General features: G+C 38.1%; 1 protein-coding gene across 4 annotated transcripts; it reads right to left on the bottom strand.

The window, feature by feature from the left end:
• Positions 1–35467: 35467 nt before the first annotated feature.
• HERC2 (HECT and RLD domain containing E3 ubiquitin protein ligase 2) lies at positions 35468–141456 on the bottom strand. Of its 4 annotated transcripts, none has more exons than XM_031596186.2 (93): positions 141298–141456; positions 140706–140822; positions 130390–130504; positions 124751–124888; positions 115106–115325; positions 112401–112501; positions 111443–111599; positions 110545–110655; positions 110067–110238; positions 109309–109482; positions 108521–108709; positions 107775–107926; positions 106338–106495; positions 105799–105912; positions 104259–104510; positions 103264–103457; positions 102550–102750; positions 101574–101802; positions 101378–101502; positions 99884–100062; positions 98968–99152; positions 98701–98856; positions 98213–98398; positions 97367–97537; positions 97157–97260; positions 96897–97047; positions 96098–96312; positions 95051–95183; positions 94815–94942; positions 94497–94692; positions 93780–93916; positions 92968–93141; positions 92754–92890; positions 92499–92650; positions 91894–92085; positions 91105–91292; positions 90447–90639; positions 89589–89771; positions 88264–88448; positions 87736–87883; positions 87447–87643; positions 86981–87211; positions 86248–86383; positions 85566–85709; positions 83894–84036; positions 83417–83684; positions 83138–83280; positions 82131–82229; positions 81872–82040; positions 81636–81761; positions 80765–80873; positions 80487–80626; positions 78819–79009; positions 77888–77993; positions 77626–77717; positions 76865–77040; positions 76295–76406; positions 74597–74678; positions 74339–74482; positions 73734–73824; positions 72932–73109; positions 72443–72524; positions 72189–72360; positions 70347–70491; positions 69508–69733; positions 68285–68456; positions 67564–67750; positions 66719–66859; positions 66159–66350; positions 64686–64839; positions 63845–63952; positions 62544–62675; positions 61625–61783; positions 61413–61531; positions 60907–61032; positions 59746–59901; positions 59487–59602; positions 59171–59369; positions 56671–56885; positions 55765–55942; positions 54488–54649; positions 53369–53460; positions 52344–52483; positions 51162–51349; positions 50325–50522; positions 48094–48177; positions 42212–42353; positions 41234–41428; positions 41012–41124; positions 39973–40163; positions 38399–38504; positions 37540–37752; positions 35468–36472 (listed from the first exon to the last, which is right to left on the bottom strand). In XM_031596186.2, exons 2-93 carry the CDS (start codon positions 140775–140777, stop codon positions 36200–36202), a joined length of 14520 nt encoding a protein of 4839 aa, XP_031452046.2. In that variant the 5' UTR covers positions 140778–140822; positions 141298–141456; the 3' UTR covers positions 35468–36199. The 4 variants fall into 4 exon arrangements, with proteins under 4 accessions (XP_031452046.2, XP_031452047.2, XP_089982856.1 ...); XM_031596187.2 differs by having other exon boundaries at positions 111458–111599; XM_090126730.1 differs by lacking the exon at positions 141298–141456 and adding an exon at positions 141062–141140.
• Positions 141457–144179: the final 2723 nt, after the last annotated feature.

Here is a 144179-nt window from a genome sequence, read left to right as displayed (position 1 = left end):
GATTGATTTAAAGCCTATTCAAGTCAATAGGCAGACTTTTAAAGCATCTTATAAGATCATAGAGTTATAGAATAACTAAGGCTAGAAAAAAACACTAAGATCATCTAGCCCAACTCCAATCCACCCTCACCATGCCCACTTACAACATCCCTCAGTGGCACATCCATACAGTTCTTGAACTCCTTCAGGGATGCTGACTGCACCACCTCCCTGGGCAGTCTGTGCCACTGCATCACCACTCTTTCTGAAAAGAGCTATAGAGAACTAAGCTACTGTAATTTGTCAGGTTAAGTCCCCAATTTATGCCCTAGATCCTCACACAGCCCATGGAATGAGAGCGGAACAGACCACTAGGCTCACTTGAGACTGAGCACTTGAGGCAGGGGAAGTGCATTGTGCTCCAGAAATATCTGCACCTCCTGCTGACTGCCAAGGGATGTGGGAGTAAAGCAGTTTCATACTAGAAAGATATCTCAGTTTAAATGAGATGATTCTCATCAAGTATCACAAGATTTGTGTCATGGAGTGCAGTCACTGGAAAGAAGAAGCCTGTACCATGAAGCAACTTTGTACAGTTACTGAGACCAATATGGGGTCTCAGCCATTTGAATATTTAATGCTGTCACATCTCTGAAACAGCACAGTTATTAAAGCAGGTTTCTTGATGTTTATCTGAGCAAGTAAAAGGTAAAGGAAAAGAAAAACGTGTGTCAATATTAATACAAGCCACTGGACAACTTGATCCATTCAAGCACATTAGTTTTGTTGTCAGTACATAGGGGCTGTGATGCACCCTCACTGGAGCCAAAATAGCAGCAACATCACTGCCATGTAAGCTTATGTGTCTGAAAACTGAAAATACTATGTTAAAAGGAGGCTGTATCAGAAGGAAAATGATATAATATTCAGATATTTTTTTTTAAATTTAGGGCTTGGTCTTCTGGAGAGAAGAAGAGATCCTAGAAGAGAATTGCAAAATGTAACTGAAAATCATTCAGCATATGCTCTTTGCTTTGATCAAGAGATGCTGAAAAACTAAGCAGGTTTGAAAGGAAAAGCAGTATCTTTGCTATCACGATCCAAATGCAAACCCAGAGAGGGATTTCTTCCCTCTTTGAGCTCTGCAAGCCTTTTTTATGGCATCAAGGTAGTGTTTCTGTGTTCTCTCAAAAATGGCATCAATAGCAAATACGTCTTAAGAAAGCTAAATAGCCTGCTGGGATGCCGAAGGCCTTTCACAGCACCTCTGTGTAAGAAGGTGAAATGATTGACACTGATGAGGAAAACTCCAGCACTGCAGCCTTGCTAGAGGGCTTTTAAGAGTGTAGTACTTCTCTTTGGCACTTTCATAACTGATTGTTATATATTCATGGGAAAGCACTGGGGTCTCATGTTCTCAGATCACCTTGAAGAGCAGCTGTGGGCAACTACTGAGGTCAAGGTGAATAACATCTGGCACCACAGCCCCACCAGGGTTTGGGCCTCACCAACTGTTGGAAGGAATAGCAGCACAGGGAGACCAAAGGAGAGGCAGAAAGGCTGTTGGAGAAGAGTATTCTGAAATCTGAAATTACTTATAACTGGTCCTTATTAAAGATTGCTGGAGCGGCTATTTTTACTTTGGGTTTCTAACCCAAAGACATGTCTTCAGACAGGTCAGACTATGCATATAGCAGTGTTCCGTTCTCCTATTTGTTGTGTATCGAGGTCTTTAAATCTTTATGAATGATTTGTACAATTTTCTAGTAGCAAGCAACCAGTAGGAAGAGGTTGATTAATTGACGCTGTATTTTGAACTCAGTCAAACAAGCCTGGTTATTTTCAGTTGTGTTTAAGGAAAAAAAAAAAAAAAAATTGCCAAGCTGAGATGGAATACAAACATCAAAGGCCATTTTTTATTTTTATTATTTTATTAGCCCATATTCTGCTAATGAATGTTAGAAGTTCTTAAGAAATTACTTTCAAGCTGAAGACCAGGCTCCCTAAAATGAAGTGCAGAAAAATGCGTTATTGCACCCAGAATGACATGTCTAGATGATTGTTATTCCCACAGTGTCAATCTTTCTTGTGTCTAACTTGATAAACTGCAAGTGCTTGGAATTGCTGCAGCAGTTAGAATACCGATAGGAAATAAGTGTTCATGTCACATTTCTCATGTCTGCTGTTAGCCTAAATTTACTTTGTAGAAAAGATGATGATAAGGAGTCTCTTTGAACAAAGGAATTAGAGCATCCATATGACTTGGCAGCTGTGCCATGGAAAAAGATAATACCAACAGGTGCAAAAGAGCAGAGTTCATGGTACTGCTGGTTTCTCTTTTATTTTGAATATGCGGCAAAGCAGAATAAAATACAACTTTCTCCTACAGAACTGAAGTTTAAATGGAGGTAGCAGTGACAAAGACACAGCTCTAGCTTCTCTTTTCATCCTAGCATCTGTCAGTGTGGAGTTTGTTTATGCAGTGTTCTTTAGCACAGCAACTGTTTCAATGACCAGCAAAGCAGAATGCTGGGTATATTTTTCAAAATGATTGTGAATATTTATACACTGTTAATTTTTACTTCACTGCAGGTGAAAATAACCAACCCATCATTTGTTGACACTGGCCATAATAAATCCAAGATAATTAAACCAAGAAGGGACATTAAGTGAGTTTGTTAAGTATTTTGTGTGTATTCATCTCCATGTTCATTGGTCAAACATTTTTTTTGATTTTGTTGACTTTGTACAAGTAATTTGTTGGGAAAGGATATTTAAATATTTTTCCTTCATGTGCTATGTGGTTTCATGGCTCTATTCAGAACTGTTACCTCAGTGCCTCACTCTGAGACAGACAGCAAACAGCAATGCATTCTAGGAGCCAGACTGACCACTGTAAATGGGCATAGATGTTCTGATTTCAAACATCATTAGTTTCACTAGTATTTATTTTTCTTTCCAGATAGCCAAAGGGATTTGATTCAGTTTTTCTTTCATTTCAACAGAGTAGGGCCAGACGTGACTAAGCTAATAAGTTTCAGTTTGGAGTATTTCAATAACCTGTGGTACTAATTAAAAATCAACCAATCTGAGTAAGCAAGGATGAAAACAAAAACACACGTACTTACAACTTACTTTTCTGGAATTTGGGCACTCCATTAGTACCCTACTGCCATACACTTCTTTTTAACTGCCTTGTGTTGCAAATGAGCCTGCTTTTATATACATTTCTACTTCTTAGATTCAAAGGGAGTACGGCATCATCAATGAAAATTAGTGTGTCCATGCTGTTGACTGCATGGTTCATGTTACGGTCCAGACGAATTCATTAATTTCTCTCTCAGCTTAAAACATTCTTACAAAACCAAAAGGCTGAAAGCACACACAGTGAGAGGTAGATTTGTGAAGCTGGCAGCTTTCTGGAGTGCAAAAGCTTATGAAAATCCAAATCCAAGCTAAAATGTATGGAATGTGAGCCTCGGGACTTTAACCAAAATACATGGAGGCTAGTGAGAGTTCTTCCACTGTCTTCACTCGACTTCACATCCAGCCCTTCTAAGATACAAGACAGGCTGAAAATGCTGAGCTTGCAAGATATATTTGGTTACAGATAGAAGATGTCTGGCTCCAAGACTCTGAAGGAAAGACTATGGAGTGCACCCCAGGGCCACAAGATTAAAATCACACAGAGAAACTGCACATACCATGCTGGCAAGGTGTTGCCAGGGGCACACAGAGGGGAAATTCAGGAAGGGAGGGATGGTAGAGCAGCCCCTCAGGCCCACAGCACAGGGGAAGGTCTAGCAACAGGAATGCTGTTTCATTTCCGTTCTCTGGAACTGCTCTACAAATAGCACAGTGCTTTCTCCTCCTTCACCCATGGCAGACACTCTTTTCATGTTGGTGGAAATTTGGTCATGAATGATTTTATTTGTGTATCCCTAGGAAGAAGATCATTTGAACACAGCATAGAAGCAAAGCTTTCCTACCACATTAAAAAGAAAAAACAAGAGAATCTCCAAAGTGATAAAGCAACTTCATTGTTCCAGCAAATAATAATAGCAAATAAAAAGCAAATAAAAAGCAAATAAAATGCTTTAAGTATTTGGGAGTGAAGTCAAAGCCTAGGAGCCGCCACCAAACTGGAGATGAGGGTCAAGATTATTGTTTCCCACTTCACTCTCTGCCTGTCTCATGGCAAAAGTGGGCCTTGCCTTCTAAATAACACTTACCAAGTAGGATCCCCTCAGCAAAGCTGTAAATTATTTTGAGATTCTGAGGCAGACAGCACTGGGAAGTGCATTACAGTAGCAATACTTACTGCATTTTCTGAGCAAAATATTTGCATTGTACATGAGAGTACACCAAACTATGTTTTACCAAAACAGGCAATGAAAGTGGTCTCTGCATGCTGATTATATTAACCAAACCTCCTCTGATGAGTGCTTATGTTCCTAGGCATTCACATAAGACTGTATGTTCCTCTGCAGAAAGCTCATTGCACCAAAGATTCATTAGCAAGTCATTCTGTGAATCCCAATAAACACTGTGCCCTCCCAGTCTCCAGAAGCTCTGAAGCAAGCATGCATTTCTGAAGCAGCTGCTTAAAGATCTGAGGGAAACTTGGCTGGAGGAATAGCCACATGATCCTCCAGCTCTTTTAGAATTTTTGGCTTTCAAACACTAAGTCCAACGTGACCTGACAGCCTTACACAATTGAAAACTCAAAACTGACCAAGCAGGCAATGCAACATTGGGAATATTAAGCATAAAAGAGGGGCAGATGTGCATCGACCTTTTCCATTCTTTCTTTCTTTCTCACAATTTCTTACCCCTTCTTTCTTTACTTCTCTCTTTCCTACTCCTCATTAAAGGTTTTTAGGCTCTACCTACTGAAATTGAAGTGAAAACTTCCCCTGGGGAATCTGGCTGTTGTGCAGTGCAGTAAGGTGGCTGTGAAGAAGCAGGCTCCCTTTCCTGACTATGAGGAAAAATCCACACAGGGCTTGTGGTGGCACAGCATTGACACAAATCAAGGCAGATCCTACAGCAAGTAGAGCTCTAAGCTTTTGAGTTTAGATGAGCATGTGTACTTTGAGTCCCAAAAGGAGGAGCTCAGGAACCAATAAGCACAGCCTTTAGTGCTTTGTTTTTTCTCTTGCCCTTCATCATCATCATCATCATGCTCTCCCTTCAAGAATCCATACTGAAAACTAACTCTTGGAAAATATCATTTGCTATTCACAGAGCAAAACAGGTAGCTAACAACCTGTAGCATGGCAACTGGATCCACTGTGCTCTTAGTCCCTAACCTTATATTCAGGAGGCGATGACTTATTCCTACTGCAGGGTACTGGAATGAATACAGAAGGGAAAGGAGACAAAACCATTAGGTCTGACATACACAATAATTACTGTTCTCCCTACCATAAGAGCAGTGCAAGATGCGTTGTAGCTACTCCAGATCCTTTTTTCACAGATAATGCAGCGTAAATGAATGCTAGGGTTGCTCGAAATAAAGACTATTATCTTCAAAGAGATTATTTGATCTACATAAACTTTGCAGCAATTCCAATGTAATACAGGGTGTGTTTTTTCACCCTAAAACAACGTTGAAATCTCACCCTAACAGTAAGAAGAAAGTGGACGACAATGATTAGAGAAATTGGTGCATCCCAAAGTCTTTAATTTAATCATGGATCTCACTTTGGGAAATACATTATTTTAAGATATGTATGAATTTCACATCAGATTGGAGACATACATTTCTTTTACTTCGTGCAAGATAATTGCTACATTCTGGATAGTTGTTAGATAAAGTATTCTTTTGATTATCAGAATTCACAAGAGTTTCCGGGGCTTTGTAGCAGTGATTGGGTAGATGCAGAACTACCTTTTTGCCAAAAGGATTGTTTTTTCCTGTGGCTCTAAAGCCAGAAACCTCAAGGCTGATATCTAGGCTGAGCAGAGAATAAGGTGCTAAAGAAAACTAATTCACATGAAGCGGGGAAAAGCTGTCTGTAGTCTAGGAATGAGTGATAAACATATGTAAAGCATTTTAAAAGGAATGCAGAAGCTTGTTCCTTTCAAAACATAAGGACATACAGTAACATCTGCTTCACTGAAAGTATTGCATTGGCCGCAACAGTGGTGAAAGGTTTCCCTTTGAGAATAGAGACACATTTAAACTAAGATTACATGCCACAAAATTAATAAGACACACTTTGGACAGTGTTGCTATTTGATTTTTTTACGATTATAAACTGTTTTAACAGAGCTGTCTGGGCCCAATCAGACCAAGGATCTGTGCATACAGAGCTACACAAATAATAGGACAAAGAACAAAGACTGCAGACTGCTTACAGATGAATCAGTACAGTGAGGAGCAGTGGCCCTGCAAGGTGCAGGAAGAACTCAGCCTGCATTCTCCTGCACTGTGGAGCAAGGACAAATGTAGTTCCCAATCGTGGAAGGACAAATAGAGCACAGACACCGAGTTTGTTGTTTTCTTTCTATATTAGAATTTTTTTTCCCACAAAGTGCTGTGTACAGTGCTGGATCCCCCCTTTGGGAAAGGAATTTGAAAGAAGGGAAATAGGGCAGAAAATGTACAATGCAAATAATCTGAGGGCCTTAAGTGTGAGACAGAGCAAAGGCTTTTGAGCTGTCCCATTTTTCAAGAATAGATGGACTCACTTACTAGGCCACCTCCACAGAGAGGAAATCTCTGGTACTAAAACACCCTCTAATTTAATGAAAAAGGCAAGACAAAAACTGAATTTATTTGGCTTTGGCTTCCAGCCATCAAACAGGAAACATGGCACATATTTCATGACTTATGTTTAGCAGTCCCATTGATTAACTGCTGAAACAAACTACTGAGGATGGCTGCCTGGCAGCGCCTTCCCAACTACAGTTATCACTGGGACTTCTGTCCAACATTTAGGAAAACTGGCTGAAATGTGGGAATGTGTAATACAAGTGCACAAGTCGGAGTTGGGAGCTCCCTTTAACTCCGAATTCTATGAAAATATGGCTGTACAATTTTACCTTCAGTCTGTGATCTCACAATCACTTGTGGTTAATTTGTCCAGCTCAGAAAATAAATCAGCATCAACTGAAATTCAGTTTCCAGACCTTGGCTTTGCAGGTCTTTGATTTAAAAATAAAAAAATAAAAGGTGGGTGGCAGGGAACAGAAACAGTTATCACAGTAGAAAAGTTGTCTAAAAAATCCTTCCAGTAATCTGTTCCTTTTGGACCTAAAAAAACATTAAGCTTAAAAAATAAATAAATCTTCTAGTTACTAGGATTTTTAAAATATACATTTCCATGCTTAATAAGCAATTCTTCTGCTGGCAAATTCTGTTGAGCACTGTTATTAATAGAGCCACTTCAGCAATGAAATAGGAAGCTGTAATCTCACTCTACATGCTTTGGCAGCCCTTGGCATGGGCAGGATGTCTGAGAGGTACTGTATTCAGACTCTTCCTTTCTTAATAATAATGACATAGATAATAAAAATCTGTCTTCAGAGCTTCTGTATAAAAGGGGAGAACTCATTAACTGAGATGCACACAAAATGCAAAGAGCTCATTATGCTTTTGGGATGAAGATACCAAGTTCAGCCAGACATTGTATTTTAATTGGATTTTCCAGCAATAAGAGCAAAAGACTCTCAAAATGAACCCTTCAAGGAAGGAGAAGGATTGACTCTGCTCTCTCCCTGTGAGCCCCTGCAGCAACTGTGACATTTGAAGATCTTTCTTCCTCATGACTGCATTCACTCTGCAGAGGAAGAAGCTACATCGATGAGTGCTGGTGACTGCAACCTCCCTTCCCAGTCCTGAGGCACTGAACCTACATAAATGCCTTGAAGGGGCTTGGTTACATGCTTCTTGCAATAACCCAACCCTTGTGTCAGACCTGAAATTTCTTGACCCTGCTTCTCTTTGGGAAGCTGATAATATGGACCTTTGTGGCCAAGGGGACCCTGTGGGCTTACAGGTAGCAGTAGTGCTTAGGCAGCTACACTGGCAGGAAGGCAACACTGCTTGCCCAGGCACTCGCTACAGCATGGGCAAAGCCCTACAGTGGATGTTACTGATTCACACTGTGGTTTTAATTCTCTGCATATCAAAATAGAGGATTCTTGCTCAGTTTTAACAGGTAGAAAGCCCAGAGCAGGGCTGCTTTCACACATAAACACTCACCACAGAATGGTTCAGATTGAAAGTTAGCCTGCAAAAGGCAGAGCTAATTCCAAACTGACAGCAGATTGCCAAGGGTTTTGTCCAGCTAATTTTTGAATACTTCCCAGGATGGATATTTCTCAGCCTCTCTCTGCCTGTTCTGTACTTCAGCATACAGATTCCTTACATTCAAGCAGAGTTTTTCAGTACTGCAACTCGTGCCTGTTGCCTCTTGCCTGTCACTGTGCACATCGGAGAAGAGTCTCCTTCCCTCACTTCTACAAGCCCTTTTGATTGCTAAAGACAGCAATGCAATCCTCTCAAAGCCCTCTCTTTTTCAGGATCTCTCTGGAGATAGACCACAAACTCAAAAGCTTACATGACACATATTTCATATCCCTGATACTGATGAGAGGAGTGAGTAAATTGGTACATGTAGCCTGAAGGAAGCAAGGGCAGGAGGTCAAAATGATGCCTTACCAGCCAAAATTGTGAGCTCTGGTAGCTCCAAGAAAACCTTTTAAAACCTCTGTCTCAGATGTGCTATGTCTGAACATTGTATCAATAAACTTTATCTAATCATACATTTGAAATCTGTAATGATTTGATATTAAAATGGCCTTAAATTGCAGCAGTACTACAAATCCATCAGCAGCCACACTGTCAGCAGTTAGCCAGACAAGGAATAAAATATGCTGTTCTGAATCAAAAATGCCTCCCAAATAATTGTCTAATGTTTCACCAACCATTTAAGGCAGAGCTGTTAAACAGCAGCCCAGCTCCTGCCTCTTGGTTTAAGGGTTCTGTAGGATTCAGATCCACCTTTGTAGAAACCTCCAGGAAAAAGGCTTACTGATGGCAGTAGCAGACTATGTGTGGTTTTCTATGAGAAATGAAGCATTTCCAGAAATTTCTGCATAAGCCAAGAATTTTGCACAAAACCACAGCTGTCACAACTACTAGGTAAGGGCCGTCTCCCAACCTGCTGGTACCTGAAGCTAGCAAAGGAGAAATTGCAAGGTGTGTGTCGATGATCCTTGGATGTGAAAACTCAAGCAAGTTTTCTCTGCAAACCTAGGATCAAGGTCAGGGTATGCGGGCATTCTCCTCAGAGCCTTCCCTCTGACTGAGGCTTCCTTGCCAATCCTGGAGATGAATGTCCACAGTTGTCGTTCACAAAACACCAGGTATGTTCAGTGTCACACATTAGTACTTCCTCTGATAACTCTTAAGGTATTCATATCCTAAAGCTGCGTTAGAAGAATGCTTTGAACAAAAGCTTGGTGACCCTGAAATGGGAAGAAATTAATCCTTATTGAAGTCAATGGCAAATACTTTCTTTTTTGCATGTCTGGCAAAAAAGAAAAATAGGTACTTCTGAAATCAAAATGAAGCTTCATAGATTTAGCAAAGATGGAGTGACTTAGCTTCTCTGCTGTTCTTATATGAATGCAAATGAACTCATATACTACTATTTAATTTAGAGTAGTTGAAATACTGAAGCATGTATGTTGTGACAGTTTTGAGACTTAAGCCCACTGCTGAAACTTGCCAGAGCCACTCCATAAGCAATTATCGAAGAAAGATGCAAAACATGGTATCAGGAACAAAGAGAGGAAGGGTACAAAACACAGTCATGCCATGCACAGATGACATCTTCAGTTGTTACATCTACAATTCATGCTGAGAGCTGGAGTTTCATCAGGATGTGGGACATGTCATCTAGGATCATTCCCTTACAGAGATGTGTTCAAATGTACAGGGTCCAACATCCAACCTGAACCTCCCATGGCACAACTTGAGGCCATTCCGTCTCATCCTGTCACTGTTACTGGGAGAAGAGGTCAACTCCCCTCCTCACCACAACCTCCCTTCAAGTTGTTGTAGAGAGCAATAAGGTCTCCCCTGACCTCCTGTTCTCCAGACTGAACAATCCCAGTTCCCTCAGCTGCTCCCCATCAGACTTGTGCTCCAGACCCTTCACCAGCTTCACTGTCCTTCTCTGGACACACTACAGGGCCTCCATAACTTTCTTACAGTGAAGGGCCCAAAACAGTACTCCAGGTGCAGTATATAGTAATAGTCCAAATATATGTATTTGGTGTATACAATGTCAAAGCTGTCCCATGCTGCCCAAAGACAAATGATCACGTGACACACTGCATAAATTAGTACATACCTGCTGAGAAAGAAATTCCCTGGAAAAAGAAGCATATAAAAAGTGTATTCTCATGTACCAAGTCCCTGCTCAACCCCACACCAAGTTAGGTGAGATTTTAGGTGAAGTTACTCTAGATTTGTTATGGCCAGTTAGCATTAGGTTATAGAGAAAGAGATTTCCTGGTCTCAAGCTAAAGCATTCAATGCTGCTGCAAAGCAGTTTGCCTAGCAAGGAGTTTCAGAGGCTTTTTACTTTCCTATTAGAAGTTGAAGCATCAACTGCACTTGTGTGTATCGCATATAGCCAGCCTAAAAGGAAAGCAAAAAGGAGCTCCCAACATGGCTGAGAGGTACTAGAGAACTGACCTAATAAGGAGAGAAGCACATTGTGGAGAAATATTTAAGACACGGCTCAGTGAATCTGCTTGCATACATCTCAAGGCAACTCAGAGCTGCCCTCCCTCTTCCCGAATCCCATGTCCTGCCTTCAAGCCTGATCCCAAGGCCTTTTCAGCTCCAGAGCTGCTGAGGTAGCTTTGTTCTTCATGGCCCTTGTTGGATTTCTGCCGCAAGAATTTGCTCAACCGCTTTTTGAACCCAGGAAAGCATCAAATATTCACTATTTACTGTTGCAAAATGTTCTTGGAAGACGAAAGATCATTGAAAATGATGCTTTATTGAAAGGTCATTGCTGGACAACTGCAGACATTCTGGTTACAAGCAGGCTTGAAAGACAGACTCTAAATCATCAAAAGTCCGGAGGCTCATTGGAAATACAACAGAGCTCTCTGTTCAATCTAAAGCTAAATTTTTATCTGAATGTTCATTCACCCCACCGTGTGATCTGACTTTGGGAATTCAGCTGCTGATATCTACCAGTACAAGCTGTTGGAGCTGTACTAATTTCTGCAGACACATCAAACCTATCTGTTGTTAAATACCTCTTGGATCAGCACAAAGAAGATTGACAGTTTGTGGTAAGGGCATTCATTTCTTGCGTGGAAGATGCAGCTTGGGATTTCTTACTTCTCTGAAAGACTTGTAGCCCTCTGAAGTCCCACATAGAATATAAAAACAATTCCAGCTGGGAGGGATCTCTGGAGTTCACACAATCCAACCCTTCCTCGAAGGAGGTCTGGCTTCAAAGCTAGGTATAATAGACAATTCATGATTCATGATTGAGATGCGGTACTCAAAGCAGCCCAGGAACTCCCTGAGTTTGTGAAACCAGTGTGAGATGAGATATGAGTACAGAGTTTGTGCCTCACACAGTCAAGCTCATCAACACAACCACCAAGCCATCCTTACTACCAAATTAATTATTTTTTCTCAAAACCAGTGGGAAAGCTTTGGAAATGTTACTGAGGACCGGAAGACTAATTCCAATAGTGGAAGGAATCAGACAGAGATGGGTATCTCCCTAATCATAGAATCGTTTGAGTTGGAAGGGACCTTTAAAGGTCATCTGGTCCAACTCCTCTGCAATGAACAGGGACATACATCAGCTCATGAAACTGGTTTTCAAAACCAATACAAGTCCTTGTTTTATTGAGGTACTTCTTTAAAGCTTATCCTCAACCTCATCCCTGCAAGGCACCATCAGAAACTACACCACATGCAGTTGTGGTGTAGGCCCCCTAGCAGAACATTTACTGAAGCTGAGATCATGATTTTTGCAGCAAAGCACGCCAGGCGAGAGCTAGGCCCTGGCACACATGACAGCAGTGAGTGCACTTGGCTGACACTCATTCCTCAGCTGACTGTCCTGATCATTATGTAAAATTCCTCAGCTGGCAGAGCAGTGCTTCTGGTGAGATACAGCCGGCCACAGGAGCAGCTGGATACAAATTCACAGCACGAGGAGGGCGCATTCCCCCGCATGCTGACAGCAATCCCTAAGTTCCTGCTCTTTCAGGGGCCTGGGCTGGACCTAGACAGAGCTGCAGCTCAGGTGTTGGATAATTGTCCACTACTGGATACAGAAAAGCATTTTTTTCTCCTGGGTTTCTTAGTAAAACATACCAGGAAAAATGATTTCAGCACGAAATTGTATCTGCGGGGTGAAGTATCAGCTTATAAATTAAAGTAGTCAGATCCAATGCACTATACAATTTTAAAGTAAATCAAGCAAGTGTGTACAAGCACAAGACTGTGGGTTTGGGAGGAAAAAAGTAATATAAACTCAAATATGAAACAGTAGCACAAAAATTTAGGGAGTCTTGCTTTCGGTGGATTATAACAGATTGAGTATTGCTGAAAAGATCAGGTCCTTGACTGAATCGTGATACATATTTGGGGGTATTTAAGGGTCTTCCAATAAGTTTTCTTGTGCCTATTAAGTGAATGTGTTCTGCTGCTTTCTATGCAAAAGTGCTGCTGAAGTGTCTCTTCCTCTCTCCCCTAAACCAATATCCAGGAACTTTATCTCTGAGGTGCAAACATGTCCCCATCTACAACCCCAGATTTCCTTTGTGTTGGGTTGGTTTTCCTTCCTTTATGTTGGGTGAAAATTAGCCTGCTGATGATGAAAAAGGGCAAAAAAAATTAATTATCTAATCAGGAAATGAGGAAATTATTAAGAGTGGTTTATGAAGGTGTATTTTGTCTATGAAAGATAAATAAATAAATAAAAAGGTTTCCAGAGCTACAAAACAGGTAGAAACTTTCTTAGTTTAAATGCAGTCCTCTTAACCAGAAATGTTGCTGTTTCTAAGTAGAATTGGTAGGTATTCAAACTCCTGCCTTGCTGTGCTCACCCCACTGCTCCTGACAAGGCACACAGCACAGCAAAGGTGTACAGCTGTCTTGAGGGATGGCCACTTCTCTGTGCTGTATTTAACAGTTCCACACAAATCCATCACAATGAATCCTAAACAAATCATGTAACTGCATTGGCTTTCTGACTGGGAGGAAAATGTATGCTCTGAGCCCTCCTGGTCTGATGATAGAAGAAAATGAAATTTTAACAAATCAGTCCATGAATAATGGAAAAGAAAATACCACACAGGCCAATAAAATGTTGTATTTGATTTAACATGTCTCAGGGTGACCTTGTTTCAATGAAAAGGGCTTTCAATAATGAAGTGAAAGCTTCAAAGGACAATAGAAGGGCAACTGATGTCACCTATTCACACTTCTGCAAAACCTTTGATATGGTCCCACATCACATTCTTATATCTAAATTGGAAAATACAAATTCTAAGGATAGACTATTCAGTAGATAGGGAATTGATTGAGTGGTCACAGCCAGAAGATTGTGGTCAATGGCTCTACATCCAAGTGGAGGCCAGCAACGAGTGGCATCCCCCAGAGTTCTGTCTTGGCCCCAGAGCTCTTTAACACCTTCATAAATAACACAAACGGGGATTGAGTGCAGCCTCAACAAGTTTGCTGATGACACTAAGCTGAGTGTTGCAGTTAGAACCATAGAGTCATTAAGGTTGGAAAAGACCACTAAGATCATCTAGTCCAACCCATCACTACCATGCAAATTAACATGTCCCCAGGTGCCACATTTACCCTGTTCTTGAAACCTCAGGGATGGTGACTCCACAACCTCACTGGGCCACCTGTTCCAATGATTGAATACTCTTTCTGAGAATTTTTCTTAATATCCAACCTGAACCTCCTCTGGCATAACCTGAGGCTATTGCCTCTCATCCTATTGCTAGTTACAGGGGAGAAGAGACCAATAACCCCTCACTACAACTTCCTGTTGGGTTCCTCCCTATTACTTTATGATAATATAAAAGCAGCTATATTGTAATATGAAAGTTTCACATGCACACCCGCCCTCCTGTCTTACATTTAGGAGCAAGAATTTAGAGGGCAAAGAGAGTCTCAGTACTTTCTCCCACCTCTGGAAGAACTAAGCATCAGGATAGCTGGGGACAAAGATGTCACTAGATCATGGTAATTTCTGGTACCTGTAGTCTGCCCCAACCTGAAGTTACATACAGATCTAGAACATCAAAGCAAACATGTGAGAACAAAATGAGATTCTAGTAAGGGCTCCAAACTTCACATCTCCTACAAAGACAGAACTGCCAAACCTGGTAACCTTCAATATCCAAACCTCTCAGCATTTCCTCAGATATATAAACTGCACGGATCATTTGTTAAGTATTACTTAGCGTATCTTGTGTATTAACAGAAGACAGTTCTGCTGGGCCTGAGAAGAATTCAACAGTTGGGAACTAGCGCAAAAAAAACCAACTACTACAGCAGCAACAACAACAAAACTGCTGTTTCTTTGTGTGAGACAATAGAGATTGCAACCCTGTCAACCAAAAAGGAATAATCAAAGCTGTTGTCAATTTTGAAATTACTAGATTATAAGGCTTATCATGCCAAGAATCTTTATTTGATTAAAATAGTAATATAGCAGCTGAGCTTTCAGTGTTAAATTAAACTAGTAGCTGTAATGATATGTGTAAAAGAGGTGAAGTTCTCTGCTAGCAATAGATTGCATCTATGAATGGAAATGATCACAAGAGATCTCAAATGCAGCACCCATAGGGTGTGCTGGCTGTTTCATAGATCAAGCAAACACAACAGTAATTAGCCCTCCCAAGAGATCATGTGTTTATTCAAACTAATAAAAGGAATGGAGCATCAAATGTCTATCTTATCGAGCCAGCCAACACTGAAAACCTCTGATTTGTGACATATGACCATGGAAGATAGGGGTAATTGCTATTAATGGGAAGGGAGGTTGGAAATGCAGAGTAAAAAATCTGCATGTGACAGATGTCTCCATGACACAGTCACATGCCAGGTAGCTAAAGAGTGTTTCATGACATTTCAGTAGTCTCTGGACTAGGTATTTCTTGTTCCATTTTAAAAGACAGCTTGTCTGAGATACATTCAGGGCTCCAGAATTCAAAGAATCATTAAGGTCGGAAAACGCCGCTAAGATCATCTAGTCCAACCAACTCATCCCCATGCCCACTAAACATCCCCCCTCAGAACCACATCCACATGCTTCTTGGACACCTCCAGCTACCTCCCTGGGCAGCCTGTGCCACTGCCTCACCACTTTTTCTGAGAAGAAATCTCCCTAATATACAACCTGAACCTCTCCCAAATTAAGGCCATTTGCTCTCATCCTATTGCTGTTATGTGGGAGAAGAGGCCAACTCCCTGCCTTACCACAACCACCTTTCAGGAGAACCTTATTGTTCACCTGAGGAGAACAATAAGGTCTTCCCTGATCCTCCTCTTCTCCACACTGAACAATCCCAGTTCCCTCAGCCACTCCCCATAAGGCTTGTGCTCCAGAACATTCACTGCTTTGTTCCCCATTTCTGGACACAGTCCAGGGTCTTGATGTATTTCTTGTAGTGAGAAACCCAAAACTGAATATGGTACTTGAGGTGCAGCCTCACCAGTACAGAGTGCAGGGGTGCAATCAATTCCCTACTCCTGCTGGTAACACTATTTCTGATACAAACCAGGATGCCATTGATCTTCTTGGCCACCTGGGCACACTGTTGGCTCATATTCAGCCAGCTGTCTGCTAACATCTGCAGATATTTTTCTTCCATGCAGCTTTCCAGCCACTCTGCCCCAACCCTGTAGAAATGCATTGGATTTTTATGATCAAATTGCAAAGCCCAGTACTTGGCCTTGTTGAACTTCATCCCACTGGCCTCAACCAGCCTGTCCAGATCCCTCTGTAGGGCTTTCCTACCCCCAGGCAGATCAGCACTTCCTCCCAGCTTGGTGTCATCTGCAAACTTACTGAGTGTGTACTTAAGCCTCTCATCCTGGTCATCAGAAAAGACATTAAACAGGACAGGATCCAGTACTAACCCCTGGGGAACACCACTTGATCAGTTGCCAGCTGGATTTAACTCCATTCACCACCTCCTTGTGGGCCTGGCCATGCAGCCGGTTCTTTACCCAACACAGAGTGTACCTGTCCAAGCCATGGGCTGCAAGCTTCCCAAGAAGAATTTTCCTGCTGTGCCCAGTGCTGCCAACTATCTAAGTCCTCTTGACAGTACTTTTTTTACTCTTTCTCATAGGATCCTGAAATACCAAAGATATGGGGCCGAACCCATTGAAAACTGCAGGATTTCTGCTGGTTTAAGTGTTTTCTCAATAGGTGCCATGAAGATTGTTTCCAAAGAAAAAAAAAAAAAAGTAATGCATGCCAAAAATCCATTAAACAACCAGAAGATGCTGCATCCTGCATATAAGAAGGTTCACTCATTTGTTTATTTAATTATTATTTCTTATTATATTATTCGTTTGCTTCATTTATTTAATTCTAGGCTACCAGTTTTTTTCCTCTAAGATGACATCCCTTTTTCTGCCTTTTTTGATAAGAATGTGCTGGGTGCAGTTATATTACCACAGAGATCAAGAATTTCAATGTTTTCAATGAGATCACAGATCTGAAGCATGGAAATGAGAGGAACATGAAAGCCCAAATGTTGATTTATGAGTGAATAAGTTTATGTTCCACACATCTTTGAGAAAATGAATGGTTTTGGCAGCACTGTACAGCTCTTCTGGTGAACACAGAATGTTTTCTTTCTTCTCTCAGGCAAATTAAAATATCAGTGGGTTCAATTCTCTTTCTTGTTTGATCTGTGCCTAGATAGACAGAGAGATTTTAAAGTGTTTGATGGTCCTGCAGTGACCACATTCAAAATGCAAACATCTGCCAACTGTTACCACAGAATGGTTTCTGAAATAATGCTCCATTTGTCCCCACTCAGAGTAGAGATACACACAGTACGCAATCCCTAACCGTAACAGCTGGTGCCTGTCAGAAAACAGTAGGGTTTTTGGAGTGTTCTGCCCTGTTTGCCCCAAAATCATAGCAAAGATCATCCAACCTTTGGCACACAGACTTCAGTAGTTTTCTTTAGTAAGTATAGTAGGCTGATGTGGTTTTGTAAAGCTCCTGAAAAAGAATCCGAATCATCACTATATCAATAAGCAAACTTTATGGCACTATTAATGATATTTTGCAAATGTAATTTGCTGAAGTCCCAGCAGCTTAATCTACTCTGTGAGAGAAACAATGGCCAAGTCTCAACAGTAAGAACCTAAAGGCTTTCTGCTGTAACAGGATTTAGCAATAACTTTTAATTGGCAGTTCAAAGTTAATCCTCAAGAGAAAATGCGGTCTGGCGAATGCATCCAGTCACAAAGAAAAAGAAAAATCATTAGACTGTGGAGTTTTTTCTCAGCATTTCTTCAGCTATTGTTATTGGGAATTCTATGGGCATAATTGTTGCATTGTCTCAGGCTAACAAGGATCTTCTTAGCTAACACATTTTATCCCTTTTGTATTTTATTTCTCTAGCAATGAAAAGAAAGACGGCAGTAAGTTCAAATTTTTCAGTGCTCCTAGTAGGATTTAGCCTTATTTAATGCACTTTCTGAAGGGAAAATCAAAGGCAAATCCCCTCAACTAATGCTCTGCTCTTTCTCTTTTGTCCCTCAGCATCAGTTTCAGATGTCCACACTCTCATATTTTCCTTCCATCTCCACTCAAATAGCATCCCCAAAGGCTTGCAGTGAGGAACCATTTCTCCTCCTTGATTAAGTTGAAGGAAAAGCCCATCAGCCAGGCAATCTTATTAACTCACTGGTATCTGTTTGACTCTAAACTTCAGCAGCTCTGTCATCCATGATTTCCCTTCTTTATTCCAGCAGTATTTAAGATTAACTCATGGTGAGTTGCTTAACTCAGAATAAAGCATATGGATGCCTCCACTGAGAACTGATGAAGTCCAAATCAGCCTCCTACCAACAGATCAAAGCCTGCAGGGAAAGCCGAGTTGTCAATAAAAGCTTCAGAGCTGCCCTCAAAAAAAAACCAGAAATTCTGATGATAGCATATGCTTTGGCAGGAGCTCAGGTTGCAAATGGCTGTGTTTTCCATGAGTGTTACTGAGAAACATGAAGAAATTCCAGCAACATCCAGCACTGATCTGCCCCGTCTTGAAAGATGCAGCTCTTCAATGCCCATATTGCATATGTACTAGATTTAGTTCTCGCAAAAATACATTACACAAAAATTCACCGTAACAGTTACGTAGCCAACTTTAAGTGACTGATCCCCTGACCTCTTGCCTTAACCTTCATTGAAGCCCAAATGCTCACATCCAGTTTGTAAAATCTCAAACTCTGAGGAAGGCATGCGGCTTTGCCCTCATCCTCGTGCACCAAATGCTGTGCTGAACAGAACACAACAGCCCATTGTTGGTCATACAGACTGCTCTCTTTCCGGCAGACTGCTCAAGCAAGACGATGAGAAAATCACAACAGCTTGTTAGAAGTACAGCCAACATGAGTAAAATCCATGAAAATGAATGCTTTGGAAAACTAATGGGAGTACATACATACTTTGTTCATTTTCTATTAAATTTTTTTCACTTAAGAGATGCATTCACTCTACAACACCCATGTGTTGACTAACTATGTGTAACTAAGCACATTTTCAAAGCATAAGTGTTCATATTTTGCAGTGCTCAAACTGTAAGCTCAAACAAATTCTTTTATGTATAAATGGAATAGGAAGGGCAAAATACATACATCAAAAAACACAGCAAGTCTGAGCCTCCAAAGAATCTACAATCTTATGTAAGTAAATTAGAAAAATATTTTAAATATTTAATATTCTGAGAAAGGCTGATGTTTGAGACAATGCAAAGCTAAAACAAAGTGTAACTAAAAAAAAAAAAGTACAGAATTTTATAACATATACTTGATGTGTCTCACTAGTCTTTTAAAATGCTGAATGCTCAGGTACAGATGTTAACCAGACATTTGCAAAATTCAAGTAACTTTTAATATGTATTTTATATGTATTATTTGAATGCCCAGATCAATACTCTTCCTCTCAAAACAGTAGAACTAAACTATTCTAGAAAAGATTTTTATTATTTTTTATTTATTATTATTATTATTATTATTATTATTTTAAAGTATTATAGAAAGATTGCATTTTACCTGCTTTTTAGAAGAATTCTTGAAGCTTGAAAATTCTTTTACTTGAAAATAAAAATTCCAAAAAGGGGAAAAAAAAAAAAAAGAAAAAAAAAAAGAAAAACAAAAAAAAAAAGTGTACAGGTGCTAAAAATAAAAGATCTGCTGAGGGAGTTGTAAGATGCCTGTCATTTGGTGACTATAACATTTATTTGGGTGGATGGCGTTATTGAGGTGGAATCCAGCTCAGCTGTTTGTAGTAAGCATCTCTGGATAAGGAAAGAGTGACATTACGTCCTGTGCACTCTCATAAATGAAGCAGGAATTCCCAGATTTGCCGTCACATGCTTTCAGTTGAAGAACTAGCACTCAGTTTACTCCCAGCCCCACTACTCCCTGCCTAAACAGCGCTCATCTGAAGCCTGAGATAGCTAGAACAAGTGGCAAAGACTGAAAGGAAAAACAGATTGGTGTGAGCTTCAGTGAGTAAATGCTTAACATACTGCCCTGAGTTCAGGCAAGGCGCAGGAATAAATGTGCTGGGGAGAACAGAGCAGACATACCCTTTTTAAACTACCACGGGAGTTATAAAGAAGCAGATTTAACAGTGCTCACTAAGAAAAACTGAAAGGGAAGAAAAATTGAATTTTGTTTTTCCACCATAAGAAAGTACTAAAAAGATTATCCTGACAAATACTCGTTCTCATTCTTTATACTGGAATTTCAAAGATCTACACATTCCACTACAGAACTCGATGCGAGGTTAGTTAAGCACCACACCAGCCAAGCTCTTTTTGCCCTGTCAGAAATAAATTGGTTAAAAAAAAAAAAAAAAATCATACTCCTGCCTGGCTACAGTCCCTACAAAGCATATGCCAACTGAAAGAATGAATGCTACATTAATGATAGCTATATGAGCAGAATAGAAAAAAAAGGAAGATAACATAAAATCCATTCTTCACAAAGAGAATGACACTATTGACATTTTGCCATACAGAACTGCACATTATTAAGCATTAACAATAATTTCTGTTGGCTGAGCCTTCTGAAAGAAGCAATTGTTCTTCAAAGGTGAACAACTACTTTTGACCTTCCATGACTGAAGGCAGAGATGAACACTTCCAACTTCACTCATGATTATCCATAAGGTCATCAATAGTTACATTCAGCATTCTCTTTTGATGTAAATCCAAAGCCTATTCCTTCTCTCTTGTTGCTGTGGAGGTGCTCCTTACATGAGTCAGGTGAGGGAATGTGGTAAGGTGGAGCATCACCCAATTTCTGTTACACTGTACCATTTGTGCTGTTGCTGGAGGCCCCTAATAATTTAAAAGTACATTTTTTAGTGGTCAGGTTTTTTTGGTTGGTTGGTTGGTTTATTTTAGGTTGTAGAGCACATGTAGTGGCTGCTCTTTTGCTGTAAAATAGGTTCCAGTTAAAAACAACATGACAGTTGTTTAAAGCTCTAGGAAGTTATCAACAGATCTGTAACTCAAGAAGTGTCCAATCATGTTTTGTGAATGTAAATCTAGTTATATCTTTTCTGTAAAGGCTTTTTGCATAAATGTCAACATCAACGCCATGAAAATAGCAATTTAAAGGTATCTTGTAAGCACAGGTGATATTCCATCCAGTTTCAAGGAGGTGAGTTATACTGGTTTGGGGTGCAGTAGATATATATATATATATATTTTTTTTTTAGTAACTTGTAAAGTGTTGTTTGGGATTTGTGACAAAGCAATGTTGACAACACGCTGATGTTTTCACTGCTGTTGAAAGCAGCCTCAAGATATTCTTCATTTTTCACACCATCTCACCAGCAAAGAGACTTGGAATGCAGAAGAAACTGGGAGGGGGCCCAGCCAGGATCACTGACACCACCTGACAAAACAGATATCCCATACCACAGCACATCAAACTGAACAGTAACACTGGAAAGAAGGAAGAGGAAGAGAGAAAGAGGAATCTAGTTCAGAGCTGCAGTGTTTAGCATCAGTGCATATGCTGGAACCCTGCAGTCCTGGAAATGGCTTGCTGACAGGAAGCAGTGAATAAATTCTTTATTTTGCTTTGCTTGTGCAGGCCATTTTAGCTTTACTTATTAGACTTTGTCTCCATCCATGAAATTTTCTCACTTTTGCCCTTCTGATTCTCTTCCCAATTCTGCTGGGAGGGGTTAAGTGAGAGGCTGTCTGGATGAAGCTTAGAACTAAATCATGTGGGAAACCAGTACACCTTTTGAAGATGAATCTGATACCAAGAAAAAAAGGATCCTTTTATTAAGATTCACTTCCGTCAATGTCATCATTTATCTGTGTTTCCATTGCTTAGATGCTACAGTTGTGGCTAAGGACCCCAAAGCAGGAGATGCTGCACAAGCACAGAAAAAGATTGAATTTCCATCTCTGCAGGTGATGCGCAAGACACAAATCAGCAAGCACAGTCCGAAGTGGCAAAGACATCACCAATCAGCATAGTAACATCATATCAGAAAGGCACACACCTAAGGGGTGAAGACTACCCTATTTACCTTAAGAGTTCACCAAATGCCCATCACTTCATTCAACCTACACTATCATTACACTTTGTACTTGAAAATTGCTACATCAGTATGATGACCCAGAGCAGAGGAGCTGAAGGGAGGCCTGATGGCGGCTGCAGCTCCTCACAGGGAGCGGAGGGGCAGCGCTGAGCTCTGCTCTGTGTGACAGCGACAGGGCCCGAGGGAACGGCATGGAGCTGTCAGGGGAGGGCAGCTGGGGGTCAGGGAAAGGGGCTGCACCACAGGGCGGTGGGCATGGAACGCGATGCCCAGGGCTGTGGGCACGGCCCCGAGTGCTGGAGTTCAAGGTGTGTTTGGACAATGCTCTCAGACATAGGGTCTGGATTTGGGGTGGTGCTGTGTGGAGGCAGCGGTGGGCCCCTTCCACCTCCAGATATTCTGTGATTGTATGGTTAACAGTGGATGGCCAGACAGAAATCCCAGGAATTCAGAATAAGTATTTCCTGTGAAGTTTATACCTTTGTGGTGGTTTGATCTTGTCTGGTTGCCATAGGCCTACTCAGCCACACTCACTCTCCATCAGCAGCAGAACAGAAGGAGAAAACAAGATGAAAAATCTTGTAGATCAAGATAAGGACAGGACCACCACTTCACCAATTGTTGTGATGCAGACTGCATATCAAGCAGACTTGACCTGGGGAAAAACAATTTAATTTACTGCCAGTTAATAACAGAGCTCTGAGAAAAGCAGACAAACTAACACAGCTTCCTTCCCACCTCTTCTTCTCAGCTTCAAATTCACTCCTTCATTTCTGATTCTTCTCCAACCTAGTTCTCTTGTTAAGTTTAAGGGAAAAAAACAAAAACAAACAAACAAACAAACAAACAAAACAGCATAGTAATATCATACAATTGCACCATAGAAAGTGATACTTTCATGTCTCAGGTATCTAAAAATAATTCATTTAGTACATAGCTGAGGTAATATAAGGAACGTCACACTTCACACATGGAACAAAATATAAACAAAAAATACTAGTAAATTATGAAATCATGTTCTGCAAAAGATTTCAAAAAGAAAACTGGTGTGCTCAGTTTGATTTAGGATTTCATGCCCATAAGCCAGAACACTGAAACAGAAGCTAACTGAGATCTGGACTCAAACTGCTTTTTCTAATACTGAGCTTTGGCAGTGCTCAGTGTTTCCGTGGAATAAAACTGAACACAGCTGGGAAGTAAACCAGGCTTGGTTTTAGCTTTATGCTCTGCCTTCAGAGCAAAAACAGGACTTCCACCATTTTCCGTAAATGCTTTTATGGAGAACAGTACCATGCAGTTCTGTTTCTCTTATTAAGACACATAACTAGATAAGGTCAGTGGTCTCAGCAAGTCCCAGCTGTAGCCCTGGAGCAAACGTTTTTTTTTCAGTAGGGAAGAAGAAGCCTACAGTCAGGCTGGCCATTGTGTGAAAGTCATGTAACTCAAACTAATGGAGAGGGGTTTTTGCATTCCTGAGAGACTTTCCAGCAGGTGAAAACTGCTCATTCAACACACAAGGGAAGCCAGTTAGACTCAGCTGTGCCCACAGGGCCACCTCAACAGTGAGCAGCCTGCACAAGGCACGGGTTGCATGGAGCAGGGCATGCACCAAATGAGGCAAGCAGGACCTGCCCTAGGAAACTTACTTTTTTAGGAATCCTGTACCTTCTTTTGGGATTTATGAAAAACACACAAGCGATGGACTCACAGACAAACTTCAGCCCAATGATGCACAGAGTTGATACGGCTTGTGGTTTTGATCAGCACAGGTCTATGCTCAAGAAAGCACTTGAAGCCACAACTTCCATTAAATCTGTTTAAAAGCTTACCATCAAATCTAATAAATCAATCTCCTACACTTAATGCAGATACAGACAACTAATGGACAAATTGTTCCATCATAAGGTAGGAAGAGATTCCTGCTGGCAAATTTTAGAAGTCAGTGTGAAATCTTAAGGTCTCAACTCCCACTTGTGGTCCCTGAAGATGCAGATTTAATGCATTTCATGGAAGAGATGCCTTAACCACAGCCAAGTATCTACCTCAGTGTTAGATTAAAAACTCTCAAATCTGTATTGACTGGAAGTGCTTTGCTCCACTGAAGGCTGATGTCCTGCAGCAGCACCCCTGTTTGCCCATGTTTTCTGGAGCTACATTGAGCAAACACACTGAGAAAAGTCTCAGGCAGGCACAAGACGATCTGTGTCTGGGCTTTTAACTAGTCTCAGCTTCTTTTAATCTTTTCTCCTTTATGTATTTTTTCTACTTATGTGTTTCTCTCATTTCCTGCCAGGCAACCCTGTGATCTTTTTCTTTTACAGTGAAGTTATCTGGCTGTCTGTAGTATACTATCAGCCCGCAATGATATTAGACAAACCTACTCCAGATGGCTACTGGTTGAGGTCTCCAGGGCTTCATACCAAGGTTTCCATTATACCAATCAGCCTAGCACTGTGTGCCTGGCTAGCAGCGAGAGGAAGAGCAGAGCACTCGTGAGCATTCCATCCTCGCTTACAACACATTGCTGGCAAGGAGATGGGTACACATCCCAGCTTTCTCATCTCCGCCTGCATGCACTGTGAGAGGCTCCGTGCACCAGGTCATAAGATGCGGTCAGGAAAGACACAGATCACAATGGCAGCCTTTCAGCTCTGGACCCTGAAAAGTGGCATTGATTGCCTGCCCGGTGCTGATTGGTTCCACCACAGCCCCTAGCCACCACAGCCATCCTGCACGCCAAGCAGTGCCTGTCCTTGCAGGTCAGGAAGGTTGCTGGACAGCCACTGTTTGCTTCAGGGCCACAAGGAGAGAAGAGCAGCATCCTGAAGATAGAGAAAGGGCTTGGGATGATTCAGTGACTTTCTATATAAGATGTAATTACAAGAGCATACAGCCCCTTCTGCATGAGCACATACGTCAAAACAAGTATGAGATAGTAGTCCGTGCATCAGGAAAGCTTCATTTTCTAAGTCATCCCATGTCCTCAAGGTTAATCAGAATTCAGCTGAGGAAATTACAAAGATAAACTCTCATTTAGGCTGATATCCCATTTCCACAGAGAAACAATCAGTGAGTAGCTCCAGTGCCCCATCTCTCAGTGCCTGTCTCCACATCTGTTCCAGAATAATGGCATGTGCCCCTCTGCCATTCCCCATCCAGCAGTAATATGTAGTGGAACAAGAGGAATAATTACCCCAAGAGATTAATTTAACCTCAGTGTTAAATTGGGTTATGCTGCCATTATTTCTGTGTGCCGGGCAGAGCAGATGTTATGTCTCTAGAAGATTTGAAACCAGTTTGCTTAAACTGGGAAGTTTTCTCAAATTTTGTAAAAGAAATTTAAGAGTAGTTCATTGTGTTGAGGGATATGGTTTAGTGACAACTATTAGGATAGGTGGATGGTTGGACTGGATGATCGTGTAGGTCTTTTCCAACCTTGGTGTTTCTGTGATTCTGTGATAAGACTTCTTTCTTCCCATCAAAGTTACTTATTCTTCTTCCTTTTATTTCTCTCAATAAATATGTATGATTTATACATACATACTTTATATACAATTCTTCTAAGAAATTTAGAATCACAGAACCATTAAGGTTGGAAAAGATCTCTAAGATCATCTAGCCCAACCCCAGTACATTCCCACCATGCCCATTGACCACATCCCTCAGTGCCACATCCACACAGTTCTGGAACACCTCCAGGGACAGTTACTGCACCACCTCCCTGGGCAGCCTGTGCCACTGCCTCACCGCTCCTTCTGAGAAGAAATGTTTCCTAATACCCAACCTGAGAGTTGTAACATTATTACACATAATAACATATCCCAGTCCCATTTTCCAGAATGGTTGAGCAGAAAATTCTCCAGGTTCTGCAGGGTCTAACTCAATGTTTGACAATGCTGGTGAAACGAATTTTCTCTCCAGTAACCTTAATGCATAGCTGGCTCCTATAAGCTACCCTACATGAACATCTTACCGTAAACCCTTATCTACACATCTACTTGAACAGAGGTGTATTTGACAAGACACAGTTTCAACTCACCTCACAGTTTTGGTTTCTGACTTCTTACTCTACTGGGAAGAGGAGCATTCTCATCTTTGGGAATGACAGAAAGATCTCACATTAACATTAATAGGACTGTTAAAAGCTCCAGACTCAGCAGTACCCACTGGCTTTTGTTGGGCTTCTCCTGCTTTTCTACCTGCCATTTTGGGTTGTTTGGGTTTTCTTTGTGCCAGCCACAAACTGTCAGGTCTCTTCAAGAGCTAACTCATCATGGTTAACATGGGGCTTTCACTTCTTTAAAGGTCCAGTATTCTGTGGCAGAAAAATGCAGAGTTATAATGAATGTTTAACAGTTTAGTAAAAACTCTATTGCCAGTGCAAACCCATCAGATCAAAAGCAATGGCAGCTTTGCATCATCACAAGGTGCATTCTCCAGGGACCAGAGCCTACCTCATGTATCTGAACTTCATGAAAATGCTCATCTCTGATGAATGGATTTTCTCATGCATGGTGCAAGGGGACTGGACTCAATGATCCCCAGAGGTCCCTTCCAACTCCTGTGATTCTATGATTTTACGACTGACAACCCAAAGTACATCCCAGTGGTAGGAAAGCATCGTTTCACTTTCTGACAATTCAGAATTCACCAAATGAAAGTCCTCTGTCATGCAGAAATCCCAGATGCCCTTGGGAGCTCATCTTCTGGAGACTGCCTGCTCAGTGCACAGCTATGGAAAAGAATCAGAAAATCACGGGATCACTGAAAGGATGAGATAGGAAGGGATGTCTAGAGGTCACCCAGTCAATCCCCACTCAAGCAGGACCACCTAAAGCAGGTTGCCCAGCACCAGTTAGCACTGACAGTGGCATAGTGAACTTAGAAGGCAAGGACACCTTAAGATTTTTGCAAGACTGGGGAGATATACTTTCCATCTATTCCCACTGCCCTTTCTAACACAATCCTGCAAAATATGACACTAAAAGGCATGAACAGTCCATATGTACATCATCACATTCACTGCTCAAATCTGCAAGTCTGCAGTTTGTGGCAGGATCTACATGGAGGACCCCAGTGAGCTCAATAGTTACGCCTTGCTCTAAATTATACAAAAAGACTTAGATGACATTCCCTAGTGTGCTAAAAGGCACCTCAGATTCTTCTTTTAGTCCTGCACCATCTTTCTTGTCAGGCGAGATGATGTTTGACCCAGAGCGGATACCTTGCAGCCCCCCCAGCACAGTATTAGTATAATTACAATGTTTATTAGTAGGATCTACCTTCTTCTTCATGCAAGACAAGTTACTGAAATCTCAGCAGAACGGCCCCAAGACCATCCAAATTCGTAAGTAAAGTGCTCATTATTAGCAGCTCGCCTCTTTTCTTAAGAGCAGTTGGGAAGCTCTGAAGTGTAGAGAGGGCACTGACTGCTGCTGCAGACAGCACTGTCACAGTGCAGCACAGTGCAGGAGACCACAAAGTAACCTGAACGTCCCAGAGGTGCCACAAAGCAGTTGTTATACCATCTCCAGTAAGGGCTTGGCAGCGATTGTCACTGTTGTGTAAGAGTTAAGAAGATGATAATACAGTCTGTACCACTCCCAAATGAAAAGAAACAGCTTGTACAGCTATCTTTCAAATTAAACATGCTGTAAGCAAATTCTAGCTAGGGACTTTGTCCTCCCCTCTTCTGTCTTCAAAGCCTGGCATACAGTACATCTGAAAGCACTCTCAAAGTGTGAGCCATTTCGGTAACCAGCAACTGTAAAAAAACATTTGCTCAAACTGTTCTCCATTAGTCATCGACCAATTCCTAGATCTTCAGGGAAAAATACTCAGCTTAACACGAATTTCTTTAAATACATATAAGGGTGGTGCCGTTTGCATTTCTTGCTTACGAGTACGCTGGTTGCATCCTTCCCAACAGACACAATGTGACTGAAATAGCTGCAGCCACCACTGCTCTTCTCCCACTCAGCACTCACCACTCAGGTGTTCCACGGACCCAGTAATGTGTATTTTACTGGACTGGTGAGCACTGATGCTATTTGTCCTTGCTCCCTTTTCCAAATGGCAGCCTTCTGTAGGTGGGAAGAGCCGGATCTCTGCAGTGCACTGGTTGGTAGGAATGACCCATCAGTCTCATCAAAGAAATGCGTGTGGCACTCCTGTGAGATTGCTTTTATCAATGCAGCCTATGTGTTGAAACGGCTTTTCTGTATAACGCGGGAACTTTGATCTCCTGACTCCCAGTCCTGTGCCTTAACCACAAAGGAAGCTTGAAAAGCTTCCACAGACTTCTCCTCTGGTCATGCCTATGCACGGGTTTTCTTAACACCACTGCAAACTGGGCTTAAGCAAGGCCATCCTGAATTTGGATCTGTGCACAATACACTGGAAAGACAAGTTACGTGGCCACAGGATAGCATCTTCCCACTGCTATAGCCAGGGCCCACACTGCAAAATCCCTAGCAGCTTCCTATTAGTTCCAGGGCACCTGGTATCTAACCTCACAAAGGGCTTAATAATATCTATATGTAATCATTTGATCTAGTTTACATTGGTAAAATGTGTTCACACAACATTAGGTTATCCATGCCACATGATTGTGGCATTTTGCTGTGACAGCAGCAGCCTCAAGGAGTCCCCAGTCCTCTGCCCCAAATACACACGGTTATCCCTGAGATGGAGCCTGGAGGAGAGCAGATATTTTGCAAGATATTAACAGTTTCAGGGAGTTGCTATTGAGGAACTACAGGAAGGAGTCAAGGGCAGGGACATGGTAGAGGCGCTCGCTCTCCCCTGTCCCTGGTCTCCTACCTCCATCTTACCAGGCCAATGCAGTTGATAGCTGGGCTACATTATGCATCAGAAGGAGAAAGTGATTTCATCACAAAACAACCAAGAGAAGCCTTGGAACAGAGGATTTCAATGCAAAAGTGATTCTTCAAGAAAAATAAATAAATAAATGTGATGGCTTAACCCACCAACTGCTTCCAGAGCTGCTTGGAAGACTGTCATGCACTGCTTTGTTGCTCCACCATTCATTTTCTACCCTGAGGCTGACAGGTGTAGCTACACTGCTGTCTGAAACACAGCTGGCAGCAGAGGGTCACAACAGCTAATTTATATGTGAGCAATTACATTGTGAGACCATAAAACACAAACGCAGATGCAAGGACGACAAAGGAAGAATCCAGGAGCGCTGAGCTGCAGTGCATCTGTTATCTTCCACTGCAGGATAAATGAGCAAGCCCAGATGGAGACAGGGAGAACTGTATGGGTAAAGGAGCTAGAGCCTGGTTGAGAACAGTGTTACCAAAGAACAGAAGATCTGTCTAGCTGGTGCAGGTCCACTCTGGAGTAGCTGAAAAGCTTTGGTGTCTTCACTTAGAGTATCTGATGGGGATTTCAAGGTTTTTTTCTACAGTAAATTTGGATGTCTTTGTTAGAACATGATGAATAGAGTACTATTACTAAACCTGTCCTAGTCACAATAAAAGTATTTTAGAAATAAAGAATAAAGCACTGCCGGAAACATAAATAAACTGTAAGGACTCAAGAAATCTGTTTGGGCCTTGGTAGATCAAGTATTGCTAGGTCATAACCAAGAGATGCCTAACAACGTTTTTAAAAGTTCTCATTGACCCAAATTCATGATCTACCAAGACTGTGTATTTAGGTGGAAAACTCTCCTCAGAAAGACGTGGTAATGATAAGCATCTGCTATTTCTACTGTAAGAAACCTATTTCTTCCAACCTGTCTTGCATAACCATGGAGAATGATTGTTTCCATTTTTATCCCAAGGTTTTACACACTGAAAGATTCATCATAGTGCTTTTATCCAATGTTTCTGCATCAGAGTTCCTACTCTTCAACCTTGCCATTTGTTTTCCAGCGCCACCAGAGGTTTGCTTCCCTCTGTGCTTCCCCCAGAGGTGATGTTGATGTCTTAGGAATACTGAAGAATAGTGCAGCCAAACCTTTTTTATCTATCAGTTTAAAATAGACTTTATGACTCCAAATAGCAATTAAAGTCCTTGGAAGGATACTTGTTCTTTTTGTAACTGCTTCTCATTGCTGAGTTGTTCAGTCTGAGGTCCTCAAATCCCTCAAAGCATTTTCTTTGCTAGCACTGCCTAAGCAAGAAACTCTTCCAAGGCATGGCCCCGAACTACAGATAAAGGATTATGCACAATCAGGACATCTTTGAGAAGCTGAAAGCCACATCGCTTCACTTGCACACATCAGGTATCTAGAGAAGTCAGTGGTTCATAGATCACCTTTGTGCCACAGAGGCCAAATATGCCAGAACAAATGTTAGGAAAATTATCACTTATGGAAAGAACTCACTCAAACAGATCATCTTCTGAAGCTAAAGAGCATGTTTTCCTGAACATAGTGGTAAAACACTATTGAGTGTGGAAAGGAGAAATAAATTCAAATACACGTCTTCTAGGTAGACAAATCACAGCTTCGTCTACTTGGTCGTCTTTTATTTCTCCCTTTTTGGATCCTCAGACCAGTGAATACTGGTTTTGGAAGAGTAAAGCAAGGCTTATTACCAGTGGTGAGTATTTGATAACAACTCGATTACAGAACAGACCTTTAGATCCCGCTAGGGGATTTTCTGTTATATCATATGCACCACTCCACACCATCCAGACAAAATTTTGAAAACACTGCTGTTGAAACCTTTCTAAGGATGTAATGTGAGTACACAGCACCACAACTCATCAAGGAGAGCTGGTCATGAATTACCTCAGCGAGAAAACAATGGAGACAATGATGGTCTGTGTTCCTAGAACTCCTTGTCTAAGCTCTCTGGCCATCAGATGACTAAATGCAGAACAGATGAACGTGCAGATATGCCATCAGTACTCCCATCTGGGACAAACAGGTAAATCAGCAGACTCTTCTGCAGCTTATAAGTCTGTGTGTCATATTCAGCTGCTGTTTTCATAATGTAGAAGGCTCACCTGAATATTTCTTTGACTAACATAATGGTTAGGAACAAATACTACATGTAAAAGCAGGAAAATTATGCTCCTTATGCTCTCTGAGGGGGCTCAGTGATGTCCTGTCTATGCTCCCAGGCCATTCACAGCAGCCATTAAGTGGTTTTAGAAGAATCAAGAATTCAAAGTAACTTTGAATACGAGAATCACAGAATCACCAAGGTTGGAAAAGACCTTCAAGATCATCCAGTCCAACCATCCACCTATCACCAATAGTAATCACTAAACCATATCCCTCAACACAACATCCAACCATTCCAGGGTCGGTGACTCCACCACCTCCCTGGGCTGCCCATTTCCAGTGCTTGACCATTCTTTCAGAAAAGTAGTATTTCCTAATGTCCAGCCTAAATTTCCCCTGGTGCAGCTTGAAGCCATTCCCTCTAGTCCTACCACGAGTTACACGAGAGAAGAGGCCGACCCCCAGCTCACTACAACCCCCCTTCAGGTAGTTATAGAGAGCAATAAGGTCTCCCTGAGCCTCCTCTTCTCCAGACTGAACAATCCCAGCTCCTTCAGCCGCTCCTCATAAGGCCTGTGCTCCAGACCCCTCACCAGCTTTGTCACCCTTCTTTGACCCTGCTCTGGGGCCTCAATGACTTTCTTGCAGTGAGGGGCCCAAAACCGGACACAGTACTCAAGGTGCAGCCTCACCAGAGCTGAGTACAGGGGGACAATCACTTCCCTGTTCCTGCTGGCAACACCATTCCTGGTGCAAGCCAAATTGCCATTGGCCTTCTTGGCCATGCGGGCACACTGCTGCCTCATGTTCAGCCAATCAATACCCCCAGGTTCATTTCCTCTACACAGTCCTCCAGTCACTCTGCCCCAAGCCTGTCACGTTGCCTGGGGTTGTTGCAGTCAAAGTGCAGGACCCAGCATTTGGCCTTGTTGAACCTCGTCCCATTGGCTCCAGCCCAGCTATCCAGCCTGTCCAGATCCCTCTGCAGGGCCTCGCTACCCCCAGGCAGATCCACACTTTCAGCCAACTTGGTGTCATCTGCAAACTTACTGAGGGTGCACTCAATGCCCTCATCCAGGTCATCAATAAAGATACTGAAGAGGACAGGTCCCAGCACTGACCCCTGGGGAACCCACTCGTGATAGGTTGCCAGCTGGATTTAGCTCCATTCACTACCACTCTCTGGGCCCGGCCTTCCAGCCAGTTCCTCATCCAGCCAAGAGCATACCCATCCAAGCCACGAGCACTTAGCTTCTGCAGAGAATACTATGGGAGACAGTGTCAAAGGCCTTGCTGAAGTCAAGGTAGACTACATCAACAGCCTTTCCCTCATCTACCAGACAGGTCACTAGATCATAGAATGAGATCAGGTTGGTCAAGCAGGACCTGCCTTTGTGAACCCTTGCTGGCTAGGCCTGATCCCCTGGTTGTCCCACAAGTGCCACCTGGTCTCCCTCAAGACAATCTGCTCCGTAACCTTCCCTGGCACTGAGGTCAGGCTAACAGGCCTGTAGTTCCCCAGATCCTCCTTACAAGCCTTCTTGTAGATGGAAGTCACGCTGGCAAGACTCCAGTCTTCTGGGACCTCCCCAGTCAACAATGAGCACTGATAGATAATGGCAAGCAGCTCGGCTATCACCTCCACCAGTTCCCTCAGCACTCTTGGGTGAATCCCATCTGGCCCCATGGACTTGTGATAGTCCAGCTGGAGTAGTAGGTCTCTGACTGCATCCTCCCTAATTGCAGGGCGTTCTGTCCGCACTCTATTTGAGACTACCAGGTCAGAGAGTGGAATACCCTGAGGATAACTGGTGTGACCTTTAAAGGCAGATGTAAAGAAGGCATTCAGAACCTCTGCCTTTTCGTTATCCTCAGTGGTCACATTCCCCAACAAGGTTTTCTTGTTCCTTTTAATCCCAGTGGCCAGGTCAAGTGCAAGCAGGGTTTTTGCCTTTCTGATTTTCTCTCTACACATCTTAACAACTTCTCTGTACTTTTTCTGAGTCGCCCATCCCTTTTTCCACAGGAGGTAGATTCTCTTTTTTTCTCAGAGACTCAAGAATAGCTCCCTGTTCATCCACGCCAGTCTTCTTCCCCGCAGGCTCATTTTGCAGCTTAGAGGGACAGCCAGCTCCCGCACCTTTGACTTCCTTCTTGAGGAGCGACCAGCCACCTTGGACCCCTTTACTCTCTAAGAGTGAAACCCAGGGGATTCCCCCTACTAGTCTTCTGTATAATTTAAACTCTGCCCTCCAGAAGTCCAAGGTAGCAGTTTTGCTGTTCCCCCTCCTGGCTCCACCAAGAATCAAGAACTCTATGATTTCATGGTCACTCTGTCCAAGACAGCCCCCGACCTCCACATCTCCCGCCAGACCTTCTCTGTTTGCGAACAGCAGGTCAAGCGGGGTAGCTCTTCTTGTCGGCTCTCTCACCAGCTACGTCAGAAAGTTATCCTCCATACACTCCAGAAACCTCCTAGACTGGGAGGGCAGGGATTTGTCTCTTAGTCTTCTGTAATTTCCTGATGGTACAGCTTTATGATAAATCCAATCATCAGGCCCTTTGGTTTTATAGGGAAACAACACACAAAGGGGTGGAAAAGAACACTAATACTTCATCTGTTGCAAAGCTGTTTCTTTTTCCTCTCAGATTATGAATCTGCATCTAAAAGCTGAGTAAGAGCAATTCCCATTTTTTGACTACTTGAAATAATGACTTTCAAGAGGAAAAACTGGCTGCTCAGAAATGCTTCGAGTCAGGCCATAGGTGACAAGCATTGTGAAAGGTCATCTGGGACTCTTTGATTAGGTTGGGAAAGCAAAGAAGAAAGCTTGAAAATCTTCCTTTATTCCTCCACAAATTACAGTGTGAACTGCCATCTTACAAATAAGTATTTACTTTTATCTTTTACTAGGGGAAGAAAGACTCATTTGTGGTATGGGTTTTTGGTTTCTTTTTTCCCTCTATAAGTTATAAAACTTCAGTGTTTTATTGTAGCTCATATGCTCCTGAAATGAGGCTTGAATTCAAGAATGGTAGTTGAATGCAGTGTCAATCCTTGGGCCTGTGGCATTTAGACATAACTTACCGATCATCATCTTCTGAAAAGAGGGCTACAGCATCTCTTTGATCAAGCTGGACGCCTGAAGGGCTCCTGTGTTTCCATGGCAAAGGACATCAGACAACCACATGAGCACTGCTGTACCAGATTCTCTCACCGCTTTACCTCAGGATATTCAGGAGACATTCAATTCAGCAGCAAAGGTAAAAGAGGCTGCTTAACATTTTGAGGATTTGAATATTTTTTAAGGCGCTGAAAAGGCTCAGCTTTTTCCATCAGCAGAGAAAACATGAAGGAGAGAACACAGGCCTGGGTTCTGGAACCACCAAGACAGAGGATCAGGACAGGAGCAGTCAGCACAAGAGAATTTCAGCACTAAATAGAGTTCTTCAAAGCTGACAAATTTCAAAACTTGGGACATTTTAAAAAACAAATTATTTCACCACCATTTTGAAACATCAAGTATGCCTCAGGAAAAGTGATTTCATGATCACAGTTAATACATTTAAATACAGAAGTTGGAATAGGAGCCGTATACAAGCACTAAGGAATCAAGTCTTGACTGTACAAGGTTAAATATTTGCATATAGCTATTCTAATAATTAGTGAAGAAAATGTTAACATTACTTTCTACAAATTTGGAAAGTAAAATACTAGTGATTTGGCACAACTAACTCTTATTTTCCTACTCTGAAAATCTAGTGCACTCACACAATACTGCCTGAACGCCACTTGACTTCAACAAGTTATTCAAAATAATCAAACTCTGGACTCACATCTCAAGGTTAAGCCTTATGAAATACTCTGAATTTCTCAGGGATAATGTTATACACACGTTGTCATACTTGAAGACATCCATCCCCTGCACCTCCTGAAAAGCAATTTTTTTCCCAGGTATACAAAAACAAATTTACCATTACAGACAACAGCAGCATTAGAATCATAGAATTGCTCAGGTTTGAAAAGATCTTAAGGATCATAAAGTCCAACCATGACCTCACCATACTACCTAACTCTAACAACCCTCCGCTAAATCATGTCCCTGAGCACCACATCCAAACGGTTTTTAAACACATCCAGGGATGGTGACTCAATCACCTCCCTGGGAAGCTTATCCCAGTGCTTCACAACCCTTTCTGTAAAGAAGTGTTTCCTGATACTCAACCTAAACTTACCCTGGTGCAGCTTGAGGCCATTTTCCCTCGTCCTGTCATCTGTCACCAGTGAGAAGAGACCAACCTTGCTCTCGCTGTAAGCACCTTTCAGATATTGGAAAAGAGCAATAAGGTCTCCCCCAAGCCTCCTCTTCCTCAGACTAAACAGTCCCAGTTCCTTCAGTCTGTCCTCTTAGGGCATATTCTCCAAGCCCTTCACAAGCCTTGTTGCTTATAAACTGCAGAAGCAAAGTGTCCATAATCACTGCTATTAACATGTTGTGCAGACTTGCTCTGAGTTTACTCTATTTCCCTACTACTATTGACATATATTGGTTGAATAGCAGTTCGTGACAAACAAATGTAAGTGGCAGGAACATTTCTTACTTGAGTTGAAGTAATGCTCATCCCATTGAACATCTGGATGACAATGAAAAACACATACTACTTTTTTTTTCTGTGGCAGAGTTTTTATTTGGAGGGAAATTATAACTTTTGCATTTACATGGCACAAATTATATACAGTACACTTTCCATGATAAGAATTATGATGCTTCACAGAAAGGTATCAAATTTGAGATAAATAATGCATAAGCTAGAATATACAAACCAGGGGTGGAGGTGAAACTATTGGCCATTTGTATTATCTATAGAAGAATTTCAAGGAATAATGTTAATTCAATGTTCAAAAAATTTTAACAAACTTCTAGTAAAGTTAATTGAAATATTTATAATTCCATTCAGTTGTTGCACAGTATTTCCAATATACAATCAAGAAGATGCACAGAACACAACACAATATGAAAAAACCTACTGCACCCACAAATTAAAGGTTTCACTACCTTTTGGATGCTGCACTACCTTATTTATATAAACATTTACAACACTTCAGTAAACACAAAGGTTCTAAATGTAGTGCAGCATTATGGGGGGCCGCTTTCAGCTCTTGAAATAAATGTTAAATGCCCATATACTGTGCCATTTATTCTAAGCTGATGGCTTAAGCTGTCACCCTTAATTCCTACCATGTGTAGCAAACACTCTTTCCCAGCTTTCAGAAGATTACCATTCTTCTGACACCACACTCTATACTCTGAACTCTACACTGTCCTTGGCTTCACTGTCATTTTGGCATTTTGCCTCAGTGCTTGTAACAGCTATCCCTTACATTATTTCTGTTTTAATGCCCTGTTAAGTAATCCTGTGTAGAATCTGAAGCAAAAGAATCTGCATCTTCATTATCAGAATCATCACTACTGTCATCAGCAGCTGGCTCCCCTGTCAGCGCTATCCGGGCATAATCATCAGTGTCTATAGACTTGCAGAAATGAATGGCATATTTCAGTTTTTCCTCTAGTACTTGCTTACAAGAATACCTGGGTAGCTTCAGGAGAAAAAAGCAAGTGTATGACTCAGGAAGGAAATGGTCCGGAGGATTGTATTTATCCAATACCTGTCAAAAACAAAGAACACAATATTTTTTTATTTGCTGTCCAAACCACAAATAAATATTGACATGGTACTTGTGATTTTTTCTTAAAAGAACAGTAAAAACACCAAATTTATCTTCCCTCCACTAAGCACATAAAAAAAATATGCAGAAGCTTTCTTGATTAAAAATATGAGATTGGGAACAATCTAAGATAGATTCTGTTGTTCTGAAAATGCCAAAACAGGAATTGAACACTGTGGTTTTTGAATTTTACTGAAATGGGTGCTGAGCTGAATGAAGTACTGAACAAAAGCAGAAAAAACAGTTGATGACAGATAGTGGAAAATAATTAACATCTAAAGAAGCAAACAGCCAAATAGCTGGTAATCAAAAAGAGTAGGCAGTTGCCCAAATTAAAACAAGAAAATAAATAAAAAACATAAATGCTTTACATCTTCATTGAACTGCCATATCTACAATACAATTTCACATCAGTAATAAAATTGGCCTGTTCTCTTCTATCACTGCACTGGTTTTGGCTGGTACAGAGTTAATTTTCTTCACAGTGGCCAGTATGGTGCTGTGTTCTGGATTTGTGATGAAAACAGTGTTGGTAACACACCAGTGTTTCAGTTCTTGCTGAGCACTGTTTACATGGAATCAAAGTCTTTTTCTGCTTGTCTTGCTGCCCTGCCAGCATAGAGGTTGGTGGGAGGGAAACACAAGCAGGACAGCTGACCTCAAACTGATCGAAGGAAGGCCCCAGACCATATGACATCGTGGTCAGCAATAAAAGCTTAGGGGGAAATTTTGCTGGGGCTGCCATTGCTCAGGGGCTGGTTGGGCATCAGTCAGATGATGGCGAGAAGTTCTGCTTTTCTTCGGTTTCTTCCCTTCCTCACCTTCATCACACAACAATTTAGTAAACAGTCTATCTCAGCCGAGGAACTGTCAAAATTTTTTTGCCTGATTCCCTCCCCACCACTCCACAGCAGGGCTGGAGCAAGCAAGTGGCTGTGTGGTGCTCCTACCAGGGTTAGATCACAGCAATCATGCTACTTCTTTCCCACCCATCCCACACATCTTACCTGAATAACAAAGTCCCTCCCTCTAAAATCTGCAATAGTCCTGGGCAGCCTTGTTCTGCCCCATACAAAACGTAGAAAGAGAGATCGCTCTGTATTGGAGAATGACTCCATCACTTCCCAGAACCACTGTATCAATGAAGCAGTTGGTTCAATGCCCTTGTAAGTTGCTACAGACTTCAGAAGATGAAGTGGAATATCTGGACTTCCACATACCTAAAAAATAAAATACAATGATAAGCTACAAAAGTCTGACCAAATCATTTGCAGGTGATTTGTTTCCCTCCCATTCTCTTGAAATGTTTAATTGGTTTTTACACTGACAATATGAACACTCAGATATTTGAAGTGCTGCGCAAAGACTCCTATTACAATGATACTAAATAGACATCTTCCTCTCAGGGGACAATAATGAACCTTCTTTCATCTTCCTGAATCACATAAAGAATTAAACAATTTACCTGGGAAGAATATAGGTCTTATTATCTTTCATCAAATTGTGCTAAGAACTCAGTAGGCCCTACGGTTGGTTTTTCTTGGTTGGCTGGTGAGGTTGTTTTTTTCGGAGGGGTGTGGGGGGGAGGAAGATGGGGTAGTTATGGGGTAGATTTTTTTTTTTTTAATCTCCACAAATCATTCATTACATCACTACTCAGCTATATAAAAAAAAAAAATAACCTTTTGAGTACTAAGAGAACAATTAAACTTTTTCTAGTATTTCCTTGAGCAAAGTGTTTGCAATTACAGGCGAGCACTGTAGACAGCATTACATGTGGGGTTTATTATTCAAATTGGGATTAGTAAGACATAAGTGAAGAACACAACTCAGTTTTGACAGAGTTAGCAAAACAGAAATCGATACCATAGTTTCCAGTTCATATCCTGTAAAGAGTGAAAGCAGAGGAACTGGAACAACACGGGCCATCCCCTCACGAACTGCCGCCACCTGTTCATCAAATTCATGAAGTCTGCAGAGACATATTTCCAGAATTTACGTGAATGCCATTTCTAGTAATTATTGGAACTAACAACTATTGCAATTTTTAGGAACCTGTATGCTTTCTCCTTAAGTCTCCAGCTATGTTCCAAGGAACACTTACACAAGACGCCTGACCTATATGAGTTTATTGAAACACCATGCTCTTGGGAAAAGAACATCTGCGCCCTCAAACAATCCTAATACTAGACAGGCATTACAGTGAAAGAAAAATGTCAACACATAAAACATGATATCTGAGGAACAGACATGCCATCTTTTCAGATAGTGATAGATGTTGCCACCCATGATTTGTATTTTACCTTTTTTTTTTCCCCATCAAGTTAATTTTTAAAACATTGAGCTCTGCAAAGCAGAGTTTCACATTACTGTCACATCCTCTCCTCAGGCTTGTCATCACCAAAATAAGCAAAGATCTCAAGACATGCTTTTACTTATGCATCCACATTTTCACATGGATTCTATTCAGATGCCAGATTTGCTCTCAAGAGATTCACATAATTAAAAACTTTGGTATTTAAACATTTTTCCTAAAAGATTTCTAACTGCTGGTGTTCTCTGAGAATAGCCAGAATTTTGAATAGAACAGAAGCATTTCTTTAAGGTAATGTAATTCTTTAGGATCCATTTGATATTTTACATAGACCTATAATTAATCCATCACAAATAATTCTCATGCCTACTGTCAAAAATGGCTTTAGGTAGTGGCTCAGAACTACTTATAGCAAAAATAAATAAATAAAATAGGAAAGCCAGGACTATAATTCACATAGTCATTGACAAATACTGCACTGCAAGCTAATAAGCATATAACGATGAGATAGTCTTGCACAACAGATGACTGTGTCGAAGAGAATAAAACAACTATGAATCAGTTTTTTGACAAAATTATCTTATCTTCATAATTTAATAGGCATGATGGCTACTAGGCTCCCTGTTTCCCATAACAAGATGCCTAAAGTTCAGTGTACTGGTCTAGACTAGATATTTGGGTATCTAAGTAACCAAATGCCCATTTTCACAAACACTGAAAACTACTTCCCACAGAGTTTAGTGCAAAGTTCAGCTTTTGGCACCTATGCATGAATTTAATTGTCTGCACATAGATGTCAGGCTTATTTTACAGTGTCCAGGGTATAAATGTTTTGTTTTGCATATTCTACCTTATATGAGAACAGGAAAACCATTCATCTGGGACCACTCTTGGCTAGATTATCTTAGCAGTCTTTTCAAACTTTAATGATTCAATAATTCAATTGATGGTATTGAAAAAAACAAACAAACAAACCTGTGAGAGCAGTAGTACTAAAAGTGCTGTTCACAAGTTGCTAAATGATCAAAATACATAAGAGGATGTATGCAAGGTAAGGCTTCAAGCCTACTACTTCAAAATGAAAATGCTTAATCATTTAACAATTTGAATGACTTATTCAACAAACCTGTAGTTTATTGCCAGCCTCACATATTCAGCTCTGTTATCCAGTGTAATATGGGTGTACTTGGAACTCAGCTGAATATCTTGACCACTTGCATTAGGCACAGTGAATGGAAGGCTCATAGCTTCAAACTCTTCTGATGTAGCTTCATTGTCTCGAATGTACATAAGTCCAGGAATAAAATCTTTATCAACCTTTTGAAAAAATATGCCTGAGTTAAAGTCAGCTTATTAGCACCCTACAATATTGTGTCCTTCCTACCAAAAGCATGACATTGTGTACCATCTACCAAAAGCATTGTGTCAAATGTCTGACCATACCTCATCTAAGTGAATTCCAAAACAGCAAAATGGCTCAGTCTATTACATGAAATTTCATTATGCTGAAATGTTGAAAGGTACACGTGTTCTGGATTTCAAACCATTCAGGGAACATTTGCCAAGAAACTGTATTATATAGGAAAATGGATTTAAAGCTTAAAAACGCAATCAACTTTGCAAAATCCAATGGTTGTTTTGGTACAAAAGAAATCTCCTTACTGACATGTAAAAGACCCAGTACTTTTACAGTAAGTACATTTCCAGATGACAGCAGTTGAAAACCAACTCATCTTTGTAACAAAGATCTAACTCTTAACTCCACAATTAGTGAGTTCAGTAAGCAGGAAGTTTGTGATTCTCCGTACATTTACTCAGACTATCTTCCATAGTAGTCTCAACTCATTTTCAGACACCAACAGCTATGGAAACATTTTCTTGCAAGAAAGAGTTTGACTACAAACATTTATCTAGTCAAACTCACAAGTGGATTTGAGAATGCTCTCAAATTCCAAGAAGTTATTTAACTACTTCTGAAAGACTTGTAAATTTACAGCTTTAACAGAAAGTACAAGTGATCCTTACGTATTGGCTCAGAAATGTGAAGGGTCAGACAAAATACTACAAACATGCACAGCAGGGAAGCCAATCACCAGAGAACAGTTTTGTATTAGCGTCTGCTTGTCTTCTGTACGTTATAACTTACAAAGCAGCAGCACACTTACCTCACTGAGATCAGCAATTGTTAGGTTCATTCCTGCAAGTTGTTTCCATACTGGTTCAGCGAGGTTGAGGCTCAGAGGACTGCCAGTCCGGATAGCAATACCCAGAAGGACACCTGTAAGTTTAAATAAGAGTGGGGAAGTTTGTATTATATATTTTTTTTAATAGATTCCTAATATTCTGAACATGTAATGCAAGTAGAATGTCACAGTGTTGGTAATTACCCAAGAAACGGAACATGTTCATATGCAAGAGAGACTTGGCAGCAGGATTTAAAAGGAAGCAATCTCTGTTTGCTCCAGATTCATCTCTTCCATTTGGTGTCACGATTAACAGAGGGGTCAGTCCATTCTGAAGCTCCTCACACATTTCTGCTATTGATTCACTGTAACCTCCACCACAATCATCCACAGATTCACCTTGGAGAAGAAAACAGGCTCATAAATATACATTCTTCCAAAAATATGTTTACAAATGAAGTCTTGAAATGAACTGGATTTCCTTTCACATAGATAACTCTGTAAACAGAAGTTTACTAAAAGCTACATCTGTTCTTCTAAAAACACCTGATATTTTCCTTTGTATTTGGATTTCTCCAGTTCCTTCGAAACAGTATTATTTTAGAAGATTATCAACAACATACCAGAGTTTCAAAAATATTCTTTTGACAGAGCTTAACATAGACTTTTGTTTTAAACACTTGTCAAAATAAAAGAGATGGCAAAAAGAGTCAAACTGGAGTGACTCCTGTGTGTCATTTTAAAGTAGATATATTATGTATATTTTAGTCGATACAGTGCAGCCTCAATCTGAATTGTATTTCATCAAAAAATTCAAAGAGACATGCAAATTGTGAAAAGAATGATGGAAGTAGGAAATCTGAATTCTGACAACTGAAAAATAGGCTTCGGTTTTGCAAATACCCTTCATAAGCAAAAGAGTTGCCTTCAGAATTTGAGGACAATTACAACCCCATTTCCACTAATCTTAAAGGTTGTTTGCAGATTTTTTGTTGTTTTTGTTGATTTTTTAATTATTTTAAAAGACTTTATTATTTCCTAACATTTTAGGCACATTGCTCTGCCTACATGCTGTTTTACTGTATCCCTTCCTTTCCAGATCCTTCAAAAATAAAAGTAGTCAAAAAAGATAGGTAGAAAATAGTTGAGACAAAGATGGTACGAAATGAAGAATTCTCTTACCAACAAACTTGACTTTCCAAACACGATGAGGAAGCAGAAGGCTATCAGGGCTGAAAGAGCTCATTTTAGCACACATCTGTCCAAAAACTGATTTTGTACCATCTGGCCCAGCCAGTCCACCTTTACTCCTAGAACGTTTTACCTGTCAATTAAACACATGATAATAGTTACTACAAGAACATATATCAGCCAGCATCCTTGTGCAGATCAGAGAAGAGATTTATAACATTAATGTGTTCAGTGAAACATTTGTAGAGGTCTACCCAGTATTTTATATACACGTATATAACAAACAAAGTAAGAACCAAGCTTCAAATTACAACACTGCAATATTTTTCACTGCTATTTCATATCTAATCAACCCTGGATATAGATATTGCAGATTCTTATTACACATCTTCCCCCTTTAAAAGAAGACAAAAGAATTTAAAATTTGTACTTATTAGGAGGCCAGAACTATTAAAGAATAGCTGAGGCTAGACGGAACCTCTGGAGGACACCTGGCCCAGCCCCTGCTCCAGCAGAGCCACCCAGACCAGAGTGTCCAGGGCCATGGCCACGCAGCTTTTGGAGATCCCCAAGGAGACCCCACAGCCTCGGGGCAGCCTGTGCTACTGCTCTGTGCCACCTGCACAGCACAGGAGTGCTCCTGGTGTTCATTGGGAGCTCCTGTGTGCCGGTTTGTGCCCAAGGCCTCCTGTCCTGGGCACTAAGAGCTTACGTTTATACCTCCTTTGTACTGGGGAACCCAGAACTGGACACAGTGTTCCAAGTGTGGTCATACTGATGCTGAGTGAAAGAATCACCTTCCTCAACCTGGTGGCAATGACTTGCCTAATACAACCAAGTTTCCCATTAGTCTGCAATGCATCAAGGTCACACTGCTGGCTGATGTTCAGCCTGATGTTTATCAAGACCCCCAGAGCCTTTCCCACCAAGCAGCTTTCAGGTTGGGCAGCCTCTAGCCTACATTTGTGTGCAGGCCTGTTCCTCCTCATGTGCAGAACTTTACACTTCTCCCTGTTGTTGAACCTCATGAGAATCCTATCAACCCACTTCTTCTCCAGGCCACTGAGGTCCCTCTGGATGGCAGTAAGACCCTCTGGTGTATCAGCCACTCCTTCCATAATTATCCTCAGCAAGTTTTGTTGCTGACACACACTCTACCTTATATTCCAGATCATTAACGAGTATGTTAGAACAGGACTGGACCCCATGATATGCCTCCACATCCTTGTCTCCAACTGGACACTGTGCCACTAACACGCTGACCCTTTTAGCCTGGCCATTCAGTCAGTTCTCAACCAACCTCACTGTCTGCTCATCTAGTTCATACTTTAATCATATTGTTCCCAATGGTGAAAATAATGTATACCTAAAAATCAACAGAAAAAGATGCACGCCAACTTCCACTAGGTCTTATTTCTGTGACATAGCTATTTAACTGCGATTACTACAATTATCACTGTTAACAGAGGAAACTGGCACAAACATGAAAAGCACAGTATCTGGTTACCTAGGTGCTTCCACACCACATCCTGCATCGACTGAATGACTATTCTGAACACGTTGGTTAGATCTTAGTAATTTTATGCTTAGAGCTGGAAACATGTGCAACAACTAAGGCATGTTCATTGCAGCTAGACAGAATGATTCTTACCAGCACTACTGACAACTCTGTGGGCTTTCTTCCCTAAATAAGAAATTCTATGTTCCCCTCAACCACCAGTACCTTATTCATTTTAATTTCAAATGGCTCGTTGTTAATCTGTCTCCACTCAACATTTTATCTGTCCATCTTGGAAGCAAATGGAAAGACAGAGGGATGTCAGTAACAAAGTTCGTTAACAAAAAAAGTTTTCTTCCTTTATTGGTGAAGAAAGAAATAATGATTTGGTAAATTTGGTGGGTTTTTTTGTTTTGTTTTGTTTTGTTTCTTTGGGTTTTTTGGGGGGGTGGGGGGGGTTATTTGTTTGGTTTTTGTTTTCCTGGATTGCAATATTCTTCTCATTAGCAAACTTGTTTTAATTTAATGGATCTCTAATTCAGATGCCTAAGAAATTTGAAGTTGAGAAGCTGAGAGCCTTCCTTCTCTTGAAAAGATTAGGTATGAGTAGGTGGTCTGTGAATGCAGTAGTTAATTCACTGCTACTTCAAATCTCAAACTGAAAATACAACTCAAGTGACAATAAAATGGCAAACAATCTAGACTGAAGTCAATAGGAAGGCACTCATAACTGCTATTCCTATTGTACATTTTATTTAGCAATTGTTCACTAGCAACACAAGGTTTGCATTTAAATCTGATCACGTAGATGCTCGAATAGTTAAAACTCAACTTTAACAAAATAGTGTAAGAATGTCACAAGGGATTATTGACACTTCTGTTAGCACTATGATATTTTGCTGTGCCAACACAGACAGATGTCCGTATTAAAATGTATTAGGTTACTAGCAAAGAGCAGAACTCTTCAGTAAAAAATGGCAAAATTCAAACAAATTTGTTTAGGCCATATTTCAGCACTGGCGTTTTAATTTCTCATTGTAGAGGTCTAGAACATGAAGCTTTGCTCCTGTTTCCAAATTGTGTCCTTTAGAGATGTAGTAAGTAACCTGTGGAATCCATTTTACTGAATAGGATAAACAGTTTCAGATATAATCCTTATTTAGTGTGTCTCACTAAACACAGATTATGCAACATAAATATTTTTGAAATACAGTTCTAGCATTCTTGCTGTTGAGGTAGCTTTTCAGCACAAAACATGCTGACCAGAGCCCCAAAAGAGCTTCCGCAAAACAGTCTGCCATCAGAAGATGCTAGCCTATGGAAACCAACTTTTCCTGGACCAAAGAGAAATGCAGCAGCTCACTAGCAGCAAACAGCAATGGGCAGAGGAATCAAGTTCAAAGATGTGCCTCAGCAAATAATCAGTTATTGTGAACACAATCAATGCAACAAGGAGGAAGAAGCACTTAAATACATCTGTTATCTGGCTACAGCATTTTTAAATAATGAGGATCAAAATTTAAGTTCTTCTTCCAAATCTGAATAAAAAGACCTTTATTTGCCCTAAACGTCCTCCTAGAACCTAGAGAAATACCAGCCATCCTGTGGGACCACCTCCAGTTTCCGCCTGGTAGAAATGTATTACGTCAAGCCACACACTTAGGGACTAATAAAAATGCTTATGAAAAGATGACAGTTTGTTAGTTGGAATCAGCTAAGAGAAGAAGGTTCTGTTAACACAGAAGACATCTATGAAGAAAAGAAACACAGGATAAGGATATGTCATGAAATCAATTTCCAAAAGCAGAAGTATCAGCATGACAATTCCAAGAGCACAGACATCGTCTGTATATTGAGGTTTCAGTTAACTATGCTCAAACTGAAACCGCAGTGCAAAAATACACTATCAAAAGATAAGGAGCACTGAAAGACCACTCCACAAAAACAGACACACAAAAAAGCTTAGCTTGTTCAATGCAGAAAAAAGAAAGTTGATGTGTTCTTTAAAAGCACACTTGGTTAAGGGACAAGGCAATAACCAGGAAGGAGGAATGTCATTTAAACTGAAGCATAGCACTTGCAAAAGAAGAAAACATTAATTCATTCACATCTTGTATAACTTAACATATCCAGAAGTGCAACATGCCACCCACGAAAACATTAGACACTGAACCAGGAGTACTCGTTCTCCTTCATAACTAACATTTCTTTGCCTATTAAAAGGAGGAAAGATCACAAAATACAAGGCATGCTCCAAAAGTAATGCATCCTATGTTATTATGCTAGCCCATGGATGAGGTGGATGTTAACAGCAGAGCAGTGGAGGTTGAACCTTCTCACCAATATTCTGTTACATTTTGTTGCTGTGCAACAGATGGCAGCAGAAAGGAATGTGAGACTCCAAATGGGGCCTCACGTGGAAGTGCATATGAAGCAAAGGTGCATTACTGAACTCCTCCACGTGGAAGAAATGGCATCCACTGACATTCATTGATGCTTGCTGAACATCTACAGAGATCAGAAAGTGGATGTGAGCATAGTGAGGCAATGGGTGGTGCATCCCATCAGTGGCACAAGAGATGAGAAAGATAAGCCATGTTCTAGAAGGCCTTGCACAGCTGTCACCTCCACTGGTGCAGATTTTTACAAGTGCAGCATGCAGGCTCTTGTCTATCACTGACAGAAATGCATAGCTAATGATGGTGACTGTTGAAAACCATGTTTTGTATTGAGAATTTTCTCTATCAGTGTTTTTTGTAGCTGTTGTAGTTTCCATGGAAATAAATAGGCACTGCTTTTGGAGCAACCTATGTATTTTAAAGAACAAGTCAGTATCTAAACAACAACTTTAAAATCTCATTCATTTATTTTACACAGAGGAAGAAGAAGTAGTGAACTGACTGCACCACATAATTTACAAACTGTAAGAAGTACTTTTAACAGCAAAGGAATTTTCAAGTCTTACTGCAGTTGAACTCCCATCTACAATTAAGTTGAAAACCCTGTAGCTGTTTGAGACTCCATAAAGCAGCTTTGAACCACTACTTAAAGGATCAAATAATTTCATTCAAACAGATCTTTCATTCAATAGTTTCATTCTCTGCAAAATCTGACTCAAGAGATTATAACCCAGGGCAGATTATGAGCACAGTCTTTTTTAGTCTTGGCTAAATCCTGGAAAGACTTGTGTTACAGAAATATCTCATTTCCTAAAGAAGGCATGAAAATTGAAGCCTCAATGCTACCAGCTTTTTTCTAAATTTAAAGACAGACTGAATTAATGAACAGGAATACAAGAGAAGCCCATCTTTAATAATTAACACAACATTAGAAGAACACTAGGAAACAAGCCCAAAACCCAATCCCTTGTTTCCAGCTTAAAGCTAAATGTTTGCACTGCTTATTTTGAATTCCCCCCCAAAAAATAAAAATAAAAAGACAAATAGTGAGAAGATTTCTGGCACTGCCTCTAGCTTCCCAGAGTATGTATTAAAGCAACATATTTTAATCACATAATGTTAGCAGAAGTAGTTTTAAGAGCCTGTGGAAAATGGCAGAAGAGCAGAAAGTATCCAGCCAAAACAGAAGGTATTTCAGCTCACTGAGAAATAACTCATTATTCACAGGTTTTGCAAGTTCTTGATTCTAACTTTACAAAGAGTAAGTTTTCTTACTTCCTAAAGTATATTTGAAAAAATGAGAAAAACCACATGACTAAAGGAAAGAAACACATAAGGATTCTGTAATACCAAACATCAGTCCATTCAAACAAAAACAAACGTTTTAGTATTCTACATTACAAAAACATCTATGGACAAAAAAAAAAAAAAAAAAAGCGCCTTATTCTGGCCTAAGGCACAACATTACATTTTCTAATGTCAATGACAAGAAAAAGCCCTTTTATATCAAACAGTTCTGCAATCGATAAGATCACATGCAGGATGAGAGTTTATCAGCCTGATTCTTAATCATACTGAAGTGCCTTTTTCCTGTTCTCCTCATAACCCTTCATGTCCTCTGTTCTGAAAGCAACAGTGGAGTTATTCATATGACCATCTTGGGAGGTAAGGAAGGCATCAGAATCTCTGCTCTCTAAAATCATCTAATACAGTGAATTTTGAAAAAGCCATTCTTCGTCAAGCAGGACATACTTTGCTCATCATAGTCTAAATCATACACTTATTATTTCAACTATTCCCTCCTCCCCCATACATTTATAGTCTGATGAAAACATGCTTCACTGTTTTATCCGCCAACATAAACCCAACACCTCAGTACTCAGACACCAAACAGCTGAAACACGAAGTGGCCTGAAGAATGTTAAGCACTGTTGACTAAACATACGTACTAAAATCAAATCCTCAACTTCAGATACCTGTATTCTGTTGAGTTCAACAACTGGCCCATGCTGACGATCTCTCACCATAGTTGCTTGCACAACCTTTCGGAAAGCTGCCTCCTAATAAAGGAAAATACAAAAAATTAAGTGGTAAGATTGCAATCAAGTAAGAATACTGCATATATTTGACAGATAAATATATTCTTAGTTCAGTTAAGGAAAAAGCAAACAAAAAAAGACTCTTCAACGGAACAGAGAAACTGATGCTATAGTACTATTCTTAAGCAGTTTTCTTCCAAGTACATCACAAAACACTGGAAAAGGCACAAAGTCCTTGAGACTTTCTATAGAAGACATGGAAACAAGCATCAACTACTTTTGAAATGCTCAAAAATAAACGAGCAACAGAATATAAAATTGTGAGATGTAACTTAAGGAGCATTTTAGTTTGAGCTAATACAATTCACACTTAAAACACCTGGAATACTAAAAACTAAAGAAAATCTCTCCTGGATTACACAAAATAGTGGCTTGAAAAGCTTTATTGCATCCAAATTCAGTTATTACTAGACAACCAATATGCTACTGAGTGTAAATTAACTTATGCTGCACTAAAATAAATGTAATTAAAAGTTGGAAAAAAACAATCAAAAGCTCAAAGGGGAAACCATCCTGCCAAGGAAGGACAGAAATAAACAAAGAAACTCACAATTTTCTTTGGTGCAAATTTAATTATTTGTATTTCTTTCACTAAATATTTGAATCCAATTTTACATTATCAGTTTCAAGAAAGGTTTAAAAACATTTTAAGTTTGTTTGGTTTTTGTTTTTTAATATCCCCCATCATAATGAGGTCAAGATGTCTCTTGTAGCTGAAGCAAAGAGGCCTCATCCACAGGCTGCCCTCAGTCAGGCAGCCTGTGGCAGATCCCAACCACCAGATGTCCTTCATTGGTTCAGCAAGCAATTTTAACCCATAAGCTCTCAAACCAGTCATGGCTGTTTCTCAGAGGCTTAGAACTCTTCACAACCTATGTGCTTATTAACATGGAGGTCAATTCCCTCCCCTCTTGCTCAACCTATCCCATCTAAAAAGTTTGCAGCCCTTAGTTGCAGTATTCTTGTCGTGAAATATATCATACCACGTTTCTACAATAGCAAATACAACATTTACAATTTCTGGCATCCCTGATGATTGTTTTTGGCATAAAATATGCCTGATACCACATCTTATCTTGTATCTGAAATCTTTCTACAACTGTTCTGCACACTGTAAAATAATGATATTGAATATTCCTCCTACAAATTCCTGTTCTTAAACTACCTAAAGACTCCCATTAATAACATTAAGATGCACAAGTATCATGAATAGAATGGACTTCTCTTTCGCTCTTTTAATGAAAAATTGTGGTGTTCTCTTGGCCCATGAAGCATATATTCAGCCAGATTTCTCTACTACATAATTTTACTGGGGCCTAGAGAGACTGTGAGACAGTGAGTACTAAAGAGCCTAATAGTAGGTCATGTGTCTTATTTAAGGATACAGAGCAGCACTGCAGAAAAAAAAAAAAAATTAATTGCTTCTAGTTTCAATTAGATCACCTAGCAAATTTTGTCTGTTTATGTGTGGCTATCACTTTTTGTTAGATTAGACAAGTTACTAGGACAGTGAGAAAATTCAGATCGAAAGCTAGTGATCATACAGAAGGCCAGTCATCTTTTTAAAGGCTTTCCATAACTGAAGTTTTGAATTAATGTTGCATCCTTCAAGAATCTTAAATATCTAGACTTCATGACTGACTTTCCATATAGCTGTGATATTCCATGCTTCTTTATCCATTTGAGATTGGATTCCTACGTATCCTTTCTTTTAAAGCCACAGAACTTGCTTTAGATCAAGTATTATATCATCTGATTATTGCAACTGAAATACAGATTTGAAATATATCCTGTTGTTTGGTGGGTTTTTCTCCTTAGAATAACATAGTGATTATTCTAAAAGAATTTGGCTATAATACAAACAAGACCTACAATATACTGTTATTTTTAAGACTAATACACAGTCCAAAGAAAGGCAGAGGAAAACCTAATAAAAAGAACACATTCATGAAGAAAGATATGTGTATAACCAGAATGCATACATTCTGATATACAACTTACAGAACAAATTAAGATAAAAGTTTGGTTTTCTTCAGAAACAGTTTGAACAGTACATTTAAACAGTACAGTTACAAGTGTCTCCTTTAAAAATCTATTCAGATAAATACCTTTCCCTGTGATATCAGTATTCCCCGTAGTGTATCAAACCCAACTGATGGTCCTTGGCCAGTTTCATCAAGTCTTCCTTCAAGATCAAACATTGGAATACAAGGACAAAAGAGTTCTGAAATGTGATGCAGCAGTAGAAGCCTGTTTCTCAATGAAATGATGGGTATTTCCTGTAGATGATTGTACTCCATAGGAACCTATAATAATGTAATTATACCCAATAATTTAGGATTATTCTGTCCTTTATTTTATTAAACAGAACAACAACTTAAGATTGGTAGGCAAATTTGTATCAGAAATTCAGGAATTGCTTATTCACAGTGTAAAAACTTAATATGGAATCCAGTTGTGTCTAAAAGATATGTACAGTATACATCTAAACTGAAAGCACCTGCAAGTATTAAAATACAACAGTTACACTATTCTTGTCATTTCAAATTTTACTATTCTCTTTATCCATAAATAAACACATTTTACATCCTGCCAGCACTCCACCCAGGCATTATGCATCATTATAATAGCTGAAAAACTGAATGTTCAAAAAACATTCTCAATGCAAAGCAAGCAATGATGAATTCACGTGGAAGGGGTGGAATACAAAATTAAAATTCCTTCCAATTTACTCTTCAGTACTGGAGTAACAACTGACTGAAGAATCCTTTTCACTGGAAAAAAACAATCTATCTTTGGAAATACAGAAGTAGAACACCATCTCCAAGCCAAATCAAAGCACACTAAACTGATACAGAGATTTAGAAAGGAAATATGTCTGCTTAAAGATCAGCAGCAAGCATTAGTACATTAAAAAACTGAATGCAGTAAGCCAAAAATATCACCTGTGTAGGAAGCTTTCCAGCATTAGCAGGTTTACTGGTTGACCAAGCTAAAGTATGTGCTGAGCCACAGGCAACTCTGTTGATCTTTTTACCCTGGAGTGCTGCAACCAAACGTGGTCTTTGGATGGCATTAGTTGTTCCATCTCCAAGCTGTCCTTCATCATTATCTCCCCAGGTATACACCTCCCCTAAACCAAGAAAAAAAAATTACTTCTGAAGATAGAAATTTGTTTGTTTGTTTTAAAATAAGCATTGTTGTTTTTAAATAAGCATTTAGAAATCATTTAACCAATTGAGACCATGGATAGTAATTAAGATTTCTAGTACTGACAGCCATCCTGATATCCTGCAGGTAAAAGTGAATGACACAGTTACGGCTGTACAGCAGCTAGTATTAAGTGCATCAATTTCCTCACAGTTTATATAATAAAGTTCTAATGCTGAACAGTAGGAAATGGTGGTGCAGAAGAATAACAACAGATACACCAGAAACAGTCTGTACTTCATAGTTTCATAGCAAAAAAAAAAAAAAAAAAAAAAAGCTAAAAAAAGAATTAGAAAAGACATCATTTTGCATAAGAGAAGAGAGTCTGTAGTAGCTTATGTTATTAGAGTGGACATTAAAATGGGTGTTTAGTGTTGTAAAATTGGAAAATACTTTTTTAAGAAGCAACTTTGATTCAGAGCATTCATTTTCTGCAACTATACCCTATTTCACTAGCATCTACAAAACAGTTCTGCAGACCTGTTACTTATATTCAGTATCTCAATCTACTTTAGAAGAAGCAATATTGTTTGTGCAATGCTTCATTTACCAAGTTAAAACACCCCAGGCAGTTCAGACAACCCTATAAAAAAAGCTAAATCCATTAATTCTACTCCTTGATCAACTCGTAATTACTTTTTGAGCTCTGTGTTTTAATTCTACCATCAGCATTTATGAAACTTAACTCTTAATTTTTATTAATTCAAAACCTTCAGTTGTTTTTAACTGATCACTGTAAATCAATGACATACTTTGTGCTCAAGAAATATGCAACTTCTGTAAGCCCAAAATACATATATGCACATAGAGGATCAGCATTTTTAGCAAGGACAGCCTACCAATATTCAACTTAAAGTTTCATTTTTTTATTCCCCCTCCAAATTCAGTACTAAGTAACGTTTTTAAATATTTTATACCATCTTCAGTGCAGCAAACACAGTGTAAAGACCCAGTAGCAATTGCAATGACTTTCTTTCCTTGCAGCCCCTGCACTTGTCGTGGTCTTCTAACATGGTCATCAGATCCATGGCCTAGGCGATGATAATCTCCTTTGCCCCTGCACAGAGAAGACAGAACATTTCAAAACTGAGTTTTAATATTAGAAAGAATGGAAACATGGAATGTGTCAGGTATTTGGCCTGTAGAAGTATTTATAAATAGTCAGGCAAAAATATTTTATATTTAGCAGAAACAGTACAGCTCTGACTCCAATTATTCAAAATGAATAATCCCTAGTTCATATGACATGGATGTGACTCTGCTATTACAATAAAAATACTTAATACATGGCTCCAGCTTGCTCTTCATAGGTCCTTTCACCACATTCACATGTGTTTTGTTGTTTTTGTTTGTTTGGTTTTTTGTTTGTTTCTCTTAAAAGAGTAAGACTCGAAGATTGGGCTTCTATCAGTTGCAAAAGCATTACCAACTTCAGAAACTGAAACTTCATACAGTTTGAGGATATTGCATGGAGGTAGTGTTTGGAAGGTATTTTGTTTTGCTTTTCTAAACACTTCAGTCTGGTAGTTGTTTAAACTACCAGAATTGCACAAGAAGATTAAAACAATGAACTAGATATCTAAGAATTTGTATAAGAAAGATTTTGATAATATATGAAAATATTATTTATGCTGTCATCTTCCAGACTGCATGACACTTTGAGCTTACATTTTTAGTGACCTCCTTTGAACTTCTGCATTTTACAGTGGCCAATGTCTTCAAGAAGTCTGTATTTACATCTCCATGACAAAACACCTTATTTTTTTCATGCAAATAGCACTACAGTATGCTGCTAGATTTTATTACCAATCAAAACAGAGAAACTCAGAAGAGTTTTCCATATGAGAGAAAAATCAGAGCAGTGAAGGCAGTATAACAGTAATACTTGTTGCAAAGAAGGTTACATCTAATGCTGTCCAAATAACTAATATAAAATACTTACCAGGTATATACTGCTCCAGATTTGGTAAGAGCCACAGAAAATTGTGATCCACATTCTACTTTAACCACTCCAAGGCCTGTGAGAGAATCAATCTAGGAAAATAAGAGCAAATAAAATAACAATCAATTATGAAAACTATAGTTTCATCAACCATCCTGTGTTTAGGCATATCTTACATACAATAAATTGTCTAAGTGCTGCAGTACCTATACACAAGCTTATGAATTAAAATGCTTACGTAGATCATCTAACAGAATTCCACTCCTTTCATCTTTCTATTATTTACTACTTAAACCCTAAAAAGAAGCTCAGATTCAGAAAACCATTGAAGATCTTAACTAATATTTTACCTGCAGCAATATCTATATCTCCTTAGTAGAAATAGTAAGGCTCTGTCTCCAGCTACTCAACACTAATTATTGCTAGCTCCTCTGACACAGATGTGAGTCTGCTGCCTTTGTAAAAATACTTAAACCTGCAATATGCTGTTCCTACTCATTCTGTTTGTGCCTTGCATCATTTTATCATCAATCCTATGGATTGATCACCAACAAGACTGATAAGCTATGTTCAAATTGTGTTACATCGTGCAATAAATAAATAAAAAACACCCCTACTTGGAACAGGCCAGTAGATTCTGTCTTTTAGGAAAGGGAATGGAGACACCTGCACCCATTTAAAGAGGTGCAACTCTGGATTAAAAATATAAAATCCACTGTGCATAGGTATGTAAATGACACTGATGTAGTTACATGTTATTCTCAACTACAAACAGTGCTCATCTCTATAACAATTGCTGTTATTCAAATTAGTTGGCTATATGGATTTTGTTTGAAATATGAAGATTCCTTGGGAAATATCTAACTTTTCAAAAGGAAACATTAAGGAAACAACTACTTCTGGAACCAGAAATGCTCTCCAAATAACAAAATCGTAAAACCAACTTTTATTCAGCACAAAAATTGACCAATCACTGTATCCTACAAAGCTCATTATTAACATCAAAAGGATCCTGATGTCCCCATGGTGGGTGGAAGTTTGCTCATATTAATGTATGTCTTCACTGATTTCCATTAATCTTACGGTTTATAAAACAGTCAAAAATATGCATTCAAATACCTTCATTGGCACTTTACAGCCATCACTGCCTCCTCTCCCAAGTTTTCCATAATCTCCATCACCCCAGGACCAAACTGTATCATCATCCGTCAGGCACAATGTCTGTGCATCTCCGCTGCCACAGGCTATGTCAATCACACGATAGCCCTGAAGAGCTTCCACCTGTAAAGCAATCACCAGGTTTCGTTTACAATAAAGACTCAGTCCCTTAGTTTCAGAAAAGAAGTCAAACCCAACTTGGAGAGAAGCATGACTACAAGTCCAAAACACAACAGGATCTTGCAAATGAATTCAAGTCAAAAGGCTTTGCTCTTTTCAAACCAATAAAATAACTACATGTTTCACATACTGAATTATTATTTTCACTTGGTGAACAATTTTGTTAATTTTTTTTTTTATTTTTAACCTAAAAAAAAAAACACAGGGAAAGTAATTCATACAAAACGTGTAAGGTTACCAAAGGCTATATTCTATTTATGTGTTCAGGTTCTCTGGTTTACTCTTGTGTACACTAAGCACTGAATACACTGCTTATTTTCAAATAGCCTCTTAGTATTTTACAATTTCACTGTTTTCTGAATTAAATCAACATCTTGACTTTTGAAATGCTGCCATCTAGTGATGATGTATGGAATTGAGATTCACAAAGCAAAAGAATTCTGATGCACAAAAACTGCACCCTCCTAATCCACATCCTTCTTGAAATAAGGGATTTGAGGAAGCCCAATCCATCATCCAAACCAGCATGGAATTTCACATACTTCAAACTAATCTACAGATTTGTTATTTTCATTCAAACCAACAAAATGGAGGCATGTTGTACAACAAAGTCGGGTAGACCTTGCTTTTGGGGGCAGGGGAATGCAAACATCTGATTACTTTCAGTGCAAAGCACTCCTGTGGAGGGGTGCAGGCAAGTTAATCCCTCTTCAAGATACCTTCCACCCCTCACCCAAACTGGAAGCACAACAAATCCATTTACAATTGGTACAAGTTATGTCCTTTACAATTACAGTGTTGTTGTTCAGCTTTTAGAGCTGCTGTTTTGTTTGGCAGGGAGGGTCAAATCCTCTCCAAAACAAATTCCTTATAAGCTGCTTAGTGATCTCTAGCAAAGTTTTGCAGCTCAACTTTTACTGCATTCTTACAAACCATTTCTGTTCTCTAAAGCAACCACTGTTTCCTCCTATTTTTTACAATGCAGAAATACTAAAAGTCACAGATCAGAAGTTAAGAACTGGAATAAAAGACCACACAGAATTCCAAAGGCTTCTTACCAGTTTAGGCTTCAGTTGGTCTTCACTATCTCCGTGCCCAAGGCGCCCGTATCTTCCCTTTCCCCACGTAAAAAGGTCTCCTGCAGCTGTAATACACGCACTGTGTGCTCCACCAGCAGCAATGTCAACCACTTCTATACCTCTCAAAGATTCAATTACACGGGGACGATCACAAGGGCTGAAATGAAAATACTTTTTGACACACCTTTTGGAATAGACAATTCACATAAACAAACATATGAAGAGCTTTGTAAAATGAGTACGAGGACATCTACCTCACTATTTACTTTTGTTCCAGATTAACATCCTCAAGATTTATGTTAAATTATTCATTCAATTCAAAATTTTAGAGGTCTATAAAAGCTGGAAGTATTTTACTACCTGTTCTACTAAAGCATAACAGGTTAAATGAAACTACAGAAACATTTCCATTAAAAGTTAAGCATTAGGAGTTAAGCATTTACCCTGGAAAATCAGTCTAATTTAATATACATTATCAAAATGTCTAGCATAGACTGTACTGATTTCCTCCATGTACTCGAGCATTCATTTTTCTTTTTATATCTGAATATTGTCTATAACAACAAAACTTCTTTAACACAGGTAACTGCAAGTGAACATCAGAAGCAGAATGGTAGTTTTGCTTCCTCCCTGAAGTGCCACATACACAGTGTAGATCCCAAAGGAAATCCACTGGACTTCAGCAGCTGCAGATAAGCTAGAAGATAATATTTAGTCACAGAAATCCAAGTAATTTTATCTGACAAAAATTTTGTGGTTCTGCAATTTGAAAACAAACATTTCTACATCACTACTTAACACTGACTTCTACATAGACTGTATTCAAATACATTTCAACTATTATAAATATCCATTCATAGTTTTGAAAAAAAACCAAAGCATTACCTTCGGTTTCCATGACCAAGTTTACCGTCTTCTGCTTCACCCCAAGAATAAACTTCTCCCTCAGAAGACAATGCCAAACAGTGCTTCCCTCCTGAGTTCACCGCAACTTTCTTTATAAACACATGCTGAATGGATTCCAGTAAAGTCGGAGTAGAAACTGACTCTGTTCCTCCAATTCCAAGCCTACCACCTGCTCCATATCCAGTGGCATACAGCTTTAGAATAAAAAATAAACTTTAATTTTGTTTATGTCTTGAAGAACATTCAAGAGAAGAATTCTTAATGAATGTATACTAGAATGGAATTGATGCAAAGGCCACCGGAAAAGTTTCTTATATGCCTCTATATCCTCCTTTGGAAATTTTGAGAACGTATGGATTAACAGGAAGAGGTTTTTTCCTTTCAAAATAAAAGTGGCATTGTTTTAAAGACTTAATTTAAGCAAGCAACATCAGTACATATTCTATACTAAGCTCCTGAATGTATGGAAGGAGAAGAGGGAGTACTCAAGCTTTCATTTCGGCCCTCACAGTACTATATAACAATAATCTAAGGACAAAGCCAAAACAAGTTGAAGCAGAGGTCATACTCGAGAGGAGACCAACTTAAGGCAACAAATTCTTCATTAAACCTGAAACAGAAACAGCTCATACTGCAAACAAATATAATCTAAGAACAACTCCTCCAGTACACGTATCTCTTTTCCTCTTACAAAGGACACTTACTATTCAAGGCCCCTTTCCTATTAGCATGATCTCTGCTGCATAAACATGAGCTTCTTTTGCTTTCAGAGATGACCTGATACACATCTAAGTAAATTTTTCATAATGACTTTCAGTCTGTGCTTAGCTTTAAAGCCTTCTGCTTTTTACCACCTGAAGAAGGTCTTTTGTCTCCAAAAACTGTCCACTCTTCCAACTCCACAAGCTGGTCTTGGAAGAAAGAGAATAATTCTACCTCTCAATGTAACTGTGACTTAATTTTGCTTATCAATTGTTCTGCACTCAAAGGAGCTCTTTCCCATTGCAATTAAAGTGAATTTTCAAGCCCAAAGATAAGACTCAGAAGCTGTAGCATGCAACTATTCAGTTTCACACAAAGAATTTAACATGAGCCTGCTTCAACATACCAGGTCAGGTGCACATAAATATGTTCTGGAAAAACAATTTTCCACACTACTTTTGTAGCAATACAATCTAACCTTAATCAAGGAAAAATTAAACACAGACATTTCTTGTCACCAATTTCAATCTGTGTTGCCAAAAAAATCAGACCAGCATTTAATAAAATGCATGATTATGTAAACATACAAATAAAATTCCACATTAGATTTTCAAACTTGTATTAAAGTTTTATAATAACTGATGAGCTCATTTGCACATATTCTCCATAAAAACTGAATTTGATATAGAAGGTTTTACACATTCAAAGTTTCTAACCCTGTCCCAATAAACCAGAGATTCTAGACTCCTATGCATTTAGTTTCCCTTATCCCATAAACATTCAATTACCTATGCTTGAAAGTACAATACAAGGAAGTTAGTACCTCTCATGTCAGGAATGAAAATATGGCTACATTCAAGTTAATTTGAGCTGTCAATGAGTAATGCATTTTATTTTAAATCCTAATGCTGATTTTGTGAAAATATCAAGAAACTATAACTTTGTGTAATAACATTACAAAACCACCTACCATCTGCAGGTGTCTTTCAAGCATTACTACTCTAGTTTTCTTTCTTCCATGGGACACACACAAACACAGATGCTTCTTTGTACTCTGTCCCAAACAATTCTTTAACTACAGTACTGCTTTTTACTCTGCTTGTCTATTCAAGAGTAATTTACCTCAACACAATTATGTCAAAAACAACATCATTAATCTGTCCCTTTTCCCGTGGTGAAAAATTAAACAAGGATGATACTGACTGTCCAGGACAGACCTGTTACAGTATATCACTAGATGAATGTAACTGCAACAAGAAAGCTCAGCTAAAATTCTGTACCTATCCTCAAACAAAGCTGCCATTTGTATCAAAATTAAGATATCTTCAAATTCACAAATCTGTTTTTTTCCCCTCTATACATTACACTAAATGATCCATCCTCATCACTGAGCATCCAAGTATCTGCAAATTAGATACTGCAATATCTAACTATCAGAAGTCGGCTCTGAACAAACTCAGATTCCATTTACATCTCTCTCCTGACAGGGAGAAATCATCACCATCACACCTTACTGTCTGTCATGTTGTACAAGACTCTGTGAGCATGTTACTTGTATTCTTTATTTTCCAAAATCTGACAACAGTTTTGAATCAAGAACTGAAATATGCATTACTAGTTTCAAGTATTTAATGCTGCAGTTCACTGAATTCCTCTGTTGTAATGGCAGAATTGGTATGGTTTCGTTTCTTTAAAATATATATATGTAAATGGTGAAAAACACACAACAGGATGATATTTTTACAAGGAGTCTAACAAACATTTATTGTATGCTTACCTTTCCATCAGCAGTCACTGCAAACAGTGTCTGCTCACCACCGATTAATTGCACTGGTCTAAGAGTAGCAAGAGCTTCACATGGAGTTGGGACTTTGACTTTTGCCCCTTCAATTCCACCAAGTTGTCCTCTGTGATTATGACCCCAACCATAAATGGTTCCACTGCCTCCAGCTGAAAGCGTCCAATCGTCAGGTCGTCTGTTAACATTCAAAATAAAGCATTATAAATAAGCTTAATGAAAGTCACAAAAAAAGTTCATTTGTACAACAACAAAGCATCACAAAACAAAATAAATGATAGCTGAAAGAAGTAACCTATTCATCCACTGGACAAGCTGTTCGTCCTGTTCTCTCTTAAAGACATCATGGCATTCATGAAGAACATCCATATTTTCATTATCTGCCATTAATTCTCGAATTTTCTTTGCTACCTGTAAAATATTTTGCATTAAACAATGTTATTCCAAATATACCATATTCCGATTGCAGTTGGCATAAAATAATTCAAACTTCAGTCTTTTAGATGCAATGCTTTTCTAAGTTCCATAAGCTATTTAAAATATTCCGGCAATACCTCATCGAGGAAAAGGCGAGGTAATGGTGTCCTTTTATCAAGGGCCACAGCAACCCTGGATGCCATACAGTATCTTCTGAACCAGGCCCATTTGTGTGTCTCAGCACAGCAAGGGAGAGTGTCCAACTCCAGATCACAAGCAAGAGCCACAAGAACCTGCAGACAAAACAGATTTTAGAGCTGCAACAGAAGTAATAAAAACTAACACGCATTTGATGTAGCAGAACAGCTCATAGACCAGTAGGGCATCAACAGTCTCTGAAAATGTAAAGTGTGGGGGACATTAAGAGCTATCCACCTACATTATCCTCACTGATGGGGCAGCATCAAGTGTATGCAAGCTGATCTCACACAGTTATATGTCTAAGTTTCCTCCTCTAATACAGGAATTTCCACAGTACACCTGTGACAAACATTCCTAGATTAATTGCCTTTTCTCTATCAAAAATGATATGCTGAACATTTTACCTTCTATTTCTAAACTAAGTATCCTTCCTCCAATTAAATCAAGTAATTCAGTGTGCTACTGGCAAAGACAGTATATAATGGATTACTTCTGCCCTGGAAAACCTTTTACATATTTTAAGAACTTCTTTTCTTTAAGACAGATACATCCTTTTACATTTACTACAGGGGAAGCTTTTTTTTTTAAGCCTTTGTATTCTTGTTGCTCTTCTCTAGACATGCTCAGCATATTTCTCTGTACTTTGAAGTACACTGCTCAAAATAGAAGAGCTCTCCTTTTAAGATATTCTTATTTGTTCCTACTTGAGGTAAGCAATACCTTCAGGACATTTTAAAGGATTAAAATATATAAATATTCCTGTTAGGACAATTGAGATATAAATTGTCAAAAGTATAACTGAAGCTGTAGTGTACTACACTTCCAAGATATTGTTCTTAACTACCTACCTCAGTCTAGCTAGGTATTCCTGATTTTTCTATTTACATATTTGGTTCTCATTTTAGAAGTAGTACTCCGATTTTATCATTGCTCAAACTAATCTTAGTGACTTCAGACTAATTTTTCAAAATCCAATAAAAGCAGCCTTTTAGATGAAGTTTTTCTATCCGGATGAGGTGATCTAGTCACCCAAAAAAAAAAAAAAAAAATCGCAAAAAATTTTACTCATGAATTCTTTACTGATTGTATTCCATTACCTTAAAGAAAGGGCTGTGGAGTAGTTGTTTGCCACCTCTCACAATAGGGTCTTCATAATCAAACTGTCGCTGCAATGCTTCTGGAAGACCCTTTACCAAAGCAGCTAAAGCACTCCCTGTAAAACTCTAGAGAAATCAGAGCAGTTGAAAATTACACTGTGTGCTATAGGAAGCTATTTAGATGGCCATGATAAATCATTACTAACTTCCCAAACCATAGTTCACTTTGTGAAGCATCAGTTCCATCCATTTCCTAATACAAAAGTATTTCTATCATCCTTGACAATTCCAAAATTACATGGATACAAAACTGGAAGTAGCTTTAATTTTTTTCTAAAACAAAACCCCTTTACAGAGATTTGCAGACTCAAGTAGGTTATTCATTTGGCACATTTCCTATTTTGTGGTTACCTATAAAAATCTTGTAAATAAAGGCCAACATTTTTAATGCTTCACAAACATCTTAGTGAGAAAAATGTTAGAAAAGAGCTTCTGTGCCCTCTTACCAAAGTTCGTGCTTCTCCATCATTGTCCCCAAGAATCCGGTTGATGTTAATAGACTGGCCAAATTCTGTTGTGAGCAGTTTCCGTAGTCTCTGCAAAGCCCACATTCTATGGCCAGCAGCTAAAGAAGCAAAAAGCACACAATACCCAGAATTACTTTAAACAATAATTTTAACTTCAAAAAAGTAGATTTAAAATTAGGACTTACACCTACCTAAGGCACTCAGTTGAGCACAAGCTGCAAGAGAAGCTGCCAAGCGAGGAACTATACTCCTATTGGAAGCAAAATTTAAGCGAAAATCCAGCAAACACGTAACCAAATCCATTGAGGGACATGAAAGAATGCAACGATCTGAGAGAAGATCTTTGGGGCCTGCAAGAAATAAAAAGAAAAGGTAAAGAAGATTTGACGATTTTACTGAAATTAGAACAGAAATAAAAGCAGGATCTGCTGAACAAACAGTTCCAGTCTACAGTGCCAGTCTATATCTGAGTTGGTCCACCTCTCTTTGAAGGAACTGGAAGAGAGAGCCATCTTCATTACATACAATATCTTGGGTTATAATGGATCCACACAAGGATCACTGAGGACAACTCCCAACTCCACACAGGGGAACTTAAGAGTTAAACAGTCCATCTAAGAGTATTATCCTAATGCTTCATGAACACCAAAACATTTAGGGTCATGACCACTTCCCTGAGAAGCCAGTTACAGTGCTTGACCACTCTCATCTCAGTGAGGAACTGTTCCCTAATACCCAATCTGAACTACCTCTGCCTCTCGCTTTAAGCCATACACTCGAGTCACACCAGTCCCCATATAATTCATTCATTAATGAATTCATTAGGGAAAATACATATATTATGTATATGTATATCACATATATATTATGTATATGTATATGACAGGAAGTAATCTCCCTTCACAGATAGACAAACGAGAGCAACTACAAAACATTTTTCTCTCCCCTATGTGCACCTCTCAAGACTCTGTTGAAAATGCTTGCTATATATGAAGGAAAACATTTTCTTAGTATGAATACAAATGAACAATTAACCTTTGGCATGTAAATATTTAAATTACATTGGTAAATATACTCTCACCCTTCTATAAATGAGATATATTACTTTACCTGCAGCTGGCATGATAGGATAAACAGTGAATCGCCATCCCCATCCATTTACAGAGCCATCACTGATGAACTTCCACTTTAGTTCATCTCCTGGAATTCGCAGCTCACTAGACCAATCTGACCACTCACGACCTATTACAGTAAGTAATATGAACATGTTCACATACACTGACCGAGCCAATCCAATCTACTCAGCAATAGTAACTTCTCTGTATGGTTATTTTAATATTACAAACATCACATAAACATGTTCCAAAAGAAAAGTGTATGACGAGCACATGTATATACCTATAATGATGTTATATAACCAAAACACAAGTCTTAAACAGTTCAATTACCACTTCTATTGTATGTTTTCAGTGCTTTTCATACCACTTTCAAAAGACAATTATGAGCTCTTACTACAACCCCACTGTCCTGTTTTCAAATTATCTTTTCATATTACAAAAATATATTAAAGTATTAAGCCTTAGGTCTTTTTCCAATCAAAAACAGCTCAATAATAAAGCACATGAAGACGTGCATGTGAAACAGGTTGGGGAAAAAGATATTCACAGTAAAAGCTCACATTATAGTGTGTCACATTAAGTGCTGAAAAATGTTAAGTACAGGTAGTACTACTTAGATTCTCGCACATGATGTCACAGATGGAAAGGTAAGATTTGATGAGATTTAAAATACTCCTATATCATCTACAGGAAGTCAACAGCGCTTAAAAATGAAAACATAGACAATGGAATAAAAGATGTAGAGAGTTCATGTAGAGTCAGGTACATAGACCAGAGCAGAAAACAGAAAGACAGAGCCTAGATTCTATTTTGGGCATTCAACAGAAGAAGAGCATTTGTCTTGACTGTAAAAAAAAAAAAAAAAAAGAAAGAAAAAAAAGAAAAGAAAGCTCAAATTTCTGCAACTATTACTTGAAAAACTCAAAGGATAAAAAGTATCCTCTTCCAATTGCTTTCCAATTTGCTCAAAAATACTTTGATTATGCAGAAAATAATACATGGGCTGTGAGCACTAGAAACTATTTTTTTGTTTGTTTGTTTGTTTTTTTACATTCCAACTGCTCTTAGGAAAAATATAACAACATATATGTCCAAGAGTCTATATATTCAAAGATTCAAGTTCACTTTTGTATGTCTGTATATAGGTCATCCTTCCTTTTTGATTTAAAATGGGACATCAGTTTGTACGTTTTCCTCCTTTTTAATGGCACATCGCTCACAAGGACTATGTCACAGTGGTACATTTCATTCAATGTTTAACAGTAAATCACACAAGACACTTTTGAAAAGCACCTGATCGGACGGAAACAATTCTGTTGACACCATCCATGATGGTGAGTGGATCATGACGCCGCTCTGTAGAACACTGGCGATCAAATTCTACTCTCAGTCCCTCAGCACCTAAACAGCAACAAAGAATTTACACACTTCTACAGAGCAATCAATCCCACAAGCAAACGCAGTATTTTAGAAATCCACATGAAATCAAATGCAATTGTTTGGAAGCCGTTGTGCTCATTAATAAAAATAGAAATGTGAACTTGCTTTGGTTTAATGACACTGTTTCTAACTTCTCTTTGAAAGACCTACATTACAGGCAACTCACGTGAATCAGGGCTAGCATACAGAAGATTACGTTCAGAACATTCCCAATTGAAGTTGCCATAGCAAAAAATGTCTATTTACAGTTAAGACAAATATCAAAAGGTAAAGGCAAGAGAGAGTTTAAGTATCAGTACTAGCAGAAGAACTAGATGAAAATACAGCACAGAAGGAAAAAAGTATTTCCTAATGATCAAGGCTACATGACGAGCGTTCAATTACTGACCCTGAAAATGACTACAGTCATTCTCAGTTTCATAAATGAACAGAAAACAGCAGTAATACATAGCTGCAGAGATGCAGTGTACAGAATTCAGTCACAGGACCCAAACTTGGGTAAATGTGTATTTCACATGACTGAGATATTCATGCAGTATACAAGTGTTTTAAGGAACATTTTATTACAGCAATAGAACACATGATATGACCTTAAAAGTTCAATACATGTTTTTGTAAGCTGAGAAAAAAAAATGTACATATGCAGGCTTGCAAGTACCTGAGTTTTAGCAATATAACTCTAGGAATCCTATACCTGGTATTTTAACTGTGCCACTAGATGATGTATCATCAGTATATGGATGGCTGCTTTCTACCACAACTGGCTGCGAAGAGAGGCGGCCACTTTGTGAGTCAGTTGCCACATCTTCTAACTCAGTAACACACAGCTCCAATAACATATCAGCAACCTAATTCAAGAAAAACAGACACACACCTAAGAATCAAGCTTATGAAAACAGTGCATGGTTAGTCCAAGAACTCTAAGCCATCATTCTTTCTCACTTAAAAGAAAAAAAAAACATGTATTCTGATTCATAAACTATCACATTCATTCAGAATATGAAAAAAATTAAGTAAATGCCAAAGCAACTAATGATTTCCACTGCAGAAAAACTAAATTGTAAAGCATAAACCAATAGATTAGTGAAATATGTAAGCATATACCAATATGCGATATTAAAATGTATTGTTTAAAGAGAGAACTCCAACTAATTTTTGAAGAACAGTTTCAAACAAAAATTCTGATTGAGTAGGGAAAAAAAGTTTTTAATTTATTTGTTAATGCTTGAACAATTCAAAAAAATGATATATAAATGCATGTATTTAATTGGAGTAGGAGGGATACGACTATATCTCAAATCCATAATAGAATATCATTGATACATATGATCATTACAAGGAATTTTAAGATTTGAAAAAAAGATGTTTAATAATTTCTGAAATACCACCTTGTTACTCTTACAGCATCTGTTAGAGTGGTCTCGCACAATCCTGATTTAATAGAGCAGATACACCCTAAGTTGTCATTTCTTAAAGTACAGCTGTCTTGTCATTTATATCATTAATTAAAAAAACCCTCAGAATTCTTAGCAAACTTATTATTTATCTTTTTGATTAGTGAAAAAAGAAATACAAACAAGAGCTTTGCATAATCACTTCCAGTGTTTCAAAGCAGACATTATGCAGTGCAGAGCCATAAATGAAATATGTCATATGAGCATCTTAAGACAAACGCATCATTACTCATTAGAAAAATATTAAAGAAACATTAAACAACATTCAGTTCATTCCCATAAGAAGATATTATACGCATTATATCCTGTTGCGTAGCTTTTGGTAGCCAGTATTACAGCATTCATTCAGTTTGTTAGTTATCCAAGGAGAACTCACACCCGTGAACATTTTGCAAATATTTCTCAACTTCTTAACTTGGTTGATTCAGCTTCATGGTTTTCCAGAATGATAAATCATATATATGATTTATATATGAAATTATATATGCATATTATGGAATAAATATCAGAGATATTTACATTTATTTCAAATAATATATTCATGAAGCATCTTCAACACAGTCATTAAGGTTCAGATGCATTAAGTTCAACTCTAATTTTCATGCTTACTAATCCTCCCAGTATATGAAACTATACCTCAAATAGATAAAAATATTCCAGAAAACTAAAAATATAAAGGACATAGTTAAAAATGCAACATAACAAAATCTGACCTGTGGGTAAGCTGTGCCCATACCAGACAGAACAGCTGAGAGAACATCTCGTCCCTTTTCACCTGCTCGGTTGGACACAGCAAGCTTTAACAGGTCAACCATGACTCGTGTGTCATCTGGGACTAATAGACTAGTAAACTCATCCAAGTATTGAGGTTCTGGGCCAGACACTTTACTTTGGCTTTCTACATCCTACAAAACAAATTGCAGAAAGATTCAGACAGGGAAGATGAAAGAGGAATCTCATTGAATATAAACGTATTAACTTGTCTGAAGAAGTTTCATAGTAGTTTAAGACACAATTTGCAATTCTGAGACTGCATTACGTCAAAATTTATCTAATGTTAAACCAGTTTCTCAAGTGAAAAAGCTTTCCTAAATTGAATTCCTTCAGCTTCAGAAAAAAGAAAAAAAACAAGTAGCAGTAATCACCCAGTCTCTAAACATACTTTAAAAATGCAATCATTTATAGAGTAACTTCAAATGATCTAAAACAGCAGAACTGTTCAGTAAAAGCATTATAAGGACTTAAGTTTTAAGGAAGGCATTGACAACATTACTTCTTTGGTTTTTGTCATGGTTTCTGCAATGATGCTGGCAGCTCCAGGATCATCTGTGACTGGAATGAAAGGACGGGAAGAGGCAGCAGCAGCTGAGGGAGTTACTGCAGATGGTGTCACAGCATCTTCTGAAGAAACAACCTAGCCAAAACGAATAAAAGTAACAAAGGCTGCAATGAGTGTAACAAATCCTTTAGGAGTGTATTTATTTTTCAGAAGGGTTTGTGTTCAAAGACAGCAGCGATTCAAAAACAGTCATAAATTCAAATACAACAGATTATTTCCCTGTTTTTCTAGCTCCTATTTTATGTTCCTAACATGATAAGTCAGCAACGACATCCACATACTACAAAACATACATAGTAAAACATCAGTGTCCGCAGTGTAGTCTGCAATGCAAAAGACAACCCCATAAATACATGTCAAATTAGCAGTAGTCTGTGAAAGAAAAGATCTACAGCAGCAAGTCTTCTTTATGGTTCTACTAGCAGTTCAGAATCAAGGGAGTGGAAACCCATTTAGGTTCTTCTGTCTACATTAATTAACATAAGTTTACAATGATATTTCATTAAATAATTGTTAAATAGTCTTTTAATCCAGATTTTTAATCAGTCTTGTAAAATTACTTTGCTATCTGATCAAATAACAAGCATTTTAAAATCAACTTTAAAATGCTACTATAAATCATAATTGCTGAAAGTTCAAAGTTATAAAGTATCCACTCCATAAATTAGAGCACGAAAACAACTGTTTAATCTCTGCTACTTTACCACCAAACTAAATACTATACAGCATTTTTCAGCTATACTCTTAAACAATGTTGGAAAAAACTCATTAGACACTACCTCCCCTCTCCTGTCCTGCCACGGGTTTGGGCTCAGCCTCTCTTCTATATCACCTACAAGCATGCATTCATCTCCACTTGCAGGGCTTCCTGTAGAAGTAGCATCTGATGGGGGGGCTGGTGATGAAGAGGGACATTCTACTGGTGCAATCATACTTGCAGGCATCAGTGCTCCAACAACTGCATCCCTGAAATCATTTAGGACAGATTCATATAAGCCTAATTATACTCCTTTGTTGAACTAGAAAAAAAAAAAGCTTAATAAAATAAGCAAAGGTTTCCATAGGCAGAGTTTAGCTCCATTCTCAAAGTTAAATACTTAAATATTATGTCCTAAGGTCATCCTATTTTACATGAGCTCTCCTCTAGATAAATTTTAACAGCAATACTTTGTTCTCTATCAACAAGGAACAGTAAAGTTTTATTATTCTTTCAACCCTGTTCCCTGCTGCTGCTTCTACTACACCTATTGTGACATATTTATACCCCTACTACACAGCATACTTGAGCATTCCTGAATAAATGTTTCTCCCCAGGTAGTGAAGGCTTCTTATTCTAAAGGAATCTAATATGAACATCAAAAGAAAATTTAAGTGATGCTTGGCCCTATCCTGAGAAGTCCAAACTCGCAAAACCATTTACAGCTGACTCAAGAGACATTGAAACATGGTACAGTATGACATATATTGCTCTTTAAAACAAAGGAATACTTGAATGCCTACCTGGCATACATGATTTGTAATGCCATCAGAATATGAGATAATGCCTGCTGTTTGGCAACGTTCCCATCAAGCGACAGGAGAATCTTAGCAAGGGAAGGGCGATTTGGCTTCAAACTATTTGCGCCACTAATCTTGTTACTGGCAGCAGAAGAATCTGCATCTGAAGGAACACCTGAAGTAAGGGGGGGGGGGGGGAGAAGAGAAAGCAATTGTTTCTGTTTTAGTAAAAGTGTACTACGTAATCAGAACTTAACAATCTAATTTCTTGGTAGATCATTACAGATTACAGAGTCATAAGATAGTTGACATTGGAAAGCACCTCTTGGTCCATCTGCTTCAATCCCTGCTCCAGCAGAGCTTCCCAGAACAGGGCACCCAGACCCACATCCAGGCAGCTTTCAGAGGTGCCTCTCTGGGAATGCTGTGCCAGTGCTCTGTCATACACACAATAAAGTGGCTGTGAATTTAAGCCTAAAGGACATTTTTAAACTGCAGGTCCTACAGTTACAATACTGGAATCAATACTGAAGCTTTTCAGCAAATGCCTTCATAAAATATTGTTCCACCTTTTCACTTATTCATGAAGAATGGGATAACAGATATAAATATTTTAGTGATTGGCATTTAAAACAAGTTTTACTTAAACAGAATTTTTTCAAACAACATTAATATTAATTAGGTATCCTAAAAATACTAAATAAATATTATATATTAGATTATATATATAGTTCTTACTCTCTTTAAAATACAGTTTTCAGAGAAAGCAATTAGCAAAATGTTTGGATCTTTTATGTTCAATATGAAACTTCTTTGTCTTTTCTCAGTAATTCTTAGTCACTTACTTTAGAAACAAAAGATAGCAGTAGCATAAAAACTACAGCATGAGATGACATGTAACAAGGCCAGTATTACAGTAGCATCCATCTAACATGTCCACAAAGCTCTACTTTATATTAAAAGACTAAGACTTTGCAGCGTTTGATAAAGTATGTTGCACTTTACTTTTGAACAAGCCCTTTATAAATCTACATTTACAGGAAGAGGTTTTGTTTTATTTGGATGGGGGTGTTCCTCATATTGGATGCTTTCTGATCTTTTGCTTGTTTGCTGTCTTTTAGTTTTCTTTGAACTTTCTTTTCGTACTCTTCTATCAACTGTCAAACTACACACACACACAACTACTCTGGCATTAAAAAAAAAACTGTAAGATGATGTCTACCAACCAAGATAAGAAGCACCTAAAGGGTCCCTCGCCGTCTGAAAAAGCACTGGTTCATGAACAGATGGTGTAGCTACATCCACTGTTGTCCATGCTACACTGTGGGAAGATCCACAAGCAACCCGGGTGATCTTCTGGCCTTCCAAGCCCTGTACAAGAGTGGGCTTTCTATTGACTGTAGTAGTTCCATTCCCTTGTTGCCCATGGTCATTGTCACCCCAAGCGTAAACCTGCCAGAAGACATTTCAGTTCATTAATTCACCTCAATGATTGCCTCATTTTTTTTTCCTTACAACTCTTACAGAAAAATCTGAGCAATTTGTATTAATAATCCAGGATGCTTTATAGAACCTATTGCTTCGATTTATTTATTTTTAAATAATGCAGGTATTGTCATACGTTAAAAAAAAAAACAACTAGGTAACCCTTTATTAGGTGATTCATAAATCACTGCAGATTCATAAATCATCAGCTGATCAATGTTCAAAGTGAACAACTAAATTGAAAGAGTCAATTTCACAGTAATTACTGCAGATATCTGAATCAACACACCACAATAATTACAATGCTGGTTAACTGCAGAAGAAGCTTTCCAAACATTATAACTATTACTGAGTTTTAGGAGTGAGAAGCAGAAAACAGATCATACATATAATCCACAAACTAGGAAAATCTTACAAAAGCTACTAAGGTGACATTTAAAGTCCTACAGTAATATGAATGTATTTTAGTTATAGATTTAATCACCATTTAATCACCACTGATGCTATTACAGTCTTGTTTAACAGTTTGTTTCTTTATGGATGGAGGAAACAGGGGAAAGGAGGGTGATAAGTAACATACCTGCCCAGTGTCAGTAACTGCTAGACAGTGGAGGGCACCTACTGCCACATGCACGATCTTTTTGCCCCTCAGTCCCTCCACGACTTGAGGCTTTCGTACATGTACATCAGTGCCATGGCCCAGCCTGAAGTAATCTCCCTTACCCCTAAAACAGACACAAAAATAAAAGCAAAATTCAGGACAATTATAGTACTCACACTATTCAAAATTGGATAAACAAAGGATAATTGCAATTCTATGACCCCACTACATTTCACCTCAGTCTAGAACAGGCATCAATTATGACTTTTCATACATCTGCAGTTATATGGAATTTCATCTGTTGCAGATACACTGAAATTATAAACGCCTACAAAACTGATTGTTATTCTTTTTGGAGCTACTTATACTAACAAGGATAAACCCAAAAATAACAGATCCTTTACCAAGTTCACTCACTTGAAAAAAAATATGAGAACTATCGTGTATACAAAATTGAGATTCTTCAAACTGTTGCAAGCCTCAGTATAGGTTCTCAATTTATCATAATCTAATCTTATAAAATTGTCATACAGAAAACAAACCACACTAAAAATATGCCATAGAGAAAAACGGATGTAGACACCTTAAAATGCCTGTGAATGAAGAGGAAAAAGGTCAATATTTCTTTTATTGTTTTTTTAGTAACCATTCACTCACTTCTGCAGCTCACCAGAACCAATTTCTCAAAAAAAGTAGCTCGTGCTGGAGGTGAATGTGACATTCTGCCTACCTAAAGATGTAACATAGAAGTTACAGTTTTTCCCTCAAATCAGTACAAATTTGTGAAGATAAAACTTAAGAAGCACCTCAGCCATCATAAGGTGCAGACATGCACAGGTGAAACAAAACAAAAAAACCTTGCCATCCTGTAATGTCATGAAATTATGCAAGAATTTTGCAAAACATACTTGAAGACTGCCAAATTCCCCTTCCTCTTACTCCTTTCATCACCACAAGAACTTAGTAGAGGGGAAAAAGAGAGAGACAAATATAGTTTCTAGTGACCAATGATGAATGAGAACTCTACTAAAAGCTTTTCTCCCGTTTAATAAGACTTTTAAAAATATAAGTTTTGTGGATTTCTCTATATTATTCATCAGTTGCTGACAAATTATGTAACAACAACAAAAAAAATTTACATCATCCTTGGTTTTATATGTACCAAACAGGTCAATTTATACCCAAAGATGGGGTAAGACCTTGAGCTGTAGAGATCTGAAATTGATTTGTATTATAGAAATGGACAAATTTTACAGAAAGATGTATAAACTTAAAAAGCGAGGCTTGCGCTCAGAACAAAAGCAGAAACAAACAAAGAGGGGGAAAAATTAAAAAAAGTCACTATTGACAACTCCGTGGCTTTCCCAGTAGTAATGAACTCTGCAGTGTCCTGCGAGTTTTCAAGGTAGTCCTTTCTATCAGTTCTGCTTACTCTTGTAATTCTTCATTCTTGTTACTTCCTGACTCTACCAATCTGTTTTAACTGCAGACTATGATTCCCATGTTCTCTTTTTTCCCCACTCTGCTCCAAAGTCTTACTTTAACATTCTTTTGCATATTTCATTATTCTCAAGAGAGAATCTGTTCAGTGAGACTCAGGAATTCTAGCAGAGTACAACGCATAACTCAGTATGCAGACACAGTATACAAGACACAGCGAGCAACTGAACAGATCACAGCTTTTCTCGAAGACCTTACTATTTAAAAGACAAAGCCAACACACAGATGAAGTACAGATGGGGTTAAGGCAATCAAATAGCAGAAAATACAACACATACTTAGCAATTGCTTTATTAATATTTTTTGGCAAATTTCACATACCATGTCCATACCACTCCTGACTTGGTCAAAGCCAACGAGAACTGTGCACCACACTCAATCTGACAAACGCCTTGGCCGTTTAGTCTTTCAATGTTCTGAGGAATGTTGCATCCTTCACTTCCTCCTCGGCCCAGTTTTCCAAAATCACCATCACCCCAAGAAAACACCAAACCTAACAAACACCAAACTGTAGGTCAAACAATGATCACAGTATTCCCACGTGCCAGAAAGCTTCTGGAAAAAGATACTCCTACCTTCATCTGTCAAAGCAAGAGTCTGAGCATCTCTGCTTCCACAAGCAACCTGAATTACTCTGTGGCCAAGGAGCACTTTAACCTGCAAAAGAGAAAGAGATGTTTCAAATACGTTAATTATGTCTTTAAAACTTTACAAACATTTTCAAGCTGTTACACTGGACATCCAGGCTTATCAAGTCCAGCTTACTTGAGATCTAACACTGCTCAGTGACAGCTATGCGTTAGAACAGATGCATGAGATGTTTGTTCACAGCAGCACTAGCTGCTCTGAACAATATTCCAAGAAAAAGCAAGAGAGACTGCATCTTTTTTGGCCCTCCTGAAATAATTAGCATATCAGAGGCAGGTGTACCAAAGCCTGATCAGATCACTCCAAAACAATATCTTCATACTGCATTTACGGTTTTGGATTTGCTTTACCTTTATTTTACAATTTACTAAATGAGCACATTCACATTTCATCAAAATGAGAAACATTTATTTTACCATCTTCGGCTTCAGCTGTGTAGTATTATCTCCATGTCCTAACCTTCCATATTCTCCAAGACCCCATGTATACAGTTCACCACTAGAGGTAATGGCAGCACTGTGGGAGCTGCCACAAGCAATGTCACGGATACGTTTGGTTTTCAGTGCTTCTATCAATCTGGGTTTATCACAATTCCTAAAGAGAGTAAATAAACAATATATCATCATTTTTTGAAGAGTTGCACAGTACATTAAGTTCTACAATTCAAAAAATTTTGTACATAAAATTAACAGTAACCTAAAGATAAATAGGATGCAACTCATGATTCCAATATTAATTCCTTATTACCACCACGAGTTTTAAATTTATACCATTTAAACATATCTTAATGTATTTCAGTGTACTTTTTCTAATACTGTTGTATAAGATTGTATAAGAGTCACTATTAATGTTTTATAAATATGTATATGGCTTCTGCAAAACACTGTGAAATTCTCCCATGAGTGCTCAGGAATGTAAAATCAGTACAGTTTTACATGTCAAGGTAGCTCAGTAAACCTCATAACAGTAACAGAAAACTCAAACTCCAGAAGTATATTATTCCATCAGTAACATTCAAAAAAACTAATAAAGAATTCTACTGAAACTGCTACCAATGCTGCATTGTTGATGAACACTACTGAAAAAAAATCTTTTCAGAACACAGACGTTTTACTTCTGTTAAAAATTCTGCCATTGTCAGCAGTGGTACTGCATGTCACAGCACAGCTATAAACAAATCGGCTCTTATTACAAGCTGGATAAAACTGGTATCCTTACATTCGACTGAAGTGACCAAGTTTACCATCATCTCCTTCTCCCCATGAAAATATCTTTCCATCTACAGTTAATGCCATAGCATGCCGGCCACCTGAAAGTATAAACACAAATTTAAGTGTTCAAGCAGGCAGAGAACGTCTAGCAAAAATCTCAGAGATCTGAAACTGCTTTGTATTTATGATGGAGTTGCATGAGTAGATACAGTTATTTATTTTCTTAGAAGCTTCAACGTGTTTTAATTTAAAAGAAAATGTTTGTGACTGTAGGCTTCCTAGCACATTAAAAATAGAAATAACAACTTAATCTGCTATTGTCAATGCTGCAAGGAAATCAGCAAACAAACCCAGTATTTAACAATATTTAAAAATGAAAATACTTCCTTTGGAGTTTACTATAAGTTTTCCAGCAGGTAAGAAACAAAGTATGGTCTAAATTCATAGAATTTAGCATCTTACACACGATTTAACAACCTGTACTTGCTAAAAAAGTAATTTAAAAAAAATCAAATATTCTGGTGCATTACAGCACTAAAGAATCTACAAAACAATTTCTATTTTTAGGCTTAGTGTTCCAGTTATATATGTAAGAATAACAACAGACAGTACCTGAGTGAACGGCCACCTTCTTTACAACGTAGTTACTGAGAGCTGTTATCTGGCGGGGAATAGGCACAGTTCCACTGGATATTCCTAAACCCAACCTTCCGTTTGTGGCTTCTCCACAAGCATATACCTTACCCTCTACAGTCACTAAAAGTTGGGGAAAAAAACCAAACAAAAATAGTTTGTAATACCATCAATGTTTCACAAATGGAAATTTATTTCTGCCTTTAAATAATGATACATACTTTAAACTTGTATTACCTGCAAAAAGGCTTTTAGATCCTCCAGCTACTTGTACAACATTCAAGGCAGATAGGGTTTCAGAAAATGAAGGAACCTTTATCTAGAGTAGGCAGGAAACATAAATCATTCCAATATATTTTGCAGTTGTACACATTACAGAAAAGAGTTATTCTGAAGTGATAAAACTCTGAAAGTTATCACTTTTATTATATACGAAAACTCCTCATATTATTTGAACGCTTTGCAGATACTCATTAATACAGATCACAAAAAAGACAGGAACCAAGAAAAGGCAAATAATACAGAAAATATGATAAATATAAACTCCGAGAGAAAATGAAATGGGATAAAACAATCATCATCTTTTTAGTATAGTTATTTTCTTGAGGAAAAAAACAATTTATTTCTGAAGAAAAGCATAACAGCAAAATGAACCTAACTGAAAGTGTTAACCAACACACTTTAAATCAGCATACAGAAACACAAGTACATTTTTCAGTAGCAAAATGCTTTAGCAATCAGGATTAGAGACCAATTCAAGAAGGAAAAAAAAAAAAACAACACATGCAACCTATTTTTCTCATTACTACAAAATAGTCCTTAATCAAGCAGATTTTATATATGTATAAAAAAAGACACCAATGCACCCTTTAAAGCATTTTAAATCAACACACATTAAAACCTGGCTCATTCTCTTTTATAAGAGAGTCAAATATTCAGTTATTTTTAAGCAGTTGAAACATTAACAACAGACTATTTCACTGCAGTATATGAGTAAAAAAGTTTGTAGGACATTTGTAAACTAGCATTGAAATTACTATCCTAATTAATCAATTTATATAATTTTCAATACTAATACTTATTAAGACCTCAAAGATAATGTGTTTAAGTTAATATTAGCATGATTTTTCTACCTAAAGAAGCTTAATCTTCATAGATTTCATTCATATTTATACATGTATTTCATTTTTTTCTTCCCTCACATCTTCAATTTAACTGTCGTATAGTTCTCTCCTTTTCTACAAGGAGACAAACACTTCAGTCAAAGGAAGTCAAACTCTGCCTTCAGGATGATTGGAGCACTTCAGAACTTAAGCCCTCACTTTATGGATCAATATAAGATTAAGAATACAGCAGCTTTACCTTTCTTCTCCTGAAAACCACCAACTGACAATAATCCATATTACTTACAGCATAAATTAATGCTTTTAGCATCCCTCCCATCTTGCATCATATCAAAAATTATGTATAAGCAGTTGCATACCAGCCTGAAATTTCTCCCAAATTGCACTAAAATGTAATCAAGTTACACTAATAAGAAGACATTAATTAATTTAAATTCTTTTTATTACTTACAGAACTAGCTCCATTTACAGGTAATAGAAAAGTTCACTGCTATCTACATTTTACACATGCAAAAAAACCTTAAAATAACAAAATATAGAGAGTGATACAGATTTTTAAAAGAATTAGTTTGCTATCATGTAAAATAAACATGCTAAAAAAAACACCAACATACTACATTTCAGGGAAACAACCAAAATGGAAATTTGCCCCAGGTTTTCCAGCCAGCACACATGTCTGAACATCAAAAAACTTAAAATAAACTTTAAAATTCTGATTAAACTGCAATTAAATTTGAGTTGTGTGAGGTTTGCACATTTTATTTTTAGCTGCCTATATTTTATACTAAAAATATTTAAATCAATAACATACCTTGGAACCTTTCAGTCCTCCCAACTGATCTTTGTCATTCAGTCCCCAGACAAAAACTTTGGTTCTTATTGTAGCTGCTGATTCCAGCCCAGCTGCCTTCTTTCTAACAAGACTGAGTACATTTAGGGAAAAAAAAGTCAGTTTAGCAACTTACTACAGCACAACCATACTTTTATTTCATACTTATTTTACATTTCTGAATGGTTTCAATATCCAAATGAAGTCATCACAATTGAGTGTTAATGAAAAATAAAAACATAAAACTAAACAAAATATCTTTAGAGTAGTGGTAAATATATATATATTCACTACATTTTAAGTATTTACATAAGATATTTTCAGCTAGGTTTTCAGTTTTGGGAATCAAAAAGAACTGTATGAAATGCTACCAATTTACCAGTGTGAAAATTTTCATGAATTTATCAACAAATGAGCTACCTACAGTTGTGACAAATATATTTCTCTTTACATTCAATCTACTTAAGTTGCACTCCTCATGATTAATCTGCTGAATAGAATATATAGAAACTAAGTCTTTTTGCCAACTTTTTTCCACCTGCAGTTACCTACCTTCCAGTATTAGCTTTGTCATCATCCTCTTCCTCGTTATCAGAAGCAAGGAAAGGAACTGCTGCCAAATCCTCATCCTCTGCACGTATACGTCCCAGTATGCTGAGGCCATGTATTTTGCAATCAATTCCAGAGCTTCTGCACTGCTTGATTGCAATCTCAATATACCTGTGATACTAAAAAGAAAAATCTAGATCACCATCTTTTGGTTTCTCTGCATGTTCACAATAGACAGGAAAGATCTTGAACTTTTGCTTGACTTCGTCACCATAACAAAATTAATCTGCGACTTCAAATATTTTGCTTTTCAGAACTGTATACTCTAAGATAAGCATTTGGCTTCATAAATTTTAAGAATGATTTCACTTTAAATCTCCTGAAAATTCAGTTACATATTCCTTCTTGCTGTTATTGAAAACATTCAGAATTACTATCTGAAATGAGCTTTATCACCTACTAAAATGAACCCCAGATTTATGTTTACTGGAATGCCACCTTGGCTCAAAGGTATATTAAATTACTTCAGAAACAAAAACTAAAATATATTGACTGCTAAAGATAAATATTATAGTTGCACTGTGATTTACAATAAAACTCAGCAGGATAATTAACTTTACAACTGCCAGAAATGCTTCTAAGATGCAGGAAAAGCAAGATACCACGCTTTAATAATCACAATAGTGCTTCTGATCCCTCTCTTGCAACGAAATAATTTTCAGTTTGCATACAAAAATAATTCTCCTTACAGAAACTTCACTTACTTCTGTACAATCACTGAGAAGAGGCACTGTGGTGTCTGTAGGATTTATGTTGATTGTCTTTAGCTCTATAAGGTTATTTAAGGAACTGCCTCCTAGTGAAAAAAGTATTGAAAGAAAGACACAGTAAAATACAGTTTGTGTCAGGAACAGACATTGCACATATTAAATAGATAAATGGATATTAAATGAAACTAGACAAATAGAAGCTGCTGGACATTAAAAAGAAAGTATTTTTCAAGCTTCTCAGAGAGTATTTACATACCTGAAACTACAACTAAAGATGGCATGTAGCTGCTGTCTGCAGGATCCACTACCATCTTTAGTCTGTGAACAAGAACATCTGGAAAAATCTCTAAGCGAATCCAGTGCTAGGGAAAAAAATAATTTCATTTTCAGATAGTATTCTTAGGACCATTTTATGATTAATAAGAGTACACATTCAATGAAGAATGCAAAACATTTTTGGGTAGTATAAAAAATATCTACAAGGTTGGAAATCTGGCCAGTCTAACTCTTAATACAAAAGAAACATTAGCAGCAAGTAATTGATTTTATTCAAGAGCGACACTACTGAGAAGACTGAGAAAGCACCTTGATCTTACTGGTCAAAAAATGGAACACAACATAAATCTCTGATTGGTTAGTGAGCACCCACAACCTGAAGGAAGGATACTTGGGGATATTCTCAGCATAGCCACTAAGAGAGCACACTGGAATGAAGCCTAGCTGCAAATCCCAGTGCCTACACTGGCCACCAAGCAGTGCTGTGGGCCAATAAGAACAGATAAATAAAGAAGAGCAAGTGAGAAATAGTCAGAAACAGTTCTACTTAATAAGAACAACAAACTCCTTGAGTAAAACATACACAATGATTGCTAAGAATTGTCATCAGTTACATCAGTTACTGAATAGACTGTTGAAATTGCCTATGGCCAATCACAGAATAAAATAATTACCCTGTGTTTCAAAAAAAAAAAAAAAAAACACAAAACATACATTTTCCTTACAATTTCCAAGAAATAATGACGATGCATAGATTAAAAAATAGACACATTTATTATGAAGAAACACAGGGTTGTACTTCAGATGTCTGTTTTTACTACTTACTCTCTTACTTGAATTAACAAACACATTAGCAAAGTGAGGTAAGTAGTTATCCCCATGAAAATAAACCCATTACAACTTCAAGTTACCTTTCCTTGTGAGCCAGAAGACTGCCAGCACTGCTCACTGCCATCAATAAGACGTGAAGCCTGATTCACAGAGGAAGAGACATTGAGATTCTTCACTATCCTTGACCAATCATCCAGTAACATTCCCCTCTGGCTACTATGCCGTCTCTTCAGCTGTTTTCCAGAACGCCCACAGAACACTGGAGACTGACCTGCATTGTTAAATAAAAGAAAATTTTGTTTTATTAAACCCATAACAATGTGAAAGGAAATAGAAGAAATCAAAGACTTCGGACATAGAATGTCAAGGTAGAAAATGTAAGAACGCCAGCTGAGTTTGAAATTGATTGCTTTTTAAAACGAGATGTAAGTACTTCATTTGAATACACATTTTCATGCCTGTCATCTGTGGTGTCATATTTTTTGTTCTTATGATTGATGTGTAAACCAAGCATGATTCAGTAAAAAAAATAAGTATTTCAAAATTACAGAAAATTAATATCTTTAGGAATTACCAAGAGTGATTACTTAAATCATAAAGAGTAATTCCTAAAATATTCCTTCGTTTTGAAATGTAAATCAAAATTTATAGCCACGTATACATACAGTTCAAAAAACAGGCCCACAACGTATGAATTCTGTACACCAGCAGAGAACATGAAAACTACATAGCCAACTCTCAGCAGAAATCCCTTATAGGACAATAGACATAGATATCTTAATCACTCAAAAAATTCTGAAGGTTATTAAGAAATAAGGAAGGTTAGTGAGCCATATCTTTCTTCCCTGCAAAAATTTACTTCTATGTCCCTTTCACTGATGTTTATAGCTTCTAGTAAGTCTGACAAAAATAACATTGCAACTCTTCCAACTTTTACACAGTGCAACGAATAGGATTACAAATACACATTATAATATCTGTACATTCATATTAACTGATTTCTTAACAACATGTCTTTCTTGCCGTTTAAACAAACCATCACACAAATGCAATGCATGTTCAAGATTTCTAGTAGGGAATCAGTTTCATTCCTTTTCCAAACTAATCCAAATGGTGAGCATAACCTTGGCAGTGCTAGATATTACAGTGAATTATAGATAGGTGGAAAGAAAAGAAATAAAATCTTGTTTCAGGTATTAATAACAATGGAAAACCCAAAGATTCGGGAGTTAGAATGGCTGCACCTGTTCTTGTCTTGGAAATAAAAGATTCTGACAAATCTTTCAAAAGGTTTCCCTTTCTTGTCATACCACTTGAGTCTCCACATGATGGAGGAACTAAGGCAACAGCCACCACATACTAAGCAAAACTGTTACAGAGTCAAAGAATGAATCTTAGGTATTTCAGGGTTGTACCTGTTGTCCTGAGGATTCATTCACCTATGTTTAAAATGAAAAGGCTGATTTTACTATTTTTCTCTTCATTTCTGACAGAGTTATTGCCACACAACCATATTTTTTTTAGCTTATTTAACACTACAGTGTTTAATGCTTAATGGTTGACATTTCGGTGTAGTTCAGCATGTGCAATTGTAGCATCACTATGTTATGTTAAAAACACTATGTTGTCTAAAGGATGAGTCCAAACACATTCATTATAATAAGCAGCTTTAATTTAAAACTGCTATTTTAAAACATATTAATCATATTTTAAATATATCTATGAAACATTTGGATTCTGAAGCTTACCTGGTTCATTTATTCTGCCAAAAGTATGTCGGGTGTTATGTTTCCTGGTTTTAAAACAGGTTTCACAAAAGTCAAAATCATCACAGTTCCTGCATTTGAATCTAGGCCCATTGATAGGAAACATCTGACAGCCATCACACCTGATTTCACAAAAGAATGAAAAGTATATATACTTTGAGCAGTTTTCATTGTAGAAGTTAATGGTGCCATCAGTCAAGATAATGGGATCAAGGTAGTAAGGCCAACGGATAACCTATATAGACTAATTCATCACTCACGTGACTCCAGGATGAATGCTGGGGACCAGTTCCATTTCTGACAATAAGCCAGTCCAGTGAGATTGCTGAGGGAAGTCTACAATGACATCTTTTCCATTGGCACTAAAAGCTGTTGCAAAAGCATACAGAGAATACTATGTGTTACAAATCACCATGAAATCAAAGTGTCCAGCACCACAGTCAACAGATTAAAAAAAAAAGTTACTTTCATAAGGAATCTTTTATTGTAATGGAGCTATATATTGACTTGATCAGACACCCTGAGTAAGGGCAGAGAGAAAGAGACAAGAAAAATCTTTAATTTTTATATATAAATACATAAAATATCTAAAAAAAATCTTTAGCTACATACAGTTATTTAATATATATGATATAAATAGAATATATATTTAAACAGAATACAGAAAAAATGTATTTAAATTTTTTAACTGAATTCCAAAGGAAGAGAGTACTTCCAATCACAAATAGAATGACCAAAATCTCTTTAAAAATTACTGAGGCCTTATGGATAATTTCTATTTCACTTACAGGCTGCCATTAGCATACTGCACTTTCATACAAAGTCTTCAAGTCACATATACTTTTTAGAGACTAATTACATTTGTGGCTCATCCAGACAAAATATAAATGAGAATTAGGAATGTGCAGGAAGCTGCAGATTCTTAAAGATCTCAAGAAGAGCTCAAAAAGGGGCATTCACAGAGTATGCATCTCTAAATACATCACTGACATCAAATATATTCTATCATCTCACCATCAAGCAACATCCCAAACAATAGTGCATGTCTAAAAAATTCTCTCCTTAAACACTGCAGAAAGTCTCTGTGGTTTCCAGTTTTATTACCCATGACCCATTTTGCACACACGTTACCTTTGACAACTCCCACACTTCGGTGAGTAACTGATCCCCATTTGTATTTGGGTGTAGTAACAGAGGTTTTCACTCGCACTTTGTCACCTATCTTGATATGAGAGGCAGAACTCTGTGGTGGGAAACCTAGCAGTAGCAAGAATAAATACATAAGTGTTCTTTCCACTCTCCAAAACCAATCTCCCTTTGTATACCATGCCAGTTTTTTGATAAAAAGAAGTAAACAGTGAACTTACCTAAAAGTTCAACGTGGATATATCTGACCCAGTAAGTACCACCCTTTTGCTGCCAATCACACTGTACATTGAGGTCATGCAATCCATCTCGATCCAGTTTAATAACTTTGCCTACATCTCCTTCACAAACTTCCTCATAGGTTCTGCAGCACCTAACCATCATCCCGACCTACAGAAAAAGAACAACAAAATGCCATAGCTCTGCAGTGATTTAAAAAAAGGATTAAGTTTTCCCTATGGCTTTCATCTCCATGCTTACCTGAATATTCTCTCTCACATATACAGCATAATCATCATTACTCAGGAAATCAGCTCGTTTCTTGTATGTCTGGCTCTCTGTTACAACAGCACCATTGGACTGAAAAAAAAAAAATCCAACACAAACATGTATCAGTCACAAAATCTGCTTACTATCAATTCAAATAAATAGCAGAAAATGAAGACAATCCAACCAAAAAAATATATAATAACCAAGTGATAATGCCAGAACAGGAAAAATCTTCAAATCAACCCTCCTCAGAGCTAGCATTCATGCTCTACTTTAAAGCTTAGTTTCCAGAACAACTTGCCAAAGAATATAGCTGCAGATTTTCGGAATGTGTGAAGCAATCTATACATTGCTTGTGTGAGAACTGTCTGCCAAAGAAAACTAGTGCAGAGAGGATTTGTGAGTAACCTACTTTGCCTGGTATACATACACTCATATTCCATTCCTTAGGCTGTGTGTTTGCACAGGAAAAAAGAGAACAGTGGGTGAAAAAGATATCTCCATCTTTCTATCATGAAAGCTATTTAATTGTCAATGTCTGAAAAATGTTCTCGTGAAGAAAAAGTATGTTATTTTACCGGTATTTTTTTGCCTTTCATTCATTAATTCTTTAGTCACACTTTGGAACCAACAAGTTTCACTTTTTATTTTTCAGCCAAAGGAAGTTAAAAAAAATAAAAATAAAAGGAGTCCTTGAAAAATATTACTCGATTGCACAGACCAGTTTACATAAAACTGAGAACTATCAGATATACATACAGCTACCCATAGTGAAAAAAACACCTGCAATTCCACTCCCCCCTTCTGTGCTTCTCTTACATAAATATTTACAGATTATTCCTGAATTAATTTACACTATCTCCTAGAAGCATATGGCCAACATGGTCTTGAAAGCCTGGAGAAGCACGTTTCTGAACTCCAACCAAGCACAGAGAGAAAAGAATTACAAAATTTGCAGTCAGTTAGCATGACTTAGCTTTTATGAAAATGATACTTACCACAGGACAAGCAGCTTCAGCCTCTTCCACCTCTTCTGTTATTTCTTCATCTGAATACTCATCAGAGACAGTGTCAGCATCAGAGAGATCAGTAATCTGAACATCAGGGTGATCTAACAACCAGCCAACGAGAGCTTCCACGCCTAACACATAAAACAAGCACATTCTTACTGAGGCATTCTCTGGCATTCTTAGAATAGCATCCAGGTTGATCCATTTTACATAGCATTTTAATCTGCAAAGTTTCATTCTCTCTATAATGTCATCTGAACGAAATACCTGGTAACCCAGAAGCACTTCCAGACGTTCCAGACAGAGATTTTAGTGCAAATTCAATGTTCTTCCTAGGAAATCCCATTTCCATAAGTTGTACTACAATGGGGAGAGGTGGAATTGGAGATTGTTTGCGTTTTTTCACTTTTGTGGGTCGGATGTGCTGTACAGTCACGGGTGTTGTAGCCTCACTAGAGCTACAGTCTTCAAACACCGGAGTTGAAGGATGAGTAGACTCTACTGCCAGATACTGGCATACTGCCAAAGCAGCAGCCTAAATGAGAACAAATAAATCAGTCCAAATAAAACAAGCATATGCAGTACAGGATGTGTGTGCAAGACTGAAATTAACGGTTATTTAACAAAAGGGTTCGGTGTCACTTTTTCTTCTTTAAAAACCATAGCTTAACAAGTTTTAAATGGAATGTGAATTAGAAAGGGTTATTTACTAAATCATTTATTAGCAGAAAACGAAGACTCTACCTCAAGTTCTTGTTTGTCAAATATTGCTTTCACAGGTGATGGTTGCGTAGCTGCTGTTAAAAGTTGTTGCAAAAGAATCATGGGAGGCTGAGGTCCTTCAGGAGACATATCTCCTATGTCAGGAGAGGCAACTGCTCCATCCTCTTGAAATAAAAATAATATTTTAATCAATAAGCATGTTGTATAAGACAACCAGGGGACTTATTTGGGGGCCTATCAATAGATAAAATATACTGTTACTTCTCCCACAGTTCTCCATAGGAAAGATGCATTTAAGATTAAACGTGTACCACAATTTCCATAAAAAAAGCAAATGAGACATTTGTGGATGCTAAACACCAGGTTTACAAAAATTCACTAGAACATGCCTAACAGAAACTGCTCATTAGATGATGAAAGTGCACAAGTAATTTAAGAGCTGACCCTTCTACAATAACTTTACTATATAGAAGTCCATGATGAACTCTCCTTCTCAAACTGATTGAATATTAATATTGTTGCAGGTTTTTTCTCCTTCCTAGAAAAATGATGGTAGAAGTAATGTTCCATCCCCAGAGGAAAAAGAAAAAAAAGAAAAAAAAAAAAAGGCTATTCCTGCTGATTTAAAATTTGATGATTGAAAATAAAATCAGAAATATATAACTAAACATATATTCATTAATTCATTAAAGATACTACATGCTTACCATTATTATATTATATGCTACAAAAATGCCCAAAAAAATAATATAAGCTAGAAGGGCATCAACAGCACTACTGAAAGCTGGTAGAACTTACTTTACTTTCAAGTGTAGAATGAATGTACTTAGAGAATGCATATAAATTAAAACTACAGTTCCTTAAAGTCCTCCTGAGGTTCTGCTGAACATATTATAACTTGGTACTTGCTGCACTGGAAACCACAAAACATCCGAATTCCAAGGAATGGCTATATGGGATCTCATACTTTAAGTTTTGTAATTATAGAAGACCTACAAATTCTGCTAACTCAAATGTTTCAGTTTCAAAAACTTGACCCATTTATTCTTCAAAAGGTAAGCTGAAAATTTAAAGTGCTTTTGTGACAGACAAGCTCAATTACTGCACTAGACTGAATTCTTACACAGGTTTATGAATACAACTGGCCACAATGTAATCTCTCCCTACACTGGACAGCTCACTAATAACAGAACACCAGGTGGGTGCTCATGGTCATGATCACAATCCAAGAGTACAGTCCAATATCAGAGAAAGCTTAATTTGAGCTGTCCTTGCTGAAGTAGAAGGCTGCACAGCAGTGATCTCTCTGTGGGCAGGGATGCCTCTGTACATGACTTCTCAAGAGCAAGAGAATCTTTACAACTATGTTTGTTTGTGACTTCGATTTATAGTAGGATTTAGCAACTTAAGTAATTGTAGACTGATCACTGTGACTCTTATAATGGATTAATGGTATCAATCCATTTACAATAATAAATCAAATTGCTGTCACATCACTTAGAACCACACAAATGTTGCTTCTTCTGCAACAGCTTTTAATAAACAAAGTTAAATCTCTTCTGAATTTTAACTTTTAATTTTTGATCTTTAGAAGGCAAACCTAATTTCTAGGCTCTAGCTGCAATTAGCCAAGGTTATAGTAATGTGTTCTAACTTCTAAACAGTGACATGATCAGGTTGCATTTCAAAATACCTCCAGGATTTAATGCACTCTCCTGAACAGCTGGCTGAGATAAGATCTGCCTTAATGTATCCTGGTGAGAGAGCAGAGCTCGGCCTGCTTTCAGGATGTACAGCTTTAATTGCTGGCATCTCAGTAGATCCAAATCCACTTGACCTACGAGAAACATTAAGCAGTCATTAGCACTACAAATATTTTATATTACAGAATTAAGGCAATATTCATACAACCTCAATGCAAAAAAACCAGTCCACATTCTAACTCTTTGTGAAAGCTTATGAAATGCTATCAAACATATGTTAATTTGAACCTAAATAAGAAGTCTGTATACATTCCATGACCTGTGATAAAAATACCACTGTCTTGTTTTTCACACCTCAGACAACCATGCAGCTCATATATAGTACAGTAACAGTAGTTGTCATATACATACAGTATTTATAACAATTCAACAGAACAAGCCCAGCCCTAAACCACATTTACATTTTCTCAAAGTAAAAACAGTATTTCACTCATGGTGAAGGACAATACTTTTCCAGCTATATTTGTCTTCTAAGTACATATTACTCAACGTTGACTAGAAAACAAGGTAAAGTTCCAGAAAATCCTTTTTCTTACGTATGCTAGCTGTTTCCAGTATTTTCCCCAGAGAATATCTAGCCCTTTAAAAGAACAACAGCAAAAATAAGTGTACCTGAAAGACCTTGATTAGGAGACTTCATTCTGTGTTTTTCTATTTTACTTCCAGCCAGATTTACTAGTTGAGCCCAAATGGATAGCATGGGTTCAGTGAAAGGCAAGTTGTTTACATTAAAAGCCACAACTGGAAGCTGGGCAGAGGAAGAACCAAACAAAAATAAAAAACAGATAAATATTCTACAGAATTATTCACAATTCAAATTTTTGTTAACTAATGAAAAGGAAGAAGTAACATCTGTATTATTGTTCTTCCCCAGGAAGAACGGGAGAGGATTTATATTCCCTACTAAACTCCTAGGCTTGTATTGGAAACACAGCTAGAGCAAGGAAGAACTGCAGTCCCTGAAGTTGACTATACACTTACTTTGGTTGTGCATTCACTAAATCCATACTAACCAACTTGAGATTAAGATTCAAGTGAAAACATCTAAGATATTCTACATTAGTTAGCAAATAAAGATAAATAAACAAGCTTTTCTCACACAAGATCCATGTATCAAATTGTCAGGACTTGAGATTTTACCTCAAATCAAAGACTTCAGCTTAAATCCCTTTTCCTCACCTCCCCAAAAAATGATCTTAGGTTAGCATTCAGAGCACTGTAAGTCTTGAATGACAAAGTATTTACTCAACAAAGAATTAATATTTTCTTTGCATCGTAACAGCGCCTTTAATTTCACAAAAACACACCCTTCCCTGTACTGAAGTCCAAATAAAATAAAACGTACTGGTTTTAGTTGATTCAGAGGGCACACTCTGCATGTTCGCATGTCGTAGAACTGCACAGTGATTTTCCCTTTCGGAGTGATGCGCGTCACTGTGCCTTCTCCAAATTCGTCATGAACCACCTGACCACCCAGTCTCAAGCGACTGTCTATGCCACCAATCACAGCTAGCACTGCCATTAGGCCTCCCACCTCTGGATTCTCAGTGTCAGGAAAGTAGTCATCCAAAACAGCCTAAAAAAGAACAATACAATTAACTGTAGGGAGAAAACATATGCTTTGATCTGCTTTAAAATAAAAAAAAGTTAATTATACGTACTTCAATTTAAAAATTATAACACAAATATATACATTTATAAATATAAAAAATGGTTTCAAAATTAAGCTTAATATTGTTTACATTTAATATTTATCATTTCAAAATAAACAATGCTATAAAAATGAGCTTATTTTAAAACGTGGAAACTACCCCTTCTGACTGTTTTCCTGCAAAGATGTGGGTGATGGAGGTTAGCTGAGAGTTGATGTACTTGTTTATGAGTCCATTCCACTGGCTTAGCGAATGGAGTGTCCTCAGCAGTGCCACTATCTCTTCTGCTAAAGTACTACTGTGAGTTGCAGTTAGAGATGCTTGGGGTCTGGCCTTTCTCCTTCTCAGAGTAGATTCTGCAAAGAAAAAGTAGTCAGACAACAGTTATCAGTTTAAGGCACACATTTTCCACACATAAAAATAAGCCATTGGAGAAAAACTCCTCTACCTCTGAGTAATGGGATATCTGAAGAACAGGTACTAAGCAGGCTGCCTAAAAAACCAAACAGTTTTTCCACAAGAAATTTCATGTCTCTTGACCTTTCATTTTTATCCCAGGATGGAAGGACTGCTTTCAATAAATGCACAGCAAGAATCTAAAATGAGAAAAAAATTAGCATTATTCCAGTCAGTTACCAAACATCACGGAAATTCTCAAACATTAAGTATAGAAGAAGAATATTTAACAAGTTCACCTTCCTCTGTAGTATTTTCCATCACACTGATTTCTTTCTGGCTATAGCAAATCAGTAGCTCTGTGATTTCTGTTTGGCTTGCTAAGGAATATGTTAAGATATGTTTTATGGTTACATTTTAAGTGAATCCAATTCCTCTGTAATATTTAGCGTAGAAAAACACGCAGTGGGAAAAACATAAGTGACATAAGACTAAAATACATAAGCACATTTCCCATCTTGTTGGTTTTGTTTTTGTTTTTTAAAGACAAAGCAAAATAGTTTTGAAATGCACACGTTACCTGTCTTTGTAGTGAAGCAGCAGTGAAAGATTCATGCCCCTCAACAATTTTCATTAGCAAAGTTATCCACTGAGATGTACTTAGAGTGCTGCACATCTGAGGCATGAGTGCTATACTTCGAATGAAACCCAATGTGCACCAACTCCTGTGCTGTTCTTTATAAACCAATTTATTTGGCAAGGAAGCTAAAAATAGAAAGATACATATGTAACAGTTAACTTTTCCATCAGCTATGTAATTCTGTATATGCTACAGGGTTGGAGTTCAGCTTCAGTTTCTTGTGTTTTTGTGGGGTTTTTTTGACAAATTATAACACAGAATATATAAAACTGTTCTTATAACTATTAACTTAAATTTCAGAGCCTGTAACTAGCTTCCTTAATCACAGAATCATAGAATAGCTCCAGTTGAAAAAGACCTTAAAGATCATCAAGCCCAACCACGACCTCACCATACTACCTAACTCTAACAACCGTCTGCTAAATCATGTGCCTGAGCACCACATCCAAACGGTTTTTAAACACATTCAGGGATGGTGACTCAACCACCTCCCTGGGGAGCCTATTCCAGTGCTTCACAACCCTTTCTGTAAAGAAGTGCTTCCTGATAGCCAACCTAAACTTACCCCGGTGCAACTTGAGGCCATTTCCCCTCGTCCTGTCACCTGTCACCAGTGAGAAGAGACCAACCCCGCTCTCGCTGTAAGCACCTTTCAGATATTGGAAGAGAGCAATAAGGTCTCCCCTCAGCCTCCTTTTTCCCATACTAAACAGCCCCAGTTCCTTCAGTCTCTCCTCATAAGGCATATTTTCCAAACCCTTCACAAGCCTTGTTCCCCTTGTTTGGACCTGCTCCAGCACCTCAATGTCCTTTCTGTACTGAGGTTCCCAAAACTGAACGCAGTACTCAAGGTGGGGCAAATGTGCCTTCAAAAACAATTAATATGCCTTTAAATATGCCTTTAAAATAGTTCTCATCATTAACTACTCAAAAAGAGGAAACAAACAGCATTACTCTTGAAATTACAGAACTAGGAAACATACACAATTTATCCAGTCACAATATTCTCTCAAAAAGAGAGAGACTGCTAAGAAATTCATTATCTCAGCAAACTGCATACATCCTAATCTCAGCATCTCACACATTGCTCCTGTTGCTCCTGCTTATGTTCTAAGAAAACTTATTTGTCACGTCTACTGACAATTAAACATCCAAAACTACATTTTTTAGCGTTAAAAGATTAAAAACTAGCACCAGAGGAAGTTTATTGGGCTGTAAGACAAAATAGAGACATTGCTGAATCAGACTGTGACTAAATAATATACCTGATTTATCTATTGTACCACTTTCGACAAGCATACGGAGTAGACCACACAAAGTTCTAGTAGCATCACTTTGCATGACTTCAGCATGGACACCAGCAGAGAGACACAATGTCTGCAAGAGGTTCACAGTACTTGTCAACATCATGGATGTAGGGTGAAGATTCCTTTCAACTTGTTCACCTTCTGCAGGAAGACACAAAAAGCAAAAATATACAATAGTATCAATTTATTCTATTTCCCAAAAATGTTCTGAAACAAATAAGATAAGAAAATATTTGCTCTGAGTTTCTCTTAACATGAAGAGCCCTTATTTCCAATTACAAGGGCAAATTACAAGCCAGATATTTTGTGCAAATAATTCATACATTTGCTCCAGCACTAAATTACTTCGAAGAAATTCAGAACATAATGGAAAGAACAGGCAAGAAGTCTGAATAGACTGTATAGTTAGGCTGTGCAAAACCACACTTCAGAATGGCACAAATAAATGTTCCAACATATACCTCCTAACATCGGTAACCAATTAGTTCAATTGGATAATCACGTTTTCTTTGGCCCCACGAATACGCAACAAACACAACACTAACCTTCTCCATCCTCTTTTCTCATGGTAAAGACATTTTATGAAAGATTCTGGTCAGAAATCTACACCTATTACATTATTTTTGTTAGATGCAACATTTTCTCCTGTAAGAGAAGCTTTTTTCATATTTTAAAATGTCAATTTTTGAATTCAACTGAAACTGTGCCTCCAGATTTATTAAAAAAAAATCTTAGTTTCGTTGTTTTTCAGTGGCTTCTGGGTTGTTGTTTTTTGGTTTTTGGTTTTTTTTTTTTGCTTTGTTTGTTTTTCCTTACCAGAATCATCCTCAGTGTCTGAATCCTCTGTTGTGGGCTGAGCTGCTGGTGGTGGCTCAGCTAGTTTGAGATCATATTTTCCCTCCTTCCCCATTCTGTACGAATTTGTACTTCCGGTGTCCCACTGCACTCTAATCCAGCCATCTTCACCTAATTCTCCAATTACACGACCCAAACCTGGAGGGGGCCCATCCTGACAGAATAGAATACTTCAGGTTATAAATTAACAAAGTTATTTCGTAATCAAAGTTCTATTGCACTTTTTTGCTGCTAGCCTGAAGATTAGGTTGCAAAAATTCAATAACATTTCAAAATTTGGTGTATAGTAGAAAAACATTTCAGAATCCCTTACGGAAATTATCCAGTGAACTGCAGCAATATTCATGATTTGATCTGTTTTACAACGTACAACGTAAACACCACACACTTAGCTCAAACTGGATATTATGTAGTAAGCATGTGGTCCTATTTCATTTCAAATTATGACTCAGAACTTTCTCACTTAAAAAAAAAAATCTCCAAAAATGAAATTAAACAAATAATCTATTTTGTGTTAAGCCTCCAAAACTTTGGAATGTAAAAACAATAGGACATAAAATTTAAAAACATACGAACTTCATGTTTTAACACACCCAAATCTGTATGAAAAAGGATGTACCTGATCACCCCATTTCCAGTCTACCCCTCTCACCACTCTGGTACCAATTTTCATCATGGCTGCCAGCTCTGGTCCAGAAACAGGGAGCTGAACTGGTGTAGTTTCCTTTCTTGATTCTTCTAGGACTGTGGCAGAAGCTCCATGAGAAGATGCAATCATATCTTCTTCAATATTGTCAGAACTAGGCCCTAAAAGGAAAAAAAAAAAATCCAAATTTTTATAATGACATTTGTCACACTTCAATTGTGCCACAAATAAAGTTTGTGACATGAAAGTAGTAATAACTTTTAGAAATAAAGGGCTATAAAGATTTTGAATGCAAGGGGCTCTAAATACTTAATTCTGGTGAACAGGTATCATTATTAGCCAGTAGGTAAATGGTTATCTAACAGAAATTATTTTGAAAGAACTTCATATGAAAAATCCAGATAAGTACAGAAACAACTATTTCCTACTGTCTAAGAAAACCAGTTAAACAAGCACCTGAGTCACATCAAAAAACACCACAGGCCAACTGATCTCACAAAGAAAGCTTCCTGCTTAAATATTCAGACTGAGAATAGGTAGAACAGATGAAACTGAGTGTATGCAGTTTTTAATGTTTCCATAAAAACTACACTATCGCTCCCAAATTCTAGTTAATTTCCACCTACATATCTACTTTTTTGTGGCAGAGATAAAGGTGAGTAGCTTCAAGTACTATCTTTAAGTAGTGAATTCTGTAGATTGGGTAGATAAACATGTAAACATGATTACTTCCAAACACCAAGAAACCAGAATTTCTCATACCTATCAGCCGCAGCGTCGTTTGCGTCAGTGCTAGCATACCAGAGTTAAGAAGAAGACTCAAAGTATTAGCACCATGCTGCAGTGTCAACATGTTGAGCATGACCAGCAGGAAACGTGCTTGTGGAATAGTTCCAAGACTTGGTCCTGCTGGATTCTCATTAGTAATTGTTTGCAGAGGAACAGGTTGCACACCTAATACACAAATAACAAAGCCAGTTGACATTTGGAAGCTAGAGTAAAACAGAAAATTTGTTTGATTGGTGGCTTAGAGTATGGCTTGATTCCACACTTGGCTTTAAGAACTTACAAGCTGAACTTCCATGGAAGTTTTTTGCAACAATTCAGATTTTAATAGTAAAATATCATTAATGAGTAATCAATAACCTGATGCTAGAAAACAAGCAACATTCTCATAAATATGGAAAAGCGAGTTAGGGTTCAGTGAAGGACAGACAACACGCAAACAGGAAGTCATAATATTTCTCAGCAGAAAGCAAGGGAGTTAATTTTAAAATTCTAATTACTGAGAACTTCAGAAAATGTAATTATGTTAATTTAAAACAGTTTTATCCCCAATCAACAGCAAAAAACAAAAAGAGATTCACCTAGCTCTTTAAATTTTGCAGAGGCATCCAGCAAGATGTTCCGGACATTCTGAACAGCCCATGCATACAGTTTTCCAAAAGTTACTTCTAGAAGCATTCTGTTAAAAGGTGGTATCAGATCAACATCCTTCAAGCAGTCCGTAAGAGGTTCTCTTTACATAAGAAAAACAAGAACAAAAGAAATTAAGTATTCTTTTCCCTCGTTGAATTGTGAAAGCAAAATTAAGCAAAAAAAAAAAAAAAAAAAAGTTTTACCCTATATTGGCTCCTTCTGGAATAAGCCTCTGCCATCCACAGAACATAGCATATTGTACAGATGGAAGCAAAAAATTTTTTGCTGCCAATTTGAGAATAGTATCTATTCCCTCTAGACGAACTTCTGCTCTTTCCAGCTGCAAAAAGGAAAAAGAAAAAATATTGTACTTCTATAAGTTGCTGATACATTAAAACCCATTTTCATCCACTTTACCTGTTTTAATAAACATTTTCTCATTTTTTCTACATCAACTGGCTCTTCTTTAAGTGCAAATTCAACAATTGTGTTAAGGAGTGCAGACTGTGGATACAAGCCTTGGACGTTTTGTTTCAGCCATTTGTATTTGTGGACACCTGTAACTGTACTCAAAAGTGGCTGCCACTTATCCTGTAAAATACGAATGTAACACGTTAAACAAATTTTAAATTACTGTCAACAAGTTATTTCACATTAAACCATGTCTAAACTTAAAATACTAGGAGGATAAAAAGAAATTCTTCAAAGCCAGTAAAAAAACATAAAATTATTACTAACTCATTATCTATTGGCTTTAAAAAGGCTACATAAAATTTCAAATTCATTACTATTCAGAAAAGAGAAAACAACTCATCACTGCTTTTATCATAACATCACCAAGGTTGGAAAAGACCTCCTAAGATCATCTAGTCCAACCATCCACCTTCCACTGATATCATCCACTCAACCATGCCCCTGAGTAGTACCTCTACCCTTTTCTCAAACAGCTCCAGGAACGGTGACTTCTCCACATCCCTGGGCAATACTTCCATGAAGCTTTATTTGAACACTTCTGAACATATTCGATACACACATTCTAAATATCTTCAGTATCCAAGCTTATTGTTAAGAATTACTCCAAGTTTTACCGAAACAATACACCAAACTTATATACTCTAAACATCATTATTGAAATATTACATGTCAACTGATAGCAATCACCACTTCAGCTAGTTTTTTTTATCTTGTTATTCTCATTTATAACACTGATCTAAAATCTGATATCCTACCTTGGGTGATTTGATTGGCATGGGCCTTTTATCTATAGGTACAGGACTGTGAGGAACAACACAGGATTCTTCTAAGTCACTCTCTTCATTTCCAATTTTGGATTCTTCCACATCAGCAGATTCTGATTTTTTTGGCACTAACAATAAAAAAATTACTCCTTTTTGCAATCTGACAGTATTTGCAGTATCACATTTTCAGGTTTATATAATCAGCTGAGAATACAGAATGTATAAGATCTGCCTGTGATAAATCGAAACAGTACTCTAAGTGAATCCTAGTTCTAACTACTATAAGATTAGATCTGGAAATAACTGCAGTAAGCTCATATCTACAAAGACCGATTTGAAGGCACTTGAGGGTTTTCTCTTCACATTAATGACTTCCAGTTGTACAGTCCTCCGACTACATTGCTTTAATACAACAACTAGAAGTGGTATCTTATTTAATACTCATGAACTGTACTAAAACTGTACTAAAACCAAAAACCAGAAGAACTGATAGTAATGGATCACTTTTAACATGCTGGAATGCAAAGAAGCATGCCTCACTTAAACTTTCTCTCCCCTGCCTGATTTTCCTCTAAGAACTGACATGTAACCATTGATTTTGACAACATGAAAACACAGCAGAAAGCAAGTCTCAAAAAGTACAGCAAACTTTGAAATGAGCTTCATTTTTACCTTTTCAAAGAAAATACAGTATTAACATTGCCTTACCTCTTTTTTTCCTCTTTTCTCTAATTATTTTCTGAACTACTCTCCGCCATCTGGGCAAAGAACTCAGAAGTTTAAACTTAGACATTATGGAGAGATCATTGCACACTGCAGGACGTAGCTCATTGAATAAGAATCTTAAACGTTCAATTACTGGAGCACAAACTTCCTTGTAAGAACGCCCTTGCTCTTGATGGGTCTGTAAAAAAATCATTGAAAGATTCAGTTACTTTTAATATACAATTTTTTTAAAGTGTAAGTAACTTTAAATAAAACCACTTAGTAAAAAATAACCTAAACTTCAGTAGGTGAGTGGCTTACCTTAATCAGTGAGCATTTTGCTTGGTAGACAACACGACACACATCCACTACAGATTTTGGTAAGGTTTTGTGTTTCACCTGGTCAACTCCAAGGGTACCAGGATGAACAAGAGACAATGCCACATGACCTTAATGGAAAACACAATTTTTGAATATGCATGTCCAAAATCATGAATAATAGAATTTAAACTGGTTCAAACTGTAGTCTGGAACAGCTTTGACACAAGTCTACCTACCCAAATCTTCATGTTTCAGAAGGCAACACAGTAACAAACGTCCTACTTCCTCCACAGGATGCTCAGGAGGGAAAGTGATTGGTGTTGTTAAGTGACACTGTTTACAGTATCTCTCTATTTGACATAAGAAGTCCTATGAAAACACACAAAAGACACTATTTAACTTTGGTTTTAAGCATAACAAAAGGATCCAAAATACACCATCCAGCAACTTCTACAGCCTGAACTAACACATGAAAGTCAGAGATACCACAATTTGCACTATTTAATAAACAGTAATTACAACCCAATACTACAAAGAATACCCAATATCATTCTTGTATGAAGACCAACATGACTACAGTAACATTGGTGTATCTTTGATTTTACCTCTTCTTGAGATAGCCAAGACACCTAACACAATTTTTAATTGCCTTTTCCTGACACACAGTTATTGCTATTCTGTCCTCCCCAAGGACTTAAGGACTCTGTGTTGTCTTTTAGGTTTGGGTTTTTTTGTGTGTGTTTTTTGTTGTTTTTGGTTTTTTTTTGTAAATAAGCTGAAATCAAAGAGTTAGAAATTCTGAGGGTGTTACAGAAGACAAAGATTATTAAAAATCTTGAAGTCTTAATATCCATGATTCCTACTAGAGAGGACCTGAGCCCACAAGTACAGAGGGATTTTAAACTAAGGTAAACATACACTTAACATCCAAAATGCATTCACATACTAAGAGAAACACACCTTAGTTCAAAAAGAGGTGAGCATTATCTGTTGATAATACTGAAGCCTGATATCACAAGTAATGTATTATTTTTTTCCCATAAGAATACATTTATAATTTTTAGTTCTTCCACTCAAAATATCAGAAGGAAAAAAAAAAAAATATTGAGTGGACTAAAGCAAGTTTTACCCATTACTTGTACTCAATCATTCCTTTCACTGAAGAGTAATTCTGAAGTGACAACAACTATTGTCTGCTATAACTTTCAGAGAATTTTCATCAACAAGAATGCTTCATGACACAGCTGTCAGCCTTCAGCACCACTTCATTATCAATGGCTTACCTTCACAGTGTGATCCTGAATATTATTATCTGCAATAGCTTGGAGAAAGGGTTGTGAATGGTCGCTCAGAGTTAGTCGATGTGAATATAGTTTTGATTTGTTTGGGGTTGTGTTCCCAGGTGAACTGCAGTGGTCTTCATCCTTTTCCTCATTGTAACTGTAATGAATCTGACTAGTTTGCAAGCCTCCAGAAAATATAGATGACTTCAACCATTCTAAAATTTTTAAAAAATGCAAATGTAAATTCTAAGGAAAGCTTAACTATCAAGACTCAACAAATCCTAGAAATGAAAGCACACACAGCTCAGTACAGAAGATTTAGACCTCTTCTATTTGCTGAAGCTTTTTCAGACTAAAATAGGATTCTATAACTAAGAAACAATGAAGTAGCAAAGCTGCCATCACCTGTTTAGAGATAATATGGCTTTAACTATTATTCTGTGATTAAAAGTATACATTCTAGTCACTAAAATTAAGGTATTCAACATGATATCATCCAGCACAAATGCTTCAGGCACTGTATAGTGAGTGAGCTTTACTACAGAGATAGCAGTTACGCAGTTTTCTCTTTCAACATTCTGTCTTTTGCATATTATTAAATGTTTGATGTTTAATTGTTCAAAATTATCACGTAATTCTTATCTAAATCTTGCTAAATGCTTGGATCCTGATGAGCGTAGCAGTAATTAATGCTAAGAATAAAGAACTTCAATTTTGCTATTCTCTGAAGAACTCAAGACAATCTCTTAATTTGGCTTTTTTTGCATACTTTGACAAATCAAAATAAAGTTTTGCTTACTTGCACATTCAACTTCCAGAGGAGAAAGTGGTGTACTCATTGCTAGGTAAGATGCGTGTAGTCCAAGGAGAAGGCCCAAATTTCTTTCTGTGTCTATTAAAGGTGATGATAAAGTACTGAGATCTGGTGTTGAAATCACTTCCTGGTCAGGCTGGTTAAAAGAAGGATGAGTTGAAAGCTAGTACAGAGTTCCACCAAGGACACTGAAAGCAAAGTAATACTTTACTTTAGGTACTGTACATCTATTATAACATTTTTACCTCCATATACTGGCCAACACAGAAGGCGTGCATTGACTCTCGTGTGTCCTCAAACTGCAAAGCAGCTTCCAAAGCAACAACTGGGTCCTCACCTGCAAACTGAGCTAATGAGAGAATGAACCAGTGAGTATAGTATCTAAAAGTCTGTTTATGCCATCTAATTTAGAAGCAGAAGTTATTTGTGCCTTGAATTCAGATGCTGATTCTCACCAAGTATACTATTGCCAGTTAAAGATTGAGTTTGAAAGTCCTTTATATCATATACTTTCCCATCAATCACAGTCCAAAATCCTCCATCTTTGTTGTGGTTCTCTAGATCAGCTTTACGTATAAGTGTTACCTCCTCATTATTTCTGCAACTCTGGCCAGTAAAAAATGAACCTATGGGTATAAAACAGAACAGAGAATTTATCAACAGAAACACAGAAAAGATTTACTGAACATCTTTTTAATGGTCATTTAATCCCAAACTCTTTACTTCTACTCAAAGGTTGCTGTCTTTTGACGTGTTCAGAAGTCAAAATAACTATTAACATATTCCTGTATGTATAGTTTGCAATTAAATTGTGTCTATGCTCTATTTTATGCAGTAATGATCAATATCACACTGAGATAGATCAGGCATTGCACAGCTGTTTTTGTTTGGAGGCAGGGCAGTACAACCACTATCCTGGCAAACTACTGCTCCATTTGATTTTCCTGAGAATTACTTCAGTTTAGTACATGCTTGCTTGCCTGCAAGATGTTGTATATGCATTTAGTTTCGGTCTAAATCCACATTTTTTAAATGCAAAAATGAAATGGGATGTTGTAAATTACACAAAATGCTAAATGCTGTGATCTACTTTTCTGAAAAGCTGCATTTAACCTGCTTAACCCTATGCCTAAAATATATATTAAGAGTTTACTGGCAGATATATTGCCTAATTAATTGTTTAATAAAAATATGTGCTCTAAAGCAGATCCTTTCCCAAGAGATGTTTGTGAATAGAAACCAATTCATATAGCTACTTAATGAAAACAGAAATAAATAGTCCAGATAGTATTTGTACATACCCATTATTCCTGGCCACGCCAAATCCTCATTGTCATCTCTTTCCTTCCCAGGGGCTAAATGGTTAAATCTGTCTAGATGTTCTAGCAAACCAGCCAACAGAGGGATTGCACCAGCTTCCTCCATTAGTCCAGCATTTTTGCTGAGGAGTAGCACTATAGATACTACCAATTCTGGAAGAAGGATGCCTAAAGCATGGAAAACACAGCCAGTATTCAGATATATTTGAAGACTTGGATTTGTAGAATAATGAAAGTAAATCACCAGGCAACACACTCTACTTTCTATTACTGTTTTAGTACAACAGTCTTTTCTCATCCCCCTCCTTTAAGTTTGTTCTCCTCCACTTGTACCAATCTAAATATTAATTAGACTCCTTTTTTTTTATTATTTTTATTTATTTTCAGCACATTTAACACTTTCAAGAAAACTTACAACATCATGTTATTATCTTATCAGAGGGAAAGGGAAGGAGCTAATAACAACCTACCTGTTAAATCTCCATCCACAACATAAGATACTTCTGCAAAATGCCTATGGCTAGTAGAAGCAATGCTCGTTGCCACAGGAAGTATATCACTGATGTGTGTGCACAAAAGAGCAGTATATTTCTTCAATAAAGAGCCAACACCTAATTGGTCAGGACCTGTATAAAAAGCAGGAAAAGCACAGAAAACCACCACAGTCATGTTTAAGAAAGACTTCAAAAACTGTCATACACTTCTGAAATGGCAATCCCTCTTTGAAGGTAACTTACTGTATGTATTAGGGACCTGCCCAACACAATCTCCTGGATAAAGTTTACTAACAAGCAGACGCTGAAAACGAAGCAACAGGTCCAGAGAAGCAGATCTCTCTTTGCTAAAATGTTCATGGTCCATGCAGGAAGAAATACGACGAGCAACATCTTTCAGTTTGGCTATCGTCTGTGATGCGATGTTCCTGATTGGTACACAAGTGTTGTAAAGTACTTAAGAGTTGATAGCAAAGACAGGCCATCAAAATCTAGGTTAAGCTTTTGCTGGAATTTCAGCAACATACAAGAAACTTACACAATTTTTTTTCTTTTTTGGTAGGATGGTGTCCCTTCGTTTGCACTATAGTACCCAAAAACTCAAGCTTTTTTTGTGAATGTATTTAAAACACATCAATCTTTGTCATTACGCACTATAAAAACATGTCTGCATGACACAATCTAGTTCAGAAGAGTCTCAGTACTGATTAAATTACATGGCTACCATCACACTTAATGAAGTACTCTATTTTACGTTACATACTCAGCATCCTAAAGGTCACGTATTCAACAATTCTTTCTCACTGTCAAGAATTTAGAACTCTGATTTCTTCCTCAACTAAAACCCCAGATGGAATCCTTGATGCAAAATGTTCAGTTCTAAATGCACCTATGCAGATCTTCCTACTCTTAAGAGCAAAGTGGCCTGCCTTTCTAAAAATCTGGTAATTAATTGTAATACTGTACTTCTCTCCTACATAGAATGGCACAGGTACCTACAAGCTAGGAGGATGTTCAATATCTTGAATTTTGTGGAGATAAAATTCTAGCAGAAGACTGCATTTATTTGCTCACCAGTCATCCTTAAGTTGACTAGCTCATAAAATGTCTCTCTAAACAGATCTTCTGTACAAAAATAAAATACATTTGAAGAAATTACCTTAGTAACTGCTGAATTAACTGAACTAATGGCAAACTTTGCCTTCCTGCAGATTCATAGATTCCAGTATTAATAAGGTCTTTGTCCAATGGAGTTCTACTCCTATGAAGCGTAGATGCATTTGCTTCTTGTTCATCAATTTCTTTTTCCTTTTGTGCCTCCTTTTTTGCTTCTATATCCTAAAAATGTAAAACAAGTTTAAGAAAAAGAACAAAAAAGCAACCGTATTATGAAACATTTTGCTAAAGTAAAGTAAGTGTTCATGAAAATAAGATAAAATTACTTCCACCTATGCCAGAAATGAAACAATTCCTACCAGACAAATGTGTACATTGTTTTCCATATGGATGATGCAGGATGGGGTTGTTTGATTGTTTGTTTGTTTTAAACAATCATAACATAAAAAGAAAAAGCAGAGGAGGAAACAAGGCTAGACAAATTCAGAATTCTGCTTACACCAAAAAAAGTTAACAATTTATTTCTATTCCGTGAATGTTTTGACATGACAGCACCTGCTGCACAGTTTAAAAATGAAGGCATGTTCACTCTCTATTTATAAATGTAACAAATCCAGTCCACTGCAGAACCTGGATTAGATCTGCTACTGAAATATAGACATACAGAACTCTGTGGAGACTAATTTATCCAAGTTTCAATGAATCAAAATTACCCTGTGCAGTGCTGTATGCTACAACCTACCACCTAGATCACTTTCAGCTTATACCTAAAGCTAGCTCAGGCATCTCTGATCTACACAATAATGTACACATGTCCTAGTAGACGCAGTTAAGAATTAGAAGGTCTTGCATGACTTTAAATGTTTAAAAAAAAAAAAAAAAACACAAAAACACTAATGCTAGTACTAATTACTAATACTAATGCATAAAGCAAAACTTAATGCACACATTTCATTTGTATCAAAACCCCCCTCATTTAGCAGTAGTGGAAAGGAACAGAAAAAGGAAATACATTAGGATATATTAGCATACTTTCACATCCATACATAAATACAGCAATTTAAAGCAGTCTGTAAAAAGGATGTCCCATCTCTGACAGCATATTGGAGAAGGCAATATATGCAAAATATTTCTTTCATCCACTGTATAACTAGTCAAGTTAAACTGAGCCTACAAAAATTTGAAATGTTGCAAAGAATTCATTCATCTTTAATTCTTAAGTAATTCTGATGATATTTCTGCTGGAAAAGCATGGTCAGAATCAAGAAAGCAAAGAACTCAAGAAATCCACAGAAGGCTCTAAAGCACTTAGTGAAATTATGCCTCTTTCACAAAGCTTTATGAAAATATTTGTTACAGTTGCTAAAATCATCACTCTAGGCAACAATAAGAAACACTCTTCTAAAAAGGAGAACATGATTCATACCTTCATACAAACACTGGCTCACATTTCAAGTTTCAGGTCAAGAGAGGATAATTCCACTCGATATATCTTCTTACTCTATTTATACATAACTGTCAAGCTGTTGAAGCATACCTGAATTTCTGCAGTAATGGCAGCATTGAGCGCAGACTCTAAGCCTCCATCAGCCATCAAGCTGCCCACCAAGAGGTCGATCATAAATCTACGGCCCGGACTTACATTCATTTCATTCCCTGAAACTAAGAACAGAAAGAACTATTAATGACCAAGAAAGGCAAGCACCCAAAGAGCTTTTCATCTTAAGACCAACCTGCACTGGGTAAGAGCGCTGAGAGAGCCCGAGCTCGCTCTTCTGCTGTTGGCAGTAACACAGACCATCCACTCTGCAGCACTGCTTGAGCGGCGGATTGCACAGTGTTAAGAACACCAGCATTGCTTGCTAGTGTTACCACTGTCTGTTTAAGGCTATTGAGCAGTATACCGCCCAAACCTAAGCCAAGACATTCTGGATCCACCTGGTGACTAATGGCAGCATGAAGCTAAAAAAAAAAAAAAAAGAGAGAGAAAAAAGAAAGAAAAATAAGGGCAAATTTTAACAACGAAGAGACAAGGAAATGAAAAAATAAGTCAGTCCCAGAGCAAGCGAGTAAGCTCACTGACTTAGATATAATACATCTCATCTGCAAATCTGTAAAATTTAATAGGGAAATGCTGGCTTGCATTAATTTGTACTAAATATGAATGAATACCCAGAGACTACAAACTATACCCCTAAAATTCTGAACCCTAATAACCTGAAGAGTAATGTAAGCATCTTCTCCATTGCTACATTACGCTAGAAAAAGTAGCACATCTTCAGCAAGTGTAGGTGTCTTCTAAAGAGGACACACACTTTTGGAAACGCTATTTAAAAATATTAGAAATGCTCAAAATCCCAAAGACCATAAAAAGCCTAAGCCATTTATATTTTATATTTATAGTTTGTATTTAATAAGATCCAAACGCTGTGAAGAGAAGAAAAGCTTTCTGCGGAAAGGGAGGTGATAGAGATATTTCTGATCTGTAAAGTAAGTCACAGTTAAAACGACCATCAGCTGCAAAATTTCAGAGAATAGAAAGTGATACTGTATTTATTTCATTTTCTAATCAATAAAAACATTTTAAAGCACATTAAATCTGCTATATTTGTCCATCAAATTTCCTTTGAATATTTATTTATAATATAATTATAAATTATTGTAATATTTATTTCACTGAACGCTCAATATGTAAGAAACCAAAGGTACCTGAAGCCTTAGAAGGTTTAATGTCGCCACAGCCATACACTCCTTTTCCTGAGGAGGAGGCCAGTCAGAAGAGCCATCCATTCCCTCTGTCACTTGCCTCAGTAAAAGATCTAATTGCTCAAATGTCATGGGGCAAACATCCACCACAAAAGGAACCCGCAAGCCTATTGACCATTCTGAACACGATGACCAAGCAAAACTCTACAAATTGAAAAGAAATGCAAAATTCAACTGTTATTTCTCAAAAATAAGAACATTGATTAAAAATAGATAATCGTTTCACACTACTGCTTTTGAGCAGTAACAGAAGATGAAGAAATTACATTAGCACATCTGATGAAGAGACACCTCTGCATGCATCTCTACATATACACACAAAACCTTACTAATCCCATTATTAACACATTTTCCAAAGTGCTGTTATGGCAATCCAAATATCTCACTATCTTTGCTGTTCAGCTACACAGGTTTTCAACTGCTGTATTGGGATGCAGTGGAAGAATATCAGTATTTCTCAGAATATCCAGAGGGAAAGCTAGTCATCTCTTTTTGGCAAAGCAATTGCATATAATTTGTTTTTTACCAAAACTGTCCACAATAAAAAATAAGAAAAGTCATTCAAGCACTGAAAGAGAGATTGGGATTAGCATACAAAACTAGTCCCAGAGAGAGACAAAGACAAATCACAACTAACAAATCAAAAATAAAACTTACCTGAGCAGGCCCACAAGCGATTCCAACGATATGCTTTGTGTCTAATCCTGGGAGAGCTGCAGGCTCTGGTTTAGTGATCCGTAAAGTGTCAAAGTGTTGACACTGATCATTGCTCCCCCAGCTATGCACTTCACTATCTTCAGTCAGTGCTAAACAATGCGTAGATCCAGCTGCCACATCTATCACTTTTTTTCCTGAAAAATAAGTCAAATATTGAAAACATAACTTAGATTACAATCATTAACAGAAAAATGCCAGAGGTAAGGAGAATTGTGCTAATTACAGCTGTACTTCAATGTCAACATATTACGGATGCTAGTAGTAGCATACTGGAAAAGAACAGCAAAAGAAAAATCAAGGAAATACTTCAAGTTTCTTAAGAAACGACCAAAGTGTGAAAGTCCACAAGTTCAAAACAAACTGCTTCTATTTTGTACCCTTTCTACTAGCATAGTTTTTCAGGAAAGGCTTATTAGAAGATCTACCCACCTATACACTGAGACTGCGAAGTTGTATTGTACTCATTAGTTTCAATTAGACCACACTCTGCATATGAACAACAGTTTTAGGAAAGATAGTGCAATTAAAGAGGTTTCTTACACATCCTCTCCTACAGAACTACAGGTTTCTATCAAATTCAAGAAATAACTCCCCCCGTAACAAACCAGTGAAAAATACTTGCATAACAATACAAAAAATACACATCTTACACAATAATTTTTCTGTGAATCTAAGAAAAGCAAAGCATTAGGATTAGTACAACATAAAGACAAGCACCATTTAAAGTAGTCCTAACATAGTGGCTTTGAGCCTGTTGAATTAAAGGTATAATAGGCAGAAGAGATGGGAAATATGCATTATTATCTTTTTCAATGCCAGTAGCCCAGCATAAAGTATGACAGCAGAGTATGTGATACTGTCATTATAATTTAGATCATTAGCGTCCAGTTAAAGGTTCCATCAACAACAACACACTTTCCACCTCTGATAATTACCTTTCAAGCCTTCCAGTAGCTTGGGATATCGAACATGTTCTTCTGTTCCATGCCCAAGTCTCTGATTGTCACCTTTTCCCCAGGTGTAAACCTGGCCATCTTTGGTTAAAGCAATAGAAAACTGACTTCCACAGCGAACTTTGACAATGTCCAGGTCTTGGAGCTTTTCTATCAACTTGGGAGTCTTGCAGCCATCACTGCCTCCTCTTCCTAGTTTTCCATAATCGCCATCACCCCACGACCACACCTGGCCTTTAAAACAAGAGAAAGAAAATCAGAAATATTGCACCGCTTTTTCATTTTAAAGAATTCTCTGCTCTGACAAACAGGTTCTTCAAAACCTGAGATTCTCTAATCAGCACAATTTTCAAATTATACTTTAGGAGTATCAGTTATGTCTAATAGTTCATGAAGATAAGAAAGATGAGAAAGAAAATAAGAAGGATGAGAAAGATCTGAACAGTGACTCCTGATCTGAGAAATTCTCATGTTGAAAAACTAGACATAAAAGCGTAACTCATTTAAAGTTCATCAATATGCAAAAAGACCTTCTGAAAAGCATATGCAGTAGAGAATTTGTTGCAAATCACATTACTACAGTTAATAAGAACTTGCAAAATATTTTTTTCCACAGTGAAGGGTCAAATTGTCTGCAAAAGCTCTTAATTTTCAGTTCCTGTCATTCAACCAATTTCACAAAATGAAATGAAAAGTGCCATTGTCTATTATCATCATCTTTTGAAATGCACCACTGAATCCAAGCCTTGATTAGGAAATTTCTGAAAAGAAAGCTTTGTTTTACACTCTAGAGTGTATTCATTCCTTGTATAAGTTAGTCTGTAAGGCACTATAATAAGCAATGGAAGCATGCAAGAAGGGAATCTGTTTAAAAAAAAATTCAAATCCAAGTTTTCACTTCCTGAACGAGCAAATTTCAGCTTTTAAATTGTGCATATCACCACAACCAGTTATATTTTAGTAGAAGAATTAGCTTTCAGGAGTTATTTCCCTTCTAAAGAATGACTTGGGTGCATAACCTCACATAGTGAAATTCAGACTCTGAATCTGTCTCAAACTAGGCATATAGTTCCGGGATGCTGGGAAGTTTGATTCCAATAGAATCTCCCTTTGGCACTTCCCATGGGTTAATGTAAACAACACAATCAAAAAATCTCGCTGTTGTGACAACATGAGTTATTTAATTAGACAACGCATAAAATGTAGATGTATATATACTAATATTTTGTTTATCTATTAGATATTTACATAGCTGTCTGAAATGTATACGAAACAAATTTTAATAAAAATTTTCATATTCTAAATGAATATATTAAATATATACATGTGCATATAAATTTGCACAGAATATATGTAAAATAGATAAATGCACATATATGTATCTCCCCAAAAAGAATTTCAGCTTTAAATTTTTAAAGAATTTAAGCCACTATAAATAAGCACACTATCTGCTTAGAATGAAACAAAGCATATTTAGAATGAAAGAAAAAGTTGAGCTTAAGTGTTTCATTTTGCTACTAACCATTTTCAGTAACTGCAAGAGTCTGAGCATCTCCACTTCCACATGATACATCAATAACTTTGAGACCTTTCAGCCCTGTGACCAGCATTGGGATGGTCTGGTCTTCACTGGAACCTTCAAAACAAAACAGCTTTCTGATTAGCAAAACCAATATGGCTAGGTTCTTCCGTTTGTTTCTGTTTGTTTGGTTTTGAATGCTTTGCTGCTAGAGGGGATGAGGAGTAGAAGGGGTGGTAGGGGGGGGGGAGTTATTTGTTTTCAGATTTGAGTATCATGACTGAGCTCCCATATGGTTTCATAGATATCCAATACAGATTTAACTTACAAGACAGTTTTTGCTTCGCAAGGAAGGGAATGGACAATACAATGAAGATTTTTCTTCCTTGTCCAGAATTCAGAGCTTTAGCAGTTTTGATACAATCCTTCTCATAATGTAAGAAACCACCCAGGCTTCTCAAATCAGTCATAGGTAGGTTGGATAAAAGAATGTTTGAAAGAAGCACTAGCAATTACGTGACAAATAACTGATTTTAACATACCATGACCAAGCCTGCCATAGTTTCCTCGTCCCCATGTATACAGCTCTCCTTCAGCAGTAATGGCTGCACTGTAAGTGCTTCCACAGGCTATATGAACAACATGTTTCCCAGCTTGCTTTCCAGATAAAGCAGATATCAATTTTGGTTCCTCCAAAGGGCTATTGAAAGAGAAGGAAAATTTCACAAACAGTAATCTGATGAGTACATAGAGGTGGGCCATATTTGTTAGAAAATAACTGATGCAATTCTACCTACCTTAGTAGCAGTCAGAGGTACCAAAATAGAGTTATAAGCCAAAAATAAAGTTCAGATTGTTTAACAGCTTACAAACCACTGAAGGGATGTCTGACAACTAAGATTTGTATTTCCAATTACTTAATAAGTGTTTTTCAAAAATAATTTAGCCTACTATAAAAATTATTACCTTTAAATGCTATTTCTGAACAAATAATTTTATGACAGTTCTAAGCCTAGTGTAGTAACTCAATGCTTTACAGGGCATTCAACTCTGAGGGAAGACACAATAACTAAATATATCTTACACTTGCACTCTTACAGAATACTCCTTTTCAAAGACAGCCCCCTACACAAGAGGAGGACAGTAATGTTATTCTTCAATGTGGGAGGGACATAAGTGGAATGATGTATGTAACATGACTGCATTTGTAAAGATGATTGTACACTGACATCTGAACCAATGTTCCTAGAGAAAAATGCACTGTGGATTTACAAAACCATGAATAAAAGGCCTGATAATATTCACTACAACATCCTCTACCTACAAGTACTTCAGAAAGTAGCACAAACACAGAACTAAAAATATTAGAAGTGGTATTAAACCACATCTTTCTGTATATGTTCACATCTGCAAGTGAAATGCTTAACATAGTGTGAAATATTTAGTAAATTAACAAACCAAATTATTAAAACAAAATTGGACTAACAGTTATATTTTATCTGTTTTGTATAGTAACAAAGTTTTTGAGGCTATGAATCTCAATCTTCTTATCTAATGGGGCTGTCTGAAATATGTACATAAGGTGTTACATGTTTTGTCATTATGGCAAGCAATTCTTGATAAACAAATTGCGATCATGACAAAACATGTAATGCCTTATGTACATAGGAATGATCAGTTACTATGCCAAAATTAACAGCTAATTTGCTTGCTGAGATGGTCACAACTATACAACTGGAAGAGCATCTGAAATATTGTTATTAACAATGTCTCTTACTTGCCTAATTTGCCAGATAATGACTGAAAGAGTACACGCATCCTTTAATAAATCATGATCAGAGAGCATTACACCTTTCACTAATGGACTCATTGTAGAGTGCTGTATTTCAGCAATACTTCTTATGGGCACTTGTATACACAAGCAAACAGTTTATAGTGTGAATTCAGACCACTGGCAAAAAAAAATATTTATTACGTACACTGTGTCACCATGGCCTAGTCTTCCACCATCTCCACAACCCCAAGAGAAAACTTCACCATTTGCTGACAAAGCAAGATAGTGATGCCCATCAGAATGTGCTGCAATCTTCACAATATTTCTGGAAGCTAGACTCTGCACCAGCTGTGGTCCCTGTGAGACAAACAAAAGTAATTAACTTATAACAATTTCTTATGTATTACAGGAAATATTTTTCCCAAGGTTTTATCAAACATGTCAAATCTAACAAATCAATGGAAGCTTAAGGAAAAAAAGGGTCAAACTACTATTTAAATCTGATAAAAATTATACTCTGAAGTTATTTTATTCCCATACATACAAAGTCATAACTATATATATAAAATTCTGTTTATCTTAGAGGCAATCCTAGTGACAAATATTTTTGTTTGAGAAACTGCAGTTTGAGAATGGTGTTACACTACTGAACTAAAATACATTTAATATCTGCCAATTTCTATGCTGTTTCCAAGGCCAGCATATCAGTGAAAGCAATTATCACTCTACTCTAATCCTCTAGCTTGACAAAAACTATGGAAATTAGATACATTTAATTAAACCAACAGAAGAGATCAAAGCCACTACTTCTGAAAATTCAAAAACAGAAATAAAAGCTCACAAAAATCATCATGCATTCACCTACTCTTCCAAGATATTTAAACAGCAGACCTATGGTATGTCATAATGCCTAAGAGAACACGTTTTTGAAGACAGACAGATAAAACTCACCAGTGTATCACTGTTGTATGCTTGTGTATAGACTCGCCCATTCCTAGATAATATTAGAAAACGTTTCTCTGCGCAGGCAATCTGCACAACACCAAGACTGGCAAGTCCTTCACACTGAATTGGACCACTCACATTAGCGTAGTATTTCCAACCTATTAAACCCCAAGCAATGACCTCCTGCAAAGAACCCTAGAAAATAAGAAATTCTGTAAGCATTTATTTTGAAACATGCAACTTATTTAAAAAGCATGTAGAAGATTATTATTATTATTGCTTACTGTCAGTAGTCAGTGAAGCTTAACTATTAACAGGGTATCAGAAATAAAGATCTGCATGCATCTTATTCAGTTTAACCTGTAACAGAACATGCTATAGGTATCTGAATCAAGTGTACAGAGATTTTCAACATGGGAAGTTTAACATTAACTGGGGTTTGAGGGAGCCGAATTTGTTGTTTTTTTGTGTTGGTTTTGTCAAACACCCAACATATACTAAGTCTGGTCTTGAGAATGTTCTCTGATAAACAATGGGAACAGCTGAAAACACAGCTGAATTAGCCTTAGTATTGTGATAAGAAAGAATGGTTCCCAAACCACAGAATTACACTCTTAGGCTGACTCAGAGAGTTCTGAATGCCACTAAAGATATCCAAACAAATTTAGGCAACTCAAAGTTACTTTGTGAAAATAAAGAAGGAAAATTAGGCAATCTTTAGAGTTGCTAACTTTGAAACTGAAAACTAGTTACAATTTTAGGAAATACATTAAATTTGATGCTGCATAAGTTACCTTATGAGATGTAGGAGAGCTACACTGTGGAGGCATACATGGAGTGGCAAGACGATCCAAGTGGGCCATGATCACAACAGCTGTTTGTCTCAGATCAATTGCTAGTTCATTGTCCTGTGGTAAAGTCAAATACCTAAGAAAACTTTCATTTGGACTCAGAGGATAGGTCAGCAGCTAAAAAAGAAAAAAGAGCAGTCAGAAGAATATCTGAATATTTCCATGCTGCTACACATCAGATAAAGAACACATTTGAATATTTGCAGAAGATAAACTGATTCAACTCTGCACATGCTCTTTCTTGAAGGGAAATCTCAAATGCACATGTTGAGAAAATATAGCAATAACTGTAGTGATGACTGAATAAAACAGGAAGTTGATAAAATGCAGTAAATAGTTTTATTACACTCACAATCTCAGTAATATCTGCTGAAAGTTGTAGTTGAATTAACTATATAAAAACAATCCAAATATGCAGAAAAGATAACAGGCCACGTCTGTAATTACTTATTACAAAAGCATTAGCTCTGGAACACAATGTTTACCTATAATTGTACTATGGAGTTCCTTCACTGATCTCCAAAAACACAGATGTACAAAGAAAACAAAACACAAGTGAATGCATGCATACATATGCACATACGTCACCTGGAAAATACTATTGTTAAAGTAAGCCCAAATTTTGTTTGGATAGTTTTGTTTGTAGTTAATTTAGCCAGCCAATAAAATTTGTCCCTTATGGATAAACCAAGGATAAGTACCTGAATCTCTTCCTCAGAATTGGGCATGTCTTTATTACACACTATACTCTGAAATCTTTGTAACAAAGGTAGAAGAGGTGCACTTGTTCCCTGGGCAGATCGCTCATTATCAGTTTCCCTTGTTCCATTATCCCAAAGCTGAAGCAACAACATAACTGCAGACAACATTTGGCTGAAAGAAAAGTAAGTTTACATCTTTCATTAGTAAACATTTCTCAGGAAACCATTTTAGGTTAAGATAAATTACTTTCTACATTTTTAATTTAATAATATCAGAAGCCACATCTTTCCATTTGAAAGAGAGATCAAAATATCAAAAATGCATTTTGCAATCTAGCTAACTTTACTGCAATGCAGAAAATGTTTGTGTGCTTTGAGTCACAGTTACATAAAACCAAAGAAAACTGAAGACAGGCATTGCTCAAGGCATTCCATTAACAATGATGGCTAAAAAAATCAGAGTGCTCATGCTACTCACCTTAGCGTGCCCCTCTGCACCGCCAGTTCTAGCAATATAGCAAGTGCCAAGTGCTGGTCTTGCAATGGAATGTTCCCTGGTCCTTTGGTACTGGGAGCTCCATGCACATCTCTGTTTAAAAATCAAATGATATACATTAGCTAAGAAAGAACTAGAAACAATAGATATTTCTTAAACAAAACCATACATCAAAAACCACTAAACTTACAGAATAATTTAATGTTCTTAATTAAAATGTAAGTGTTAGCTTTTCTTCTTAAGAAAACTTTTTGGAGTGACAATTTAAATTGCCCCAGGCTTCACCATCTATTCTTCAGCTCTCTTAAATATACTAAGAACATGAAAAACACATTTTTTACAGGTGAAACACAAATATTCCTTATGATATTTACTATAGAGATGTATTTGCAGTATTCAAAAGAAAATTTCTTGTAAGAATTGTAAAAGAGCACATTTAAGAGTCATCTTATAATAGGTAAAAGCAGGGGAGTGCTCCAAGTCTAAAGGGAATATCTTTATTTCCCTCTCTATGCATACAAGTCTGTATTATATTACTATGCTGCACAATTAAGTGTACACAAATACTGTATTACCAAAAGCTTTCTTTTTATGGATACAACTTACATTAATGATAATGTAGGGAGGGTTTATACAGAGTGATTCAGAATACTCAAGTTTAGAGTTTTCTTAAGAAGTTAAAAGAATTAAATCATGTTTAAAAAGCATCATTTCAACAATTCATGTACCATTTACTTGCTCAGTGTAAAATTAGAAAACTTATCTTTTTATTTTTTCATAAAATATTCTGCTTACACCATCATTTGGTAGGAGATGCAAGTTGGCCATTAAAATTGCCATTAAACAGACACTTCAGCAATACTCAAAAAAATAAACTTACCCAGTCACAACAGACCTTAGGAATTTAGTAGCTCTTTCCACCACTTCCAACCACACGGAAGATACTGTCCCTTCATCAAAAAGGGATGCCTCTGGAAGAGCTCGTAGTGCATCAAGTGATTCCTGTAACAGTTCACTGCACAGGTCTGCATCTTCACCTAAGGATCACAGGAATACCAGCTACAACTTCACAGAAGGTACAGAAATTTTTAATACAGAATTTTGCAGGGGGGGTTTTCTTGGTCTCAAGTTACAAGTTACTTAATAATATGTATATACCAGCTCTCAATTTTCACACAAACATTTTGTCTGCAAGACTTCTGAAGAACAACCTGCTTCACAAAAAATGCATTCAGAAAGGTGACAAGTCTTAAAACAGGCTGTCCCACTGTGCATCTGCTGAGGTACGCAGAAAAAGAATTAGCCTAGACAAAAGATCCAAACTGTTGCAATCTGAAGAAACAGCACAGACTGAGACAAATAGGTAAGTCAATATGACAGTTCTCAAACTTTTGAGTGCGAGCCTTTGAAAAATGACAGCTGTTGGCAAGTACACAAACTAAGTACAGTTTTCACACTGCTGCTCCAAAATTCTTTTCTAAACTACTACTATCCTGCAGCTACATTGCGACCTATCTTGTCTGAAGAATAAATATAAATTTTCTGAAACCTGGTATTAGTAACGTATTCTTTTCATGAAAACTGAATTTGTATTGCTAAGTCTAAAAGTAACCCAGCACAATACAGCAGCCATATTGGCTTGGATGGCAACCCACTCAGGCATCTCTGATCAACAGTACCGCTGGTTTTATAATACTTTATAAATATAAAATACAATTATGGAAATCTTAAATAAGTGTTTGCACAGAGCTATACATTTAATTCAGACACATGATTCAATGAATCACCTGTTTTCTAATCAAAAATACGTACAGTGTGCTGCAACAGGGTAGACCTACCTGACCTCCAAGCTCTACGGAGGAACGCAAATGCAAATGAAAGTGCTGCTCGGGATCCAACTCGTGCAAGCCCTTCGACACCTTTACCTACAGGTCGTGGGCTAAGGGAAAAAAAAATACATATGCATTGTGTCTATACAGCTTTATGTATTTAACAACTACACAAATTAGTAATAATTATAAAATTGTCAAGTACATACATTGTGTAATTTAACTATACACATGCATATATAATTATACAATTTTTATAAATAATTGTAACTGCCTCAAAATGTCAACAACAAAAATTTAACCTCATCTGTTCCAAAACCCAACTAATTTAATCCTTGACAATAAACAACCAGATTGCCATCATTCCGTAAGAGAAGTTTCTGAAGAACTTACTTAGTTTACTAAACTTACGATAGTTTACTAAAAATACACAGATGTAAAATACTTCACATACTTATTATTTATCCAGGCTGTTTATACTGCTAGTGTATTTGAACTGTATAAACTAGATTCACAGACTTTTTTTTGTGAACATTCAATTACAGATAATTTCACCACTATTGTCATTGTCTGTCTTTCCACTCAAGTGTCCTACGTCTCACTTATCTCACATATCTCACTTTGCAGCCTCTGTATTGGTTTGTGTACAGAAGAGAGATAACTTGAATTTTATTAATACCCCACAAAGTTAAAAACATTTCTATCAACTTTACTTTTTAATCAAATTATCGCATTAATCAAGTAAGCTTTTAATTCTCTACTGTTCTCTCCTAGGAAGACAATCGTTTTATTTTTATCTCACATGATAATGAAAGTGAACTGCTCAGAACTTCTTTCAAGAGAGAGAAATTTTAAACTGGCATTTTTAGCAGTCTGGTAACTTAAATACAGCAGTGTTCTTTTGAATCAGAACTCAAAAAACATTCTTCAGAGAATAGACTGTTCAGTGAAAGACATCACTGTCAGAACAATCCCATAATAACTAGTCTACAATCCTACTTACTGTCTCCTTCAATTTTAGAAGCTAGAGATAAGCTAACAAAAATTCCCTTAGCTGAATTGATTGTTCAGTCAGACAGCAATCTAATTCAACAACTGACAAGCCTCTTTAATGCCTCACTGACAGAATTTTTCTATTTTTAGGTCAAAAAACTATCTTGACATGGAAGGCAACCAGACAATTTATTATTCGGCTGGTTCTCTGGAAACGTTTTCATGTAAAATGTCTGATTATAATAGTTCTTCTTCAAACTAAGAAAAACTATGTTCAATTTTAATGTATTTGCATTTTTAAATTTGATATGCACATAATTGAACAAAAATTAATAAAAAATAAATAATGTAATTGGAGCAACGTAATGCCCACCAGCATCATTCATGACATGGCCTCTCCATACATTCTATCTGAGTAGAACAAAAGGAATACATCAATGAAAGTATGATTATAGCTTAAAGAGTAACAACTACAGTATGAATTGACACTGCACAACACCCTGGTCACCAAATTGAAGAAAAAATAGATTAGATAGATGGACCATTCACTGAATAAGGAATTGGCTGGATGGTCTCACTCAGAGCTGTTGTGGTCAACAGCTCAATGGCCAAGTGGAGACCAGTGATGAGGCATTCTTCAGGGATCAGTGCTGGGACTGGTGTTATTTAATACCTTTGTAGGTGACATGGACATTGGGATCAAGCGCACCCTCAGCAAGTTTACAGATGACAACAAGCTGAGTGGTGCAGCTGACATGCTAGAGGGAAGGGATGCAATCCAGAGGGACCTGGACAGGCTTGAGAGGTGGACCCATGCCAACCTCATGAAATTCAACATGACCAAGTGCAAATTCCCACACCTGGATTGGGGCAATCCCAAACACAAACACAGGTTGGGCAGAGAATGGCTTGAGAGCAGCCCTAAGGAGAAGGATTTGGGGGTGTCAGCTGAGGAAAGACTCAGCATGAGCCAACAGTGTACGCTTGCAGCCCAGAATTCCAACAGTATCCTGGGCTGCATCAAGAGAAGCGTGGCCAGCAGGTCAAGAGAGGTGATTCCCTTTACTCTGCTCTCATGAGACCCCACCTGGACCATCGTGTCCAATTCTGGGGTCCCTAACACAAGAAGGACGTGGAGCTGTTGGAGTAGGTCCAGAAGGGCCACAAAGATGATTAGAGTGCTGGAGCACATCCCCTTAGGAGAGGCTGAGAGAGCTGGGAGCCTGTTAGCCTGGAGGCTAAAGGCTCCAAGGGCACCTTACAGTGACTTTCCAGTACCTAAAGGCAGCCTTCCGGAAAACTGGGGAGGGCTTTCTTTATAAAGGCATATAGACACAGGATGAGAGGAAATGGCTTTAAACTGGAAGACGGGAGACTCAGACTAGATATTAGGAAGAAATTGTTTACTGTGAAGGTGATGAGACTAGAACAGGTTGCCCAGAGAGGCTGTGAATGTCCCCTTCCTGAAAGCATTCAAGGCCAGGCTGGATGGGGCTTAGCAGCCTGGTCTAGTGAGAAGTGTCCCTGCCTATAGCAGGGGAGTTGGAACTAGGTGATCTTAAATGTCCCTTCCAATCCAAAACATTCTATGATTCTATGAATTATAATAAAAGCCATCAACATCATAAGTAAACATCTGCCAAAGAGGAAAACTCTATGGTAGAAAGCACCAGGTATCTTAAGAAATATAAACTTGTCCATGCATGAGAACAACTCATTACCTTTTCTTGTCCACAGTAGGCAGAGGGATACTATTGCTTTTCCACTTAACTTTGACGTTCTCCTGAAGAACTGTTCTGTTCAATGCAATGAAATATCGTTCCAGGATAACAAGCCTCTGCTTTAGCCGCATAGCTGAAAGAGCTGTTGTGGCAGTTTGTGTGGCCAGAGTCTGTTGTTCCTTCACTAGTACATGTAGGCATTCTTTCAATTCATTCACATCTAGAAATCAGAGAAAGATAAGCATTCATCTTTGTTACATACATTGTCAACAAATGTGAAGACAAATTAAAAACCATTAGTTGACCAGAAGTCTGAATTGCAAAACCCAGTGAAATTCACTGCTTCTATATGTAATGTGCAAATGCTAATTAACAGTATGTACTACTTAATTACAAGTCATATTTAACAGATGCTTAGACAAAAGTAATGTTATCATCAAAACTGGTATTGTGTGAATACATCTGAACCTTTATATTTCATGTCTGAAACTAAAATATCATAGAAAATATTTATGCAAGTGTTCCAAACAAACAAGTTATATGGCAAACTCTTATCAGCAGCAGGCCTCAGTGCTAGACTTCTAAGCAACAACACGGAGGGCATACTTTCATTTTCCAATGATATCAGTCATCTTAAGTTTCTCAGAAGTCATAGAATAACTCTCAGAAGCTGTAGGGTCACTGCCAAGAAGTGGTTAGATTATGAAACAAATTATGCAAGAAATTTAAAAGACACGGGTATCATCAGCAAATTGAAGATGTGGCCTATGCACCAACAGCAGATAACTAATTCTTTGCTAACCAAAAAAAGCATTCAACACTCTACAGTCCTAATAATGTAATGACAGATGATAACAACAACAGCTCCAAAACACTGGAAAATCAGAATTTGGGAACAGTGCTTTGTTGTTGTTACATCATTGACTTGTTTAGTTTAGTTTTGTTTGGGTTTTTTTTTTGGTTGGTTGGTTTCTTTTATATTCTATGGAGATTATTTCCTAGGATGAAGATCAACTAAGTTTCTTCTTAAGAGTGGTTTTTCCTTTCCCTCTATTGGTCTGATCACAGGGCCACCCCCCCCCCCAAAAAAAAAAAACAAAAAGCATGTCTACATATATGTAACAGTGTTTATGAATAGATGGCAACAGCCTCAAAGGAAAAAAAAAAAAAAGAAAACACATTTTGGAGTAGCAATCTCTAAGCTACAGAAATACACTAGTAGCAGTCTTTGGAGCTCAAAACTATCTAATGAGACATGAGGCTTTTTTTTCATACGTAACTCTACAAAATACATCAAATTTTTGTCCCCTCTCTGCAATGCGCCTCTGTATACACAGGAGAGAGTTCAAGTGACCTCTTCTACCACCATATTACATTGCACAGTTGCATACAGCTTGTTGTCAGCCATCACCCCAGCCTGCTTTCAACACTGCTACTCACATTTCAGTATTTCGTGTGTTAGATTCCTTTCCCTGAGGCAATCTGCATTTTTCTATCTATGAGGAACAACTTATTTTGTTCAGTAAGAACAGATGAAAAAGTGTTCCTTCTAATCTGGACTTCAAAATCTAGACAAGAGCAACAGCAGCTATCACACACATCCATACTTTGATTCACAGAAGAATATGACAAAAAAGCAAACTGTCCTTAAAATTTATCCTATAAAATTTCCTGGTATGGTTGACAGTTAAGAAATTGCACACAACTACTTCAGATCCCTACGTAAAGTAAGACAAAGCAATGCCTGCTTAAAGCACATTTTGTTTGTTTGGTTTAAGCTTATTGGTAACCTTTAATGGATTAATATGTTAGTTTGCAGCCTGAAGCTCCAGCATACTTTGAGGTCAATAACCACAATTTTGAAGGACAAGTCTCAGTTGCGAAGTATTAACACTACTCAGAAGCAATATTAAAATTGCTACGTGCTCTGAGGTTAATGCTGTTACCTAAAGCATGACTTAGCGTTTGTCTTGTAATAGAACACGGTCAGTGCTGACATACCAGCATCATGATCTCTCCAAATAAGCCAACAGAAAAGACAAACACTGCTTTTCTTCCCTTCCTAAATGCACCCCAGCGATCTCTTAATACCACTGGGACACAACGGTGAAATAGGAAACAACCAATGTTTTATTTTACAGCTAGACTTTTTTTTAATATTATTCTTTTTGGCAAGCTATTTCATGCTGCACGTTCATTCCCAATGTTACATTCTCAAATATCCTCAGGAATATTAAAGAAACAGTCAGCAGCACTTCCATTACTGCTTATGTCTGGGAAAGACAATGTCTACGCTTAGTGATATAGAAATCAAGTAGATCCCCAATTCAGCAGTCTACAAACAGAGCTATAGTATTCGTAATTCCCTCCTAGCAGAAAAATTATTTAAAGGTGGACAGTCCCTAAAATTGTTCCCAGGAGTTAAGAATGACATGTTCTCCTGTGACAAAGCCCTTCCTTTCAGAATAATGTGTTTTCTAAACATACATCATGGGGATAGCTGGAAAGAAACAGAACTCTCAAACTACTTACATTCTGATTACAACTCCTTATTTCCCTGAAATACAACAACTGCTCAATTCTAGAATTGGTTCCAATCAACCATATTACTTCTGTTTCCAAGATCCTAGCTTCTCTGTTGCAACTGATGATACAAACTACAATACAAACTCTGAATGCATAAAAAACAGAAACCTACAAAAGTCATAGCATGCAAGTCAAGCAGAACAAGTTTTCAATCAAACTGTTGCATACACACAATACTATGTCTGTGTACCTACAAATATGCATGTGTATATATATATATATACACACACACACACGTACGTATACACACACAAGGCCTTTGATACGGTCCTACATAAAGTTCTTATCTCTAAATTGTTAAGATATGGATTTGAAGGGTAGATTATTCAGTGAATAAGGAACTGCTTGGATGGTCGCAGTAAGAGGATTGTGGTCAACAGATCTGTGTCCATGTGATGGTTGGTGACAAGTGGTGTCCTCCGGGGGTTTATCTAGGGACCAGTGTTCTTCAGCATCTTCATCAACAACATACACAGTGGGATCAAGTGTACTCTAGGCAAATCTACGAACAGTACCAAGCTGTGTGGTGCAGTTGACACAACAGAAGGCAGGGATGCCGTCCAAAGGGACCTGGATAAGCTTGAAAATGGGCTCACATGAATCTCATGAGATTCAACAAGGCCAAGTGCAAGCTGTTGTACTTGGATCAGCACAATCCCAGACATGTGTACAGACTGGGAGAAGAACACGCTGAGAGCAGACCTGCAAAGAAGGACTTGGGAATCCTTGTGGATGAAAAGCTGGACATGAGCCAGCAGTGAGCCTTGCAGCCCAGAAGGCCAACTGTATCCAGCTCTGCATCAACAAGAGGGGTAGCCATCAGGGAGAGGGAAGGGATTGCCCCTCTACTCTACCCTTGTGAGTCTCCATGTGGAGTACTGCATCCAGGCCTGAAGCTCCCAGCACAAGAAGGACATGGAGCTGTCATAGAGGGTCCAGGTCCATGAAGATGATCAGAGGGGTGAAACACCTCTCCTGTGAAGAAAGACTGAGGGAGTTGGGCTTGTTCATCTTGGAAAAGGGACTAGGAACTAGGGAGACTTCATTGTGGCCTTCTAATATTTCAAGGAAGCTTACAAACAGGAGAGAGACCAATTTTTTACATAGTCTGATAGTGAAAGGACAAGGAGGAATGTCTCTAAACTAAAAGAGGGGAGATTTAGGTTAGATGTTAGAAATAAATTCTCTCAGAGGGCAGCGAGTCCCTGGCACATACTGCCCAGAGAGGTTATGGATGGCCCATCCCTGGAGGCATTTAAGGTCAGGTTGGATGAGGTCCTGGGCAGCCTAAGCTAGTAGGTGGCAGCCCTGCCTGCAGCAGGGGGTTGGAACTGGATGAGCTTTAAGGTCCCTTCCAATCTAAGTCATTCTATGATTCTATGATATTCATTCCCAGCAGTTCAGCAATGCATACTGGTGATAACCTGTAAGATACTCAGCATCACATTCAGCAATCTGACAACTGATTTATTTGAGAAAAAAACATTGCTGTAACTTTTTAAAAACCTCAAAGGTTCAATTCTGTTTCAGTACAGAAGATCAACATAATACTTCAAGATAACTGGATCTAGATAGACTACAAAAGTTTCTAAAGAAAAATTTCACAGTATCATTTACTATCACTTCAGAAGCAAGTTATTTTGTTTTCCTGTCAACAAATGAAGTCGAATTAAGACAATACAAGAGTTAGTAAAAGGAACCAATCACAATTATTTCATCACTTTCTTTGCAGAAAAAGAATGGCTGGAAGGAATCTAATTTCGAAGCATTTAGCCTTCTAATCATTCAGTTACAACATACTATCTTCAAATACTTCAAGACTACGTGCAAAAATAATTTATTCACGTAGAAAATATGACTTGCCTCAGCAACATTCAAACCATTAAAAAACTGAGTAATTAGCTTCAGTGACTTTAGTTGAAAAAATCTTCTCCTTTACTCTTCTCATTTGAACCCCTAAAACTGTAGCCATTTCAGATTATGAAGTGTAAATAAAGTCTGGAACAGCTATTTCAGATAGAATGTTAGCTATAGTAGTCCTACATCTCAGTTATCTCAAAGCTGGACCAAGGACGCTCTTACTTTATTAGAGGTAAGTTCTTCAGTTTTGTTTTAAGTGAGCTGTATCTACACACTTCCTTCTCTTTAAATCTTCTCTTATTACATAGCAAATCTATATTTTTTTCCAAATAATTTTCTTTTCAGAAAGATTTAAATACATCAAAGAATGGATCAAGTGAAGTCGACCAAATCTGAACAACATATGTTACCAAGGAACTAAAAAGACTAATGAGATAATAGCCTGTTAATAGTAATGACTCAAATTTCACCTAAGAAGGTTACAGGAAACACTTTTAGTTAAAGAGTTCATGTCACTCCTTGATGCTAAATGCCCCTTGCCACATTCTGCTTTGTGAGTTATTTTACAAAGAGTGGAGACGTTATTTATCTAATCCATATGTACAATGTAAGAGCTGAAGTCATAATGTACAAGTTTAAATTCTCAAGTTAACATTAGCAAAATACTTGTTAAATGACAACTATAATCAGATACGTTTCTGGCTGCCATGGAGAGATATATAAGAGTTTTAGCATCTTCTGTTAAAATTCATCACACCCCTCCCTTCCCACAGCAGCTAACATAACTACATGTCATCACTTCTTAATTCATCCTGCCAGAAATTCCCTGCATTAGAAGGAAAAATACCAGCAGTGTTTAACCTAGATCATTTGACAGAATAGGGTTAAGCAGTGATGCACTATTTGGTTATGTCAGCAAACTTAAGGGGGCAAAGCAGGCAGCTAAAAACTGTAACTTCTTAAACCATCTCAGCCACAGACAGAACACTAACCTGACATGAGACTAAGACAGGTTGCCTACCAAGGCATGTCTGCTCCCTTTTTAGTATTTTAATAGGAATTAACATACTAAATGGCTTCTTAACATTTATGGCAGTAGCTTTTGCAGAGAACACTGCAGGCTTCTAACAGGTAAACTGATGATCAGCAAAAATGCCCCTATCAAACTGAAAAGTTTCAAGGACTTCACTGGGCCACAAGTCTAAGTAAAAGCAAATACAGATGATAGGATGTAGAGGGATTTCAGACCTAAAAATTCAAACAATTTGTGAAGAATACAATGCTATAATGAGCTCCCATTTCCTGACAGCTGCAGAACTAATGTGCTGTAAATTCCTAGAGCATATTAACAAGAGGTTCTGTCTAAATATCAGGAAGCACTCCCGTGCTACACAGGTGACGGACCAGTGCCACAGGCTGCCCAGAGGCTGTGGGGTTTCCTTGGGGATTGCCAGCAGCTGCCTGGATGTGGCCCTGAGCACCCTGCTCTGGGTGGCCCTGCTGGAGGTGGGGCCAGAGCAGGTGGGCCCAGACTTTCTTGCTAATCTAAGCCATCCTGAGAAAGAATACAGTTTCTAATGTGTGGTCAGCTTTTAGCTTCCTTCTTTCTGCACCCCTATGCAAAAGATGCCCATTGGCAGATGTCATCTTATTTGTACTCAGCAAAGACAACAGCAAATACCCGCAACCACAATCATAATGCTTCTCATTATGTGGATGAATGCTTGATTTTCAAAGTTTTATTGTGAGCAAAACTTCTTCAAATTGATGCTCAAATACTCAGGCACACAACAGAATGGCAAGAAGTGAGTCTCATCTACACCTTCACACACGTGTTTTATGCTTCTCAGGGAGTGTTTTCAGGGACATCCTCTAAAAAGCATAAACAGCAAGCAAAAGGATGCTTGGAGACAGACAGTAATTTTCAAGTTAGATGTAGGGGGGGACTTAAAATCTGTTTGAAGTGGTAACAAAAAAAAAAAAAAAGTGAAAGAAAAAATAGGGAGGTAACAGTTTTGAGAAGAAAATTACACAACACAGGAGCTAGGCCCTGATTCCTTTCACTGAACCATTGTTTCTATCAACATTCCTGAATCTGAACTTAAAAAGACCTGATCTAGAATTTATTAAAAACTACAGAAATTTCAATGCTGTGAATTCTTTTAATTTCTTTTGACCACAGTATAAACTTAGATTTATTTCCCTAGTTAATATCCCTTATAGGATGGAACTTCAGCATGTTTTCCCCTTTCTTACATAAGAAAGGCAGAAAGATCCCATTGCTGTTGGTAGTGACACATTTCTCAAGAGCAACTCATTGAAGTCACACAATTAATTTTTACTCCCCTCTACCTTAGGTAATGCCTCCAAAGCATTTCTCAGTGCAATTAGCTATGATAGTACTATCAAGGAAACAAGACATGGTATTATCTATAAACAAGCTCTCACTTGTACACAAGGAGACCTCCAGGAGTTCCATGTCATAAAAGTGATTTACTGCAAAACAGTTCAATTCACTGCTAAAATAAATCAGGCCTGACTATCTGAAAAACAACAATGATAGTAGTAAAACAAGGCTTTTAAGAAGAATCAGAAGTACTTGGGTAATGATGAACACATAGCCTTGAGGGAACAGGACAAAGGGAAGTTGTCTTAAAGGAGCACTCATGTCAAAATGAGGCCAGAACAGTTCAACACTGACATCAGGTAAGAGCTGAATATGAAATGGATGAACACTAAGAATCTAGAGAAGAAAAAAGCAAAGTCAAATAATGACTTACTCACATTTGTATTACTATCTTATACATTTGAATAGCATTTAACATAGTAAGATCACTGGGGGGGCTAAGGGGGAAAAGAAAGAAAAAAACAACTGTGACATCTTTGCCCTCGTTCTGGCAGTACAGTCATCTCAGCATAAATTACAACCGGGGAAAATATTTTCCTTCTCTGAACTCATGCCAAGACAAGGAAAGGAAGACAAAAAGCACTGCTTCTCAACATGTTTTTTGAGCAGCTTTTTTTGTGCTTTCTCAAAATCCCTCAGCCCTTAGGTAGGAAGGATGTCGCAAGGCCTAGCGACTTGGATCAGCCCACTGAAGTTCAATAACATGATCCTCCACACTTTATTGGCAAAATAAGACTGTATTCACCACTTCCAAAACATGGATATACACCATACATTATGAAAGCCATGACTGGACAATGTAAGACTGTAAATCATTAAATTCAACAGATATAGCTCAGTGTTAACGTGAAACACAGACTTTAAATGCCTCTTCAATTCTTTTTCTAAAAGAACTCCAAGCTCACATCTCTAAATTATACCTTACTTGTCAAGGAATATAAAATATATATATAAAAACAAAGAAAAAACCCACAGTAAATGTTTCATTCCAAATTGATCAATAGGAATACATTTAAGAAACAATTCTCCCTTCTGAAAAACTCCTTCACTCTTCTGACAGACAAATATTCAAGGGCTCATTTTATTTTTCAGAAAGATGACAGAAGAAGAGCTAAAAGAGTTGCATGTGTTTTATAAAAGAAGAAAAGTACCACCAAGATCGAAATAATCTTCTGTATTTTCTTTTCCAAAAACTAATTATCAAGCCACAGAAACCTGGATGATGCAAAAGGCAATTGTTATCTCTCCTTCTAAGAAATGCAAAACAAAAAGTTACCTACAATCAGGAGCAAAAGCTCCATCAAAATACTCTATTAATAAAACACAAGTGTGTTTATAGTATTTTTTTAAGGATCTGCCTGTCACAGACATTAACTTTGATCAAAGTGATACAAATTTTAAGCACAAGAGATAACAGATACCAAGGAATACAAATCTAGTATATGAAGCTAATCTATTATTTCTATAAGCTCCGTACAAACATATAACCCTTTTTCTATTTTTTTTTTTTAATATTTTATAAGAAATAATTGGAGGGTGAGCTTAAAGTACCATCTCAATCAACTTGGTATGTTGGGAGAAATTTAGTAAGATACTTTGTATTTAGATAACTATTTTTACATTTGTTTTATTTTACTGTTCATCAACAAATACTAAATACAAATACAACACAAAAACAATGTGACCTTTAGCTTACATTTCTCCAACACATTCCCCCTTCTTCAGCACTCTCCCCCCCCCCCCCCAGCTCCCAGTGTAATTGCAATTCTTCTCATTCTTCCTGTACTGCAAAATTCTGTCCCACTTCTAGAGTGACAGCAAGTCCATCTGCCACTCTGTCCTTAAGAAAAGGGGACAAGCTGGTTGGCACAGAGCAGAGGACAGCAGACTGACAGTTGACCTGTGGCTCAATAGAAACAAGTGAAATAGCTTCCCCAGAAAACAAGGCTATGCAGATCTGGATTCTGGCACTAAAGAGACAGCCCTCTCACCAGGGACCCTCAAGTGCTTCTGAGTGAGGGGAAAGGAATAGGAGCATAACAGGTGTCTCCAAAGTTTGTACATGCCAGCATCCGAATTGGGCAACATCAGGCACCAGAACTATAAAACAAACCACTGAAGTGAAACTGCTGTTTTCAAGCTTAGACCATTTCTGACAGTGAGTTTGCTGTACAGTAATAAGGAGTAATAGGGAACTTTAACTTTCAATATAAAAATCAGTATTGTACAGAGTCACGGGTGAAAAAGTGAACACACAGACCATTTCTCGTCTGCAATCACAGGTGAGATTACTGTCAGCAAAGGCCAGGACACACAGTTAATTTAATAGACCTTTCCAACATTCCTCCCATGATTCACTCAAGCTCCTCTACCAGACCATGAAGTCAAAAAAGAAAAATCACCTATTAAATCTTTATTACCTGCAGAAAATTCAGGCTTCAGAACCTAAGCAATTTCTTTTTAGTGTCTGTAACTGGAAAGAAATATTCTAAAGACATCTTAACATTTATCTGTATAACTGCATTTGCTCCAAGTTAATTTATCACTCCTTCAACTAGCATGAGAGGTGTAAACTGACTCTCTAAGTCACGACTCTAATTAAATCTGAAAGCAATTATAGTAAATGTTTAACTTGATTCTCAGTTAAGCACTTACCAAACTTCTTCCACTAGCCTAACAGATGTATCTGTCAACAAGTACATTTGATCCAATTACTCTGCAACGCTACAAAAGTAGTAATCAACACAGAACATGTATTGCTTCAGTGAGAATCACCAAAACAACTGTAGTACCTGGTTGCTTGCCCCATACCCAACTCTCAACAATCGATTTGGCCCTGTAAGTGGGTGGCGGAGCCTCTTCTTCTTCTTTCTTTTCTTTGTCATTTTGCTCTTCTTTCTTTGATGCAGTCTGGCATTCAGTGCTATCATCTAAAGAAGGAAAAAAAAAACGACCAGTTAAGCTACCTCCTGCTTTAAGCCAGTTCTAAATCAGAAAGGTATAAGGTGAAACTTGGAGCCCAATTTTTACAGCACAATTGTCTATCATTAAGAGCAAAAAGGGGGGAGGGGAGGAAACATGGTATGTACCATGTTAACTGCCACAGGTGGTAGGTCTTACATTACATTTCATAAGACAGAGACCTTAAAATCCAGAAATCACTGCTGTAACCTCCTAGGGAACTTTATTTAAATCCACACCAACACACAAAGTCAGTATTGCAAAGAGTGCACTTGAGGTCAGACTTGGCTCCCTACTACCTGCACTTCTCCTGCATTCTCCTTTCATATTTCAGCACAGAAAATACAATAAATTGTCTTAATTTCAAAACCAAAAAGGTCTATATATTAGCATTTACACTAATTTCATGCAACAGTATTTCAAAGTCTCTAGTGTATCTATCATCTTAGTAATTACCAGTGAGCAATGAAAATAATACCACCGCTTTCTCCCTAAGCAATAGAAAAGCATTTGCAATCCTTTTTAAGGATTACTTTCACTAAGACAGAAAACAGACATTAGTCACTTATCTCTGTAATCAAAGACTGCATGAAAGCCCCAGTTAGCTAAATACAGTAGATGTAGACAGCTGAAAGTCTCTCCTCACTCATACCGGGGACGTGGATCCCCATCCCCTTACCTTCAGCCAGTTCAACGCGACTGCTTTGCAATTTAGGGCTTCATAAGCAATTGCATATGACTATGGCCCTCACTTCTAAAAATAACCTTCAAAATTTCTGAAGACCAGCATTTAAAAGCAAGCCCTGAAGAGATTAGTCTCAGTCATTTTTATCAGGCTCCTAGAAACCATTGGTCCTCCACTCCTATCTGCCAGCCTGGACTGCACAGACTCCCAGACAGCCAAGCCACAACAATCCAAACAATCCCAACAACCACCCCAAAGCAGAAGCACATTTCAGACAATGATAATAAGAAAGATCCTTAAAGCTGCAGCCAGACACAGCACATCTACTGCACCTGCCCCACACTCTCCTTGTATCTCACTTGGATAACAAAAGCTCTCGGAGCATATAAACACAACCTAACAATTTCCAATACATTCAATTATTCTTTCCATTTGGCCTGGAATAAAAAAAAAAAAAAAAAAAAAAAAGAACTCTCATTTGATTGTAACTAGATCTGTGACTGCCTATTTGTTAAAAATGTCTTTGGCTGGAGACAACAGCAACACCCACAGTAAAGCTGTCTTATATATACAAATTTGTATTTAAAGTCCATGCTTCGTAATCTGTAACACACAGTAATACACAGGAGGTGGCAAACAAAGACAAGGCAAACAGGAAAAAAGATTAAAAAAAAAAAAAAGAGAGACAACAGCACAATGCACGCTGAGGTTCAGCTTGTGAGATAAGGAAGGGACAGTAGAGGTCACCTGAGTGCAGGATAACATCTGCATATTTCACTTTCAAGCAGAATCTATACTGAATATGAACCTTTCTCTCAAATACCAGTGAGCAGCCAATAGTCCAGCAATCATTAGCATGATAAAACATGTCCAAAACACGACTGAATAGAGCTGGTTTTATTCCAAAGCACAAACAAACAATATTAAAAGGCACAAATTCCACTATACAGTTAAATCAAGCAACCTGTTGAGTACAAGTAGTTTAAAATATTCCCACACCACCACCATAATCTCAGTGTTTCTCCACTCACCCACACATGCACAGACACACTCCACAGCAGCTGGGATCTCAGTTAGTGGGAAGAAGGGTGCTGTGCCAAGACACTATGTTTTGCAAAGAGCTCTAAGAGAACTTGTTATGCTTTATAGCAGATCCTTGGCAAAGGTTGACTGCAAAGGACTATGAACTTAGCTCTTCACTGCAAACAGAAGAGGTTCCAATCCAGGCAGGAACTTCATCTTTGTATTGTATAAAAATAACCATGACTTTAAGCACAAGCAAATCCAAGCACAAACTAAGAGTCTCTTTAGTTTTCTGTGTGAGCAGAATAGGAAGGGGGAAGGGAAAAAGGGGAAAGGATCTGAGCTAAAAATCACATTCAAAGCCCATGACAAATCGTTCCACACAGACTTGTCACTATTCTTGCACATAACCACTTTCTCTTCAGGGATAAAGCTGGTCAGTCTAAATTGAAAGAAGCAGCACAGATCTCAAAATGATGGAAGCTCAGTTACATTAAGGAAAGAGATTTTTTTAAAAGAAACTCCCTTATTAAAAGAAACTTTTTACAAAAGGGAGAGGGGGGCAGGAAGGAGTAAATCTTGAGTAAAGCCAGCATAGGCCAAAATGACAAATAACAAGGCAGTCCACAAAACAACACACACGAAAAGAAGCAGTAGCTGACAGCCCATTTTAATTTAAAATTAACAGGTTGCCCAAGGATGGATGCCTCATCCCTGGAGGCATTCAAGGCCAGGCTGGATGTGGCTCTGGGCAGCCTGCTCTGGTGGTTGGCGACCCTGCACATAGCAGGGGGGTTGGAACTGGATGATCATTGTGGTCCTTTTCAACCAAGCCATTCTATGATTCTGTGATATTCATTATTATCAGAATGAAGTGTGAATATTGTAGGGGGCAAAAGCAACTGCATTAGTTCTCTGCAATAACTTTCTCTTAACTATATTTTTGGTTATAATCTTAGACCTCCAAGCTAAAGTAGGTATGTTCCAACTGAACAACTGAAGAAACTAACTGAGGCAGGATAAGTCAGCTCCCAAAGCAAAGCACAAGAAATCACCACATGTGGCCTAACCCCTCACAGGCAGGTAACAAAATGGAAGCAACTGAAGCTGGAACATACACTTGTTATTCAATGAAGAAAACAACTGACACTCTGTAATGGCCTCAGTCACCTCTATTAGAGGAAGATCTTGTGCTGCTCCTGAATTTCAGCAAACCCATCCAGTCAGGAATCCTACTTAGAAGTAAAAACCCTGCAACTGTTTCCCAGCAGACAGCTCTATGAATACCTTCACGTCAATCGTGAGGCAACAATTACACATTACAAAAGTATGCTTTAAGCAAGAGCTGCATTTTACAACTACTCCAAAATAGTACTTCGTAATCCAAGATCCAGGAAATATTTCAATCCCAATACAAAAAAAAAAAAAAAAAAAATCACTGTTCTCTCTGCCAAAGATCAGACTGGGACATAATAGCTTTAGCATGAAGTTCTATCTACGAAGCCATCTGTTACAGTCCCTTTTCCCATAACCCAGGATCTCAGAGTACCAGCAACTTAACCAGCATCAAGCTGACAAAGGTTCAAAGGTTTGGAGGGGAATAGAAGAGGAAACCCAGTAATAGGACAGAGGTGTGAAACTCATTTTATACTTCTGAATTAAAACTTAAGAAAGTTAATTGAAACAGGAATTCTACCTATGCAGAAGTTTGTGGAAACAACAAAAAAAATAGATTTATGTGGTTAACTGACATCTTCAAAACTTCCAGTTATGACTTCCTAAGTTATTTAATACCTTTTACTCTTTTCAGTACACAGCTTCCAGTACAAGGTATTCATCTGATTCCAAATTCCTGATGGCAGCTCCCTTTTAAGTACATGTCATGCTACAAGTGCACCTGTATTTGGACATCACTGCTGTCACAGCTGTGTCCTTAGATGTTACTGGAAGCATGCAGACACATTTTGCTGAACACATTAATCACACACATCTTTCTGAAAGTGCCATGACAAAAAAAACAAGGCTACTCCTAACTAAAAGTTTCCACTAATAGGAAAAAAAATATGCACACACACACATATATATATATTTGCACTTTCTTCCTAGAGAGAAAATAAATGCTTCACTACCAATAGCATATTCTTCCAGTCTATTCCTTTTGCTGATTATCCACTGCAAGAATGAAGTGCCTCTTCAGAGCAGCCCAGCCTGCAATAACAGAGCTGTAGCTCTAGTGAAGAGAAAGGAATTGCAACACATGAGTAAAAAAATCAACATTTCTTAAATGAGACCCAACAAAATGGACTACTTACAGAAACATTTCTTATCTCCAAATTATTCAATACAGCAGCAGAATCTGAACACTGAGATTAAATATATTACTTTTAATATAAAAATGATAGCATTTACATTGTTCTACCTTGTACCTTTCTCTTTCCTCTTGATTTAGATTTGTACATCATTTCTTCAAAAAGCTACCTACCAACTAAACAGACTGAATTACTCCAGATTTTACCTTAATGAAGCTGCATATTCAGAGGTGCCAGCTGAACACCATTTCTTCTGGTTTCCTGACTCATTACTGCCTAATGGAATCAAACACACAATCTGACCAACACTTTCCAGAAAGAGCCTTGATTAACAAATACGAAGTCTAGTAAATGAGATGGTTATAATTCACAAATCTTACTGTCCAGCTCGATGGCATTTAAGCAGGTTACTTTCACTGGGAGAGAATTCACGCACTAATTATAAGAGCCAAGAGCCTGAAAAGGCTATACTCAAATATCTAAACTATTGTAGCTTCACTTCACCCCTTCAAAGGAACAAAAAGGCAGGCTACTTGTGCTTTTTAAACCTAGCTAACGATTCAAAGAAGATCTTAGCTTGCTTCACAATGTCTCAGAAAACCAGTCTATCTAGAGCCAGTGCTACATTTAAGAACTGAAAAAAAAAAAGAAAAAAAAAAACCAAAATCAGAGATATGCCAGATTCTGGGTCATCCCATGCATCATCTTTTCATATCTTCAGCTCAGGCCAAACAATGGCAGAGAATCACTTTCAGATGAAGGAATATGTTCTCTGCATGAAGTTTTCTGAAGAAACACTTCAACTAGCAATATCTTCTGCAAACTACACTACTGATAAAGGCAAAACTAAAAGGTGTGCCAAACCAAGCTATTTTAGAAAACTTAAAACCATGGGATATCCAACAACAGTTATTAACAAAACTATTCCTTCTGTAAAATCTTAAGCTCATAAAATCTCTCACAAAAGAACGCCATTGTTCATCTGAATAGAAGACAAAAAAAAGCACCCCATGCTCAGTCACACTGTGGGCATTTTTCAGCTGACCTTTTAGTCACTTCATGAAGACCACAAACAAAATTAGAAATAGCACCATTGCCTTTACCCCTTCCCCAGCCCAATTCCTTTATACCATGGCCTCAGCTGTAAACACACTGAGCAAAGTAACCAAGAGGACACTGCCAAGCCTCACTCATCATATCACATCTGGTTATAATGTGTTCAGTTTCCAAAGACCAAAACAGATTTAAGCCTTCATTTGAAGACTCAGAAATTACCTTCCTGTAGACTTTTAGGAAACCACTTTCAAGTGTATTTCATTCAGAATAAAAACAGTGGCAAATTTATAAGCAGATGAAAAGAAACCAAAACTTTGCGATACAACAAATTCTGAACTCCATCTTCATCATCATGATAAAAGAAAAAAAAGAAACGAACATTTAAGAAAAGTCATACCTTTTCTTGGAGGTAGTTCACCATTCTGTGTAAATTCTGTTCCAGGATACACGATCTCCCCATCTTTTACCATTTCATTCCACAAACCACAGAGTCCGTCTCGTGTAAAAGCAAGCTGTTAAAAATAAATTATGTATAATTACTTGCAATTGTATTTTTCCTAGAATCAACCCAGACAAAATTTAAAAAAAAAAAAAAACAAACCCACCATGTATCATCTCACTAGTAAATTCTTTGTGTGTTTGATAGAGACTTGCACCATCTTCTGATTCTCCAGCTATGCTATTTTCAGATTAAAAGCTGAAAGCAGTCATTTTTAGGTAGACTCAAAAACAACAAGATGATCTTTCTTTTGTTGAATAGTTCTCCTCAAAAGCACGATTTGATCACCTCAAAACTGCACATGTATTCAAAATGACATCATGCAGTAATTCAGGTAAATATGTGAGGGAAATCCTTTCTCCCTTCAGGAAAAGCTATGATACATAAAGTCAAAAAATGGGGAAGCATGAAGGAAGTCAGCACAGCCTCCTTTCCAGCAACTGAGGAGCAGGGCACTCAACAGAACACATGACAACCAGGCCATGCATTCATAGGCACATTCAGCCAGTTCAAACCACCCTGCTGTGCAGAGCTCTGGTCACAAACCTCCCTCTTCCTTCCAGCTGCAACAATGCTTCCTCTCACATGCAGATTAATGCATTTGTGTGAGAATCTGCTGAACCAGATCATGGGATTGATGAAGACTAAAGCAAGCTGTGCTCAGGGGAAGAAGAGCCAAGGGGTGTCTGAGCTTCAGCACAGGTCAGTTCCAAGTAAACTAAGTGTGTAGTGGAACAAACACAGTGGATCAAATGGCAGAACCCTGCCAGCATGAAATGCTCACAAAACTACCAACTATAAGACTGGCCTCCCAAGGATTTACCAATTTGCACCTCCCTTGAAGAACCCCATCAACCAAGATAACTTAATATTCTTCTGATGATGCTCTCTGCTTTCCAGAATGCTGTAAAACAGGTGCTTGCATCAAGCAAACTCCTTAATAAACCAGGCTACTATTTGCAACCATATAGCCTAAGGAAGAAGGGGAGTAAGTGAAACTAGAAAACAGAATGTCTTCAGTATCCTAGAGCCGTGCAATGGAGACATCTAAGGAAAATCCTGAAAGCTTAACTTAGAAGCATCTTTGTAACATAACTGTAACTAACATTCAAATCCAAAATGTTTTAACTGAGGAATAATATAAATAACTTATATAGCTACTGCAAATATTTGCCCCATACGTGTAAGTCCACTTATACTTTATCTTGATCAGTTTCCTAAAGATGTTTTAGGAAAGGTTACAGTTTTTATGAGTCACAACCAATAGCAGGGAAATCATTACCTGATTTAAGTAAGCTAAGACAAAAAAATTGAAGTAAGTTGCACCACTGTAGCAAACTGTGTTCCTATATCAGCTTTTTGACTTCCTACTGTGCACTTCAGAAATTCAACAAGTCCTAATGATTTCATTCTTTTTTCAGCATAAGATACAAGATCACAAAGCGTATACATTTCTCACTTGTTATTTCCTGACCTCAAGGGAATATGAGAGAAAAGACACAGTCTGACCTAGATCTTGTTCAACTTACCTGTGATTTACCAGGTGTACACCACCACAAGTGCTGTTACTGTACTTTAATGAAGGTGACATTTCCTGCTCTTCAGAGCTGGAGAAGACATAAGCCTTCTGCAGAGATACTGTGCTTTGCTAAACACTTTACAGTTGGCTTATTGCTTTAAAAATTGGAATAGAGTGAACTAAAGTTGCACTTCAATAACATAAAAGAAAAGAAAGAAAAGAACCCTTTTTCATCACTGTGTTTCTCATATTGTTCTAGATCTATAAATATTTCAACAGTAAAAGAGAAAGAGAGAAAGAGACATCCACCTCTTTCATAAGACATGGCCATATTCTTTAGTGGGGCACCTAAATCATTTATTTTTCCCAATTCTTAACAATAGGTTTAGTTGAAAAAATACCTAACAGCTATTTCAGTGTTTTTGGCTCCTATATCACTGAAGGATTCACACAAAGACTTTTGTTTACTAAACTGTATTTTCATACATTTTACGTTACATTCTCAAATCACCCTGATACAGAAAATAATTGTCACTTCCCTTTAGTTTTCACACTAAAGGCCTAAAAGCTTTGGATTCAAAGTTCTTCATAACACAACAATATTTTAATGATAAAACTTACTACCTCTGTAAGCAAAGCTGTTAAGCAGAATGAAAATTCTCTCCTTTTCAACCTCTAATCTTTACACACAGCACAAAGCTCACCCAAGTCTTCTAAGCAACTAAAAGCTGTAAAAGTAAACAAAATTTCTTCTGCCTTGGGTTTACAGTCTGAATTCTTATCCAAGTCATTTTCTTGGTATGTTGCAGAAAGATAAAGCAACCACCGAGATTACAGGTCAGACACAGCTCCCCCTCCTTCTCCAAACATATTGCATGGAAGTTTACACTGTAAGCACTCTCTGGAAAAACAACCTTTCTCTCATTCAGCCTGCAGTTAACATTTTATCAGAGGTTGAAGGGGGGGAAGGGTTAAGCAGAAATGGAGGCAAGTTTGAAGGTAAAGAAACATTAGACTTCTCTTGTAGCGAATAATTATTATCTTGTAGCCAACTGAAAAGACATTTAAGGAACAGTATTTACAATTAATTCCTGTGTCATAGCTGAAGGCAACTCAACTCCAACTGTAACAAGTTCACCATTAATCTATTCAGTGTCCAGCAGACACATTAAACAGTGAATTGTTGCTACAGTAGCCAACAGTTCAAGTGAAGTTTGGGTTTTCAAGGAATGATGGGGGCACACAGTTGAGAAGCAGCTCTGCAGAACAGGTCCTGGGGGCCTGGTGGACAGCAAACTGAACATGAGCCAAGAACACATCCACACTGCAATGCAGGCTAATGGTATTCTGGGCTGCATTAGGCAAACTATCACCAGCAGGAAGGAGGTGACTTTTTCCCTCTGTTCAGTACTGGTGCCCAGTTCTGGGGCACTCCAGTACAAAAGAGACATGGACACACTGGAGAGAGTCCAGTGAAGGGCCACTGAGATGATGAAGGGACTGGAGCACCTCTCCGATAAGAAAAAGGCTGTGAATGTCCACAGAGGACTCAGCCAGGCTCTTTTCAGTGGTGCCCTATGCCAGGACAAGGCACCATGTGCACAAACTGAACCCCAGTCTAGTCAAAAGTTAGAGGTAAAGACAAAAATACAAGCACATCCAATTCAGTTCCTTCAGAACCATGGCTAAACACGCTCCAGAAGTTATTTCATATTAAGAAAGAACAAAAGAAGTTCTGTCTAAACACCAGAAGCACTCCTGTGCTGTGCAGGTGACAGAGCAGTGGCACAGGCTGCCCAGAGGCTGTGGGGTCTCTTCTTTGGGGATCTCCAGCAGCAACCTGGATGTGGCCCCGGGCAGCCTGCTCTGGGTGGCCCTGCTGAAGCAGGGGCTGGAGCAGGTGGGTCCTGAGGTTCCTGCTTACCTCAACAAACCTGTGATTCTGTGAAACCAGCAGCTAAAGGTAGCAATAAGTGACCTCTATGGCATAAAAGCCAAATTTCTGCTTTGATTACATAATCCTGGTTGCTTTCTGTCTACAGTGCTTTAAGATGTATCAGGAAATCTGCTGCATTCCTGGCTCATCAATCAGTAGGTTTTCTCACCATGTTTTCCAATTGGTTCATTGGGCACGCAAGTACTAATTACAATATACTAGTATATACAAAGCCAGTATGTTTTAATATGAATAAATAATGAACAGACAAAATTTAGTACCTTAGGTTTATTGTGGGAGTCTGTATATCATACAGTCAATTCAATGCATTAATTATTAGAAAAAGAAACGGTTCATGATGATTTTTCACATATATTCTTCAGGAGTGCATCATACTTTACCTTCCCTCATCACTTCTGATGTACTGGGATTGCAAGTACAAGAGTACAGGCCTAACACTGTCCCACTGGACATTTGACTTATGCGAACATCCTTCCCTCTAATAATTTAGTAACTTCATTTGTGAATGTTTAAAGAGGTTAATTTAACAAACTGAGTAAGTTTTCACTGAATGTTTGCAACTAGCAACACCTCCTGCAATGTACCCTCTGTAAATTTACCACAAAAACCCCAAGTCTGTTTGTCCTACCACCCACACACTTTCTTCCCAAGCCTGAGACAACAGCAATGCCTTACTCCACCCCACTAAACAGTACCCTTCAGCCTCAGAACACATTCTTAATTCTCTTACTCCTTCCACCACATTAAAGGCCATTCCCCAGCCCAATATCTCCCTCATCTTTCCCATGACACCTCCTGACTTTCTTCCAGGTAAGACCACAGCAATCTCATCTTCTACACACCTCATATTTACAAACCACAGCCCACTTCCATCATTTACCACATACTCTCATATTCAGACCATGTCTTCTTATCTTTGCACTTCCAAAGTATGGATCACACCAAATTCATACTTCCCTCACAAACCAGCACCTCAGCACTAACCGCTTCTCACAAGTCACAAAGGGCCTGAAGAGACTTCAAAGTGAACTGTACTGTAAACTAAGCAGACCTCTCCCTAATCTTTTGCTAATCTTATATCTACAGTTAAACTGTAATTTATTCCGTCTGGTACAAGATTTAATTAAAGTCAAAAGTGTATTTAGTTTGCTGACATATGCTGTTGCTACCATCCAGTGAGCCTAGCAGTGAAATTCTACCCCCTCACATCCCTTTCCCACTACCAGCTCTACAGAATAAGGCACTGGCATTACTGCTTCCTTAAGTTTCAAGAACGCAAAGCATTGCAACCACAACTGGATAAGCTTCTGAGAATTCTCAAAGCAAGATTTGCTTTCAATAGGTTATTTAGAACCAAGTCACAACTTCTGATTGTTTTTAAAAGTCAACCGCTTTAAATCAGACAAAGTTTCTTCCATGTGGTCCACAGATCACGTTCTTGATGTGGTTTCATCAACTTTCCCACAACAAGCGGGAGTAGAAGCCTCTATAAAACTTAACTGGAGCTCAAGAAAAATGATGCAAGAAAAGAAGAAAGAAAAAAAAAACATCAGAAGGACTCATCCAGGTAGGACTGCTGTTTACATAACTGCATTGAAAACAGAAGATAATCATAAACGTCATTATGGATTTAAAATATAAGCTACTTAATAACCTTCACCTCGGAACTGTGAGCATTTGAGGGGTGGGGGTGGAGAAGAATCTGTTCCTCTACTCAGCTACTTCTGCATTAGCTGCTTGTAAAACGTTAATTAAAATGGATTTTTCTTTAGAAACAGATGAAAAATATTTTCAACACAGGAACAATAAAGAAAACCACAAGAGAAACAGTAAATCCTTTCCCAAATCTGTCTACTGTTTTCACTCTTTTGATTCTTTTATATTTGTTTCCTTGTTCTGTTGTCTTTTCAATGTTCCAGCTAGCTTCCTTCCTTTCCTGCTAATGTATGCCCTGAGACCCCAGCTGCTTATCATACCTATAAAAAGTACAGTGAACATCATTAGGTTTAACACATTGCTCTAAAGCTCTGATAACAAAGATAATAAAGTTCAGCAGTCCTCTAATTGCTTCAATAGGTTTGGGTTTAAACTAGAAACGTTCCTTTGTTAACAGACTACCAGGCTGCCATTTGTAGAAGTTTATTAACAGTTGATAGTCATAAGCCAAGAAAAATCAAATCTTACCCTTAAACTTGGAAGAGAAATTCTCTAACTTCCTCCATTTGCAGAGCAGTAGCTTTGACTAACCCAAAAACCCAAACACTTGGGCACTGAATTTAGTTTCTCCAGCCTTTCATTTCATATGTAGCATACTCCTTACCTCCTTTCCCCTTGTTTTGAAGGAACAGCATTACGTCAATTTTTAAATAACTAAAAATTCTATATTGCAAACTTTGCTACCCTTAAAAATATAGTAGTAGTTTTGATTTGCAGTTATTCTTTTTTTTTTTTTTTTTTTTTTTTTTTAATCAGAATGCTGAATCTAAGGAGAAAACAAACAGGAAATCCACAAAAAAGAAAAAAAAAATTTCACTAGTTTCTTGCTTGAAACAGTCAAGATATCATTTATTTGCATCATCTTACAAGCAGGAATACCAATCTAGATGCTAGAACAGTTAATCTTTCATAAAAATCAGAACACCGAATTAAGCTTTAGAGAGAAGGTGAAAAGGTTTGGGACAAATGCAACTCTTACAGGTGGCTGATTCATCTTAAGATTTCTCTCAGATCTGGGCAAAAATAAAATGACAAATAGCCTGCCAACCATGAACTGAATGAAAACTGGTGAAAATGCATCCTATTCTTACTGTAGATTGCTTTTGTACCTTCACTACTGCTTAAAATATTTCTCCCTGCTGCAGGAAAACGAAAGCTTTTCTCCCCTATCCTCTGCTATTAAGCACTATAGTCCTCCCCAGGATACAGAATAAGCAGACCAATAAACATCAAACGCACACAAGCATCCCATTAGCTGACTGATTCTACTTCTTCATTATTCAACCATCACTAATTAAAGTTCTCTGCATAAGGTTCTAAAAGGGTAGCACAGTACGCTCACTTAATTGGAACTATTTTAAGCACAATTTGACTTGGCAAAGTGGATATCTAGGTTTAAGTAAACAATTTTAATCCTGCTTTTTTTAATGTTTCTCTTTCAAAAATGGATGTCTTTATTAGAGCAGCCACTAAAACACAATCTCCCCTTGCATACAGATTTTGTTATAAATGAGACAGTTCCCATTCATAAAAGATATACATAAGTAGATGTTTTAAAATGCATTAATTCAAACCTAAAAAAATATTAGGAATGTAACAGGTGATATTCCAACATTAGCAGCAAAGATTACTTAGCTGTTAGATAATACAGTATATTATTGACATTTGCATTTAAAAAATTTTACATGTGGTAATACTGATGCAATCTCACACTTGAGCTAAACCATCTGAATTTTTCAGCTACTGTAGCAGATTGTGTTCTTTCAGACAACACAAAGCCTAACTTTGGTTCAACAGGAATCAGTAATTTAATAAGAACAGATAAAAATAATAACATTTGTAAAGTAAAGCTCACAAAACAAATGTGTCTAGACATTGGTCTAGTTCTAAACTATGCTAACAGCCATAAAACATGATATCAGGCCAATTCCTTATAAAAATCAGTAAAAGGATCTGAAACAGCTATGGGCAGCAAGCAGGTCTGTATAGATCATTCAGGCTTCCTATCACAGTATGAATTAAATTAGTTTCAGATAAGTTTCAGATCAGCAAAAATTATGTTGCTTACATGCAGTTTCTACTAACATTTCATACCACTTCAGTTACTGCTGCAGGATAAAGGCTCAGTGTTCCTACAAAAGGACATGTGTCTTTAATATTCTCTTAACAACTATAAAAAGATGCTACAGCACACTGACTTTGTCTATTAACACAAACATCCTAAAACTGAATAAGGGCATTTAAATTTGGACTGGATACAAGCTACAACAGTAGCACTCAAAGGTGATTAAACACAATCCGTCCTAAAATCCACGTATCATTCTTTTCTTATTACAATAATACCACCCTATTACAATACAGCTACTAATGCACATAATGTTATAGTATCATTTATTACATTATTAATGCAACACTGTCTTGAACTAAAGTAAAGAAGAATCCAATGATCTTCAGAGAGAGTTCAGTGCCTTTAAGCTTTTAACAATAGCTGCCACAGACATCAGTCTGGTAGCAGAGGCAAAAAAAAAAAAAAAAAATGGAGAAGGCAAAATTTGGAGATCACTAGCCAACCTAAAGAAATATTATCCTCCAATTCTAATTATATTCCTCATGTTAAGCAACAACAAGGAACTTCAATACAAAAAAAAAAAAAAAAAAAAAAAAAAAAAAGCTAATTTTAATGATAGAATAACCTCTGTATGTCTTCTAAGCATAAAGATTCCCCAGTATAACTTTCTCCAAAGGATCTTACCAACACGCTCCTAGCCTGTTGTACTGCTGTACAGCAAAAAGATATATAAAGCTAGCTGCAAAGTAAAGAGTTTCAGAGTCAAATTCTAAGAAATACTTTGTAGTTGTTTTGATTCATCCACTCAAATCGGTGTGTCTTTCTTCAAATCTCTCCTGTGTTACAATCTCCAGTATTACAATCATGATTTCAATTTCTGTTGACAGTCCCTTGAAAACTGACAAGGCCTTTCTGTAGATAGCAGGTAAAAATACACGCAGCAGGAAATCTGCATGTTCAGAACATAGAGTGGTATAAGATTTACACCTATAAAGAGATCTCACAAGCAGCTAGGTCGTGCTAGTTGATCAGTAGCTAAAATAGTTAATCATGCAATAGAGAAATTCCCCAGAGCCTAAAACCCCTGTACTTGACAGAAGACATCTGCCATTTAATACACCAAAAGCAGCGATACGAGATCCATATATACTATCAATCCTTTTTGTTGTTGTTGGACCTGTGTAATACCAAAATCTGCTAACCTCGTAAGAAAATCATATCATACCTTGGTGGCCTCTTCACATTCCAGAGAAGAGAAAAACGCTTGTGTCCAGGAGATCACAAACGATTACTGTTCTCTTATGTCATTAATCTCATTATTTTGGCTGGAGTATGATTGGAAGAAAGCAAAGGGAATACCCTGGCAATTACAAGGCAAGTAAATAACAAGTTTAACTTGTTATTACTCACAAGGAAATTTTATGAAGAACTTGCTCATAGAAATTTGTCATAAATTAAGATTTCTTATTGTTTAATGGAATTGTTACAACCTACTGGCCGCACAAACATCCCATAAAAGACAAGTACATCACTGCAATTATATACACTTAGTTGCAAATAATCCTTAAGGTAGGAATGGCAATTGAAACTCTGCTGTCAAAAGTGTACATAAGCAGAAAAAAAGAAAAAAAAAAAAGAGGAGGCATGTTGAAAAAAGGCTTTATAAATGAAAGGAAAAATAGGACAAATCACACCAACAGTCACATTTTTCATCTTGTATAATAAAAGAAGAAGCCGACACACACACTCAGCAGTAGTTAAAAATGATTGTCACTCATCAGCTACAATTTTCTTCTATTCTACAATAGCCAAAGCAACGCTACAACCCAGCATTCAGTGTCCAGAATAGTATTTTTATATGTCTTCACACATTCATCTTCGAATTGTTTTGTACTACACTTATTTACCTCCTATGCCAAAACAACCAACTTTGGACAGAAACTTCTAAGTCTAGAAAGAATAAAGGAGGAAAGACAGAATCATCTAGCCAACTCAAGACCAACCTCTGTCATTTTATAATATTTACATACAAAACCTACTGTATAATGTAACCTTCAAGGCTCTGTTATTCCAGAATCTGATTTAGCTTGTTAGATGTAAAATAGTGCAGATAGGCTGCTTCTGGATCACAACTGCACAGTAATAGACACTTGTTTAAATGCAACAGCTGAACTACCCAGACCACCCAGGACATAATTTTGGGTAAAGTCACTCAGGATTTATTTTTTAAAATTCTTTATCTGTATCAAAACATTAACATCCCAACTTGCCTATCTCAACAGGAACTTCAGTGATTTGAGCAGGAAGTTGGAGGTTTATTCAAAGTAAGGCATCTATGTGTAACATCTGGAAGAAGGAAGAAGTCATACAACTCAAAGACTCGCCCATTTCATCCAAAACTGACCTATATCACTCTAATTACTCAATGTTTTTCTCATAGCTTTCACATCTGAATTGGGAAAACAGGATAATGTGCTTGTATTTGCATCACATAAGCTAAATAAATAAGCAGACCATCTTCTACAGCAAAACTTCCACCAAGTACCAGGAAGCCTATGCCTGTTAGCCAAAAAATGACGGTAAAAGCATATCTGAACCCTTTCAAATATAAATTATATTCCGATTATCTTTCACAGCAGTTCTCTCGTGCATTAGAACTGCCAGCTTCTAGGCAGACAAGAAGTTTAGCGACAGCCTAAATGGAGAACTTCTGATTTCAAACAGATGTGTGCTTTGGCTCTCTACAAAAATAACACACATGTAGCCCAGCTTGCTTTTCTGCAGAGAGACTGGAGCAACAATGCAGCTCAAAATGAGTTTGTGCTCCTTCAAGCTCACATTGATGTACATGCATCTGGCTCAAGAGCACTGCTGCTGATGTCTGTCAGCGGTCTGGATGACAAGCATCCCCAATCCACAACTGAAAGGCGCGACGCAGCAGTCCAATGCCTTACCTGCAGGTCTGTCTTCAGCCATTTGGAGTCAAACCTGGCCTGGGCAGCCAGACAGAAAGATTCCGAGGACATCTTCCCTTCTCCAGCCTCCTCTCCAGGCTGGCCGAGCAGCCCCACCTGCCACACAACGACAGAGACAGCCATCCAGCACGCGAGAAAAGCCACACAAGGTTATTTTTGTCCTAGCCACGATGGCCTCCGCTTCATCTTTCAATACTACCCCCCACCCCGGAGCTCAGACCCCTTAACGCCAAACAGGGCAACGCGCTCGAAGCTGAGCACGGCCGGACCACCGCCCCCCAGCAGCCCCGCTCCCCTCCCCGCGTCGCCCAGCGGGGCCCAACGCCGCCCCTCACCCACGGCACGGCGGATCGATGGCAGATTACGCAAGCCACCGGTCAGCGGCCAGCGGGGCCGCCCACCCGCCGCTCTCCTCCTCGGGGCTCAGCCCCTCCCCCGCACGGCCGCCCCACCCCCACACTGCGGCCATATCCGCGGGGCTGAGCCAGGCGACGGGAGGGGGGTTGGCTCCCTCGGTTCACCCCCACCCCGCGGCAGCGGACGGAGACGTCGGGGTACGACCAGCACTCACCGAGCGCCCGCGATGGTGGTGGTGGTGGTGGTGGTGGTGGTGGTGCTGGCGGCGGCTCCCCGGCCCGCTCTGTCACCGCCCGCTATCCCCGGATTATCCTCGCCCCTCCTTCCCGCTCCCGCCCGTCCCCCCCCACCCCCCTCCGCCGACAGCGGCGCTGAATGCTCCCTCCCTCGACACTGGAAACTGGGGAAGCACAGCCCCTCTGCCCCACCCCCACACACACACACACGCATACGTCAGCGAGGCTATCGACAAATCAGGAAAGGAGAGAGGCGGGACATCCGGTGCGAACCATCGAGAGAAGCGGCGCGATGGGGATAGACGGGTCAAGCAGAGAGGGAGGGGTGGCTCTCAGCCTCCTGGTTGTGGGCCTTGATGCTCCTGTCTCAGCACCAGTCGCGGTGGTGGATGATGACAAACCCCAGGGCGGCTGGGTGGTATAGGTGTCATAACGCAACAGCCAGCCCCGGGGGTGTTAATGTGCACTGCAGATGGAGCCTAAATCAGTCCAACAGTAGCAAAGTAGCAATCATACAGTCACAGAATGGCCAGGGTAGGAAGGAATCTCAAGGATCATGAATCTCCAACCCCCCTGCCACATGCAGCCCCACCAACCTCCACATTCAATACTAGACCAGGCTGTCCATAGCCTCAAACCATCTGGCCTTGAACACCTCCAGGGACAGGGCATCCACAACCTCTCTGGCAGCGTGTTCCAGCACCTCACCACTCTCTCTGTAAAGAACTTCCCCCTGACATCCAACCTAAATCTTCCCTCCTTCAACTTAAAACCACTTCCCCTTGTCCTGCTGTTATCTACCCTTTCAAAGGGTTGATTCCCCTCCTGTTTATATGCTCCCTTTAGGTACTGAAATGCTGCAATGAGGTCACTCCGCAGCCTTCTTTTCTCCCTCAGCCCATCTTCACAGGAGAGGTGCTCCAGCCCTCTGATCATCTCTGTAGCCCTCCTCTGGACCCTCTCCAACAGCTTCCTGTCTTTACTGTACTGGGGGCTCTACACCTGGACACAGTACTCCAGATGGGGTCTCACAAGAGCAGAGTAGAGAGGGACAATCACCTCCCTGTCCCTGCTGGCCACTCCTCTTCTGATGGAGCCCAGGATGCATTAAATATATATATATATCATATATATTCCCTTTAGAGACCAGCTTCAGTTCCACATAAATAAAACCACAGTTTCACAGCAAAAGGATCAGTAGCAAGCAGTTCATTGGCAACAAAAGTGGCAGAAACAGCCTGAAGGAGTGAGGCCGGAGGGAAGGGTTGTGCTGGATGGAGTATGAAGAAGGGAGCTGGGCTTGGTAGGTGGGATGAAAACTGGCCTTGGCCAACTCTAGCATGTGAAGCCACAGGCTGCACATCCATGAAATTCTGATATGACTAAGACTCATACCAGTATTTAGACAAAGATACGTAATATTTATTATTCTTGTTGTTGTTTAAGAAACAAGACATGGAGTTGTTGGAGTGGGTCCAGAGGAAAGCCACAAAGATAACCAGAGTGCTGCAGCAACTCTCCTATGAAGATGGGCTGAGGGAGCTGGGCTTGTTCAGCTTGAGGAAGAGAAGGCTGCAGGGAGACCTCACTGTGGCCTTCCAGTAGCTAAAGGGGCCCATGAGAAAGATGGGGAGAGACTCTTTGTCCTGTAGTGTAGTGATAGGACAACAGTTTTAAAATAAAGGTAGGTAAATTTAAATAGGTTTAAACCAGACATTAGGAAGAAATTCTTCACAATGAGTGCAGTGAGTCACTGGAACAGGCTGCCCAGAGAAGCTGTGGTCCTGTTGTGGTTTAACCCAACAGTAGCTCATCATCATGCAGCCTTTTGCTTGCTACTCTCTTTCCACCCCAACATTGTATGAGGGAGAGAAACAAAATAAATAGAATTTGAGTGTTGAGATAAAAACTATGTACACAGACAGAAGAGGGATATGGAAATAGAAATGCAGCGATAAATATATATATATGTACATATACACGTATCTATTCATAATTGCAACACAATTACTTGCCAACCAAAGCCCTGCTAGCAATGCAAGGTCTCAGCCCCAGAGCAGCAGCCAGCTGTGGTCAACTTCCTACAGCTCCATGGCTTTCCATGTGGTGTCACATGGTATGGAATGGCCCCTGGCCTAATTCAAGCCACAGTACTAGCTTTGCCCGGCCACCTGGGCCACATAGTGAAGGTGGTGGCTCTTCCCAAGGTGTGCTTCCAACAGTCATAATTCATAGAATTACCAAGGCTGGAAAAGACGTCCAAGATCATCTAGTCCAAATGTCCACCTACCACCAATATTTCCCCACTAAGCCATGTTCCTTAGTACAACATCTAAACGTTTCTTAAACACCTCCAGGGACAGCAACTCCATCATCTCCCTGATTAACCCACTCCAGCACCTGACCACTCTTTCAGAGAATAAATTTTTCCTAATATCCAACCTGAATCTTCCTGACGCAACATTCTATCTAATCCTATTGCTAGTTACATGGGAGGAGAGGCTGGCCCTACCTTTTGACAACCTCCTTTCTGATCATTGTAGAGAGCTACAAGGTCTCCCTTGAGCCTCCTCTTCTCCAGACTGAACAATCCCAGCTCCCTCAGCCAATCCCCCATAAGACTTGTGCTCCAGACCCTTCACAGCTTCATTGCCCTTCTCTAGACACAGCCTTGATGGGCCTCAATGTCTTTATTGTAGTGCAAGGCTCAGAACTGAACGCAGCACTACTGTTGTAGCCTCACCAAGACAAGTACCCAGGGATAATCACTTCCCTGCTCCTGCTTGCATCACTATTTGTGATACAAGCCAGGATACTATCGAACTTCTCAGCTACCTGGGCACACTGCTGGTTCATATTC

The sequence above is a fragment of the Phasianus colchicus genome, chromosome 1, assembly GCF_987193195.1.
Source record: "Phasianus colchicus chromosome 1, bPhaCol1.hap1.1, whole genome shotgun sequence".
In the NCBI taxonomy this organism is placed as follows: domain Eukaryota; kingdom Metazoa; phylum Chordata; class Aves; order Galliformes; family Phasianidae; genus Phasianus; species Phasianus colchicus.
This window is presented reverse-complemented; position numbering and strand designations above follow the sequence as displayed.

Excerpts from the sequence above, each read along its gene's own strand:
- HERC2 (XM_031596186.2), bottom strand. The coding sequence starts at position 140,777 with ATGTCCTCGGAATCTTTCTGTCTGGCTGCCCAGGCCAGGTTTGACTCC. Across the intron at positions 99,153-99,883 it reads TTAATTCAGCAGTTACTAAG|GAACATCGCATCACAGACGA; the intron begins GTAATTTCTTCA and ends TGTACCAATCAG. Across the intron at positions 42,354-48,093 it reads TTGAACTCAACAGAATACAG|GTAAAACGTTCTAGGAGTAA; the intron begins GTATCTGAAGTT and ends TTTAATTGACAG.